The 144,179-nt window shown below is 35.9% G+C and overlaps 2 protein-coding genes across 3 annotated transcripts; one reads left to right on the forward strand and one right to left on the reverse strand.

The window, feature by feature from the left end:
- The first annotated feature begins 24,916 nt into the window (after positions 1–24,916).
- LOC131153517 (conserved oligomeric Golgi complex subunit 3) lies at positions 24,917–85,858 on the forward strand. 2 transcript variants are annotated; one of them, XM_058105865.1, is made up of 25 exons: positions 24,917–25,581; positions 25,730–25,813; positions 25,905–26,006; positions 35,532–35,576; positions 35,666–35,740; positions 35,890–35,985; positions 36,177–36,254; positions 40,515–40,600; positions 54,483–54,549; positions 54,664–54,726; positions 55,119–55,220; positions 55,470–55,574; positions 55,771–55,863; positions 58,124–58,212; positions 60,979–61,198; positions 69,971–70,057; positions 71,226–71,342; positions 71,464–71,496; positions 72,352–72,438; positions 72,520–72,582; positions 73,549–73,665; positions 75,206–75,298; positions 82,488–82,613; positions 82,987–83,087; positions 85,393–85,858. In XM_058105865.1, exons 1-25 carry the CDS (start codon positions 25,498–25,500, stop codon positions 85,520–85,522), a joined length of 2,343 nt encoding a protein of 780 aa, XP_057961848.1. In that variant the 5' UTR covers positions 24,917–25,497; the 3' UTR covers positions 85,523–85,858. The 2 variants fall into 2 exon arrangements, with proteins under 2 accessions (XP_057961848.1, XP_057961847.1); XM_058105864.1 differs by lacking the exon at positions 71,464–71,496 and having other exon boundaries at positions 24,959–25,581; positions 71,226–71,350; positions 72,327–72,438.
- Positions 85,859–87,765: 1,907 nt separating this feature from the next.
- On the reverse strand, positions 87,766–111,259 carry LOC131154348 (zinc finger protein 4-like). The gene is made up of 3 exons (XM_058107051.1): positions 110,832–111,259; positions 110,537–110,621; positions 87,766–88,884 (listed from the first exon to the last, which is right to left on the reverse strand). Exon 3 carries the CDS (start codon positions 88,817–88,819, stop codon positions 88,079–88,081), a length of 741 nt encoding a protein of 246 aa, XP_057963034.1. The 5' UTR covers positions 88,820–88,884; positions 110,537–110,621; positions 110,832–111,259; the 3' UTR covers positions 87,766–88,078.
- Positions 111,260–144,179: the final 32,920 nt, after the last annotated feature.

Raw genomic sequence — 144,179 nt, forward strand, 5'->3', positions numbered from 1 at the left:
TTTATTAAAATATTGGATAATTTTGGACATTTAATCAAAAATATAAACCGTAAAGCTCGGGTTAAACGTCCAATTACGCAGTTTCGGTGCGTAATCACACCCCCCAACTAACGTTTTGCTAGTCTCTAGCAAATGACGTGAATGAATCTCAGGGTGGTATCTACAACTACATACTCCAGTAATCATGAAATGAATGCACATGTGACATAACTATACCACTTCACGTACAAGAACATAAGTGAATTTCACACAAGCTCATTCATATTTAATGCACATGACTCCAAAGCACGTCACTCATGCAAGTTTCATCGTTTATATGTGATTTGAGAGTAGTATACTCACATGAAGTTAATCAATGACACATTCAAAATTAATGCAATCATATAAGTTCGAGTATAAACAGGTAAACTCTCGAGATGTGTGTGATATGTGTGACTCAGTACACCTAGGACGCCAGTGGACCCCTACAAAACGGTGGCTTTGACTCGGCCTAACTGGTATACCCTCAAAAACACTCAAAGGAATGGGTTCACTCGTCATATGTGAGGAAGAGTGTCGCGATCAAACATCCCACATATTAAAAGGAACAACGCTAAATATATGGAGTGGACTAGTCTGGAAAGGATCTAACCTATCTATGAGGTGTCGGGTCCTTCACCCTAGCATCTTCTCACCTACTCGCCATATCCAATTGAGACCACCCTAGATCAACTTACTCACAAACTTGTCGTGAATACATCTGAGGCATTAACCGGTTGAAGCATCTTCATACGTGGAAAATATGTGTCGTCCTTGACTTTTTGTGATATGTATTTGGGTCGGCATTGACATTTCATTTCATGCGCATGTGTATTGCTTATTCTTTATTTCTGCTCATTCTTTATTTTCTGTCTTTTCTTGAGCAATAAGGACAATATTAACACTTCTTTTGTAATCTTCATACCATCAATGGGAATTGAGCTCGAATAGGAGTTCATGAATTAAGTCTATCTCTAGGGGTGGCTCAGCCTTCACATCTTGAGTAGGCTACAAGACCTAGGTTTCTATCTTCCCACTAGGTGTCACCTCTAGGCTAGCAAATCAAAAATAAAGACTAGTGTACAAGGAATCATCCAAAAAAATAGAATTGAGTTCTGTGAACTCTAATTTAATATTAACGCTCAAAAGGACGATAAATAGCTCAAGGATATCTCACAAGGTGTCATAGTCACCACGGCTGTTCTCTCAATGCTCACAGGAAACCCTAAGTGCAATGAATCACGTGAATGTGTTTATTCAGCCTCGTGAGATGCATGTAGATACAGGAAATTATATAGTCAAATTAACATGAATGTACTACCAATCAATTCTTCATAGAGTCATAAGATCATATAAAGAGAAAACTACACATGATTGACTCAAGTGTGTCATTCTTAAGTTATAAGTAAGTATGTGAAGGGTATGCGCAATGTTAAGCATGGCACAATGCAATGTAATCCTTCAGTGCTCCTCCTTTATTTCTCTCTTTCTTTTTGATTTTTTTTTTTTTGTATTTTTGATTTTTTTTTATTTTGTGTTTTTTTTTTTTTTTTAAATTAAAAACCCGGTACGTGTACGTGCACAGTGTCACCTGCGAATGCTCATCCCCCCCAACTAAAATGGAACATTGTCCTCAATGTGAAAGCATAAGGGAAATAGAAAGGACTGTGCACAGGAAAAGTAAAGCGTACCTGAGTGGCGAAATAACAAAAATCAAACTACGAGAAAATAAACCTGAAAACTAACTAAAAATAAAATGAGATAAAATAAAAGGAAAATAAGGGAAAGAAAAACATCACAATTGTCTGGCGGAGGCTCTGGAGGAATTTCGTCTGGTGGCCGCAAGTATATAAATTGCATCGGCAGGTCTCCAAATTTGAGCCACCACAGTGGATCAGTCTTCATACCTGCACGAAAATCAACCTCAGATAAATTAATGCGTGTCAAAATACCAAACAATTTGTGTGCAAGTTGACCCTCTTGTTTTGACAAGAAAGGGTCTTTATTCAACATTGTGTCCAGGAAATGTACTTTTTTACGAACTAACGGTTTAGAGAAAGTGATCGGAATAATTACCTGCAGTTCTTTAGAAGCATTAACATTAAAGGTTTTACCTGGTTCCTTAAAAATTAGGCTCTCACCAGTCTGGTCACCCTCTTTAGTGAGTGTACATATCATCATACCACTGCAAGAGTCTGCCTCCACATTAGGCTCCTTAACATCTGATTCAGGCGGGAGTGACGGTTTCATGATTTCTGAGCTTGGAGTATTAGGTACCACAGGTTGGTACTTCGTATGAGTATCAGTCTCCTCATCAACTAAATGCTCCGCTTGTGGCCTCGTTTCCTCTGATTTTTCTTTGACCTCTTCTGGTTCAACCATGACTTCTAGTGCTGGGACAACTGGTTGTTCGACGATGAGCATCTCAGGTTGGGGAAATTCTTTCTCGTTTCTCGAAGTAGTGGTGGCCTCTGCTATCTCAAGAGAAACATCATGTATTTGTTGGTGTGGCTGCTGGTACTCTTGAGGACTAGGCTGAGGTTCTGCGAACAATTCTTCGTTTTCTAAGATGTCCAACTGCGTGCTTATCGCATTAATGGTGTCCCGCAATTCATTATTATGATCGACTTGAGTTTGCATGAATTGTTAGAGCATGTTCGCCATCCGTGTTATGCTATCCTCGAAAAGGTCTGATGACGTACAGCTCTGAGGGATCTGTTGTGGCTGGTAATGAGGCGGAGGAATATCTGGGTATTTTGGAGGTTCATATGCATCACCACCACTAATTGTGTTGATAGGGTGTGCAGTCATGGGTGCCTGAGTGTATCGTGTGTTGCACTGTGGGACATTGTCAGCTAAGTAATCAAAGAATGATAATACTTGATCTGGATCCTCACTGACGGGCTCTCCATTAGACATAGTCTGGACAAAACACTTGCAATCAGGGGTAAGAGCAGTATAAAAATAATCAGCTAACCTCCATGCGTCAAACTCGTGATGTGGGCAAGTACTTAGCAGATCCTTGAATCGTTCCCAGCAAGCCCGAAATGTCTCGTCATCCTGCTGCACAAAATTAAGAATCTGTTCCTGGAAAAATTGAGTTCTCTGTGAGGGACAAAAAGCATGGAGGAATTCACGCTCCATATCAGTCCAATTAGTGATAGAATAAGGTCTCATAGAATGAAACCAAATCAGTGCCCTATCTTGCAAAGTAGCAAAAAATAAATTCAGTCTAGTAGATTCGTCAGCTCTAGCATGAGAGAAAAACATGTTGCAGGTTAACTCAAACTCTGCTAGGTGCTGATAAGGGCACTCAGATTTCGTCCCGTAAAACTCGGGTAACAATGACGTCCTCCCGCGCTGCATCATGAAATTAAGCTCATCATAAGGCAAAACAGTGGAAGAGGATGCAGTGGCATATTCAAGCTGTAAAAAATCTATTATTGTGCGCGGTGCAGGTGCAGCCATTTTTCAAAACTTGATTTTTTTTTTCTTTTTTTGTTTTCTGCTTTTTTTTTCCTTTTTCTTAAAACTAATAAAAATGATGGGAAAAACGCAAAATTGAGACTAAAAACGACATTCCCCGGCAACGGCGCCAAAAACTTGACTCACTCGAAAAATGAGCAGCTCGAAAGCTATCCCAAGTATAGGAGTTACGTCGTGTAATATTAAGCCCAAGGGCTAGATCGTCTCCTCAAGGAATGCGTTTTAATCTTAGATTTTACTTTCTTCCAATCGAAATTAAAAAGGTACTGAACTCAGTTCAAATTCGGGTTTTCAAGATTGTGGAGACTTAAATGAAAACACAAATTAAAGTCCTAAAACTATCACGCACGGAATTAAATAACAATAATGAAAACCCTAGTCTACTTAAGGAAACACTAGATCATACTAACTAAAAATGGAAACTTTAAACATGGAATTAAAATAACAATAATGAAAACCCTAGTCTACTTAAGGAAACACTGGGACACGCGTTAATTAAAAATGGCAACCTAGAACATGGAATTAAAAACACACAATGGAAACTAAACTAGACACATACTAAAAAAAACCGAACCTACTAAAAATCGAACCTTTAGCACAATTAAGAGATCAAATCAAGACTCACAATTTAAATGCAAACATGAATTCAACGGAAATTTAAAAAAACGTAAACAATAACGGAACACAATAAAAACACAATTTTTACTAATCATAGACCCTAACTAAATCGAATTTCGACAAAAAAAATATCTGAATTTAATTAAGAATGCTAAATTAAAATAACTATCAATTAGATAAACAAAGAGATTAATTTAACAATAATGAAATACGCAACATTACTCAACTTAAACAAAAAGAAAGAAAACTCCAATAACATTAAAAAAAAAAACTAAACTTTCTTCAATATTCCAAGATTCAAAGAAAAGTAAATAAAAGAAAGAAAGAAAGGAAAAGAGAGAGAGAGAAACAAATCCACGGAGCCGTGAAGTTGCTGCTGTGCTGGAGAAGTTGCTGCTGCGCTTTGGTGGTTCTGCTATGGAGTCGGCTAGTGTTCTGTTGTGCTTGGGGACTACTGAAGATGGTGGAGGAGGCTGGCCGTACTGCAAGAGGGCAGAGGATGCCAAGAAAAACTGAGGAAAGGGGGAGAGTGAGGGAGGAAAGACAAAGGGAAGGAAGAGAGACAAGGGGAGAGAAGCAGAATTGAAAAGAACAAAAAAAACAAACTAAAGAAGAAGAAGAAGAAGAAGAAGAAGAAGAAGAAGAAGAAGAAGAAGGAGAAGAGGAGAATGGGGAGCCATGGGGGCTGCCTACGCAGGAAGAGAAAGAGAAGGGTTAAATAGGATAGGGGGGGAAAGCCCTAGACCCGAATAGGAAACCCGAATTGCTATATTTTTTCATTTTTTTTCATTCTCTGTTCATCACAAATCTGACTCTTTTGGAGCCCGTATTTCATAAAACTCAAAACACGAAAGTTGTAGATAATCCTTTCCTCTTTCTCCAAAAATTTGAGTCGTCTCGATTGGAGTTCAGACGGAAAAGTTATGCACAAAATATGAACAGGTATCGGTTTTGATTCCCGGGAATTTTCCTGCGACAAAAAATTACCAAAACTTCATAAATTGTGCAATAATGTTCAAGAATGATGATTTTGGCACTTTATTAAAATATTGGACAATTTTGGACATTTAATTAAAAATATAAACCGTAAAACTCGGGTTAAACGTCCAATTACGCAATTTCGGTGCGTAATCATCAATCTCATCAACGGACCCGATAATTTAGAGAAACCCTCAACGAACCTGCGATAGTATCCAGTCAATCCAAAAAAACTTCTAATTTCCTACACATTCTTTGGTCGTACCCAATCTACTACCGCCTCGATCTTACTCGGGTCTACTGAAATACCACCCCTGGAGATCACATGTCCAATGAAGGTAACCTGCTCTAGACAAAATTCCCACTTCTTAAATTTTGCAAATAGTTTCCTTTCCCTCAACATTTGAAGTACTATTCTCAGATGTTCTTCGTGCTCCTCTGGGCTCATTGAATACTCCAGTATATCATCAATAAATACCACCACGAATTGATCTAGATACTAATGAAAAACCCTATTCTTCAAATCCATAAACACCGCAGGAGCATTAGTCAACCCAAATGGCATGACCAAAAATTCATAGTGGCCATACTGAGTCATAAATGTCATCTTAGGAACATCCTCTGCTCCGAATTGTACTTGATGATACCTAGATCATAAATCTATTTTTGAGAAAACCTATGTCCCCTATAGCTAATCAAACAAATTGTCGATGCGGGGAAGCGGATACTTATTCTTAATGGTCACTTTATTAATTTCACGGTAGTCGATGCACATTTTCATCGACCCATTTTTCTTTTTCACAAATAAAATCAGCGATCCACAAGACGACGCGCTGGGCTGAATAAATCCCCTTTCTAACAATTCGTGCAACTAGTCCTTCAATTCTTTTAATTCTGTTGTCTGTACGACACTTTTGAAATCCGCGCTATCCCCGGTACTAGATCAATAGAAAACTCTACGTCACGATCAGGAGGTAGTCCCGGAAAATCTTTAGGAAAAACATCAAGAAAATCCCTTACTATCGGGATATCCACCATCCTGAACTCACCCTTTGGTACTGCCTTTACATAGGCCACAAAACCCTGACAACCATCTAACAGCAATCGCCTCACCTGAATGGCGGATAACAACTGTGGTGGAGTACGCACACAAGATCCCACAAACCTGTACTCCTGTCCCCCTAGAGGTCTGAAAATGACCTCTTTCTGATGACAATCTATACTGGCATAGTGAGGGGCTAGCTAGTCCATACCCAATATCACCTCGAATCCATGCATATCCAAGACAACTAGATCAGCCATTAAAATCCTCCCCTAAATACATACTGTGTATTTTCTAAGTACTTTATCACATGTCCCCATAGCCCCTATTGGCGTAGCTACTGATAAACTAACCCCCAACCGTTGAGTTTCAAACCCACATAATTTTACGAATTCTCTGGCGATAAAGGAATGGGTCGCCCTTGAATCAAACAATGCAGTAGCTTTAAATGATAGAATTGAAATGGTACCTGTCATGATGTCTTCAGCTGCCTCCGCATCTCCGAGTGTCAATGCATAAACTTGTGCTAGGGCGGTATTCCTTTGGTGACCACTATGAGGTGCCTGATGACCTCCTTTGTACGGTCTCGGAGCAGGCACTGTCGTCGGCGGTGCATGACAATCCCTCACCATATGTCCCAACTGATAACACCAATAGCAAACCGTCTCCTTGAGCTAGCATTCTCCCTAGTGCCTCCTATAACATGTGGGGCAAGGAGAAGGCATCTGTTTACCCTATCCTACTCAATCCCCTCCCCTGGTCTCCGTCCTCCTCTACTATCCTACCTCCTCCATGGCCCCTGATTGGACCCAGCCTAAAACTCTAAAGGTATTGGCCTATTCCCTTGACTCTAAGCTACAATGCCTCTCTACATGCTACTCTTTATCACTACAACTCTATCCACAATCTCAGCAAATGTCTGGGCTCAGAAACCTATGACCTGCTTGAATACATTCTGTTTGAGGCCTTTCTCGAACTTTCTCGTCTTCTTCTCCTCATCTGGTGCCAAATGTGGAGCAAACCATAACAGCTTAATAAACCAGGTTACGTACTGTTGCACCGTCATCTGCTCCTAAGTCAGGTGCGGGAACTCTATTGTCTTTGCGTTTCAGATGATAGTAGGAAAATATCGCTCGAAAAATAATTCCTTGAACCGACCCCACGTCACTGGCATAGAATCCAGTCTATACTCCTCAATCAACCTTGCTGATCTCCACTAGCTTTTTGCTTCCCTGGTTAGCTTGAATGTTGCAAATGACACCTTTTGTTCATTAGTACACGGGAGCACTGCTAGCATGTCCTCAACATCTTGAACCCAATTCTTAGCCACTATCGAGTTTGCTCCTACAGCAAAGGATGGGGGTCCCATACGCGTAAACTGCTCGATCATGCCGCTCCGCTCTCCCGAACTCCTGGCCATCTCAGCCATTACCTTCTAAATGACACTGCACAATACTGCATCAAAATCTCTGCCTCCCATACTGGAAGGTCCTGCTCCATCACCCCCAACATTCATGTCATTATTCCTAGGGTCCATCCTAAAAAGGAAAAAGCCAATCTCAGAATTCCATCATTATCACACAATCAATATATTCTTCAAACTATAACTTATAAAACATCCTTCTAAAATTATCTATTTTATTATTCTCATTTCCCATTTAGAATTCAATCCTACCACCCAAAACAAGATCCAACGATAGTATCCATGGTTTTCCTGGAATCATCACTCCAGGAAAAACACAGAAACGATCATGGAACCCCTACTTGCAGGTCACAAGACAGAATCTCAAATTCTAATATCATCCTCTAACAACAACTGGCCTATATCTCCTCAATATCCATTCCTATACTCTGGTATTGTATTCTGCTGCTTAATAAAGTCTGTAGAACCTAGCAAACCTAGGCTCTAATACCAAACTGTTACACCGTGATTTTTCATACCAATTTTTTTCCATATATTAACAAATATAACATATCGACCACGTCACCACCCTGATACCATTTAAACACAACCCGGCCTAGGGTGGGTATCGGATAAAACGGTTATACCAGTATTCCTATCAACGGAAGTCACAAATATATATATATACACATCATAGTGGATACACATACCAAAGTGTCAACTAACCAGAAGTTTATACATCAACATACATTCCAAAATAACAAAACACTAGGGGAATCATCCATCCCTAGTTACACACACTCACCCTGTATGTCAATGTACCAACTCCACTCTATCTGGGAGCTCTATCACCAGCTCGATCTCGATTTCCTGAAATATTTAGATGATTGGGTGAAACACATCTCAATAAGACGGAATAAATTATTTACAGTGTGTAGCAATATGAGATTCATTGTTTCATAGCATATAACATATCAGTGATAATAACTTTTGAGAAAATATAACATTTCCATAATCATAATCACATAGATATACAACACAAGCTTTTATAAGTTTTTACTTCCATTTCCAAAATCATTCATTCATAATCCAAGTTTACGCACGAAGTTCCTAAGAATAGGGAAACTTACCCGCCTATACAAGCAGCTTCCCTTTGCCCTGAAATCATTTGCAGCCTAGCCCGGTTAACCCGGGTTCAGCTAAAACTCATACTTATTAGAGCACTCACCTTACTCAGTAAGCCCTCGGGCGGTGTATCTTACTTTGCTTTAATTATTTATTTACTCACGCAATTTCATTTCTCATCTTCATTTCATTTCTATTTCCATTTCTTTTCCATTTTCCATTTTCCATTTCTTTTCCATTTTACAATTCCATTTCCATATCTAGCACATGAGTATCCTCGGTAACCCTTACACCCATGTCTATAACTCATGGTTGCCCTGACAATTTTTCTCCACGCCATGCTTCCCCCCATGGTCAGGATTGTGCTGCCCAAAGGCTGGATCTAACCGGGTTGGCCGACCCGGTTAGATCAAATAATACCATATACCTATCTGTAGTAACGAATGGCCTGCCAAATACCCTGGCCTGAAATCCAAGGGGCAATATACAACCCTTCTTTGGTCCATTCGTACTGCCTCGCACACACTCTACGAGTCTGTGTGGTTGCACTTTTCATTGGCTAGCATCGGTACCGTGCTCAATATCATAACCCATCACCGGGGTTTACATATACATTCCATCATGGTTTTCTTTTCCACTATTTCACTTTTCCCACATCAGCATTTCCAAATTCAATATTCATTGCAGTTATTAGTTGCAATGTTCACATTTCCAATATTCACAATCACCATTCACAATTCAGTATTTACCAATCAATATTTCCATTTCAATATTTCCAGCAAATTCACATTTGTCTACCGATAAATTCTCAGTATTTCAATACCAGTTTCATTTCATAATATTATGCATATATATATGAAAATGTATTACACATCACATGTTTCATCATTTTCAGTATACACATATCAATATTTCATATTTTCCCCATTTCATAAAACCCTTTTCATATTTCACATATTTCCACATTTCTTTATATTCACAAATATCAGCATTTCATACTTTCACTATTTTCACAAAAATCATTTCTATACATCCTTTATCTCATTTCCTTATTATCCAAAAATCAAAATTAACATTTCATCATTTTCATATAATCATATGCCACACAGATTTCATTTGTTAATCATATCATAATAATTTTAAGGAAAATACTATAATTCATTTCACATATAATTCACCGAGTATTTCACAAAAATATCTGCTATAATTTGTTCCCCTTACCTAGCTTACTAAGATGCTTGCAATTTAATCCAAACTTACACCCCCGGTGTTCCCAGCTCAACACCTTGAAATTTACATTTTTCCCAAACAAAACTTCAGTATTATTCCATCTACTACCCTTTCCTCAGTCCAAAAATACCAAATACCTTATAAAATTTTAAATAACCAACTTACCCAGAGTTTGGGATGGTGCCCAAGTTGGCCTAACCAACGAACTACTCTAGCAGACTTGTAGAGAATCTTCCCAAAGGTAGCATGGCGGCTTCCAATTGTCGAACCGGCAAAGAACGAAGTCGAAAATCTAGAGAGCGGGTGAGGGAGTCGATTTTAGAGTGTGAGAGAGTAACTTGCTGCATGAAAATTTTGCTGAAATCCTGAGGTTGATGTTTTTATAAGTTGTGGATTTGTCGACAAGACATGTCACCTCATCGACAAGTCCATGAAGGAAGTTTGTCGACGAACTCATAACCCTTGTCAACGAAATTCAGGCTCCCCTAAACCACTCTCGGTAAATTCTCATCGACGAGACACGAGTCCCCGTCGACGAGCCCAAAAAGGCTTCTCGTCGATGAGCGCTTTGCGTTTGTTGACGGGACCCTGCTAAGTCCCTTTTGAAAAATCCTTTTCTCCCCTCTTTCTTTATTATTTATGTGCTATAATTCTTCGGGTCTCTACAGACCCTCTCGAGTTGGCTTTGATTTTCATGTGGTCAGCCGACCAGCACCTTCGCCAATCGACTAACCCTCTTGGGTTGCCCGATTTTTTAAGCTCTAAATGTTGTTATTTTTTAATTAAACATTTCTAAAAATTCCCATCGTGTCCCTAATGGTTATAATTTTTGGGGAGTCTATATATACTTCATTCCAAAGCTAGATTAGCACTTTTGATTAGTTAAGAAACTCTCTCAAAATTTTTGTGCTACTCTTGCCCTACACTCACATACAAGCTTATATTTCACTCTCTTTCACACATTTGTTTACACATTCTTTTAGAAAGAGAGCATAATACTCATCTTCTTTATTAGCATATTAATTGCAATTTGAAGCTAGGTTGAGTATTCATTATTATGAGCATTACATACTTATTTCAAAGCTTATACTCTCACTCATTCTTGCATTGTTGAAAATTGATTTTTAGAGAGTAAGCTTGAGTTCTTCCATAATATTTCATTCATAAATATTTCTTGGGAAGACTCTCTTTCGCTTGTGAATCTTTGCATAATCATTGCAAGATTCAAAGGGTTGCATTGTGTTTTTGTTTGAAAAATATTTTGGCAAGCAAAACCCTAATATCTCTTTCACCTCATATTTGAAATATATTCTTGTCATGAAGTTTAAAAATTTTTAAAAGCTTTATCGTTTATAAAATTTCCTTTAAAAGGGGCATTGAATGACTGGTTCATTGATCATATATAAAACTACATGCTAACTAGTTAAACTGAAATCATGCTCAAACCTACACTTAGCTATCATAAGTCGTATGCTTCAAACTCCAATCTTTTATGGGTCTTATGCAATATTCGAATTGAAATGGTTTGTGGATATTTATGGTCTAACCATGTTTAACATGTTTTTTTAATTTCAAATGGTCTGTTATACTATCTTTGTGCGTTAAACTGCAAAATGTTTTTAGAACTGTTATGCCCAATTTTTATGTCCAAAAGGGGGAATTTTTTCTTAAGCTAAAAATTTTTCTTAATGCTCAAATAGTTTTCTACTTAGCTTGGCCCTTTTTGCTGATGCCAAAAAGGGGAGAAATTTTCTGAACAAAATGTCAATATTTTTTAATACTCCCTATGTCTTAAATTTCAAATAGGATGAGTATTTGTGCTTCAAGGGTAAAACTAAATGCATGAAAAATTTCATATGTCTTCTTTCTAAGATATGCTTGAGCTATATTGTTTATTTTTTAAAGTATGCATATTGTAAGGGGGAGCTTTTTCAGGCTAAACCCATTTTGCTCTAGTGTGCTTGTCATAATTAAAAAGGAGGATATTATTGACTTTTTGAGTCTAATCCCTGTTTTGATAGTAACAAAACACAAATTTATTATGTGTGTATTTAGTATGTGAATAGGTTTATAATTCAGCACACACATAAGGGAAAGGAAAAATGGAAGCCATGAGGTGCTTAAAACACATTTTGTCTGACGTATTCCATGGAAGATTGAAGAGTAAAGAAGAAGAAGACATATATTTTTAATTGTAATTGCATTTAGTTTTGTGCTGTAAATGCATGCTCTACATGATATGATTGCAAAGCTCAATGGACCATAGACTGACCATAGAAAGACCTTAGGGAACAAATATTTTCATGAAAAACCTTTTACATAAAATCTAAACTCACACAAAGGTTTTTCAAATGATTTTGAGGTAAAATCAAGGCTAAAATTGATTTTTACAAAGAGCCCTATCAACCGGCCCTTGAAAGTCTTATAAGCCCCAGTCGACCAGCTAGTTCTTTTGGCCAGATTTCTGTGCCTGAGTCGACTGATCTATATTTTGCCTTCTAAACCCTAGTCGATCGGATCTTGTGTCGGTATGCCGTTTCTCGAGGATGTGAAAATTGCCTAAGGCCAGTCGGCTGGAGCCACTGTCAGTCAACCGAACCTCTAGGGTTGGCCAATTTTTTAGGCCAAAAATCATCAAAATTTTCAAAAATAATATTATTTTAATCCCCCAATGGCTAGTTAATGACTAGAATTTTTAAAATCTCTATAAATACCAGCCCAAAGCTCTTAAATTGGTTGTTGTTTTTATTGATTTAAATTTTTTCATTTATTAAACATTTATTTTAAAAATCAAAGCTCTCTTCTATTCTTCATTTGTGTTGGCCTAACATGACTTTCAAATCTCGTTTTGATGATAAAAAATAAAGGTTGATTTAACATGTTGTGTTTAAGTGATGATATTTCACGAAAGCTTGAATGACAAAGTTCAAAGGATCAAAAGAAATGAATGTTCAAGATCACAAGTTTCATAAAGCCACACTCCATCTTCAAAGTGATCAAAAGAAAGCTCAAGAGGACCAAAATGATCAAAGCATGTGGAAACCTAAAGATGACTCAAGCTCAAGTCAAAGAGGATTCAAAGACATGACACATATAAAGACTTCAAGCTTAGAGTGTTTAAGGCTTTAGGATAGCCTATGTAAGTGCTTCATACTAAATATCATGTTGAAATGCTTTGAAATTCATTAGGCGTTGTCGTGGACTTAGAGAACTTATTTTAAAACCCCTAAAAATGTTCTTTTAAAGTAACAAACTAAGATGGTTAAAAGTTTTTGAAAAATAAACAGAAAAACAAAATTTATATTTGCTCAGGTGACTGAAGAATAACGTAAGACGCTTGAAGATTTTCCTAAATTAATTCTTAAGAGGCAGTATAGGCTCAGGCGACTGACCCTGGTAACCTCAGGCGCCTAACCCGGTTTTATAACTAAAAATACACAGTTTTTTGAAACCTTAGGCGACTAACTCCGAGACCTCAGGCGCCTGAACATTGTTAATGGCTATATTTTTTTAAAGTTTTAAAATTCAAATTTATGTTTCTTGTGCCCCAAATTTCTTAAAAACTTGGGAAACACTCCAAGTAACTTAGGCAACACTAATTAAACCTTTTTGAGCCTATAAATACATGTTTTCTCTAATCAAATTCACACCAAGCATTGAAAATGTGCTCTCAAGCTAAAATTACTCTTGCTCTCTCAAAGCTCTTTTGCTCACTCTTTCATACTGAGAATTGCTGAGAATTTATGAGTCTCAAATCAATCTTCTCTGAGTTCAAACTTCTGAATTGCTTATTCCTATCAAGAGAAGTATTTCGGTGAATTAGTTCTTGAGCTTCAATTCAATTTCTTTTGATATTAGTTTTGAAGTATGTTGCTTTTAGTTGTACTAACCAGCTTTATCTAAGAGCATTCTTTGTACAAAAGAAATTCTTTCTTGTTTCTTGTTTCTTTAACGGTTCAGATCATTGGATCGTTGTAACCGAGCATGGGGTATCTCTTGGAGAGGGGACTCCACCCTAAAAGAAGGTTGCAAATAGTTTGTTCCGCCTGCAAAGGAACGTGTTAGTGAAATCCTTAAGTGGTTTTTCCTAAGGCGAGGACATAGGCTTGGGATAAGTTGAACCTCATAAAAAATCTTGGTCTCACTCTCTACCCTTTTCTATTTAAATTTTCAGCATCCATAAAATGTGTTTAAGTGTAGGTAGCTGAAATTGAGATTAAGAAGACCTTTTAATTTAAGAAAGTACGTTGATTAATCTTTTGCGAAAACCTTAAAGGGAGTGCATTGATTAATCGCTTGTGGAAATCTTGATTAAAAGAAGCGCATAAAAAATCATTCAAACAAGGCTATAAACTGAAATTTTGCAAATACTGAAATAAAGAATTATTGCAACTCTTCAAATTGGTTAAGTATTGTGTGTTTCAATAGTGAGTTGATTGGTTGATTTTTTTTATTAAAAGTATTTGGATTGTGTTTGGATTGTGATTGATTTAAAAACATTCTTGTGTGATTGCTAAATATACATAAGATTGTGAATTTTTTAAAAAGACTTAAAAGAATTTTATAAACCCAATTCACCCCCCTCTTGGGACTACACCTTAACTTTCAATTGGTATCAAAGTTAAGTTCTAGAAAATCTTAATTAGAAGCTATATAAAGGTCTAAATGGCATACCTAGTTGTATCCCCTTTTACTAAAAGTCAATCCTCTACTAGACTACATATCTTTTGTGGTTTAAACTATATGTTTTGGAAACAAAAAAATGAGGATATATATTTAAACCATGGATTGGAAAGCATGGAAGGTTGTCACACATGGTGACTACATTCCTACTAAACTCGTAGATGGTAAAGAAGTTCCTAAAGAAGAAAGAGACTTGACCAACAATGACTATAAAATGATGCAAGTAAACTCAAGTGTCATGAATACACTATATTGTGTTTTATACGTAAATGAATTTAATAGGGTCATGGCATGTAAGTCAGCCAAAGAAATTTGGGACAAGTTAGAAGTAACCTATGAAGGAACTATAGATGTTAGAGATAGTAGAATCGACATGCTCACTAGCAAGTATGAGGTCTTTAAGATGAATCCATAAGAAACTATCACTAGCATGTATACTAGGTTCGCTCACATAATAAATTCCTTAAATGTTTTAGTGGAAAATTATTCAATATATGAAATTATTTGAAAAATCCTTAGAGGACTTCCTTCAATTTGGGAACCAAAGGTCACAACAATAACAGAAGGTAGAAACTTGAAAAATACCTCTCTTGATGAGTTAATCAGATCCTTTCTCTTATATGAGATGACAATGAATGAAAGAAATTCAGAAAACAATAATAAAAACAAGAAATCTATAGCCTTTAAGGCTTGGAAAGAAAGTTCTAGTGATGAGGATGAAGACAATGAATTGGAAGATGAAGAACTAGCCTTTATCACTAAAAGACTTGGAAATTTTTTTTTTTTAAAAAAGAGGAAATTCCCTCGAAAGTTTAAAGGATCAAAAACTAACAAACGAGAAATAAACACAAAGGAAACTAAGAACGATCCACCTACAAGTTATAATTGTAAAAGAGTTTGACACATTAAACCGGATTGTCCACAACTGAAGAAAGACAAGAAGAAGAAAAAAAAAGGCAATGAAAGCTATGTGGGATGACACAAGCTCAAACGAATTGGAGGATGAATCAAGTGAACAAGAAGTTGCCAACATGTGCTTTATGGCACACAATGCTGAGGTGTTAACCTTATAGGTCATACCTTATTTTGATTATGACAAAAACTCTGTTATTTAATGTTTGTCAAGTTTGTGTGTAGGATCATAGTGGCAAGATCATATGATGGCATAAGGTAACTTGAAAAAGATAAAGACCCAGAATATTTATTTGTTGTAATTTATATTAAGTTCAATTTGGGTCTATAATATTTAATTTAGAAAGGACTGTAATAATTGATGCATATCATGCATGTAGGAATTGATAAGCTCATAGACCATAGATTGACTATTAGGTCCCTATAACATCACTTGCACGATCCTCTTAAACTCACAAATCATAACTATGCAAACAGGGATAAGCTACCCTCAAAATCAGGACCTAAATAAATAATTGAAAGTCACTCAGTTGACCGAACCTAACTGTGTATATTCAACTTAGTCGACCAAACCTCACAGGGTTAAACAGTTTGACTAGGGTTCAGCCGACCGAACGGTTTTGAACATATCTTCCTCAGTCAACCGAACAGACTCGTGTCTGACACCTCAACCATTCAGACGACTGAATCTCTAGTTCATTTTTATTGGGTTGACCAAACTATGTGTTCAGTAGATCGAACTTAAATATAGTCGACCGAACCTTGAACGCTTTCATAATCGTCTTAATTCAGTCAACTATATCTGTAGTTCAAAAGTGCCTTGGTCGACCAAACTTGGCAAATTGGGTCAACCGAACTTAAAATATGGCCGACAGAAACTCTCGGGTTGGCCTAATTTTTACCGATGTTAACTGGGGTTAAATAGGGTTAAGTTTTTAGAACTCAATTAAAATAATTTTAATAATTCCCTTAGTGTCCCCAACAGTTATAATTTTGGCCAGGTCTACAAATATGAGTTCATTTGCACAATTAAGACAAGATTAGCATTGTGATTAGCATTGAAACTCTTTAAAATTTTTTGAAGCTCAAAAAGCCTATACCCTCACATACTGCTATTCTTTTGCTAAATCAAGCCTTGTGAGAGTACCTTGAGTGATTATACTTTATTCCAATTTGCTAGAATCTCATTGTGCTCATTATTTGTTTGATTTTTGGATTGAGAGTTGAGCATAGGTTTTCCCCCAATTTAATCTAATGAATCTATTGTGTAGGAAACCTTAAAGCCTGTGGGTCTTGGCATTCGAATTGCAAGACACCTTAGCTTGTACTTTTGAGTGTGCGAAAATATGTTCACAAACTTATTTTTCGAATATCTCTTGTGCTTGAATATTGAAAAAATATTTTTTAAAGATCTTTTGATTACTCTTGGTGAAAAACTTTGAAACCCTAAATTGTTATTGAGATTTACATCTATACATTGTTTCAAAGATTAGCTTGTTAATACACTCCTATGATTGATTGAATATAGACTTTTTATTGAGTGTTGATTGCACACGTATAGCACTGAGCTTATAGTTCTTATAATATTGATGTGCATTGATTGATGGTACAAATCTGCTTATTGGAGAAGCATATGTTTTGTACACATCTTGTATTGATTACTTGTTATATTTCAGGCGTGGCCTGAGGGGGCATTAATCCAACCCGGAAGGATTGGTTGTAAAGGTTGAGGTCAGCCCTGTGTTAATTTGACCTATTTGTATTTCGGTGCTGCTCCACCCGTGAAGTAAGCCTTAGTGGAATCCTTGTACTTGTGAGCCAAGGCAGGGACGTAGACACATTTATCGAACCTCGATAACATATCTGGTGTTATCTCTCTTTACTTGCTTTTCTGTGCATGCGTAATTAGTTTACTTGTGTAATTTAGTTTCAATTGAATATATTGGTTTATTTTATATCTGCACTAGATTAACCCTAGGGCTGTGCAATATTGCCGCTAGATAATTGACCTAGGTGAGATATTTTTAAAATACCAATTCACGCCCCCCTCTTGGGATTACAGTAAAGCTAACATGAGGTAAACTCTTATTGTAGTTCATCGGAAGAATCTAGTGAAGAGTCTAGTAATGATTCATGTGATTGTATGCCTTCATACAAGAAAATCCAAGCTGAATTATTCACCTTACATAATAGGTTCATCAAAGTGTCTAAAAGGAACATAGCCTTGAAAGAACAAAATGAAAATCTTAAGAATCAATAAGAAAGTTCTAAATCAACTGAAAAAGAAAAGATTTCACATATTGAAGATGTAATAAAGAAAATTAACAACATGTCTCATAAGTTAATAAAACTACAAGTAAATGGTGAAAGCAAGAAAGACCTAGAAATAAGTGAACTTAAAGTAAAATTGAAGATAAAGATAAGATCATTTATAATTTTACTAGAGGAAAAGAAAATTTGGAAATGATGGTTGGACAACAAAGGATGATAAGTAACAAATAAGGAATTGGCTACAATGGAATTGAAAACAAAAGGAAGAAGAACTTTTTTATAGGATACTTTGTAAAAGAAGCAAAATACTATGCAAGTACATCCTCTACAAATATATATGAAAACATTACTTGCTACTTGTGTAGAAAGAAGGGACACATAAAGTTTAATTGTCCACTTAAAAAGAAGTATGTTAAAATCAAGAATGAATGGAAAGTAAACACTAAAACTAGATTTGACTTAAAAAGAATTAAAAAGGTTTGGGTTCCAAAAGTGACATCGTGAATCCTTCCTTGTAGGTATGCTTTAGGACTACTCCATTAAAGGAAAAATGGTACTTGGACAGCCGGTGTTCAAGACATATGACTGGATATAGAACAAAGTTCACCACCTTAGTTAAAAAAGATGGAGGGTGTGTAACCTTCGGTGACAACACCAAAGGTAAAATCGTTGGAATTGGTAAAATTGATAAAGAACCCTCACTTACAATTGATGATGTTTTGTTAGTTGATGGATTAAAGCATAATCTTTTAAGTATGAGTCAACTTAGTGACAAAGGGCTTGACATAATCTTCAAACAAGATAAGTGAATAGTTAAAAATCCAAGAAAACATGAAATTCTATTCACAACTTATAGAGTAAATAATGTATATTGTATAAACCTTGAAAACTTAATATCTCAAGATGTAACATGCTTGGCTGCCATGAATAAAGTTAGTTGGCTTTAGCATAGAAGACTAGGACTTTGGTATCCTAAGGACACCCGATTTGAAATGATTAGTTATTCGGATGTCGATTATGCAGGGTGTAAGATTGATAGAAAAAGTACAAGTGGGACTTGTCATTTTCTTGGACAATCCCTAGTATCTTGGTTTTTAAGAAACAAAACTCCATAGCTTTATCCGCAACTGAAGCTGAGTATGTAGTAGTTGGAAGTTGTTGTGCACAAACCTTGTACATGAAACAACAATTAAATGACTATAATCTAGAATATTCCATCATACCAATTAAGTGTGATAACACAAGTACAATAAACATCTCTAAAAATCCAATATCATACTCAAGAACAAAACACAGTGAGATAAGACACCACTTTATAAGAGATTATGTTCAAAAAGAAGATATATTACTTGAATTTATAAATACAAATGACCAATGGCGCTTCACAAAACCTCTTCCTGAAGAAAGATTTATATACATTAGAAGAGAACTTGGGTTGTTACATAGTAGGGAAGTGATTTAGGAAGGTTTCACAGTAAGTATAAAGAGAAATTTAAAAAATTAAGGACTTTAGGCGACAGAGCTTGGAAGTTCAGGTGCCTACACAGGGTATTTTTGAGGTTCAAGGTCCCGAGCCATTAGACCTCAGGCGACTGAAGTGCTACTACCTACTGAAATTTGATTTTAGAAAATCCTCAGGCGACTGAGCTTAAACTTTAGGCGCCTGAACTCGCGAGATCTATATATTTTAAGTGCAAAAACCCTAACTCCAGACTACTGAACCCAGCTCCATCACTCACCCGAAGTTCCAACTCTTGGTCTTCCTTGATTCCTCACTCAAAATCCATCAAATCAAAGCTCCAAAATCCTTCCCTCGGATTCTAGGGTTCCTCTTGGCTAAATTCTTCCATCCTTCAAAAATCCAAGATGCCTCTCACCAAGACAACAACAAACCGAGGATCTTCTTCCGGAAGGGACAATAACAACATCAAGCAATGGCTTGTCACCCCTCAATCTAAGCTTCATTATCATTCTAATCTCCATTCTATGGACCCGATTTTTGGTAAGGTGATCGACACCACCTTCTTCAATTATGAATTTCCTGAAATCCTGCCTATGTTTAGGAATATCGGTTGGAAAAAAATTGTCATTTATCAAGCCATAGGAATGTATCCCAACTTAGTCAAAAAAATTTATGCCAACATGATTCATGGTGAAAATGTTCTAACCACTGAGGTTAGAGGAAAGAAAATTGTTTTGACTCCACAAATCTTAGCTCCCATTTTGCATATCACCCCGGGTGAATTTGATTGTCTAGCCTTTGCTCAAACTTGGATTCTAGAGCAAAGCTCCACACCCGAAGAATTTTTGCCTCTAATTATGGTCAATGAACCCATTTATTTTTTCCATCCACCTATGTATAAACAACTGAGTCTTCAGACCCAAATACTTCATAAAATCATCTCCAACAATATCCTACCTAAGGCTGGCTCATATGATCATCTTTCCTCTGTCAATTGATTTGTTTTATGGTGTTTACTAAAGGGGAAGAAACTTGATCTTTCTAGCCTCATTTTGAAATGGATGTGGGTCAAATTGGAAGCTACCAAAGTAACTCTTCCATATGGAGGTGCATTGAACCTTATCTTTGCTCAACTCAATGTCACTACCACTATAGAGTTGTTCATCAAACGTACTTGATATAACCTTTTCACCTCCACAACCCTCAAGAAAATGGGCTATGAAAGGCACGATCAAGGTTGGTTATTGAAAGGAGGATGACCTTAGAGGCCAGTAGTTGTACCTCCTCCTCTTCCTCCTCCTCCTCCAACACAAGACCAAGGACCACCAATTGACACTCCCTCTTGGTTTTTTCCTTTCCATCATGAATTCTTTACTTTCAGAAGAGATATGCGATCAGGACTTCAAACCCTTTAGGAGAATGTTTCCTCACTTGATCAGTGCCTCACTTGTATCGAGCAATATCAGGCTAACTCATCTTGTGGTGTTGATCCTATAGATACTAGTTCTACTCCTAGAAGTGATGCTTCATCCGATGAAGAATATGAGGAAGGAAGTGAGGAAGGTGATGAAGAGGAAGCTAAAGATGATGATGATGATGATGTTGATGATAACTGAATTATTTGTCATTTTGTGTTGTATTAAGAACTCTCTATGTATTGGCTTTGTCTTATGTTTGTTTTTAGTTTGACTTGTAAACTCTATTACTTATGGCCTTGTGTAATATGACTATGCTCTTAATATGCTAAGACTCTTTGTGCCTATGCCCCCCATTTCTTTTTGATTGATGTCAAAGGGGGAGAGACAGTGAGCAAACATGAGAAGCAAACATAAGTATCTTAGAGAGCAACCTTGAAATAAGAGAACATAGAAAATATGCAAAACATATAAATCTTGGCATATAGCATGGGGGAGTAAATGCAAAAGTGAACATGAGAACATAAGAAGAATAAGACTATAAGCATATATGTTGACATGAGCTATAATGCAATATACTTGCTTGTGACTTATTTTTTTGAACTTACTCATATTTGAAATCATCATTTTTCATATTTGTTAAAAAGACATGCTTATTGTAAGGGGGAGCCTTATCATGGTTCTCTCATCTTTGCTCCTTATTTGTCATCATCAAAAGGGGGAGATTGTTGGCCTAACATGGCTTTCGAATCTCATTTTGATAATAACAAATAAAGGTTGATTTAACATGTTGTGTTTAAGTGATGATATTTCATGAAAGCTTGAATGAAAAAATTCAGAGGATCAAAAGAAATGCATGTTCAAGATCACAAGTTTCATAAAGCCACACTCCATCTTCAAAGTGATCAAAAGAAAGCTCAAGAGGACCAAAATGATCAAAGCATGTGGAAACCTAAAGATGACTCAAGCTCAAGTCAAAGAGGATTCAAAGACAAGACACATATAAAGACTTCAAGCTTAGAGTGTTTAAGGCTTTAGGATAGCCTATGTAAGTACTGCATACTAAATATCATGTTGAAATGTTTTGAAACTCATTAGGGGTTGTCATGGACTTAGAAACCTTATTTTAAAAATCTCGGAAAATGTTCTTTTAAAGTAACAAAGCAAGATGACTGCGAGTTTTTGAGAATTTATATATGTTCAAGTGAGTAAAGAATAACCTCAGGCATTTGAAGATTTTCCTGAATTAATTCTAAAGAGGCAGTGTAGGTTCAAGCGACTGACCCTGGTAATCTCAAGCGCCCAACCCTATTTTATAACTGAAAATACATTATTTTTTGAAACCTTAACCAATTGACCCTAAGACCTCAGGCATCTGAATACTATTAATGACTATATTTTTTAAAAGTTTTAAAATCAAATTTATGTTTCTTGTACCCCAAATTTCGTAAAAACTTGGGAAACACTCCAAGTAACTTGGGTAACACGAATTTAGCCTTTTTTTAGCTTATATATACATGTTTTCTATAATCAAATTCACACCAAGCATTGAAAATATGCTCTCAAGCTAAAATTACTCTTGCTCTTTCAAAACTCTTTTGCTCACTCTTTGATACTAAGAATTGTTGAGAATTTTTGAGTCTCAAATCAATCTTCTCTAAGTTCAAACTTCTAAATTGCCGATTCTTATCAAAGAAGTATTCCAGTGAATTAGTTCTTGAGTTTCAATTAAATTTCTTTTGATATTAGTTTTGAAGTATATTAGTGCTTTCAATTGTACTAATCAGCTTTATCTAAGAGCATTCTTTGTACAAAAGAAATTCTTTCTTGTTTTTTGTTTCTTTGACGATTCAGGTCATTGGATCGTTGTAACCGAGTGTGGGGTATCACTTGGAGAGGGGGCTCCACCCTAAAGGAGGGTTGTAAAAGGTTTGTTTCGCCCGCAAAGGAACGTGTTAATGGAATCCATAGGTGGTCTTGCCTAAGGCGAGGATGTAGGCTGGGGATAAGTCAAACCTCGTAAAAAATCTCGATCTCACTCTCTACCCTTTTCTGTTTAAATTTTCAGTATCTATAAATTGTGTTTAAGTGCAGGTAACTGAAATTGAGATTGAGAAGACCTTTTAATTTAAGAAAGTACATTGATTAATCTTTTGCGGAAACCTTAAAGGGAGTACATTGATTAATCACTTACGGAAATCTTGATTAAAAGAAGCGCATAAAAAATCATTCAAATAGGGCTATAAACTGAAATTTTGCAAACACTGAAATAAGAAATTGTTGCAACTCTTCAAATTGGTTAAGTGTTGTGTGTTTAAATGGTGAGTTGATTGGTTGATTGCTTTTATTAAAGGTATTTGGATTGTGTTTGGATTGTGGTTGATTTAAAAACATTCTTGTGTGTTTGCTAAATATACATAAGATTGTGAATTTGTTAAAAAGACTTAAAAGAATTTTATCAATCCAATTCATCCCCTCTTGGGACTACACCTTGATTTTCAATTTGCAAAAATATTTTTGAAAAACATATATTCGAGTTTCTCCCACACTTTCTTTTGAAAAACTTTTTTGTGGTGAAATCATTCATTTGAAATCTTTGAGCATTCTTTTTATACACAACTTAAACTCAAAGATCACTTACTCTCACACTCTTCATTGCAAAAAATATTTTGAGAGCATATTCATATTTCTCCTACATCTTTCTTTTGAAAAATCTTTTAGGCGAAAATCTTGGGTTATATAACAAGTAAGCTTTAAGCATATATAATTTATACATACTTGCTTAAGAAGTTTCTTGTTCTTAAGACTTCAAAGATCATATTTCTCCTATACACTTTGTTTTGAAAAATCTTTTAGAGAAATTTGTAAGAGTTTCTTGGAAAATGCTTGAGCTTATATTCAAGTTCAAATATCTAGTTTGAAAGTCTTTTATTCTATTTTGTGTTAATCTCAAAGGTCAAAATCTCCTATACGCTTCATCATTGAAAATTGTTCATGGAGAAAATCTTTAAGTAAATCAAGAGATCTTTAAGCAATATATTCATTCATATATTCTTTACTTGAAAAGTCTCTTGTATTTTGATTTTATCAAAGGTCAATCTTGAAGGAAAAACAATTTCCAAACTCTCAGTCTTTACTCAAAAAATATTTTGAGAGAAAAACCCTAACTCTACTGAGCTCCATCTTACATATCATTTGAGAGTGCATATTGGATTTCATATTGTACATCTCTGCTTATTGAAGAAGCATTTTCTCTTGTACGAAAAATTTATTTCATATCTTTTGTTTCCTTGCGGTTTGGGTAGTAAACCGTATTAGAAGCGTGGGGTATCACCCGAGGAGGAGGTGTTCCATCTTATAAGGAACGGTTGTAACGGTCTGACTCAACCCAGTTAGGGGAGTTAGGGGGACTCTACCTTGTAAGGAACTTGCTCTGCCCGATTAAGTGAGCAGGGTAGTGAAATCCTCAAGTGGGTTGATTTGAGGCGAGGATGTAAGCGGGTACAACCGAACCTCATAAAAAATCTTGTGTTTGCTTTCATTATTTACATGCTCATATTTAATCGTTGTGATTGTTATATTTGTTTTAAATATTTGAATGCTTAAATATTTTAGGAATTTGAGATTGCATTGAAAAATCCTTGGTTTGAGTAATACTGATTGTGAATTTTAAAAATAGGACATACTTGACCTTGATATTTTTAAATACTTGATTCACCCCTTCTCTTGGGAATACACCATTCCTCACACTACCTATTTTATGATCTAACTTAAATATGACCCACCAACCCATTCACCGAATTTGTAACTTAAAGGTAGGTCAAGCTTAGAATGCTCATCAAAGTTCTACAATTTCTTCATAATTAGGGGTTATGTCATTAATAAAATTCACTAGTAATGAGAAGTTCCATATAGACACCTAATTTTTATCAGGCCTCCCTAATAGGTGTGGTGCATAAAATCAATGAAATTTTGAGGTCCATGTTTGGAACATTCATTTGAATCCTAATTTGAAAGCAAGATCCCGTTTATGGACCATTCAGAACAAATCTTGTTACGAAAGTTCTTGTCATTTGACTTCAATCCATTGTCCAAGAGGCTCAAATTTTTAGTCCGTTTCAACTAATTTTAAAATAATAAAAAAGAAATGTGACACCACGTCATTGCACGTGCACCACAGTAATTTATGAAGAGACATGTTGCTTCATCTTTGGGCAACCGGTAACCGATGGTCAGCAGTCAGCCAGTCACGGAGTCCGGTTAAGCCGTTTCTAGGACAGTTGACAACACCGATTGATCCAAACTATTAATCTGCTAATGTTTCTGACTCTGGTAAGATCTACGGCATTCACGGTCTTGATTTGTAGAAGATAAATAGTTTCATGTAGCGTCGCCCCATATTATCACCCAACGCTGGGCAACCAGGACCCGGAGGCAATTAACGGCCCGGTGCCCGTTATCGTCAAGCCTTTGCAAGATCCATCCGTCAATCCGTCCCGCATTTTGAACGTTCCGATTTCCCAAAACCATTCATCTGCTAATGTTTCTGACTCTGGTAAGATCTACGACGTTCACGGTCTTGATTTGTAGAAGATAAATAGTTTGATGCAGCGTCGCCCCATATTATCACCCAACGCTGAGCAACCAGGACCCGGGGGCAATTTACGGCCCGGTGCACGTTATCGCCAAGCCTTTGCAAGATCCATCCCTCGACCCCTCCTGCATTTTGAGCGTTCTGATTCCCAAATGGCGCGATTTACTCGCCTTCAACGTCCCCTAGTCTGTGATCTTGCAGTAGCTGACTAGCAACAAAAGGTGGAGACTGAGCAGGAGCTTTCTCCATCAGGGTTCTACCATGGCGGCCAAAGCAGGCTGTGCGACTCTCCCGAAATCGGGAGCCATTTCGAAAGGCTACAACTTCGCTTCTACTTGGGAACAGGTTTCTTATATGCTCATTCTCGCTCTTATTCTCACTCCTACGCTTCAAGTTCGTTCCGCGAACCCTAAATCTCTCGGATCCGGTGGTTGAATTCGGGGGAGGAATTGGATTTGCTTTGTTACTTACGGCTTGGCTGTTTTGTCCACAGAATACTCCATTAACGGAGCAACAACAAGCAGCAATAGCGGCGTTGTCTCATGCGGTTGCTGAGCGACCATTTCCGCCCAATTTGGTAAGAGCTCCTCCTGTGGACCTTCTTAATAAGTTTAATGAGCTCTAGTGGAGCCATGTCATCTTATATTAATTGGGTTGAGCTGTTGTAGTCTCAGGAGTCTATCTCAGGCCAGGATAGTCATGCATTATCTGTTTCAGTCAAGGGCAATGCTTGGGAAGAATCACAGCCGGTTTTGGTGAACACAAATCAGGTGTCCTACTGTATTGGTCAGCTACAATCTGATCATTTTTAATATTTACGTTGTTTCCCTAGATTACAGCTGCAAATTTGTGTGAACTGGAGTCCAATTTATTTATTTTTCATGTATATAAGGTTACTTTACCACAAATTTGTTCTTCATTTATCTTCTAATGATGTTTCAAGAGAAAAATGTTATGTGCTTGGAACTTTAGCATGTTTTGATTGCCAATCTATGTGTAATTGAGTTATATTGCACATGCATGTGCAAAATACTGTAATACATTCGCCACTCTTTCTTATTGTGAAACACTCTACTCTTTTGTGTGACCAATATTCCTTATCTTCTAGGCATGATAGGAACATGCTTCAACTGTGTAATGGCATCTCTCGTATGTTGGGGATTGCTTCCTTCTTTATTCATTTTTCGTTGGAACTGTTTCTTGCTGTGGGGGTATGATTTGACTGGAGTTGATGGTACACAGATTGTTGTTTGGAAGTATGTAGGAAAATGAAGGACCAGGACTTATCCTAGTAGTAGCATCTATGGTATGTGGGGGATTGCTTCCTTCTTTATTCACTTTTTCATTGGAACTGTTTCTTTCTGTGGGAGCATGATTTTGCTAGAGTTGATGGTTTGCAAATTGTTGTTTGGAAGGATGTAGGAAAATGAAGGATAAGGACAATGAAGGATAAGGACTTATCCTAGTTCATGCAGATTGGAACACCTATATTTACTTGGATCTATTGACCAAAAGCCTCCCTAAGAATGTATGGAATTTTAGAAAATATGGGACAAGAACTTGAGAAGGCTAAGTGGCTAGAATGCCTCTTGAATAAGATAAGGTTGTGGTGGTCCTTAGAGATTGTATTGGGGGCATGGTGCTGGATGTTGATGGGATCACCATAGTTTTCCTAGTGGTTATAAAGAATGATATTCTTAATGGTTGTTGAATATTATGAAAGGGGACATTTTTTGTGAACTGTTTAAACTATACTTTGTGGTTTTGATACAAAAGAAATTATGAGTCACAAACCTAGAAGGATTTTTAGCCAATTAGCTTTGTGTGTTAGATTTATAAGGAATTCAACGAGTCTTGACTAGAAGATTAAAGGAAGTATGGAAAGGTGGTGGCACCTCATGAGAATCCTTTTGGGGAGGGGCTTGAGATTTTTGATGCATTATTAATTGCAAACGAAATAGTGGATAACAAATTGGAAGAAGGAAGCAAGGTCATTTACGAATTGGATATGGAGAAAGCAAATGATCAGATTTGCTTATTTGGAGGAATGGAGGAGAAGTACATTAATACTTTTATACAAAACCTAAGGCGATATTCAAAATTATAATAACCATCATGTAATTATGAGGCCTATAGTGAAACCATGGGAAATGGGTAATTGAATGAAGAATAAGACTAAAAACAAGAGTTTTAGAGAATCAATGTGATTTTATGCTTGGGAGATCGGCTACAGACCTATTTATCTTTTAAGAAGATTAATAGAAAATTTTAGGGAAAAGGAGGGGAGCTTGCATATGATTTTTATTGACGTAGAGAAAGCCTATGATAGAGTATTGAGGGAAGTTCTTTGGTGGGTTTTAGAAAAGTAGGGAGTCTACAATAGATATACTGAGGCCATTAAGGATATGTATAATAGAGTAACAACTAGTGTTAGGACTGTAGGAAGGGAATCTAGAGAATTTTCAATCACAATAAGTGTAAATCAAAGTTCTACTTTGAGTCTTTATTTTTTTGCTTTAGTGATTGATGAACTCATTAGGAATATCCAAAACGTGATCCTTTGGTGTATGTTGTTTGCACATGATAGTGTCTTGATTAATGAAAGTAGGAGTGATGTAGAATCTAAGTTAGAACTAGTGACAGCCATTTTAGAGTTTAAAGGTTTTAGGATGAGTAGGAATAAGACAAAATATATGAAATATAATTCAGTAATGTAAGGGGGAGTATTGGAAAGAAGATTAAACTTGATAATCAAGAAATTAATAGCACTAGTTGATTTTGATATCTTGGATCTACTTTGCAAGTGGAAGGGGGAATTGAAGAGGATGTAAGACATAGAGTTAAAGCATGTTGAATTAAATGGAGGGGTGCGTTTGGCGTGTTATGTGGTCGTAGAATACCCATAAAATTAAAAGAAAAGTTCCATAAGAAGACTATAAGGCTCGCTATGCTTTATGGATCAGAATGTTGGATAACTAAGAAACAACATGTGCAAAAAGTAAAAGTTGCTGAAAAGCAAATGTTAAGGTGGATGAGAGGTATAATATTAAAAGATAAATTAAGTAATAAACATATACACAATAAACTTGGCATAGCATTGATTGATGACAAGATAGGGGAGGGATGACTTAGATGGTTTGGGCTTTTGAAATGCAGGCCTAGTAGCGCATTTGTAAGGAAGAGTGAGTTAGTAATTGTTTTTAGTATTAAAAGGGGTTGAGGTAGACCTAAAATAAACTAGAATGAGGTAGTGAGGAAGAATTTAATAACTTTTAAGTTAGAGGTGGAAAATCCTCTCGATTGGGTGAATTGGTGGAAAATGATAAATGTAGTTGACCCCACCTAGTGGGACTTAAGACTTGTTATTGTTGTTGTTGTTGGGGCGGGGCGGGGCGGGGCCGGGGGGGGGGGGAGGCTCTGGAAGTTCATTTCTTCTCCCACCTACTCCTTTCTTATTTATGGGGTGCCTTTAGGGTTTTTTTGCTCTTCTATGGGCCTAAAATAGGGGATTCTCTTTCCTTAATTCTTTTCATGCTGGTAATGAAAATCCTTGACAAAACTCTTATTAGGTGATGGACCATGGGTTTATTACTAGATTTTTGGTCAAACCAAACCTCTTGTTTGTGGATGACACTATTTTTTTTGGAGCAAAATTTAGTTTGTGTTGAATTTAAGGTGTGTTTAATTATGTTTTAGAGCAATTTCTGATAGGGTTGCAAACAAGTTGAGTCGAGCTGAGCTTTGGCGTGCTCAGGTTCGGCTCGGGCTCGGGCTCAGCTCGGTTCGAGCTCAAAAAGTTGGGCTCAAGCTCTTTTTCAACTCATTTGCAGGCTCAGGTTTGAGCTCGGGCTCAAGTTCAAATTGAAATTTCATAAATTACCTAATAATAATAGCTTCATCCACCAATTTATATGGGCCAAAATTTGTACATTTCTCATTGTGCGATTGGGCTAGCATTGGGCTCTTGGGATTGGACCAACTTAACGAGTCTATTAACAAGCTCATTACAGAGCTCCTTTATGAGCCCATTCGAGTTAACTATTGTGTCGCTCATAATTTAAAACGAATCGAGCCTGGTTGTGCTCACACTTAGCTCGTTTACAAAATGAGCATAAAAATTGGACTTAGAACTCGCTCATTATAAGCGAGCCTGAACGAGCCCTTATCGATCTGAGCTCTCGAGTTGCTTGTGAGCAGTTTGGTTTGTTTGCAACCCTAGATGTGGGGTCAATTTGGGCAAAACTGAGCTTTATTCCTATTGGAGGAGGTGTAGGGGAGCTTTTGGCTTCTGTTTTGTGGTGTAAGGTGGGAGTTCTCTTGCCATCCTTGGTGGTCCAACTTTGAGCAAAATTTAAGGACAAAGGAATTTGGAAACCAGTTTTAGAAAGGTTACAAAAATTAGTAGGCTAGAAAAGGAGCTATCTTTCGAAAGGAGGAACTTGCTCTCAATACAAGTATGTTTCCCACTATTTATTTGTTTTTTTTTTCTCCCTAGTTTACTTAATGTCCCTTTTTCCTATCTTGAGCTTGTTGGCAAAAAGACTCTAGAAGATATTTCTTTGAGGCACAACATTGGGGGGAGGGGGGGGGGGGTTCACCATTTATGTGCTGGGGATTAAAAAACTTAATTGGTTCTAATAAATAACTGTTGGGAAAATGGCTTTGGAGGTTCATGGGGGAGGAGGAAGAACTTTGGAGGAAGATGTTGGTGATGAAGCATGTAGTGGAGCATAATGAGTGGATTGCTAAGGATGTAAGAGGACTATACAAAGTAAGGGTGTGGAAATACGTAAAAAAAGGTTGGGAGGAGTTCTTCTAGCAGATTATATTTGAAGATGGCAACGAGGGTATCATCTTGTAGTGGCATAATAGTAGGTGTGGAGCATTTCCTTTGAAAAGCCCAATTTTGAGATCTATTATTGCTAGTTAGAGACAAGGATGATTTGGTGAGCTCTTGTTTTAACACTTCAACTGTGGAGCTAGTGTTGGATGTACCGTTTCTAGGAATAGCTTAAGGTTGTGAATCGGAAAGCTTTGCTAAATTTTTCAACTTCTATGGGATTCTTGTTATACCACGGAGGGAGGATTGTGTGAAATGAAAAATCTTCAATAAATGCTGCTTGATGTCAAATCTTTTTTTAAGTATTACTATGAGGACTAACCCAAAGGAAGTGAGAATCTCATTCCTTTGGAAAGCCATTTGGAAGACAGATGATCCCACTAAAGTTGCTTAATTTTTGTTTTCTTGGGAAGCTTCTTGGAGTCGTTTTAGATCCTAGATAACTTGCATAATACAAAACAAGATAACCTGCAGAAAAAGGGTTCATAATGATAAATAGTTGTTTTCTGTTCAAAAAGGAGGTTGAGTCAGTGCATCATATTTTGATTAGTTGTCGATGGACTAGAGATCTTTGGGAAACTACATTGTACTCTCTACTATGATAAATGTGTGATAGTAGGCTTTATCATGGAAAAAGTGTGGGCATGGAGGCTATTCAAGCCAACATAGTTAGAGAGATGGTTCTAGAGTTGATCCCTTTGGCCATCCTTTGGATGGTCTCGAGGGAAGTAAATTCAACATATGTTTGTCCTTATTGTTTTCTATTTTTTTTTTCCTAATAAAAAGGACCTATCCTAGCCCAACATATTAATTTGGGGTGTAAGGATCAACAAAATAGTCCTTTACTTTATTTTGTATGAATTTGTGGCATTGTCACATCTTTGTAGATGTAGAAGAGAATACACTTGATGCAGTTTTGGCTTATGCAACAAAAGCTAAAAATTGAGAGCTATTATAATAGAATCACTTATCATGCTATCAAGAATGTTGACAATCGAATTTAATTGAGATGTGTAGCACCTATGAGCACTATCTCATAGGTGATGACTTTCCCATTGAATCATGATGCTTGTATTACTAAAGCCAATGAAATTTTCTAGTATTATAACATCACTTGCTTCTTAATGGTGGATGATCCTTAGCATTGATAAATTGAGGGCTTGATTCTACATCTGTACATATTGTAGTCATCTCATAGTAGTCGTGTGGATGCTTTTTTTTTTTTTTTTTTGTGTGTATATTTTTAATTTTTTTCTCACCTAAACAATGCAGTAAATTATAATGAAATTGTTAATGGTTATTTTGGTAATTTTGCATTATTAGTATGTGTTAATGTTATGTTAATAAGTGTGAGTAAGGGTATTATGGTTATTGGTATGTCCTTGACATATATTGTAGATAGAGGGAGAGACCTTTCATTGTGATAAGGTCCTCCGTTTTATTCAATATGCCAGCATGGTATCAAAGCCGACAATTCGAGTTGGGCTCAAGTGTTCATGCATGTGTTCTTGCGATGTTGATCTCGCAGTAGAGGAGCGATGGATCCTACAAATGCCAATCCCATAGATGATGAGTGGATTCCCCATGGTTTTGTAGCCTCTCCCATGGTTGAGTAATGACTCCTAGTTGGTTGCATGACACTTAATGATCGAGAATTTCTTATGTTCAAGGGGGAGTGGATGATGGGTGCTTATTGGTAACCTTTGTTGATGATTATTCAAAGATGACTTGGCTCTATTTAATAAAAGATTGTTTTGAGTTATTTCATATCTTTTGTGTTTTTTGTTTTGAGATAAAGACTCACTTTGGTGATAATGCTAAAGAGTACTTTAGTACCCAATCCGCTACTTGTGTGACTTAGTTTAGTGTTGTTCATTAGTTATCTTGTGCCCACACTCCTCGACAAAATGGGGTTGTAGAGAGAAAAAATAGACATATCCTTGAATTCCCTCATACCTTTGTCAAATGCATGTTTTAAAGTGTCTTGGAGCAATGTTGTGCTTATTGCCTCCTATCTTGTCAACAAGACCCTTGTTCTTGGTGGTAAAATTTCCTATCCTTTTCTCTTTCCAAATGCTTTTCTATTCTCTTTATCTCCTTGTATGTTTGGATTTGTGTTTTTTTGTTCATTAGCTAACCCCTGAGGTGGATAAGTTGGATCCTTGGGCTATAAAATTTATCTTTCTAGCCTACTTATGCTCAAAAGGGATGTTGTTGTTATAGGCCTGGTCTGCATTGGTTTTTTGTCTCTGTTGATGTTACCTTCTCTAAGTCTACACCATACTATTCTTAGTCCCTGAGTGCTTCAAACCTCATCCTCTACCCAATCTTCTAAATTCTAGTTTGTTGTTTCTTCCTACTCATCCACTTGTGTCCCCATGTAGTTTGTGTCCTTGTCATCATCTTATTCATTCTAATTTGCATGTGTATTCACAACGGCAACTCAAATGAGGAGATCGCCTCCAATTTTTACTACTACGCCTATGGTTTGCCTGTCTGGTGATCCTATTTCCCATGATATTGATTCTCCTATTGTTGTCTGGAAAGGTAGACACGCATGTACACAACATCCCATCTCCAACTTTGTTTGCTAACTTCTTATCACCCTCCTATATCCTTTGTTGCTTTTTCTAAATCTGTTTTTGACGCCCTAACCCACTTTGGATGGAGGAATCTAATGGTTGAAGAGATGAGTGCATTATATGAAAATGATGCTTGGGAATTGGTACCTCTTCCTCCTAATAAGTTTGTGGTTGGTTATATCTAGGTGTGCAATATGAAAGTCAATCTAAATGGTTTTGTGGCTCATTTGAAGGCCCACTTGTTGCTAAGGGATATTCCCAGGTGTATGGTGTGGATTATTCAAATACATTCTCTCCGGTCGCCAAACTTGCGTAATTTTGTTTATCTCCTTAGCCATCACTTGTCAGTAGCCTTTACATTGGTTAGATGTGAAGAATGCTTTCTAGATGGTGATCTTTAGGAGGAGGTCTACATAAAGCAACCATATGGGTTTGTTGTTGGTGGAAGGTCAGAATTAGTGTGGTGGCTCACAAAGTCATTATATTGTTTAAAATAGTTTCTAGAGCGTGATTTGGTCGGTTTAGTGCTGTTATAATTTAGTTTGGCCTCCCATAGTGTGCAGTAGATCTCTTGTAATTTATTGTCATACTCCATTTGACAGGATTCTGCTTATCATGTTTGTGGAAGATATTGTGATTACCAGTGATGATGATCAAGATATCCAGGCTTAAAACATTTTCTATAGACAGTTTGAAACCAAAGATTTGGGACCATTAAGTACTTCTTGGGTATAGAAATATCCATCTCGTATGGAAACTATTTTGTCACAGAAGAAGTATGTTCTTGATCTTTTGGACGAGACTAGGCTATTAGGATCCAAACCCATTGATACACACATAGATCCTAATAGTAAGTTTGCGCTAGATATGGGTGATTTGCTGCTTGACTCAGGACGATATTGAAGATTTGTTGGAAAGTTGAGTTATGTTAGTTGCTCGACTGGATATATCTTTTGGTAACAAGTGCTGTGAGTCAATTTCTTGATTCTCTGAGAACAAGTCATTGGAATGTAGTAATTTGCATCTTGAGATATCTTAAAGGTGCACCTAGGAGAGGGCTCTTATATGAGAATTGAGCTCATGCTTATCTTCAGGGATATACAGATGTAGACGGGTCATCTTTTAACGAAAGATGCACAATCAGGTATTGAATAGAGGGTGAGACCTATCAATGTGATTAGGTCTTCCGTTTTATTAAATATTTCAACAAAAATAAATTGCCACAAGACATGATAATGTGTGGTCAAAGAAGTTATATTTTGTTTCATTTTTTGCCTCACTAAGAAGACACATGGCAATTCATGTTTAGGGAAGTTATAGTGGGTGGTTAAGAGAAGATATTGGCCAAATTCCTAAAGAAACCTTAAGAATAAGCTATATTGAAAATTTTTTAATAGAATATATTTTAGTATTTCATTTAAGCATCTACATATGGGAGTTTCTTTTATATGATAGAATAGATTATTGAGTAAAAGCAATGTTTTAAAAGGTGAAGGTGTAAGGCGAGGCGTAAGGCTCAACGCATTGAGGCGAAAGCATTTTGGGAATGTATTTTTTTAAATAAATAATAAATAAAATAAATTTATATATAGTAGAAAAAAGAGAAAAAAATTAGAATAATGGATAAAAAAAATAAAAACATAATTTTTAAAGACATCGGCAGAGAGTCTCCTAGGAATTGACGATGAACAGCATTAGAGAGAGAGTTGAATACTCAAATTAGTTTGAGGAGAGACCTTAGACTTAGAAGAGACCTTGAAGCAGAGAGGCTGTAGGGGGTCACAGAGAGAGATGAGAGGATGTAGAGGGTTGCTGGAGAGAGATGAGAGGTCCGAATGGGTCGTTGGAGAGAGACGAGATGTCGGAGGCAGATGAGAGGTCGGAAGGGGTCGTCGACTTGTCGGAGATAGACGAGAAGTTGGAGGAGTTTTCAAAGCCAGACACAAGCTTGGAAAGAGACGAGAGGTCCTAAGGGGTCATCGGAGAGAGACGAGATCTTGGAAGGGGTCGTCAACTCGTCGGAGAGAGACGAGAAGCTGGAGGAGTCGTCGGAGAGAGAGATGAAAGCTTGGAAGAAAGAAGACTTCATTGAGAGAGGGGGGGGGGTTTGACGCTCGCCAAAGCCCTATCAGTTCTGTTTTTTAGTTTCTTTTTTTTATATTTTAAATCAATCTGCTCCCAAAAGGCGTACGCCTTCCCAATTGAGGCATAAAAGGCTTGCCTTTTGTCCTGAGGCGTACGCATTCTCTCTTGAGGCATATGCATTTGAGGATTTACGTCTTTCAAGTTATGCCTTATGGCGTTTTATGCTCAAAATGCATCAAGAGGCGTGCCTCACAAACGCCTTTTAAAACGCTGAGTAAAAGCATAGTGCATGTAGAACTTAATTGAGTTTGGGGGCATAGATCATGTGACTTGTGAGCTGGTTTATGGCATGTAAGCTTCAGACGGTTTGACAGCGTTCAATGAAAAATGTGATAGAATATGAATTAATAGAGGATGTTTCCCAAGATCATGACAGATGGGGGCTTAGCATTTTGCAGTCTGATCAATCAAAGACGACTAAGGCATTCTCTATATTTTATGATACGACTTCATCTTTTTTTTTCTTCTTAAATAATTTTGCTATTGCCCTACTGTCAGTGTCTTGGTTTTGAAGTTTGAAATACTATCTATATATTTTTATTGTCTAGTTGTTTTTAAATACATTAGAATGATTGTCCAGTCACAAAATTTACGGTTTTGGTATGATGAAAATTTGAGAGAGGAGTAGCTTTTGCTTCCTTAGTTCTCTCTTGTTTATTTATCTAATTTCATAGCTTGCAAGGACTTAGCACTGTTAGATTTCAAATTGAAGCTTTTATTTGGTGCAGTTTTACAAATGGTTTTCAGACCTTGAATCAGCCATGAAGTCAGAGGTTAGTATTGATTTCTTAATTTTACATATGCAATCATCTGAGTGTTTATGAGTACAGGCTTTTTGAAACTGATTTTTCTCTTCCCATAGACAGAAGAGAAGTATCAGCACTATGTAAGCACTTTAATGGAGCACATACAGACATGCGATGATATACTTCAGTGGGTGGGTTTGTGTTATTTTTCTCAATATGCCTCTTCTCTAATTTGTTTATGTACTCTGTTCGAGTTATTCCATTTATGTTTTGTTTATTTGAAGTTGAAATTGATGTAGGATTCATGTTTTTCAATATAGCTGAACTAATTTATATGCAGGTGGAAGTCACTCTTGACTTATTTAATGACCTACAGCTGCAGCATCAAGCAGTAGCAACTAAGACGAAAACTCTTCATGATGCATGTGACCGACTGGTCTGTTTTGTCTCCTTTTTTGAGGATTTTTATTTGTCAACTGCCTAGACTATTGGATGCTATAAGCATCGGCTTTAAATGTTAAGTTAAAATTTCTTGCACAATAAACTTTTAGTTTTCTTTGAGAGAGGAGCATTTGATATTTGGATAACATTGGACTTTGTTGTCTCAGTTCCTTCTTCCTGTTACAGTTAATAGAGAAGCAAAGACTGATTGAGTTTGCAGAAGCACTTCGCAATAAGCTCAACTACTTCGATGAATTGGAGAATGTAAAGTTTTCATGCCCATCTTCCAAATTTTTGGGTTTGATTCACTATTTTCCTCCATCCGTATGCATGCTTTCATTTTTGAACTTTTTATTTATATGTCAAGCACCCTTATTGAATATTGTGAACACAATGTTGGGACAAGAGAAGAAAGATGCATTGATACAACATTATCTTGATAAGCCAACAAAGGTGTTATTGTGAAAATAATCTTAAAAATTCAACCCAAGATGGAACTATATCACAAAATGTCAAGTTGAATGATAAACTGAGTGAAAATGTTCCTGTGTCTGCAATGTAGGTTTTAAGAGAAAAAAATTCTGTTCAGTGGTGCATTTGGACTTAAAAAGAAAGCTGGTGTGTTTGTATGGCTTGGGTGGGATAAATAAAGTTGATGTGCAGTATTTTGATCATGATGAAGGGGTTGGAAGTGGAAAAAGAAATACAAATATGCAAATAACAGAACTCTTGAAATCTCTCATTTGTCTCCTCATCACCAAGAAACAAAATGGTAGCATGCAGCGCCATGAAAGATTTTCATTTTTGCTCATAATATGTACACATATATATTGATTAAAAACAAGAGTTATTAAGAGAGTGGGAAATCAACACGGGACAAGAAATACTCAACAAGAAAATTTAGAAAACCAAACCACAACAAAATGGGGGGAAAAACAAAGAAAGAAAAAACAAAACAGAAGCTATCAAAGAAATCCTCTTTTGATCCCCTTGCCGTCATAATAAATAAAGCACTGCAAATTTTCCAATTCCTGCTGCCCTTCTTTCCCTTACTTTGCTATCATCCAAAGGCACTTCTTTGCCTGCTGGGTTGGACAACCCCAATCCCATTTTGTCCAATAGCTGTCAGGCCTCTAAAATCCTTCTCATTGGAATCACCAGCACAGTAACCAGGGGTGGGCAATACCAGCTTTACTCTGCTCTACTTTTATTGCCATTCAAATGCACTTTTTTGCCTGCCGTATTGGACAACCACAAACCCATTTCATTGAATGGTTGTTGAGCCTCTTAGTTTTTTCATTAGAATCCCCGCACAAGGGGCAAAATGCCAGCTTCAGTCTGCGCAATCATCCATCTTCCCTTACCTGTTCACACTGGAATCCCCACACAAGAACCAGGGGTGGGCAAAATACCAGTTTCAGTCTGCTCATGCATCATTTTTCCTACCTGTTGTGTCATCCTTGAATGCAGAACACCCTCTCTAGACAGTCCAGTGGAGATAGAGGTACATGAGAAATATCACCAATAAGTCGGGAGAATCTGATACATGCCCACATTGATCATGAAACTTATCTAAAAATAGTCCTTCCTCACAAACAACTGACTGACACACTTTCATTTATCTGATGTATTGCATCATTTCTTCTTCTGCTTCTTCTTCTTTATAGAGTTTTTATCGCTAATTTTCTTTATGGAATCTAACTTTGACCTATTCATATGCTCCTTAATGTAAAAATTGCTATCGCTAACTCTTTTCAGCAACTTACCTGCCTGTCTGAACTGTACACAGCAGAAGGTTTTCCTTTTTCCATGCCCTCCTGCCCTGGCGTCTGGACAGAATAATCCTGGACGCTGCTGACTTTTTCTTACCAGAACTTCCACCACCCCATTTGACCCCACCTTTTCAGTATTAGAAACATTCCCAGCTCGACCATCTACCTGATCAACAATATTAGCCTCCGTCTGCCACAACTGCTTTTCCTGAAATTCTGCCTGATCTGCAACCTCCAGATGAAGTCCTCTATTATCCTCATCAGCATGCAAAATATACCTTGCTCCTTCAATCGGCTTACTTGACAAAGTTGCACAAACACCATTTGATTTTTTATCCCTCACTGGAGAAGGACCATTTGGAAGATCCTGAACCTAAACAACCACACAACACACTAACACCCCCCCCGGGGGGGGGTGTGGGGAAAGCCCCGCTCGACAAGTGATATCCACCCTATTGGAATCCCTTCGTGCCTTAGGCCTTCATTTAATCATGCTCAAGAGATTTTTCTGAAGCCCCATTGCCCTACCCTGGTTGAAAATCTCTTCCGAAGGATAAGACTTTAAAAGATCCCTGAGCTTTAAAGCCTTCATGTTAAACTTAGAATTATGTGGTTTTAAAGGATGGATTGTACTATTACAGTCATTGGCTGACCCAAAATCATGGCTTTACCTGCACTGATAACATGCCCACAATCTCTATTTCTTGACCCATTTCAATTCTTCATTTCTGTTCTATCCTATTATATGGAAGGCCAAGGTTCCCCCAAAAATTAAGGCTTTCACTTGGCTGAATGTGTTGGCTTGTTGATTTTTTCTCTTTTTGTAGTTTTTAGTTGTTTTTTTCTGGTTTGTTCCAGATTTTCTTTGGGAGATGTCTCCTTCTCCCTCTTGTAAATTCTTCTCTTATTAATGAAATTTTTTTTTTCTATAAAAAATTGCATTTTTTTTATTTGTTTTATATTGCTAGTAGAATCTTATGATCCTAGATCTGAATCATCTGATCCTGCTAACCATCCCGCGATATCATGTAGGATCCCTATTTTAATAATCTTGCTAATGAGGCGTCTGAGGATGTTAAGAGGAGAGGTGTTATTCTCAAACTGAATTTTGAGAAATCATAATATAGAGTTTGTTGGGGCTTTTTGGATAGGGTGGTAGCAAAGAAAGGTTTTGAGTCAGTGTGAAGGAAATGGATAAGAGGAGGTGTAGAGGGGCGTTATTTTCAAATTGGGTATTGAGAAATCATATTATAGGGATTGGCTTGGGGTTTCTTGGGGAGCTCAGGCAGGGGGACCCTCTTTCTCCTTTTTTGTTTAGTGTGGTGATTGATGTGGTAAGCACAATGAATTCTCATGCTCAAGGTTTAGGATTGATTAGAGGTATTAGCATTGTAGGCTTTGTTTTGTTGAAAATTTTTGAGAATATTTTGGGTTTGGAGATCAACATGTATAAGAGCAGTGTTATTGGTATTAATATTGGTCCATGGCGAGTGAGTATATGTCTTTACCTTGGTGCATTTCTTTATCTTGGCCTTTGTTTTATTTGTGTATTCCTTTGTGGCAAAGTGCTTGGTTCTGGTTCACTATGTGTATGCTATATATGTGTATGTGTGTCTATGTCTATATATGTGGGTTTGTACATGTTTGGGTTTTGTGGATGGAAAGGAATACTAGAAGTTTTAAAGATGAAGATGCGCCTTCCAACTTCTTGTGGGATGGAGTTGTTTTTCTTTCTTCTCTTTTGGCTTTAGTGTATGGGATTCAAGGGCGATCCAATTGACTGATTTGCGAAGGGATTGAGTTGCAGCTCTCTTGTAATTTTTGATTCTATTTGTTGGAGGACATCTTGTTCTCTGTCTTTTGGACCTTTCAATAGAAACTCAGAAGCCCTTTTTTTGGCTAAGAAGCTCAGAATACTCTTAAGAAAAGAAATTTTCAGCAAAGAATAATTTATAAATTCAAAACAAGAGTTCATTATATCTGACCAAAACATTCATATAACCAAACAACTTTTAACACCTACAAACTTAATTTATCCCTTAATTTGTTAAATTGTCCTCCTGCAGGTTAGAATAATCTCAGAGAGAATACCCCCAATACACCCAAACATTACCTTTTTTCTCTTTACAATTTTTTTCTTTGAAGTGCATTTATATTCAAAGGCAAAAAATGGCAGGTCTGGTTTGTTGGTCAAGTTAAGATAAAAATGATACGATTTGAGACCTTTTGTGAAGTGTCTATTGCACCACATGCACACACACTCTATTTGTATTTTCAAGCATTCTATTTTGATGTTAACACACACACATAGATGCGCCAAACAAGGAAACTTCATCAAGATGGAAGGGTATACAAACCAGAAGGTAAGAAATCTTCAAAAAAATTAGAAAATTAAAATTAAAAATGAAAGAAACTGGCATAAAATATTATTTTCTTGATGTATATCACGTGTGTCTAAATTTAATGAGTTTATGAATTTATGAATAGTCTAGTTGTACCCTTGTGCGAAGATGGAGGGCTATTCTCTTTCTGGTGTTTCTATATGAGTATTTAATTTTATATTGTTAAATGAACTTTGTTTGTTTCTTACTGAATTATCTAAAACTTCCAGCAGAACTTGCTTATAATATTTTAAACTCTCTCTATCTCTCTCTCTCGGCATGCTAACCACCATATTCTAGTAATAAGTCAATATAGCCATGTCAATTGGTGATTTTTGCTTACAGAAGTTTCTTATTGTACATGTTTGCAGTTTGCTACTAATTTTTACTCTCCAAACATGAATGTTGGAAATGGGAACTTTTTCCCTTTGCTTAAGAGGCTGGATGAGTGCATATCGTAAGTGAATATTTTTTCTGTTGATTGTTGTGTATGGATTATACAGGTTTCTAGCTTGTTTTCTCATGATTTTTTTTTTTTGGGCTTCTAAAAAAACCCCATTATTTGGTATAACTTCAAGGTCGTAAATTTCAATTTCAGCTAATATTTCAAAGCTTCAAAGGTACCTAATTTTGAGGACAATGTCAATTTTAAAGAATGATAGAAATTAAGAGTAAAGCGTGGAATTTTTTTATGAAACTTTGAAGCTACTAATAGAATTAACAAGGCAAGAATTAGAACTACAATATTGTAAATAAAATGCACAAAGGATGGGAATTTCGTGTATAAGGTGCAGTAACTTTAACATAATAATCATATTAAGCATATTCAATTAATATAAATGAAGTTCATAAATCAGGTAGAGATGATTTATTATGATAATAAAGATAAATTAGGCATAAACAGTCAATTAAATTATTGTAGCTCATATCTAAGTTTGATTATTAATATGATTTCAAAAGTCTGAAAGCTATTCATATCCTTATTGTAACAATCTAATTTCAATAAAAAAATAAAGAAGTTAAATCAGGAGAGACATTTCAATTTGGCTTTTTAGTCTCCATTTTTACTTTAATAGAAATTTCATTCGATGGTTCATTTAGACTGATTTTGCTGAAATTTCTAGATAACTTTTGTGTGATTTAGAAATTTTGACGGAAGTTATGTAAAATGGCAATAACTATGATTCAGGTAGCGGAAAGCAGAACTTCCAAGGAAAATTTTCTGGAAATTTAAGACCATAATTAGTGTTTGAGGAGGATCACTTCCTAATAAATTGAATGACATTTTTCAAAATCAATTCCAAGGGACATGCGTATTACTACACATAAAACAAACAAAATAGTGAAATACAGTTAAATTTTATCAATAAAAAAATGTGTATGTTCTCCAAAGTCCAAACTATAAAAGGGAAGAAGTTGAGAAAATTTAATAAAAAAAAACTTTGTGTTGTTTAAGGGAAGGAATAAAGAAAAATGATAAAAAATCATATTTCATGCATATGTATTCTCTAATTTTTTTTTTTTTTTTAAATGAAGGTAACTTAAACAAATCTGATAAATTGAACAAGCTACTAAAAAAACTATCCTTTGAATCTAACTCTGTAGAATAATGTGCATACAACCCAGTGTTACCTAGACCATGGAACATTTGGTATGTGGAACGGGAGCGGGATCCCAGTATGGCATATGCTGTAAAATGTGGACTGTTAGGGCTGTACTTAAATAGGATATCTTGGATAAAAAAGTGTAATGTCACATGTATATTTTGGAGAGGACATTGAGGTGTTTCTAAATGCTGAAGAGATTTTTTATTGCAGAATAGATTAATAATGATAGAAATAAACCTAATATGTGATGATTCCAACTTTTAATGGATAAAAAGTTATTTTATGTGAAAGACATTGAATTAAAAATTTGGATCAATAGATTTGTCATTCCGGAACAAAAATTTACCATGTTTCAGAACATTCGTACCAGTACGTGGTTCGCTAAGGCGTACATAACTATGATACCACCTTAACATACCAATGTTTTGCTCTTTCTTTTCAATGACAGAACACCATACTCCTCTAAGAATGAAGAACGGTTTTGTGAGGCAACAGAAGACCTAAAGTTTTGTTTTCTCCACTTTTTTCATAACAGTACTGACATAGAGAAGGAATGGAAGGCAACTGTGTTTAAAAAAGCAATGAAAAAAAGAAGGGCTGTTTTGTTGGTTCTAAACTAGTTGGGTCTAACTGGATTTGATAGGTTCAGAATTGTGTAAATTAATAAGATCAATTCAAATCAATTTGGTTGTTTTTTGATTCTCTAGTAAGATTTGAATCCATTAGGTGTGGAATTGATATGAATCATCGAATCTCTAATCATTAAGACTTTAATGAGTTTCACACTGTGTTTTGTGTTTGTACTATTTTGTCTTGTTTTGTTTTTTGCTTCATTTTCTTCTTTCTTCTTTCTATTTTGATTTTCTGTTTTTTTTTTTAAAATTATTTAAAGAGGCCTTTACCTAGAACCTGTCATGACAAGCAGTGTCTTGAAGTGTATGATCTTGAAATGGTCCACCTTCAGCATTTTGCATGAAGTTCCCAGTCTCAAGATTTGAATTTACAAAATTGCTTCAACAATGTGATCTCATACAGTTGTATTAGATTAGATTTGAATCTGGGGAATTGCCTTTTCATTAACCATTTTTAAGTAGGTAGGGATTCTTTCCTTCCATGTGCCTATTTTATTTTATAAGATGAAATACAATATCAGAAAAAAAAAAAAAAAAATAATGCAAGATCAGCAAAGACTTAAGAGTTTCTTGTGCTTTTCATTCTTTGGGTAGATGATTGACTCCATTTTTTTTTTCTTGGGCTTGCATTTTTTGTTGGTAGGGTTTCATTATTCCCTTGGAGGCTTCTCCTTTTATCAATGAAGGATTTTCCTTATAACGTGGAAAATAAATCCGTAATGGAAGTGATATCCTTGGTCTTCCTTCTGGCATTTGCTTGTCATGTGGGCTCCTTTTATGAGTTATTTTTAAAATATTATTTGTTCCCTTGAAAATTATAATATTAGGTCAACATTTGAGAAAAAGTTCGCTTCCAGAAGAAAGGATGCAACATTGCTTTTTTATAAGGCTGGAGTAATTTCGTTTTATTTGTCAGGATCTTTGTCCAATGTCGGTATAAGGGGACATGATGTACGACTGCACTTTTGAGTCAAACTACTGCGGTTCATAGTTGTTTAATTACCGGGACCATAATTGCTTATGGCTTTAAGGTTGTTGAGAATGATCTAGAGTTTGGAGGGTTTGTTACTGGAGTAGGATAAGATTAAATAAGTTGGGATTTGCAGATAACAAGTTGCTCGAATTTTTGGGTGGGAAGTAAATTTTTATGCATTTGCTGGTAAGAGGCTTGAAAGTTATTGAGGTTTTCGGATAAATTGGAATCAGTGCAATCAGCGAAACTAGAAGTTAAAATTTCATCAATCAAATTGGTACTAGAGACTCTATTTAGTATTTATAATGTTCTGGAAACTTCTTAGGCAGGCAAAAATAATCTAGAAACATGACTAGCCAGTATAGAGCTCAATTCCCAGGTTTGGCTTGCAATTTTTGACACAATACTGAACTCAGAAAATGGAGGCTAAACAGTTTTAGAAGCTCTCATAATATGGAGGGGTTAGTAGTGATAAAGATTTTTTGACTGAGGGATTTTCCACAAATAAGACTTTCTAAATTCTGAGCAGAACTCAAAATGACAATTCTATAGCCAATTGGCTACTTAGTTATTAAACAACCCCATTTGGAATTACCACATATCTTATACTACTTTTATACAAATATCCCAAATGAACGCAATTTGCCATTTTCTGTTAATATGTTCTGCAGAAAAAAACATGTCTCCTATGACAAATTTTCAGAAAAAAAAAAAATTTAAAATAAATTAAAGGGAATAGAAACTTGTTGCAAATATGAAATAAATTGAAGTTTCATTAAAAAAAAAATAAAAATACAGCAATGTCAGCAGTCCCCTTGAGCTGTAGCTCCAGGTCTGCCCTCTTATATATATTAATAATAGTATGATGGAGGGGCAAAATTACTCCTATTTGCGCAACCTAGTTACTAGAATGACACAGTTTCTTCTAACACTCCCTTTGAGGTATATAAATATAGCCTAACTCCATCTTATTACAAAAAATAGGCAAGTCATCTGATTTCAAATGCGAAAAAGTTATACTTTTGGACTATATTCGGGAACAGTGTGGATATTCCTCTGATTCTTCTGCTGATTGTCTCGGGGATTTATCTTATGTGCTGCCTCCTCCTTTAGAAGGTTTAGAGGGTGTTAATATGCTTGAAGATGAGGTCCCCAAAGATGGAAAGAAGGTTAAGGATGTAATTCTGTGAAGGACATTGATACTCAATAGAGTTTGTTGGATGACTGCCTCATGTTGTCTGATCAAGCAGTTAATGAAGTTATGCTTGATTGTGGCAAAACCAAGGTGAAGAAGGGTCACAGGGAATTAGCTAGTTTGAAGTGTTTGGTGAGCTATGATGGGAAGGGATTAAAGAGGGGATTTATCGTCTGATCATAGCAGGTTTTTTATTTCTTGTTTTGCTTTTATTTTTTGTTTTTTATTTTCTTTTTTGAGGATTTAGTATTCTTGCTATGATTGTACATTCTCTTCCTTAATATAACTTTTTCTTTTATCAAAAAATAAAAAATGGAAAAAAATTAGACAAGGCATGTTTAAATGTAGGCTTTGTGAAAAAATCTCCTAACTTATCCATAGATTTTGAAAATGGAGTCTTAACATCTTTTTATTATAAAAAAAAAGAAAAAGAAAAATTAGACAAGGCGTGTTTTAATGTAGCCTTCGTGAAAACATCTCCTAAATTATCCATAGATTTCACAAAGTGAGTCCTCATAACCTTCTTCAACACAACATCCCTCAAAAGATGGTAGTCAATCTTGATGTGCTTTGTCCTCATATGAGGCACTAGGTTGCTAGCAATATAAATGGTAGGTTAATTATCACAAAATATATCTATGGGCTTCCTTACCAAGAATCTCATCCTTAATATGAGAGACTTCAACTACACAAGCTCAATAACAATTTAGAGTCATGGTTTGGTATTCTGCTTCAGCATTATATCTTGCTATTGTAGTTTTTCACTCTACTCTAACTAGTAGTTGATCTTTGGTCTTTAATAGAGCTAGCCGAATTTGTATTGGAGTATCCCATGATCTCACAAGTTTTATGACATTTATATATCACATTTTTGTTGGGAGAGCTCTTGAGATACTATAGAATCTTATAAACATCTGTGGCTATTTGAGATTTCCATAAACTGATTGACAATCCTTATTGCAATGATATGTAATAGTGACAATCAACTAGATCAACTTGCCAATCAACTGCCTATATCAATGTTTATCTTCAAAGTTTGATCCAACATCCATAGACAACTTCATGTTGGTATCCTTAGGAGTATCAGTAGCTCCCACCACACAAGTATGACTTAGAATGGGTATATTTTCTCTAAGATAGGTTTCTTTCACCGTACAATTTCAATGCCAAAAAAGTAGTGAGAGTACCCAAGTGCATGATTTGAAATTTTGCTTGAAACCGCTGCATGACATATGCAATCCTGCTCCAATCATTGATATCATCAAAATAAACTACTAAAAGTACCACACCTGTCTCCATTTTTTAGGTGCCTTTCCAATGAGTGGTAGGCAAGTCTAAGTCATGTTCGGATGGATCTCTAGAGCTGCAAGTCATGGTAATCATGTTTATGCTTGCCTTCTGTCATTGATGGACTCAAAATAGATTCATCTAAGGAGGAGTTGTCACTCGAGAAATAAGGTGGCCCCTAAAAAAGTTGCATATGCATTGATATAGCTCCTGCTAGTGTGGGGATCATAACTGTTGGCCCAAGAGGCAACCTAATAGTCTGGGGCGGGGTGAATTGGGCTAATTGAAACTTAAGAAATTTATTACTGAATTTAAAACTAAATCATACTATGCAAGCAAATCACACAAGGAAAGATTTACAAATGAAGGCACAATAATATAACCCTCGAAGAATACTCAAGAATATGGTACAAGAGTTTTGGTAAAATCTCTCAAAATGAGCAAGTTCAAGAACAAAGAGCTTTAACGAGAGAGGAGAGTGCTTAAGCTTTTGGTAATTCAATATAGACAGCTTCACAACTGTTCATTGGGCTTTAGAGGACATATATATATATATATAGTTCTTGGTCAAACTGGCCGTTTTTTTCCATTAGAGTCCGTCTTCTAGTGAGACCGGTTGATTTGTCTTAGAGGTTGGTTGACCTAGCACTAGCCGATAGAGTCCTGAATAGATCGTTGGAGTCACATCTAGGGTGGTAGAGGAGATTGCATCATTTGCTCAAATCGATGTTGCTCATTCGATCGCATATTTTTCAAACTTTGATGTATTGCATTGAATCTCACACGACCCCTGTACGAAAAGAAAGTAGCTCCTAAGCTATGGACTCAACACGTCCTTTGAGATAATGGTGCTCAGCCACAATATGATCCATATGCTCACTCATATGACCCATCTCAACGCTCAGCTCTTTGACTCTTTAACTTAGTACAACAATCTCAGCTCGGTTATCTTCTTCCTCGTTATCATCAACATCTTTAGATCCTTCAGGGATTGCACATGGAACCTTGGGGTCGAGATGTGAAATTGGATGATTAAGGTGCATTTGGCTAGGAGTGGAGTAGTCCAGTCTTGTGGGACAAGGCCTCTTGAGAACTTGGCAATGGTGGGAGATGCAAGCGAGAAACATGTCATAAGGCAAGCAACGGGATTGCCTAAAGGAGGATTCCCACGTATAAATATTTTGTATATATGCATTGGTTCAGGGGGAGCATGCATAAGTGAATATTTTTGTGGATATTAAGCATATTGAATGTTATGACTTTTGTAGATGTAGAAAATACGTAAATGATATTGAATTATGAATAGCTTGTTAATGAATTGATGAATGGAAAAACAAATGAGTTGAACTCTTCTCCTAGTTCCTTTTGATAATGAAAAAGAAAAAAGTATTAAGGAGAACTATTCATAGTTTGAATGGGAATATGAGCATGCCCAAATGAATATCATGTCATTATTGAGAATTTTGAATATCTTGTTATGAAAATTGAGCATATTAAATATCTTCTTGTTATGAAAATTGAGAATATTGAATATCTTGTTCCTGTGAAAATTGCACATATTAACTATCATGGTGGATGGGTATTAAAAGTTTAATGGATATGATTTGTGAGATATTTTCTTCCCCCAGTCCCTTTTGATATTAACAAAGGGGTAGAAGTTTGAGTACGTAAAGTTGAACTGGAAAGTTGATATCTTGAACCATGTTCACTTTTGGATAATATAGAAGTTTTGACAAATGATAAACTTGTTATTTATAAATCCTTGAACTTCTTCTTTAAAGTGTTTGTTGTGAAACTAGGTTGAAAACTTGAATGCTTTTTGAACACTATGTTAAGCACATTGAAATAAAACACCACTTCATAAGATATCATCAAAAAGGGGAATGTTAAACTTGAATTTGTGCCAACTTATAATCAACTTGCTGATATTTTTACCAAACGGCTTAGTAAGGATAGGTTTTGCACAATTATAAGAGTGCTTCACTAGTGCATTCTTGATTGATTGATATTTCTTTGTGCAAGTCATTCTTGACCATATACTATTTTTACTATGCTCCTGTGTGTCTTATCCCTGCTTTTCATCAAACCCTCCTCCTCCCTAAATTTTTTGGATTGTTTGAGCTTCAGGCAAGGGCCGTCAACCGGGGTAGGACACTTGGCTGACTTGTTTTGACAGTGGGGGATGGCAATCGACCAACCCTTAAGGAGCAGTCAATCACCCCCCTCGAGCGACCGACTAGCTGCATAGTGAGGTGTGTTTTAAACATCCAAAATTCTCTTTTTTCTCACTTTCCCATGCTGTCTTCCACCCCCAACACTAAAAACCATTTGTTTCCCTCCAATCCACACCTCCAAAACTCCATTTTGCTCCAAATATATACATTAGAAATCTTCCTCACCTCCTCCTCTTCATTTTAAGCGGAAATTTTTCAAAGAAATGGCTCCACAAGCAGTCCTTCACATGGTGGGTGCAGCATGAGGAGTGCTTGCAAGAACCCCAAGCATGGTACATCTCCTCCTCCTTCTCTTCGTGCTAATCCTGAAGCCCAATGTCCAACCTCCTTCGACACGCACTCCATTGCTATGGAACCATTTACTCTTCCCTAACTCATGACTCTTGGTATGGCTAACATGTTTAAGAATATAGATTGGAAACCCTTTCTGCATCTTTCAGAATTTGTTAGCCCAGTCTTTGTTAGAGAGTTTTACAAAAATATGTCAATTTGTAGGGACAGTCAATTCATCTCCTCTAAAGCCGAAAACTGCACCATTTATATAGATAGACCTGTGATTTGTGCCTTTGGTATTCCAAACTCCACCAATCCTTATTAACATTCTTCTATTGGAAGTTTTGTTGGCCCACTTCCCTCCCATGACTGTGTTTATGCTAAATTCAACCATACAAATAAGACCACATAGTTATACCCTGAGCATCGTATCATAGCACTCATCATAGACAACAATGTGATTTCGAGAAAAGGGCATTTTGACTCTCTCATAGGCTATCGGGCCAAAATCCCTTTTTCCCTCATCCATAGTATTTCTTTAAACTTAGGGCACATTATCGTTCATTACAAGGTGGAGGCTAAGAAGAATTTCAATAGAAGAAAATTTCAATCTTTCATTTTCATGTTCACCAAAATCATACACATCCATGAAATGAAATCAAAACAACATTTTTATGGCAAACGAAACACAAGTTAAAAAATATTCCTAAAAATAGGTTTCGGGTAGAATCGAAAGAGATTTCACTGTTTTTATTGCTGGAGGGCATTGTGTTTGTGGATGGAAGAATTTCGTATAAAAGCTTCGATCAGTGTTGGAAGCAACATAAATTCCTTTTTAGTGAAATGCACTGCATCTGTTGTGCAGCAAGGATTTTGATTGTTGAAGGAAGCTTTGTTGTCCGAAAATATTCTTATTTTCTCTTTTAAGTGTGGTGAAGTGTTGAAGCATGTATCAGTGGAGAAGGTGCGAAGCTACGATGGTTAGCTGAACAAGACAACAGCCGTGAGACTCAGGCGGCTAGGGTTTCATGATCTTATTCAAGGGTTGAAAATGGTTTGGTCTGGGCCTGGGTTACTTGCAATTGTTTTGAATTTGAGCTCGTCAATGAGTACATTGGCTAATTATATACTCATTTCTGATTCAGAGGGGGCCAAAGAGCTAGCCCAGTTGGTAAACATTGATGCCCAATGTACAGGAATTAAAGGGAGAGTGAGTAAAGAAGCTAATGAGGCTGAGGCCAACAGTGGAGTTTTGAAGAACCAGAGTTGTAACCTGCTGGGCATTTTAATGAGGTCCCCTACTCCGATGTACTTAAGAGGACTATTGAGCCTAAGGATAAAGGTGGTACAGTGCAGCAATCTGGGATCCATTTTGGGAGCATTCTGTCTTGCAGCCCCACTGGATCCAGGTCCCAGTTGGAGAAGAAGAAGCTAAGCCCATCTTCTCTGCTGATCAGGGGTAAGGATGAGGTCCATGCTGCAGAGCAAAAGGCAGCTCACAGTAGCAACAGTTCATATGACTGTGGGAGGCAGGCTGATGTTTGTATGTTGTCAGTTTGGGAGGGCTGCTGTCATTTCAAGAATGGTGAGGTTCCTTTGGCGAATGGTGTTGGCGAAATTTTGATTAAAAGAATAAGGATGGGTGTAAGGAAAGGTGTGGGGAGGAAGTCTAGGGCAAAGGTGATGATGTGGGAGACAAGGTCAATGGTAGGGGAAGTTCTTGCGAAAATTATACTGCAATAAGGTTTGCTTTTGTTGGGGGGGCTGGGTAGGCAGGTGTGGATATGGAAAAAGGTTTGAATCCAAGTGAGATGGTTTTGATGGGAGATCGAAAAAAAAAATTTAACAATAGATGCTGAAGGTAGCTTGGATATTGTGGACTATTTGAGTGGTAAAAGGGGGAATAGAGTTGATAGGCATAGATGTGTCTCCGTGTCTGATTATGAGAGTGATGATGCCAGTCAGGTTGATCATGATGGTGGTCATCTTCTGGATGAGTTTCTGGAACATTATAGATGTGATTCTGATTTGTCTTTCTGCTCAGGGATTTATCATACGTATGTTCATGCATTTCTGATTGAAGGTTTGGAGGGTGTTGTTTATTTAAGGATGATGGAATGGGTAAGGAGCAACATGATTAGGATGGGATTCTGACTACGTCTGAGGAGGATCAAGGTGAGGACTTTGAAGCTCAACAATTGCTGGATAAGATGGGTCTATGGTTGTCTGATCCTGGAGGTAATGAAGTTCGTTTGGATGGCAGTAAAAGCAAGATGGAGAAGTAACAGCAGGAATTGGCTAACCTGCAGCCTTTGTTGAACTATAAAGAGAAGGGTTTAAAGAGAGGCTTTCTTATCTCTCTCTTTTCAATTAATTTGGTTCTGTTTTTCTTCTCTTGTTTTCATTTTTCTTTAGGATTTCTTGTCAGCTCTTTTAGATTGTAATTTCTTCTCCTATCTCAGTTCAATTTCCTTTTTTATTACCAAAAAAAAAAATGATGCACACTGGCATTATATAAGAGTTTTATGCTTTCTTTCTAAATTTTTATGGCGCAGTTTGAATGGAAGCTTTTGCTATCAAGCAGGATGGAATTTTATTCCAATGAATGTGTGATGCAGGGGCAGCATCAAGGTTCTGCAGCCATGGGAGAGATTTAGAAGAAATAGAAAAGAGGAAGGAAAGGGAAGGGAGGAGAGAAGAGATACTAGGGAGGAACTCACGTTTAATTCCAATTCACATTCATCAATAACTGCCTACATCATGGCTTTCACACACTATTTATAAGAAAGCCTCTAGACACATGAATTTACACACATACCCCTAAAACTACATTGCATTACAAACATACCCTAGAATACACAATTACTGCAAACAAGCCCCCAACATAAGTAATCCTAATACAAGCAAACTATATGCACATACTTTAACAACTAATTAACTAAGCACATTTGGGTTTCGGATCCAGTTTACCATTCACCCTATTCTTTGACATATGTCTCCTAATTGGGTTGAACTGATCCACCCAAATAACCGCTTCTCATCCTACATCAAGTCCTTCCTTAAGAAAAGAACTTGACTCTGTCGAGTTGGGGAAAGTACCAAGGAGTTCGTCAAGTTGGGGAAGTACCAAGGAGTCCCTCACCATGAATAGAGTCATTTTGTTTCATAAGAAAGGAACCAGCAGTACACTTCAACTTGGTGAGTGGAAGAATTCGTGATGGCATCAACTTATACTTCTTTTTGTCAATGGAGAGGGAATAAGAATTCTCATATCCATCATTCTTCACCTTCATATTAAATAATCATGATCGGCCCAAAAGGATATGACAAATTTTGAGGGAAGGATATTACAAGTCTCCATAATGAACCAATCTTGAAGGTAAGTAAGCTGTGATCATGGACCTTCAAGTTGGTATTATTCTCCCAAGCAATTTTCCATGGTTCAGGGATGAGGCTCAACTTCCATATTTAACTTCTTCACAACTTCTTCATAAACTATATTTGTGCAACTACCAGGATCAATAACTAAAGTACAAAGCTATATTTGGCATATCACTTGAGTTTGAAAGATGTTGGTTTGCCTTCAGTCCTCTGTCTCTTTAACTTTGTGGGAAGAGAGCATATGTTGACGCACGAAACTAGTTTTCAAATTGCCATCATCATCTAAGTCACTTGGAATTTCTGTTTCGGCTTCAACTACTTGAGCATCATCATCATCTTCTTCTTCTTCTTCTTTTTCTGCAACAGCTATGAATTGGTTAGTACGTTGTGTGCAGTTCGATATCGAAAACTTTGACATTTAAAGCATTTGACTGATGGTTGACTCTTAGAAGTTGTTTTGGAATGCTCAGGAGTCTTCCAAGAGGTGTTAGTTTGAACACCTTTATCCAATTGCTCAATTGTCTTCTCCTGTACAACTCCACTAGTACTCTTCTCAAACTGTAGGGCTGATGTAGCTCTAGGAGGATTGCGTTGCATGTTCTCAATTTGAGTGGCAACCTGTGCTACATCCCCAACTATATGAGATGACATGCAGAAAGTTTGGAGGCAATAGCTAGCTTCAACCCTTTTTTGTACAAAGCTATCATAACATACTCTTTCCATTATATATCGGCATGTGTAGCCGAATGATAGAATCTACTAGTGTGCTCCGTAACTGTATTTTCTTCTTGCTCCAAAATCAAAGAGCTGGAGATGAACATGTTGCTAATACTTGGGAGGCACAAATTGCTCTTGCATGGCTTGCTTCATCTCATCCCACGTTCTAGTCTCACCAAATCTCCTTCTTCTAAAAGTCTCCCTTTGTTTAACCCACCAAATTCGAGCAATTCCCTTCAATTTTGATTCAGTAAAGTACAAATTTCTAGCTTCATTCATGTCATACCATCAGAAATAGTACTCCAAAGAATAAACCCAATCATCAAATTTATCAGGAGAACCATCACCATTAAAATCTGTCTAGTTTAATACTTTAATTCCCTTACTCAAATGTTTATTTCGGCCTTCACACATCTCAAAAGCATGAGGAACACTGCTATTCCACCATCCTGTTTGGTAGGAAATTCCATGGGCTTTTAACCTTAGGCTGCAACTTCGTTTGTTAGCCTATTCAAAGCACCAGTATAGCCTCCAAAGCATTTTCCATATTTTGTACCCTACAAGATAACTACTCCATCTTTGCAGACAATTCAACATTGGTCACCATGATGCAATTATATGAAGCAAATCACAAACTTCATTTTCAAGTATTTAAGAACAATCTTCAAGTCGCCTTTAATCTGGATTATCACACAGAAATAAAACAAATTCACTAGCAAAAACTCACAAATGCAGCAAAAAAAACCTGATTTTTTTGTTCTGGCAGCGGCAGTTTCAGGGTTTCGTGTCAAAATTATCGTGCATGCTTGCAATATGTTGTGTCCACAAGAAAATATCTCCTTGCAGGTCAAAATATCATGGAGAAAATTCAAAATCTTGTGGCTGAAGCAATTTTTTGTGAGACTGGAAATTGCAGAAAATTGTGGAAGTATCCTAGTCGCAGGTCGTCGGTGTGTGGGGCGCGTGCGTCGCTGGTGAGGCACTTCCAGCGATGAAACTTTGGTCGAGGGGAGATAGGGGATGTGGAGTTTATTGGTGGTGGCGGTGTGATGAGAAAAGCACAGGAGATCAGGGTTTTCGAAGTCCTGACAGCTAGAGAAGTTTTGGGCGGTGCGTGGGGTGTCCTCTGGTGGTTGGACAGCAATGAAAATTTGAGGGGAAGGGTTTCGGGGGGTTCTGTTTTCAATGGGATGGGTGGCATTGCAGGAAGGGGTCTGGAAGGTGGTGTTTGAAGAAATGGGGGCACAAATTGGAATTTTCTGAAACGTTCAGAACTGCAGAACTATTTTTTGATTTTGATTTTGATTTTTTAGCTGAAATTTCAGAACAGACATGATGAGATGAGAAACAGAGAAGGAGAGATTAATGGAGATAATGAAAGAAGAAGAAGAAGAAGAAGAAGAAGAAGAAGAAAAAAAAAAAGAAGAGGGGGAGAAAAATAGGGCAGAAGAGAAAAGAGAGTGGGATGACGGGGGGATTGAAATGGAAGAATGGAGATTGAAGTTGGACTCTGATACCAAATGATGCAAGGGAAGCATCAAGGTTCTGCATCCATGGGAGAGATTTAAAAGAAATAGAAGAGAGGAAGGAAAGGGAAGGGAGGATAGAGGAGATACCAGGGGGGAACTCATGTTCAATTCCAATTCACATTCATCAATAATTGCCTACATCATGGCTTTCACAGGCTATTTATAAGAAAGCCTCTAAACACATGAAATTACACACATACCCCTAAAACAACTTTGCATTACAAACACACTCCTAGAATACTTGCTATGAACAAGACCCCAACCTAAATAATCCTAATACAAGCAAACTACACCCACATACTTAAACAACTAACTAAGAACATTTGGGTTTCAGTCCCAATAAACCATTCAGCCTATTCTTTGACATAGGCCTCCTAAATGGGTCAAAATGATCCATCCAAATAGCGGCTTCTCGTTCTACATCATTGTGTTTCTGTAAAATCCTGTTATAACCATTTTTGTTGTTATTGTTATTATTATTATAATTTTTTTTTTTATTGTGCAAGTTTAGGTATGTTGAGAGCAATCCTCAGTATGCAGAATCAAGTGTCTACTTGGTCAAATTTCAGCAACTCCAGGTACTATTTCAAAAGGATTAAATTTTGAGAAGCTAGTTAATTGAGTAATTTTATTCCAAAAATTTGTTTTGATTTCTAAAATTCTGAAGAACTGTTCTGTACATGCTTCTGCAGTCTCGAGTCTTGGGTATGATTCGTTCTCATGTACTTTCTGTTCTCAAGAGTGCATCTTCTCAGGTACATGTATCACTGTTTTTATTGTTTGATTTGTAAAATAGGCTGAGAGTGGATTGGATATTGTACGAAAAAAGCAGTGTCATTCTAGGGCAAATAACCAAGCAAAAGTTGGTGTTATTCCAATCAAAGTGAATTGGTTAGGAATAGCGATTCATATGGTGAGATTGGGGTAGTCATACCGTGCATTCCATGTTACTTGGAATGATGCACACTTTTGAAAACCATTAACCTTAGAATGTCACTGCCCTTTTTTTTTTTCTTACAAAATTATTTATGAGCAATTGTATCCATATACAATGTTTATTCCATTCCTTGAAACAAACATGATGTACGGATGTGAAATGTAGTTTTATATATTATATTCTATTATATGCCTTCATGTCGTCCATCAGGTCCAGGCAGTTGTCAGGAATAGCAGCAGCAGCAAGGCAGCTGTTTCTGAGGGAGTAGAGGCCTCTGCCATTTATGTCCGCTTCAAGGCTGCAGCAAGTGAGGTATGGATTTTCATTCTTGTGATTTCAGATGAAGCAACAGCAAACTTCTGAATTTTTATTTTTTTTTTGGAAATGAAACGGTAAAATTTTGATTACAGAGCATGTGTGCATTGAGCAAAAGGTGGGTGTGAATACAGGAAGAAACGTGAAAACCTGGAAATTATTTTGATAGGGAATCCCTAGGATGTGATAAATTGGGTATGCATTTGCTATTCAATATAGGTGACTCATGATTTTAATTATTTACAGCTTAAGCCAGTGCTGGAGGAACTTGAAGGAAGATCATCAAGGAAAGAATATGCTCAGATTCTTGCAGAATGCCACAGACTTTACTGTGAACAGCGGCTTTCCCTAGTCAGTTTATTATTCATTGTTACTCTATTTTTTCACTACCTTTAGTGGGTCAGCTGTATATTTTCTTTGGGAATGCCACACTGTACTGTGTAATAGTGGCTCTCTAGTGAGTTTATTATTCATTGTTACTCTATTTTTTCACTGCCTATAGTGGGTCAGCTGTACATAAATGCTTGTTTTGATATGTGCTATCCAGGTTAGAGGCATAGTGCATCAACGAATATCTGAATTTGCCAAGAAAGAGGTGTTGCCATCGTTAACCAGATCCGGATGTGCATACCTTATGCAGGTAGAGTTAAACTGTAATTTCTAGGATGGTTTAAGGAGGGATTTCTTTATTAGAGTTTGTTAGCTTTGGTAAAGTTTTCTTTCCTTTTCTTTTTTTGTTTTTTTCTCTTCACCTTGTTTGAAGGTTTCTTGTTACTAGATTGGTTCCATTTCTATTGAACTTGTAGTAGATCCTAGAAAGCTTAAGCTTGAGGGCATGGGCCAACAATGTATATTCTAGTGACACCCCTTATGTTAGAAAAGAAAATTTAATTAAAGGAAGAAAGATTATACAAGTAGAGGAGCCAGCAGTCCATGCAAAAAAGAAAAACAATAATAAAGAAGAAAACATCAATATTCATGAAAAATCCATTTAACAGAGATCTACAGTCTGAATATGAGACAATGGAAATCCTGGAAAAGTATCACCTAGCAATGCCCAAAGAAAGACATAGATGACAAACCTCTCCCTATGGAAACACCGCAGGAGGGATTTACAGAAAAAAATTATCAAATCCGCTCTAACCAAATGCACAACAGCATGACCATTAAAGCGCCAAACCAATAAAATTTTAGGATCGTTCTTTCTGCCAAGACCTCCAAATCTAATTAGAAACAGCTATTTGATGATGCTCGGACTAATCCAATGTTCTTCCTCATTCCTCAACAATGCTAAAAAGATACTTTCATAATCTCCAAGGCAAAAGAAAATGCAGTAAAAGGTGGCCAAGAGTCTAAATACTCTTCAAAGCCTTGTTACCCCTCTGCAAAGACTCATTAGTATTTACCTTATTCAAAATCTTGCACCAAACAATAGCCTTAGCCTTAAAAGAACCTTGGCAAACACCAAATTCTCATATCTAGAATTGAACCCTAGGAACTGTACCCATCCACCCCACTATCATTTAGATTATAGTAGGAAACAAAGATTTGAAGAAAAATTAGTGTCATAGCATCTATAAAAATGTAGCGTAGGAAGATCATGAATGTTAGAAACATTGTATAAACAAGGGACAAAAAGCATCCAAAAGCGCTAATCCCATCCCCATCGCCCGCCCTTTAGTGAGTCAAATAAAGAAAAGTAGGAGATCCAAGGACTAGCACGAGAAATATTTCCCCCCACCTTAGCATCCCAACCATTCCTATGGAGCACATATTTACTCTAAATTACCTTATGACAAAGGGGTATTCAACCACTAAAGGAAAATACCCTAAAGAGATTTTCTGAAACACTGAATTCCCTATCCACAAACCTCCTTTAGATTTATGCTTATAAGCTTGCCCAACTCACTACATGATCCTTTTTAACAACTCCTCATGCTATACATCATCACATGTGGATAGGCAGATGAACAGAAAACAGATGACAAATGAGGCCAACTAGGTTTAAAGCAGATGGAATTTGGTACCATGTTAAAATGCCAAGCTATTGTGTGTGAGCCAAGATGAGGTTTGACCTTGAAGTTCCAGAAAATAAAATTTGAGAGATTATGTTAAAATGTCACTAGGTATTGCACGTTTGAGCAGTTACGGAAATACTGGCATTGTATATTAGGTTAAGGTGCTGTTTGATATCATTTTTTTTTTTCCTGTTTTCATTGCAATACAAGCTCTAAACAGCTCATTGTCTACATTGCTAGTTTTCATATTTTGTGGTTTTCAGCTGTGGTGGGCAGATTTCTAATTGTTGCAGGAATCTATTGCCTCAATACTTAAATATCCAAGACACACTTTTATGGATTATATTATTGTGTGCACAATTTTTTTTGGACAATATTCTTCAACAAAAAAATTGTAATAAAAATTCTATGTGATTTTAAAATAAAATAAAATACCCTTGAAATTTCTAAAAATTTGAAAAAAGTGATAAAAATCATCCAAAAATTATTTCACCAATTTTCAACCTTTATATATGTTTTTCTATTGTTCTTTTTTGCGCTCTCCCTAGTACTTCCAATTTGTGTTGATTATACATAGAAATGTCTTTTCTGGTTGTCAACAAATTAGAACCAATTACCTGAAAAGGCATGCTCTACGTGAATGAATTGACAGAGGGAATTGAATGACTTAAAGCCTAAAATACTTCACAAATTATGTGGAGGGGAGGGGACTTTAACAAGAGGTTCCTCAATAAGCAATCTTAGTTTTGGTGTTTCACTACACTAGTCATTGTTATTTTGTAGGAGAACCTGTTGTTACTTCATTTCCCACTAATTGACCTATTGTGTTTTTGCTACCAAATATATACAGAGCCATGTTAATTAAAACAATATACACTGCAGGTTTGTCAACTGGAGCATCAACTCTTTGATCATTTTTTCCCATCTTCTTCGGAGGATGTTTCAAGTTTGGCGCAATTGATGGATCCTTTGTAAGTTTTAATGCTTGCTATTGTACACTAGTTGTTTTTGTTTCTTTCCTTATTTTCTTGTCATTTATAATATTTTTTAACAGAACCTTGAATTTAATGAAGATACAATCTTGCACCCTAAATGAAAAGCCTTAGGTTGGAGTGGCAGGATTATGAAGAATCTTAAGAGGTTAAAGTAGATTTTAAAGATGTGGAATTTAGAGGTATTTGGGGAATTAGAGTTAAAAAAGTGAGCATTTGTTTAGTGAATGTTTGGGACAGAAAACAAAGACTAGGGGCTTCGATTATAGGAGCGGGCAAAGCAAGTTTTTGCAAAATGATTTAGAGAGTGTAATTTTAAATGTGGTTAGGAGTTGGTGGCAGAAGACTAAGTTTAAGTGGGTGAGAGGGGTGGGATTGTCATTCAAATTTTTTTCACAGGTGGCTAATGGGGAAATGAGACATAATTAACTAATTATTAGAGAAATGGAGTTGAGAAATGGGGGTGTCAGATGAGGTTACCTTGAAAAATATTTATATTGTTGAAGACTTAGGCTGATGATTGAGGATTTGGATTGGAGTCCTATTTTTGGGGTGATAGATAGCTTTTGAGGTGGATGAGGTCAAAGTAATGGGTTTTAGTTTGAGAGGGAAAGGTTCTGGGTCCAAATGGGTTTAAAATTGCCTTTTTTCTAGTGTGTTGGGTTGTGGTGAGGGAGGAATTGGATGAAGGAGCGTTTGTAAGTGATTATTAATGGACATCCAGAAGAGTGGTTTAGGTCTTCTCGCACACCCTTAAGGGGGGTGGTGGTGGTAAGGGGATCCCCTATCCTTCTAGTGGAAGCATTGAGTAGGATGATACATAGGGCTGTGGATAGTGGGGTAGTCACGGGTACAAGGTGGGGAGGTTGGAGGTAGTTGTTTCTTGTTTGCAGATTTTCTTGCTAATGACACCATTATTTTTATAAATAACTGTATTGTTTCTATTGTAAATATTAGTGGGGTAGTCACGGGTACAAGGTGGGGAGGTTGGAGCTAGTTGTTTCTTGTTTGCAGATTTTCTTGCTAATGACACCATTATTTTTATAAATAACTGTATTGTTTCTATTGTAAATATTCTTTTTGTCTTATAGATTTTTGAGAGGGTCTCTCATCTTAGAATTAGTTTGGGTAATACTGGAGTTTGGGCTGTTAATATAAAGTCTGAGGGTTATGGTGCTGACTTCCTTAGCTGGGTCCTTGGCATAGTGTCTTAGACTTGCCTTACTTGTTTGGAGTCCCTTTGGGTGGGAAGCCTCATTTTGTAGCATTTTGGGATCCTGTGGTTACTAATGTAGCTAAGAGGTTGGATGGGTGGAACCTGCAAAGGGGCCTTATTTCCTTTGGGGGCCATATCACCCTTGTACATTTTAGATTGTTCACCATTCCTTTATATATTTTTATATTTATTTAGGATTCCTGGTGGAGTAGTTCAAAAACTTGAGAGGATTATGAGGGGTCTTGTTTGGTCTGGTGTATGGGAGAGGAGATATTATTTGGTTAAGTGGGACATGGTATGTAGGTCTGAGGAGGGAGGGTTGGGTCTTGGTAATGTCGTGTGTAAACACGGCTGTTTTTGGTAAATGATTGTGGCGATTTCCCTTGGAGGCAAATTCCCTATGGCACAAAGTTATAAAAAGTATGTTTGGCTTAGAGGAGAATTAGTGGGATGCTAATTTGGGTTTTAGGTGCCCATTTGAGGGTTCTAGAGGTTGATTTCACGAGTTAACCCTTTCTTTATTCCTCTAACAATGTTTCAATTGGGAGAGGTTGCTGTGTTTGCTTTTGAGAAGATGTGTGATTTGTCACATTGTTGTTATACTCATCCGTATCGTGCTTCTTATCATCATAATGATATGATTTCCTCCTTTCTTATTCATGGTGGTGATTCTTTTTCTTGGGATTTTCTTGGCCCATATAGCCTAATATATTAAACTTTAGGTAAAGGTTTGCTTAACAATTTCTACCTTGTTCATTTGCTTGGGGCGCGGAGGGGTGTGTTGGAAGTCAGTTGAGGAGGTGTGGGTTTGTTGAAACTGTTTAGTAATGGGATTATTTGGAGTTCTTGGTGAAGTGTGGGTGTGTTGAAAGCCAGTTGAGGAGCTTTTGTTGGTTTTTTGAGGGGTGAGGATGTGGAGGTGCTCATTGTGCTGTTTTATGGGGAATTTAGTTGGAATGGTATGTTTGAATATTTTCTGTGAAGAGATTGTCTTTAGATTTACTTTAGGACATGCTGTAGAATTTGGTATCTCTTTGGGCTTATAGTGCAGGTTGTTCCGAACTTGGATCAGCCGTTTTAGAAGGTTCTTGCCCTAGCAAGGAATCATTTTAGCCCCTAATGTGAAAGAAAACCCGCCCTCAAGTTGAAATCCTCATTACAAGAGGCATTTCTGTGGTAAAGAATCAGATTGTGCTCTTTGAAGACATCAGAGGTTGATTTGGCTTGGAAGCTTCAGTCTGTTTGTGTTGTCATTGATCATTTTTAGCGCCTCAATGAGTCCAATTCTCCCTGCTCTTAGCTTGACGTATTCACATGCCTGCTACCTATCTCTTCTCAAAATAGTCCATACATAGTTGCCAACTACAAAGATCACACTCCTCCTGCCTTGTTTGCATGCTTCTTATACTTTTTGAGTGCTTTCTTCAATTTGCCTTTTTAACTCTTCTTGAATCTGCATTCTTTGTATGTGCGTTCACTGTTAATTTTTGGCTTTATGATTTTCTGAACGTTCTTTTTTCTTTTTTCAGGTGTACTTATTTGTATGATACACTACGCCCGAAATTTATTCATGAAACAAATCTTGATTTCCTTTGTGAACTTGTTGATATCCTTAAAGTTGAAGTCCTGGGAGAACAGCTCAATCGGCGTGGTGAATCATTGGCTGGGTTACGTCCTACATTAGAAAGGATTCTTGCAGATGTTCATGAGCGATTGACTTTCCGTGCTCGAACGCATATTCACGATGAGGTAGATATTCACTTAGGTGTTATTTTTATTTTTTTATTCAACATTTAGGCTTATATATATACTAGTGTTTCATTGGTTTTGATCCCAAGTTGTTTCAAATGTGTGGGCTTGGAAGCCTAGTTCATTCTATTTCTGTATATGGTATTGATAGCTTAGTCCCTGTTTTGGAGCACTTAAAAAAAGTGCTAATAGAACTTATCACTTAAATAAGCACTTTAACAAAAAAATGACGTTTGGCTTGTACTACAACAAACACTTATTACAAAAAGTGTTTTTCCAAAATCTTGAAGACTATTTTAGTGAATTTTGAGAAGCAATCTAAGATAACTTTTTTGCTACTTATAAATGACACTGTTCATAGGTAGGGTCAATTTTATAAACATAAGAAAATTTATTAGTTATTTTATAATTTAAAAAAATAATTAGAAGATAATCCTATATTATTTTATTATTTATTATAATATATTAATTATTAATGAAACATAATTCAATTCTGAAATGAAGAAGAAGAACCATATATTAATTCAAATTAATATTAAAAATTAAAAATACTAATTTAATTAATAATATTATTTTAACATAAATTAATATGATAATCATATGTTACAAATATAAATTAAGAACAAGATTATTGTTAATCAAAAAATAATATTATATTATTTTTACTTAATAATAATATTTAAATGTTAATTAAAAATAATAGTTAAGATAATTATTAGATTTTTTAAAATATGCATTGTGTTGTTTGTGTGGTTTCTATTGGTTGTATGATGTGATTTAGAAAATTTTCTATGTGAAATAAGTTTGCATTAAAAAATAAAACTCAAACGTGTACTTCGCTTGTGTAACACAAATTAACAAATTATCTTTGTACACACATTGGTCCCAAGCCTAGATAAGGGAGTAGGGCTGTGTTAGGTAGCTAACAGCTAGGGTAAAACTTTGTCAAATCCTATCATGAATTCTTACCAAATTCACCTAAATCTAGAGAATAGGCCGGGTTAGTATTGAAGGGTGAGGGTTAATAAGTTAACACAAAAAACAAAGATTAGATTAGCAACTTGGGATATAGGGACTCTTAAGGGCAAATGTATGGAAATAGTGGAAGAAAATTAACTTAATCTGCTTTCAAGAGACGAAATGGGTAGGAAAGAAAGTTAGAGAAATTGAAAAATCAGGATTTAAACTTTGGTTCACTGGAAAAAGAAATATAAAAACGGGGTGGGAATTATTGTAGACGAAGACCTAAAAGATAATTTAGTAGATGTTAAAAGAGTAGGGGATGGGATCATAAAAATAAGATAGCTCTAGGTTTGGAAATAGTGAACTTCATTAGTGTGTATCCTCCCTAAATAGGTTTAGCAATAAATATTAAAAGACAATTTTGGGAAGATATGGATAGTATTTAACAAGGGATACCAATGTCTGAAAAGGCATTTATAGGAGTTGATTTGAATGGACACATTGGAATGGATGATATAGGCTGTGAGAGGATGCATGGAGGCCATGGATATGGAAATAAAAATGAGGCCGGTGATACAATCTTAGATTTTGCCGTGTCTTATGATTTGGTTATATTGAATACTTGCTTTATAAAGAGAGAAGAACACTTAATAACTTTTAAGAGTGGGCATAATAAAAGTCAAATAGATTTCTTCTTTGGGAATTGTTTATATTGTAAGGATTGTAAAGTTATCCCAGGTGAAAGTTTGACTGCACAACATAGAGCCCTAGTGTTAGATATACATATTAAAAAATTGAAGAAAAAGAGTAACATAAATCAATGCAAAAGGATTAGATGGTGGAGCCTGAAGGGAGATAATTTAGTAAAATTCAAAGATAAAATGATTGAAGAGTGTGATTGGACCATAGGGGATAAGGTAGATGCAAATGCTGTTTGGAATAGCAAAAGAGGGTTTAGGTGAGTCCAAAGGAAGATCTTGGGTAGTAAAGAAAGTTAGCGGTGGGATCAAGAACTCCAAAAAGCCATTAAGACAAAAAAGAATTTGGTATAAAATATGGCAAAATTGTAGAATATAGAAAATCTTGAAAAATATTAAAGGCGAGAAAAAAAAAAAAAGGAACTATTAGTGAAGCTAAACATAGGAAAGCTAAGCATAGGACTTATGATACTTTATATACCAGACTAGATACAAAAGAAGGAGAAAAAGACATTTATAAACTTGTTAGAGCTAGAGAAAGAAAATCCAAAGATTTAGGTGATGTAAAATGTATGAAGGACAAGAATGATAATGTTTTAACTAGAGGGGAAGACATAAAAGAAAGGGGGCGAAGATACTTAGATAAGTTGTTTAATGAAAACCAAAATGAAAGATTGAACTTGGAAGTGACAAATGAGGAGAAGACTAAAAATAAGAGATTTATTTGCAAAATTAGAGTTTGTTGGCCCTAGAGTCGAGTCTAAAGGAGGGGTGAATAGATTTTTTTTGCGTATTTTTGCTTTTCTCTACAAAATATTAAACTTGACAAGATACAAACAATTATATCACAATATGTAAAATATAAATCATGCACAAGCCATAAAATAAAAGAGTAGGGAAGAAAAGCTTGACAAACAATTTTAATGTGGTTCAGCCTCTTGCCTACGTCCACGCCTTGAGACACACTGAAGGATTCTGCAATCCACTATAAGCCTCCTTCACAGGCGGAGAAGCCTTACAAACGGGAACAAATCCCTTTCGCTCACTAAGAGCAGCAAGGTTTACCAAGAATCCTTGCAATTCGGTTCCTCAAGAACCTTCAATCACGATTCACCAAGAACCCTTCGCAACTCGGTCACCAAGAATCCTTTGCAACAATAAGATGAATTACAAACAAAGCTCCTTGAATGAATGGATATGTGATACAACACAAACCTCGCACAAATCTCTCAAGTAATGAATCAACATAAGATTAAAGAGCAGGAGAGATTTTGAGCACTTGAGATAATGAACTAAATGTAAAGTGCTTGTGAATGATATACTAAAGATGTTAATCACTAAGATCATTCTTTAAACAAGTCTTTGGACTTGTATTTATAGGCAAATTGGGCTACTAGCCGTTATATGGCTGTTGGCTAAATAAAATATTTGTTTACTTCGAAAACTAGCCGTTTTATGGCCGTTGGGGTTCAGACTCCAACGCAAACCATCGACGGTTTCCCCTAACCATTGACGGTTTCCTCAGGCAAAAAAACCATTCAGCTCTCTGCTTGAAACCATCGATGCACCTGACCAAACCGTCGACGGTTTGCGTCTGTTTGGTCATTATCTAAACCTTCTCATTTGTGAAAATCTACAACACGAAAGTTGTGTGATTTTTTTTTTGGCTTTCCGTAGATACCAAGATCGCCCTTTTTGGAGTTCTCTAGCAAAAGCTATGCTCCAAATACTGAAGGGTGTTCTAGGAAATTCGAGAGAGGAATTTGAGTGTTGCATAAATGAGGTTTTAAACCCAACCAGGACCAAGTCTTTAAAAGATTATAATACTAATATGATTTAAAATTTGTCCCATATAAAAATACATTTGAGTAAAGGATATTTTTATAAAACTCTTGTTTTGGCTTTGAAAACTCATAAGTACTAAACTTATGACTTGATGATATCCTATGTACCCTTATGAACTAGTATGCACATGCAATTTGCTCAACTCTTGCTCAATAAACATGTGTGAAACAAAACTACTTATACCTGCCACAACTTAGTATGCAAAGATTAGCTTAACTAAGAACCACTAGTGGGTTGTTATCATCAAAATACGACAATTAGGTAAGATTAGCTTAACTAAGAACCACTAGTGGGTTGTTATCATCAAAATACGACAATTAGGATCATGTAGCCACTCAGGCTAACAGAGTTCTTGAAGTTAAGTTGACATTAAAAAAGATGTAAAGCAGGAAATCTATAGGACTAGATAAAATACAAATTGAAGTTTGGAAATGTTTAGGGGATAAAGGAAATATTTGGGTAACTAATCTATTCAACATTATTATAAAAGCCAAGAAAATGCTAAAAGAATGGAGGAAAAGTATGTTAGTACCTTGATACAAAAACAAAAGCTATATTCAAAACTGTAATTAATTATTGTGAAATTAAGGTTATGAGCTTTATGATATTATGCGAAAGGGTAATTAAACGTAGAACATGACTAGAAATGAGAATTTTAGAAAATCAATTTGGTTTTATGCCTCAGAAATCAACAACAAAAGCTATTTATCTTTTAAGAAACTTAATGGAAAAGATTATGGAAAAGAAAAGGGACTTGATTATGGTTTTTATTTGCCTAGAGAAAACTTATGATAGAGTATCTAGGGAAGTTCTTTGGCGGGTCTTAGAAAAGAAAGGGGGTTTGCAGTAGATATACTGAGGTCATAAGGATATATATGATAGAGTAGTGACTAGTGTTAGGACCGTGGGAGGGGAATCTAGGGACCAATCACAATAGGTGTACATCAAGGTTCTTCTTTGAGCCCTTATCTTTTTACTTTACTGATTAATGAACTTACTATATTCAAAATGAGATCCCTTCGTGTATGTTGTTTGCAGATGATATCGTGTTGATTGATGATAATAGGAGTGAAGTGGAATCAAAGCTAAAACTTTGGAGAGTCACATTAGAGTTTAAAGGGTTTAGGATAAGTAGGAATAAGACAGAATATATGAAATGTAAGTTCAGTAATGTAAGGAGTAGTAGTGGGGAGAAGATTAAACTTGATAATCAAGCGATTAATGACACTAATAGATTTAGATATCTTGGATTTGTTATGCAAGCGGAAGGGAAATTGAAGAAGACATAGTACATAGAATTGAAACAGGTTAGGTAAAATGGAGGAGTGCGTTAGGTGTGTTGTGTGATCGTAGAATACCTTTAAAATTAAAAGGAAAGTTTTATAAGATGGCTATAAGGTCAGCTATGTTTTATGGTTCAAAATGTTGGGCAACTAAGAAACAGTATGTACAAAAGGTAAAAGTTGCTAAAATGTGAATGGTAAGATGGATGAGTGGTATAACATTAAAAGATAAAGTAAAATGTGAGCATATATGCAATAATTCAGGCATAGGACTGATTGAAGACCAAATAAGGGAGGGGCATATTAGATGGTTTGGACATTTGAAATGTAGGCCTAGTAGAGCACCTATGAGGAGGAGTGAGTTAGTTATAGTTTTTAGCATGAAAAGCAGTTGGGGTATGCCTAAAATAACTTGGAATGTAATAGTGAGGAAGGATTTAATAGCCATGAATCTAATAGAGGAAAATGCTCTCGATTGAGAGAATTGGTGGAAAAGGATTCATGTAACGGACCGCACCTAGTGGGACTGAAGGCTTATTGTTGTTGTTATTGTTATTGTTATTGTTTGTTGTAGTTAACATAATTATGAATTAAATTGTTAATTAAAAATTAATCATATATTATTTTATTATGCATTATAACCTATTAATTAGTAATAAAATATAATTAAATTCTAGAATGAATAAAAGAACCATCTATAAATTTAAATTAACATTAAATAAAATAAAAATTTTAATTTAATTTTTAATGCTATTTTTAGCTTAAGTTAATGTGATGATTATCATATGTTATAAATATACATTTAGAACAAGATTATTGTTAATTAATAAATAATAATATTATATTATTTTAGTTAATAGAAAATATTTAAGTTTTAATTAAAAATTAATATAATTATTATTTAAATTTTTAATTATATAAATATAAATATTTTTGTTTGAAAATATATTTAAAAATACATATTTGCTATCATAATTCAATTCTAGATTGAATAAGAACTATTTATTAATTTAAATTAATAGTAAATAAATAAAAATTTTAAATTTAATTAATATATTTATTTTTATGATAATGTAATACAATTGTAATATGTTAAATATACATTAATAACCAGATTATTATTAATTAAAAATATTAATTAATATTATTTTTAATATAAAATATTTAAATTTTAATTATAAATAATTTAAGTAATTAATGAAGTTGTTAATTAAAAAATATTAACATTTTTAATTTAAAATATGTTTAAAAAATCATATAATACTCTATGCTAAAAGTATATATAAAAATACTACTTATTTGAAACACGACCAAATTCTACTTTTTTAGAACATTGAACACTTTTCTAGTTCAACACTTAGAATCAGCACTTATTAAATTCAACACTTTTTTTTGAAACGCACTTCTGTATAAGTGGCTCCAAATGATCTTTTAGAGCTTGAGATGACATTTAATTGCATCTCCGATTCTCCGTAGTGCGTACACATGTAGATCTGCACTTCTATTAACTTCTATTTCTTTTCTTTCTTTTTTTTTTCTTTTCTTCCTTCTTTTTTTGGAAGTGGGATAGTGTTATTGCTTTTTGACATTATTGTTGAGGCATTAGAACGTTTCACTAAATGATGGATTGATGGTATTTTTTTTCCCCCTCGCCCCCGCCCCGGGGGGCGGGGGGGGTGGTTGTTGGTTTGAAAAAAGAAAATGTATTAAGAAAGAAAGAAGAGAAGTTACAACTAAGCAAGGATGTGACATCCTCTAAATATAAAAAATAAGAAGAAAAATGAAGAATTAACCAAGTAACCCCTAGTTAAACCCTTTCCATCATAGTTCACTGAGCATGTCAAATTTTCTGGTTCCCTTTAGCTTTTCTTCCTGTGCTTTTATCACCAAGTCAAACTCCCTCTCCTCCAAGATCAGATGGCCACAAGCCCATCTTATTTTATCAACTGTGGCACTTCTAAATCCTTTCCTATTATCTCCTCGCTTGGGTAGGTAGAATTCCATTCAAAGTTACATTTAATCCATTTCATGATCCTCAACAATGTTTTAAAAGGCGAAAGCAAGGCATTTTAACCCTCAAAAGGCGAGGCGTAAGCCTTAAGGCGTTGGGGTGTAAGTCTTTTGAGAATTTGTTTTTTAAGATAAAAATTTGTTAAATAAATTATATATATTTAAATTAAAGTAAAAATTAAGAAATTTGCAAATATAATGTAAAAAAGAAAAACTAGATGTACTTCGCAAAATACTTGTTGGCCATTCAAAAATTGCTAACTTGAATATATGACATAAATCATGACAAGAGATAGCTATACCATGACGAAGTTCAAACTATTTTCATGACATAAGATACAAGTCTAGTTATTTTGGAAAGGTCGAGGTTCAAGAGTTTTAGAAATAAACTCATATTATGACATTCCTTTTGCACAAACATGTAGTTGAAATTTTCTAATCAATTCTAACTTGAGAATCACACGCCCAAAATGTGCAAGCCTCAACTAAAGAGGCACAAAAGGCGTGCTTTTTGTAAAAATGCATAAGCCTCAGCATGTAATGCATTAGCCTTTCTGGAAATTGGTATTTTAGATTGAGCCTCAAGGAATTTTAAGCATGCCTTGCCTTGAGGTGAGCCTCAATTGAGCCTTTTAAAACACTGATCCTCAAAAATAGAAACTCCCTCCATTTCTTCCATGGGAGATGGTGCAGATGTGATGTACCCCCAAGTAAATCAAATGAGTCAGAACCATATCCATATTGTTCCCAAGCTCATCCAAAAGCAACCCCCATCACTATCAAACTCGCTAATGACTTCACTGTCATTATCTGAGAGGTCGCCCCATTTCTTCTCCCTACCCTTGCTAACCCTCTCACCTGTAGCAGCCTTCTAAACATTTGGATCTCTCGCAATACAGAAATTCCCTTCCGCATTTTGCGTCAAAATATTTATACTTATCCCTTCAGAATAATCTTGCTTCTCTTGAAATCTTTTTTTCTTATTTTAACACCCACTCCCTTCCGACAAGCATAAACCTTATGGCCTCTAAAATCATGAATTGGTTCCTTTACAAATAGATCCACCGCCCCCCGCCCCCCCGCCTGAAATTTTTTTTTTTCCTGAATCTTTCTGACACATGCTTCTAGGTCCCTAAGTAAATGACTCAACAGCCACCGCTGGAGGCTCACTGGTTGTTCTCTCCTCATGGAGTTCCTCTCCCACTAAGGTACAGAAACATCAACTGAACTCCCTGAGTTGTCTGAACCGAGTCTGGCTTTTACTGATTCCTGCCCTTCAAGACTCTTGATATTTCTTACCTGTGAAGAAGTAGCCAACTGCTTTTTCTACTGGTGAAACAGATTTAATAGGTTACCATGCATTTATGTTACCATTACGTGGTTTTTGAGCATGTATTGTACCCTCTTGTATATTAACAGATCTAAGTTTGGCTCCATTATCTTTCAAAGTCAGAAATGAATTCTGAGCTTATTTTGGAGAAGGTAATTTGATCGAATTCATGGGCCGCTCATTAAAGTTATTAAATAGGGTTTGGGCTTGATTGCTAACAGAAACATCTTGGACAGCCTGTGATGGATATTGTGCCTGCTTCGGAGAAGGATATTTGATTGAAAACATGGGCTGCCCTCTACCATTATTTGGATCTAGCCCAGTAGTACTCAAAATATGAGATAGATTGATGCTGTTTTGGTGTGTTATTCTTGCTGAATGACTTTCAAATACTTAGTAGGGTTTAATTTCATTCTGATTAATTATTATTTTTTATTTTAATATTTTTTTTCTCTGGTAGGAATGTTCTCTCTTCCCATTTGTTAGCAATATTGTGAATGCATGCCTAGGGAAACAATTTTTTTTTTAACATACAAATTGGTTTCTAATAATTCATGAAGGAGATTTTGTTATATTCCCTCAATACAATCAGATGTGAAGTCGTTTTAGATTCAACTAAAGATTATTTATTTATTTTTTGTAGATAGCTAATTATATTCCATCCAATGAAGACTTGGATTACCCTGTGAAGCTGGAGCAACCTGCTGAGCCAATATCAGAAAATACTTCTGTGAGTGTCTTGTGCCGTTTACTTCCTCAGACTTGTGTGCCCAGTGAATGGCTAAGTATTTTTATTTTGAGTTCTTTTTCTATCAAAAAATAAAAATAAACACATGGATGTGTTCATTTCTTTGAGTTCTATTCCTTATTTTCTTTCTTTTCTGGATGAGATCTCGGTTTCTTGAATCTTGATAGTTCTATAATCTATTCTATTAGAATGTTTCCATTCTTATCTTGTCCAGACCCTTGTTGATAGTCCTTGCCTTCTGGAAAATTCTACTTGGAAGGCCAAGGATTCTTTTACAATTGAGGCATTATTGTTTGCTGTGTGAGTTTAAACCGGATAAATACCAATGATTTGTTTCCAAAGGAGGGACCAAATAAGGCATTATCACCTGCTATGTGTGTTCTGCACTGACGGAGTTGTGAGAGACTATAGCTCATCTTTTTCCTGCATTACGTTTGTGTTTGGAGGTTGCAGAATCTTTCATTTAGCATTGTTAAGGAGTGTTGGGTTGCCACACTTGGAGTCCTTGTGAATTTTTATGGGTTTGGGTGAAGGAAGGACTGCAGTGTTTGGGGACTCTGTATTGTTTGCGATGGCATGGTGTATTTAGTTGGAGAGGAATTCAGGGATCTTTAGGGATACTTCTCTTCCTCTTCATTTGCTTTAGGATAGGGTGGACTTCTTTGCCTCATTCTGGTCTTCATTGGTTCTTTTGTGGGGTGTTTTTTGGTTCATATTCAGCACGAAGGGCGAGCTTTGACCTACTAATTGTTTAATTTTTTATTTTTTCGTTTGTATTTAATTTTTTATTATTACTTTTTGGGCTACACCTCTTGTCCTTTGTCATAATATATTCTCTTTTTCCCTTAATAAAATATTTCTTAATGAAAAAAATTAAGGAAAATGCTTGCCCCAATAAGTCTGAATTGATAAACAAACTTGTCTAGCAGACTACAAGTGTTTGGTTAGTGGCTTAGATAATTATGATGTTGATGCTTAAATTTCCAAAGAAAGTGATGGAAACTGTACAGCACCTATTCCAAATTGTTGCATTAAATCTAAATAATGAATAATCTAATATGCAAGTTTTGATATTTTCTCCCCTTCAAAAGCATTATTCTAACTACCATAGGGTTTGTGTATGTCTTCCTGATCGTTGAACAAACTGCAGGCAGATGAAACTCCAGATGCGTTTAAAACTTGGTACCCACCTTTGGAGAAAACTCTGTCATGTTTGTCAAAGTTGTATCGGTGCTTAGAGCCTGCAGTTTTTGCTGGTTTAGCTCAGGTATTCAAGTGTTTGGTCTGTCATGATGCTTAAACTGCTTGTCTTGTGAATGTAGGAAATATATTGTTTTAGTTGTCTATATCATTTTGTTACTCATATGATTGTTTGCTATTTTTTTCAGGAAGCATTGGATGTTTGCTCTGTATCTATCCAAGTAAGCATCAACTTTAGTGTGCTGTGGATGTTATCACTTTATCATGGAGAGAATTTTAAGAATATAAATAAATATAATATACCCACAATTTGAGACTAAGATTACCGAATTTATGAATCAGATATTTAACTATTTTTTGACTTGTATGACAATTTCAGTTGCTTATTTTTCTCCTCCTAATTTTAAAAGGAAAAAGGTTAACGTTACTTCACTTCCAGAACAGTGATTCTTTGGCATTGGGAAAGCTACAATCATGTGTCACATTGCACTTGCACCAATGTTTTCCTGTTGCAGTGACTGCAGTGAAGTTCTGGAATGGTGATAGCAGTCTCTTGCATGTAATTGTGTTGTAGTTCACTGTGACAGCAATGAAGTATCCATGTGAAAGAATCCTTTACATGAAACAGTTTCAATATTCTAGTTTTGAACTTGACTATATTTGAGCTATGGAGTTGAACTTAGAGGACAATCATGCGACATTTTTGTTTTTTCTTTTTTCTTTTTTGTTTCTTGTCACACTACCATAGTGCCACCTACTGGTGAGTACTGCTATCATGCCAGAAAATAGTGGTTCCCTGAAGAATGGGGAGCATCTTACTATATTCTTCATTCTTTTAGGCTTGATAAATAGAATGTCTGGAAGGGTGTTGGGATTTCCATAAATTCAGATTCTTGAATCCAGATTTATAATATTAGTCAAATTTTAATACCATGGTGGTGGGGCCCCTGTGATGAATTTGATGGATTTCATCAGCATTGTTTTTGACACCAAACCAAACAACTATGTTGGACATTTCTGTTTCTCCAAATTTTTTATTGTGCTCTGTAAGTGGTGCTTCTTTTTATCTGCTGCAGAAAGCAAGCAAACTCATTGCAAGGAAATCATCACCAATGGATGGGCAGCTTTTCCTTATAAAACATCTTCTTATTTTGAGAGAGCAGGTTCTGTCAGTTGTTGTCACTAATTTTGATTCCTGAACAGTTTCTCTTGTTCAAATAATAAGTCAAAATTTCTCTCTCCAGATTGCACCATTTGATATAGAATTTTCGGTGACACACAAGGAACTTGATTTCTCTCATTTGCTGGTCAGTATGTCCAAAGCTGAAACTTTCCAGTTGGGGCACTATTACTTGTTTATATTTCTGCATTGTGAACAGAAACTATCATACCCTCTGAAACTGGTGCTAGCCTTGAATTAACTACAATATTATGTGTTTTCATTCTTCGTTAGTAATCAAATAACACAGAATTAAATATTGTATTGTTCTGTGGTAAATGGGATTCAAATTTCTGTTCTTATTATTTTTTGTAACTGTTTTTGAGCAGAGTGAGTTTTCTTACATTCCTTTGCTGCTTTGCAAATGCTTCTTCTTAATGATGTCTCATTAACAACATGCAAAGATGTTGGATTGCTTTCCTTCAACAGTGCTTTTTTGTGGATTTTTTTTTCCATTTCTTTTGTTGTTTCCTTCTTGTTGGAGGATGCCTTGTCATCCTTGTTGTATTTCTCTCTTTTTCTTAATGAATTTTTCTGTTATCAATTTTTTTTTTTTTTTGGTGAAGCTTCCAAGTGATTTGGATCTCAAATATGATTTTTTATCAGACCTGTTTAATTTGTTAACTGTTATGCTTGTACAAATTTTTAATCTTATGAGCTTGAGAGGATTAAACATACCAATGTTATTGAAATTCTATTGGTAGTGTGGTTAATAAAACCAGTGCTTATGTTAAAAATGATTAAATTATGGTGAAACTTCTCCTAAAATAGCATTTTAATTCCCAAGGCTAATATATGATGTCACAAGCCAAGTGGATTGGAAACTGATGCCTTTCTGATTCTGAGTACTTAGCAGTTATGAAATTAAGAAGGGGGAGATACATGAAATAAAATGTTTTCTCTGGAGTGAATGACCTAGTTGTTAGTCCTTCAGGTTTGGGGCATTTATGTAAAAATGCTAAAAACTTTTTTTAAAATCATAGAAATTTCTGTCCCTTCCTTGAGAAAGAGGGGAAATAAACAAAATCATATTTTTGGTAAATTCCATTTCCAGGAGCATCTGAGACGGATTCTTAGAGGTCAGGCCTCACTATTTGACTGGTCAAAATCAACTTCATTAGCAAGGACCTTATCTCCTAGAGTCTTGGAAAGCCAGATAGATGCTAAAAAGGTTCGTAATTTTCTCTTTCTATTATTGTTTCCATGTTTGTTTAAAAATGATTTTGCCTGTTTATTGGTTATATGCCCATGTCTGTGCTATTCTTTGAGATCAGCAGAATTAATTTCATAATTTCTAAAGCTGCAACTTGATTTGAATTGTAAATGTGAATGTTCTTGTATTCTACTTTCCTTTTGGTATTCGAAATATCCATCTGTTGGGTCAAAGAGTTGAACAGTTCCATAAAATTCTGTCAGAAAGTACAGGAAGTTTAGGTGGAAATCTGTCCTCAGCTTCACTGGACATAATCATGCAGTCATCTCTTTAGATTTCTGTTCTGGCATAATTTTTTAGCTGCCAGATTTATCATTTGGAAACAGAAGCCTTGCAAATTACAGACACTATTGATTGCATCGCCAGGCTAGGACCTCTCTCCTAATTGGGAGGATAAGATTGGGTTCTTTCTGTATGCAGTTCCTTTAATACTCCTAAATAACCATTAGTGTGAGATTAACCCTGTCCAAGAATTTTTTTCCCTAAACAGAAACCTCTCAAAGTATGGGCATGCATCCAACATACTGAACATGCAACTATGCGAGTGAGGACATGAGTATTTGACAGTCAAGGCATAAATTCTGTTCATTATTTATTTTTTATTTTTAAGCTGTCAAATTGTTATTTTGAGATTTTCTTTTATTATTTTAACAGTTAGAAAATTCAAATGAAATTTGGGCTTTTCTTGAACAAAACACTATTTATTGCAGTATAATCTGTGTGCGCTTTTGTGTGAGAAACGGAGTTAAATAAAGAGAACAATAAGGACATACACTTGTAACCTGGCCCCTCTTATTCTTCTTATTTTTCTTCTTCTTCTGCTTCTTCTTCCTCTCTTTTCCTTCATGTTTTTTTCCCTAAACTTGGTTGCCGTTGTGCTAGAAAACTTATGCTCATATCCCATTGTCAGTCCACGAGTCTTGAACAGAGTTGAAGAATCCAGTCTTCAAGTTTTGCATTATAGTCCTGTTGATATGAGACATGTTGACAGTTTGGACTTCTTCCTGGTCACTGACTGCATTGCTTATTAGCTAGGAGGGGCGTTTAATATGGAAAATAGGTTTTGTTGACTGGTTGGTTAGCTCTTACATCCAGTTTTGGTAATAATGAACTGAAAAAAAGAAAAAAATTGAATTAATATGATATGTTGCATATTTTTAGTTTCTCTGGTTAACACTGAGCATGTGAGATGTTAAAACTTAGTACAGATTGCTTCCCCACAACCTAATAGCTCAATATTTTAGATAAAGTGGTAATCTGACATGTTATCTGAGCTATTTGCCAGAAGGCCCTGGGTTCTAATTTTGTTGCCCGAGTTTATGGTGTGGTGGTTAAAAAATATCTTGTTCCCTGTAATGTTTGTTATTTATCTTTTGTTAATCTCTCCACGTGCAATTGGGCTGCACGCATGGGGGTGTGTTAATGTTTGATATACATTGTTTGCCCACAACCTAATGGCTTAAGCTAATCTAACATGAGCGAAATTCATTTACTGCAGGAACTTGAGAAAGGCCTCAAAACCACTTGTGAGGAGTTCATTATGTCGGTGACTAAACTAGTTGTGGATCCTATGCTTTCATTTGCTACCAAGGTTTGTCCTTTCTTTACCATTATATTTTTGAAAAGCGGCTACTTAACAGGCCATGAGCTAAGTACAATGATGTTTAGAAAATTGGGATCGACAGGATCTATAGTTTTATATATATGAAATAAAGGGCTCAAACACAAGAAAATCCATGCTCTCTTGCATTTTGTGTTGTGCCTTTTGGCAAGGAGATGAGAAGAACTCAAGTATGATAATGGAGTTACATTGCTCATCTCTCCTTCATTCTGACATATCAATAAATCTGAATTTTAACAGTAAAACGTCTCCCTGTGAAAAAGTGAGATATATTTATGCTTGCCTACCTAAGTTTAATAATTCAGAGGACCTCTCCTAACGTTCTGAAATAAACATTGACCTCCCTGAGACTTACTGATTTCATAAGTTATCTCGATCTAACGAAGAAGGGAAAAAATCCATTAGGTGTCCAGCATAGTGATAAAAGTAAAATTCTGGCTTTCTATAAAAAAAAAATTCATCACGATGGAAGAGAGATACAAATTGAAGGATAAGGTAAGTATCCTCATAAATCAGCAAAGCAAAAAAAAGTACGAAGAGAGGAAAAATGGGAGAAGAAAGAAATGCCTAGTCAGCAATGCTAGTCAGTTCCATAGGACCTCTGAGAAGCACATCTCCTTGAAATAGTGCAAAGAGAAAGCCCAAAGAGACACAACTGCTATTCTATCCCAAAGCATTGGCTGAGTGTGCTTCCATTAGAAATACAGGCATTTCATACCATAGTGCCAGCCTGCCAGGTTTGTTGTGTGATCATAGAATACCCTTAAAATTAAAAGCAAAGTTCTATAAGACGGCTATAAGGCCAGCCGTGCTTTATGGATAAGAAAGATTGTTGGGCAACTAAGAAACAACATGTACAAAAAGTAAAAGTTTCCGAAATGCGAATGTTAAGGAGGATGAGTGGTTTAACATTAAAATATAGATTCTGGATTAAACATATACACAATAAACTAGGCATAGCAGCAATTGAAGACATGATAAGGTAGGGCAGCTTAGATGGTTTGAAACGTAGGCCTAGCAATGCACCTGTGAGGAGTGAGTCATAATTTCTAGTATTAAAAGGGGTAGGGGTAGTCCTAAAATAACTTGGAATGGGATATTGAGGAAGGATTTAATAGCTCTTAAGTTAGAGGAGGAAAATGCTCTGGATCGAGAGAATTGGCGCAAACTAATTCAAGTAGCCAACCCCACCTAGTGGGGTTTAAAGCTTGTTGTTGCTGCCTTGGTGCTTTTTTTTTTTTTTTTTCCTTTAAATTTTAATGAACATGGAATTTTGTTTAGAAGGAAAGATATTGCAAAAAACGAAAAATATGTAGGCGCTATCAAAACCATATAACATAAACACCTGGGGATATAGCCTTGTAAAAACTCATGCCCTTCAGCTGATTGTTGGTGTTAATTCTATGGACTACTAACCAAAGAAAGGCCTTGACCTTGGAAGGAGCCTTAGCTCTCCAGATACGATTATTCAGAGGAAACGATATTTGAGAATAAATCAGTGAGAGAAGAATGATTTCCAAGAAAAAGTCTTTGAACCATTGGAGTTCCAGCTCTAGAATCCCCTCTAGATGAAGACCAAAAAGCATCCAGGAAGCTAAGCAATGAACAAAGCTCACCAGGCTCACAATCAGTAACATTCCTGCAAAAAAAACTTAAAATTCCTAGAAACAAATTCCCTTCCTTTTTTGATCCCAAAATAAATAATGTTAATAAAGATAATAGAGAGAATTACAATGTAGGTGAGAATAGGAATCCTCAAAAGGAGAAAAAACAAAAGAAAACGAGGGAAAACACATAAAGGATTATTATTATTTTTTTTTTCAAAAAAAGAGAGAAAATCCTAATTAAGAGAACCCCTCTTTAAGCCTTTCCCTTTGTAGTTGATAGTATTTAATCTGGCTTGTTCCCTCTGAACTTTATTCTCTTTTCTTCTAGCCCCATCTGAACAAACTTCAGTCCATCAATAATCAGCCACAATCCCATATTATTCAAAAGATCTTGGGCATCAACATCCTGCTCACTAACCTGCTTCATAAGAGTAGCTAACAACCCATCCCTACTATGATTTATCACAGCCAAATCAACACCCAATCCCTCAAAGATAGCTACATCCTCCAAACCTCCAAGTGTGGAAGGAGATGTAAGAAAATATCCCCAGAAGCATGAGTCAGAAAGATAATCCATTTTTTCATGAATCTCATCCAATAGAAGGTGACTACCACAAGCAAACTCACCATCGTACTGACTGTCCAGTTCTGAAATATTCCCCTCATTTTTTCTTTTCTTCCTGATGCCGACTTCCTCCTTTATCTAATCAGACTTGGAGCAGTTCTGAGATTCTCAACATTAAACAGTCCCGCTTCATCTACTTTTAAATATTTTCCTCCCTGCATATTTGAGTTTGTACAATGGTTAACAAAACATTTCCTTACCTTCTCCAACCTTCATTCCACATTTTTTTACTTTCTTCTGCATCCTTATTTCTCCAGAAATACCCATCGCATCTGGGCATGAACCAGCAGCTAAAAACCTAGATTTACCAGAGCCAGTCTTGTCCTTATTTTTCCGAATCCTGTCTACCAAGACTGACAGATCCACTGTTCTTTGCTTGTGAAGAAGTACAAGTATCTGATAGTGGAGCAACACTTTTAGGAAGACTTGATTTTCCCTTGGTCTGGGAATCTTGAAGAACCTCCCTATTTTCTTCTTTTGTCTGCATGTTTAGAGTCATCTGCTGATTTACCTTGTTCCTTAATCCTATTGGACAAAATGGGCCATGCATTCTACGGATTTGTATGTGCTGGGCTAACTGAAGCCTGCACGTAGTTCATAACAGGATCTTTTTGAATAACCGAGGCCCAAATGCAACGTAATATTAATAACACCTGGTCCAAACCATACCATGCCCACACAATTGGGCTGACTTGCTGCACTTTTCTCAAGGCCCATTCCATTCCTGTCCATTTTCTTCACACATCCATTATCCATAGAGACCCTAGCCAGTGTAGCTGCCTTGGGAATGATTGATGTCTTCCCCAAATGCAGAGGACTAGCAGGAGACGAAACCAGATCAGGCATCACGAACAGCATTGCACTCACATCAGTCAAAGATCTGGTTCCTTCCTGCTGTCATCGCCGTGATAGAGCTTTGCTCTGCACTCCCTTACCAACACCTCCTTCACCAGAATTCTTTGTCAACGCAGTAAGTTTCTTGGCCAATGAACTAATGCCTGCACTAGTGACATACTGAAGAATCGACAATCTTCGGGAATCAAGGGGAAGGGGTTTTGTGAGCCATTTTTCCTCTCATTCTTACTAAGCCAATTCTGTTTCTAAAACTGTGAATGAAGAAATAGGTGCATTATGTAGCAAAGAGAGTCAAAAGAAGTGGAAAAATAAAATAAGCACTTCCCACCAAAACATCCTTGATCCTCCCAAAAATGGACATGAGAACCCTCAACCACTTGTAGAAGGGATAACCAAGAAGAAATCTGAGAAATGAACTTTAGGATCCTCATGAGAGTAGCTTGAACACCAATATTACTAACCTGCTCATTCTCTTGCAGAAGTAAAGGCGTTCCAGTACATTCCTTCACTTGGAAAACTAAGGGCCGTTTTAGTTGTGAAAAACAATTTTTATTTTTCATTTTAGTTTTTTAAAGAATTAAAAAAAAAGTTAGTTAATTTTTCAGTTTTACAACTTTTGTATAAAATAAATGAACTACGATAAAATGTTTTGGAACTATTTGCTTGTGGAGTTTATTTTCCATTTATGACTTTTCAAATAATTACAAAAATGCCTCCTTGTTTTCCAATTTTCTAAATTTTTTACAGAAAAGTTGGAAAATATCTTTATTATTATTTTCTAGATTTCTAACTCCCTCCTTTGCTTATGTGGGCATGAAATCGGATTTTGGACTTTCATTTGGATAAATTATTTATTGTCTACCAAACTCCAAACAAATCAAAATCCAAACACTAAAATCCGTGATCTCAAATACTACCTTATATAATTTTTGGAAGATTTAAAAACCAGTTTTTTTGTAATTATTTTGAAATATATAAATAAAAAATGAAAACTATTTTCGCGCTACTAGAAGAACTCTTTATTTTCTACCTTTTTAATACGAATTTTGAAAAAAATGTTGTTTTAAAACCTGGACTAGACTGTAAGCGGTCACTTTTTGGTCATGGTGATCCCAATAAACTGGTTTTGAGGCAAACCAGGTTCAACCTGGCTGAACTTGTCGAACCTGGCAGGCTGACCTAGCTCTCAATAATAGAGTAAAAAGGATGGGCATTTTGCAAGATGCAGGTGTTGAACCCAATTCCTTAAGGTTAATGAAGAGGCGCAGTTCCAATGAGCCAACAATGACCTTGTGAATTATTCCTAAACAACTATTATATATAATTGATTTTCCCCTTACATCTTTCTATGCTTCCATTATCATAAAGGCACAACTTAAATTATTAAATGGGAATCCAAAATTATCTGTTTTTGCTTTGAATATTTTTCTGACTCTTAATGTGATATTTTAATATTTGAATAAATTTCAAAAATGTTTTATAAAATGAAAAATTATAAATTTTATTCTAATTTTTTTTAAGTAATTTTATTTTTATTATAATTAGCCTATAGGTTATGAGCTTAACCACATATTCGTAATATTATCTTCGGTGATGATAATGAGGATATATATACTGACAACACCAATTCGATCCATCGGCCTGACCAACCTAGTGGCTTTACTGGGTTGGTCACTGGTCCAAGTTCTAAAACCATGTGATAAAAATAAGTTAAAAATTTTATAATTCTTCGGAAAACTAAAAAATGGAAAATGTTTTCCAAAACTAAACAAGCCCAAAGGTTCCTAAAAAAATAAATGCTTTTGCTTGGACTAGAGTCCTAAATAAAGTTAATCTGAATGATTTGCTTTAGAGGGGTGGGCCAAATTAGGTATTGTTCGTGAATATGTTTGTGCATTCGCTGTAATAGTGAGGAGACTTGTTCAAATTTGTTTTTTATTGTTCTTTTTTATCGAGTATGTGGAGTAATCTATTTGGCCTTTTAAGAGAGAATTGGGTTTTTCCTTCTTTGGATAGCCATCTGCTGTCATCTACATTTTACATTATATGGGTTCTAGGAACGAGACGGAAGCTCTTTGGAGGTGTATTGTTTTTGCGATTTTTTGATGTATATGATTGGAGAGGACTGATAGAATCTTCAAGGATATTTTTACTCCTATACTGGTTTGAGTGATGTGGTCTTTTGGTGGTTATGTGGATGGCCTCTTTGGCGGTATCTATTATTCTATCTATTGCAGTAGATTGCTTTGCTTCATTGATTTCGTGTTGTGGATAGTTTTTTATTTTTTTTGGTGCTACTTTCTTGTTATATTAGAGGATGCCTTATGCTCCACACTGTATTTTTCTTCTTACCTTCAAATAAAATTTTTGCTTATGGGGGGAAAAAAGATGCACGTGTGTCCCAAACAAGTAAAACACCCCCAGAAAACCAGAAGAGAGATAATCCCGCTTCTTGTTATGCAAATTCAAAATATCCCAGAGCATTACCACATCTGCAGATTGAGTTCGGTGGTTTGCAAAAGAAAATGATCAGGAGCAGACCGAACTATCAATTCCCTAATGATTAACTGGTTCCTAATATCTCCCCTGAACCTCTACCATTCTAACAAAAAATCATCATCGCATAGAAATTTTACCCCCTTACTACTACACCATCCACGCCCAAGTAGTTAATGTTAGATGCCAAATTTTGCTACTCTTTCTGACCTCCTGATTAGTCTTACAACTAGCATATACTCTTATCTCTTGTCCCAAAGGACTGAGTAAACAATGAGAGCCTCAGGGTCAAGTCTATCTCTTCCCCCCTCTCTTTCATTTCTTGCCTTTGGCATGCAAGTGAACAAATTTATTGAAATGCTCAGGGATAGGTAGAATACCTTTACTGGAATTAGAACTGTCTTGATGATGCTTAGCAGATTTACCTGTTGGAGAAGCACACCCAATAATGGAACATAATAAGAATTTAGTGCATCTGAAGGTTTTCCAATGAAAGGAACAATAGATAGATTTTACCTCCTCTCAGCCAAGGCATCATTTGGAATTGCATTCTCCATCAAATGAAGAACACCAATCTGAGCATTCTCAGAAAGCCCGTCTGGTTCTTTATACACCTCTTTCCATTTAACTTTGCGCAAACCTGCAGAATTTACACTTCCTTGCTGTTAAAAATTTTGCATCCCATAAATCTACGTGCAAGCCTGTAGCCTCCATATGAAAGGACCAACCAAGAAGGTTTCTACTTGCTGGAGTATCACTATTCCTGAATACTTTGTCCTCCATCATTTGATCAATAAGAGGCCCTCCTAAACCTCAAAATACCATCCACATCATCCTCTGTCCTCTCAGTAAATTCCAAATCTGCTGCAATCTTTAATTCAGACTTCGGAGCCTCACTACACACTACAGAGATTAGAAAAGATCTTAACAAGAATCTCTGTTGCAGGCAACCTTTGTTCGGTTTGGTTTAGTCATTTTAAGTCTGCACCTACATTCCTAGGACTTTTAACATCAATTGACTAACTTGTAATTTGATCTATGTTGCAAGGACCCAAACCATCTCAATGAGAATGAGGAGCATAACTTTAAAATAAAGCCCAACCCCCACCCCCTTCCAATCTCTCTGAAGGTCATTCAACAAAACTCTGCTGAAAGCCCCAAAGAACATTAAAGATCCTGGTATTCCACCCAATCCACAAAATCCAAAAAAGAGTGCGTTACAACACTCTTCAATAAAACCATCCTTTTCTTACTCCTCCCTAACCCCAAAACCTCTCCATAAACAAACCTTTGACATTGTGTGGGAATACCATTGCCTCATTGAAAACAGAAAAATGGTTATCCCAGCACTGCTTAGCCACCCTACATTGGAGAAAAAGTTGCTCACTGATTTCACCAGACTGAATACAGAATGCAAATATCCGGGCTGATGATTACTTTTGGATATGTTATTTCTCAGTTGTTTGGCATTCTAATCTGCACAGCAATTGTATGTAGTCCCACATGCAAATCAATAATAATAATAATAATAATAATAACTTTTACCTGTAATCACTAAATATGTGCTGTTCTCTAGGTGACAGCAGTGAAAGTTGCATTATCCTCGGGGGGTCAAAATCAAAAGCTAGATTCAGTTATGTCAAAACCACTCAAGGATCAAGCTTTTGCTACTCCAGATAAGGTGGCTGAACTTGTTCAGAAGGTATGCATTCTTAATCACTTGCTTGGTTTTAGGACTATTTTAGAGAATGGATCTGTGGGGGTCACATGGAAATTAGTTTTATTCAGGTTTACAAAAAATTTTGATTGACTTGCTCTGTGAAAATGGTAAGCAAAATAGAAGTGGACCAAACTGAATATAAAATGGGGAATGATAATAAGGTGATGTTATATGGTTCACCCTTTCACATCAGCATTTAATGTTTTGATACTTTAGAATTGCATCATCTTTGACTTATCTGGTCATTATATTGAGTGCTGACACATGGCACTGATGAAATCAAAGTTAGGCTCGGAAATGCCTCAAGATATGTTTCAGTTTCACCCTCATTTTGACTTATGCATCCTTGGAGCAGGTTAATGCTTCTATTCAGAAGGAGTTGCCAATGGTGATTGCAAAAATGAAGCTCTATTTGCAGAATCCTCCAACTCGAACAATACTTTTCAAACCGATAAAGTGAGTAAATTATTTTTTTGATCTTTACAAAGTAAGTTAATCATTAAAAATTTGTATTTACTGCTGGTTGGAATATCTGAGAATTAGGCTGATTAATACAATTGTCTTTTACCTCTGCTCCTCCACCACCCCCCTTCCCCCAACTGTTCCTTTCGAAATATGTATCCCAAAGTTGTGCAAGCATGTATGTGCATATGCAAATAAAATGTGCTATTTTAGTGTATATGCATAATTCTAAGAATTCTCTTCAGTGATGCATCAAAACATGTGAAATCCTTGCGTCGGATATGATACTCTTAAATATTTGATGTTTTAGTGGACCAAAATATCTTTATCTCAAACCATATGAACAGAACAGAAAGGGGGGGAAAAAAGAGAAAGTATTGGAGGCATCTCCCTCTATCCCCTATGTTTCCTCTTATTTTTCATTCTCTGTGGAGCAGTCCCAATTCTTTCATGGATTTCTCCCCTGCCGTATCGGCAGTGAGCAAAATTGTCCAGATCAAGGGGAATCTTCCGTCTGAGATCAGTGAATTTTGGGAAAGTGGGGTTTGCTAAGTCTTTTGGAAAAAAAAAAAAAAAAATCTGAAATGGAAATGATGGCCAGGATTCAATTAATGGCAGCATGTTGGGTTTGTAATGGGTTGTCCTCAGTTCTGGCTAGGTTGTTCAGTTTGTGGATGGGCCCTTGAATAGTTGAATGTTAAGATTGTATTGGCATGTGGTCCTGGATTCTTTAAAAACAGATGAGGTGCCCTATCAGTTCATTAATGTTAATTGTTCAAGGCCCAACTAATCCCTGCTACATCCTGATTACCGAAAACCGTGAAGCTGTTAACGCCATGCAGATGAAGCCCGTGGGGTTGGTAATGCAGAAGATTCTTTAACTTTGGCTAATATGGTTCAAGGAGCTCAAACCCAAGACAACAGTAATCCTTCATTAAGGGAAGCAGAGGATCGACTTTTGAATCTGAAGCAACCTAAGCTTGTGGTGATATGGATTGCTAAAATTGCTGAGGCTGGTGGCAGGACACTTGTTGGTGGGAGGGAGATTCACAGCTTAGCGTCAAGAGCACAATATGATGCAATGAGAACAATCTACAGACAATAGAAATTTGGCAAAAAAGAAAGAAAGAAGAGAAGAATCAGAAGGCAGTGGCATTGAATCATGGTTTGAGCTCTTGATGGTGAAAAGGTGTCTTTGTCGGCAATGGTGTCTAATCAGATCTGATAGAAGAATCGGCAAGTGTTTTCTCTGAATCATGGATGTTATCAGCACAGAGCTCAACAGAAACAGGATTGTAGTTCGCTTGATAGAAACTACATAATTATTGGTGCTATGGAGGTTGCCAGACTAAGGACGATACATTCACAGGCTGAATTGAGTTAGTTGGAGGAATGTAAAGAGGCACCCAGAATCAGTGAAGAAGTAAAATTCTTAAAGACAAACAGGGATGAGAATCTCTCATTTTTAGTGTCACTGGTAGTTTTTTTTTTTTATTTTTTTTATTGTGATACTGATTTGTAACATGGGTGAAATCTGTGCTCAATATGGCTCTAATTTGCCATTGGATAGTGTTTCTCATGTTAAGAGAAGAGACCAATATTCCAATGTTGGGTTTAGAAGGGGTTCCTTTGCTTCTTGAAGAAAACTAAATTGAATGTTTTTAACTGACAAAGTGAAAATGCAGCTTTGTCTCTAGATGCAACATCCACAGTAAGACTATTAAGGCCCAATATCATATGGATAGGATGGGTTTGGGTTTGCCAAATCTTGGCAAGAAGATGAAGGGTTCAAGGAAGTGGTTTCAGAATAAGTAGTGTATATATATATATATATATATATATATATATATATATATATATAATTTTTTATTTTTTCTATTTTGCTTTTGTTAGTCTAGATGACTCCTTGTCCTTTAGTTTTTGTGCATTTTATTCTGTCTCAATTAAATTTCTTTTAGCATTTTCTTCTTCTACCAACAAATGAAGAAAAGTGAAGGAGAAATGAGTACGCGTTATTTGTGGTGACAACTGCCACCACATCAATCAGCAATCAGTGGTGCTGGATTAATGAATTTATAATTTGTTTTTTGAAAAAATCATGACTCGTCATTGATGAATTTTATGTTCTGCTTTTGTACAAGATTAAACATCGACTCAACAAGGCTTTATTCTATTAATTTGATTGTAGTTCATCTTTTTCAAAATAAATGTTCCTCTTCTGCTCGCTTATTTGATGCCATAACTGAAAGTGGGAAGCGATTGAATTCAATTACCCATAATGCATTTTGTATTTATGCAGGACAAATATTCTGGAAGCTCATGTTCAAGTGCAATCCCTGATAAAATCAGAGTACTCTCCTGAAGAGATACAAAGCATCAACATGGTGTCGAGCCATGATCTGCAGGCCCAACTTGACCACCTCGTGTAAGGAGCTTGTGAAGCCTATGGAATCCTTGCATTATGAGACTCTTTATATTTTTAACGATTCAATCATTTTGAAGGGGCTTGTTTTTGTCACCATAACTTGAAATCATCAGAGGTAGCACTAAATTATGCTTATAGAAAGCAAAATGGAACGTAAAATTCTTTCTTTCTTTCTTTCTCCTTCACCCAGTTGGATATGGGATCGAGTCTTTTTCTATTTTTGGGTGGGATGGGGTTGGTCTCTGTACAACCAAAAGTTTTATCATGATCTGTCATTTCAATTGTTAGATCAATTCTTTTATTAATAGAAAAAAAAAAAAAGGAACAAAAGTCACATCAATACTACTATCAAGTCCGTCAGTTGACGCAAAGCAGTATCATGGACTGATCTGATGGCCTGGGCAGGCTTAAAGAGCCCAAATTTGATGTTTTCTGTGTCTCCTTGACTCTGCCCTTCATCCTCTCCATTGAAGGAATATGCAAATAGACGCACGAGGAAAACAACCGTGCGATGAGATGATTGCAGGGGTTCATTAACACACACACTATATATATATATAAATTATATTTGCAGTGTCGATTTGCTTTGCTTTATGGGAGGCATTGTACAGAAGCTCGGGGAACAAACTCTTGCAGAGCATTGCTTCGGTCTAGAGAAAAATAAGTAATAATCTGCCATTTCTCTTTTTCCTCTAAAATCTACTGCCCTCAGCCAATTGCTATGGCACAGGCTAATGAACAACTAACCCTAACACTGGCAATTCACCAGCGACGGTTGACAGCCAAAAGTTTTATACCCTCAAAAATTGAATGGCTGGGGACTGAAATGTAACAAAAAATTATGACATAAATTAAAAATGTTAATTTGATTCCCGCTCTTGCTTGCTGTTATGACAATTGTTGCCTAGTATTTTGATAAACTTTAAAAAGAGAACAGATAGAGGTAAATGTGTATTTGCTTATGAGTTCAGGATAACCCATGTAACCAACCAACCGTGGAAAAAATGGATATGGGCATTTAGGAATACTCGCGTAAGATAACTTTTATTTTTTATTTTTAGATAATTATACAAATGCCACCTTATTCTTCACTTCTTTTTCTTTTTTTTGAAGTTTTATGTAAGAATTTAGAGAATGGTAAGAAAAGACATTTTTTTAGCTTTCAATAAAAAAAAAAAAATAATAATAATAATAATTTGATGTTTTTGTAATTGTTTAAAAATTTTAAAAATAAAAAATAAAAATATTTTGTGCAAGCTGAACCTTAATTTTTAAGATTAGTGACTTAGATTTGGAAATATTGTTTAGATTTATTTATTTTTTGTGATAATGGGTCGCTGAATTTTGTGAGCTAGTACTAGAGAAAATGCTCAATGTTTACAAATCTACCATAAATTCAAGCTTCTCAATAAATTTCGCATTATAGAACGAACACCCCAGACACGTTAATAAGAATCGTCATTACATTGTATCATTTGATTATTTAGCACGATCCATTCGTCCCACTAATAAACATATATGGATAATTTGTATTGTTAGTTTGAAGTGTGTACCTCAAGAAATGTGGAAATGAAGGGAATAATTCTCCATTTTGTAAATTACTTGGGCCATTCATTACAACAATAAAAAAAATTATTTTTTATTTTTTTTAATGTTACTGAATGTTTTTTCATTTCATTTCATTTCTTCTTTATAGTATGTATACTAACCTCCCTTGAGGTTTGAAAAAAAAAAACTTAACCGTTAGAATTGGAATTATAATTCCCACCAATACGAAATTCTCGTCAATGATATTCCTATGGACTCAACATCAGGTCGTGGCAAGGTCTCCATTACAGGGCGGCACTAACAGCGAGTAGGAAAAGTAAGAAACATGGGTCTTCCCGTAAAATTTAAGAATAGCTCTTTATATATATTATTGACCAAACACATTTTATACTTTCTTCTACAAGCGTTTAAAATTGTGTATTATAATCATTTTATTTTTTAAAATAAATATTTTATAAAACTTTACATTTGAATTTAAATGAATTTGAACAAATTATAATATAATTTTATATTATTTCTTATTCAAATTTAATAAAAAATCACTCCAAACAGAAAAGTATAATTTAAATTCTTCAATTTCTTTGATGCAGTTGAGGTAAACAACATTTTCTCCTGCCTTTAGACGAGTTGCTTTCAACAATCCAACACTTTAAAAAACAAAAAATACATACTATGATAAAAATTACAGCAACATCCCCATACTTAATAGAGAAATATATTTTAATCTAAAAATTGAAAATTCTTCCACACAGAAATCATGATGTTGAAGATTAAAGTACAAAAAAAGGGGTATGCAAATGGAATTACCAAATTCAACAGAATCAAATTTATCCATCCCTATAATCTAAAGGGGCAGTAGTGACAAGGACAAAACGCGTAATGGGAAATAGAAATTCAAAAGCTCACACCCATTGCCAATGCATATCCCACTGTACAAAGAGAACAGCGTCAGATGTGAGTCAAAAGAAAATGAAATGGAACCTCAATGAAAAAAGGGGTGAAAAAAAAACACTCAAAGTTTTAGGGAGAGATCAGGTGAAGTTGAATCTGTCCTTGGCGGGGGAACCATTGCTAAAAAGTTAACATTTGAACTTGGAGTCGGTTCCAAACTCAGATTACCCCTGCCTTCCCCACTTACCTGCCGAAAACTACCAGGCCAAAACAGCTCTGCTTCATCTTCGGCAAACACTGGCAATCCAAAATGGCCGTGTTCAAACCTAGCAGCAGGAGGCAGCCTATCTTGGTGCACAATTTGTGGGTGCACTGAGGCATGAGTTTGGATCCCAAGGGACCTGAATGCAGCAGACCCGTGAAGGGGGAGGGATGCCAAGCTGGTATACCTATCGGAAAACATTCCCATGCGCATGGCACGCTTCGCCAGTGTTCTCTCCCTCTTATGTGCATTCTGGTGGCCTCCCAGTGCCTGTGAGCTGTGGAACTTGCGCCGACAGTAGTTGCAGGAGAAAACACGAGGAACAGTTGCTGCTGCAGAATTCGCAGCTGCTTCGCTGCTGGTCTCCCCACTGCCCTTCACTTGAGCATCAGTGGGGTTGAAGTTGAGTGTTAGGTCAAGAGAAACAGGGGCTAGATCCGCTTGAAGGTTTAATAGGTTTGTGAGGCAGGAAGAAGCTGCGTTGCTGTCCTGTGGCGGATCGAGTGATGGTGATGCTTCCTGGATGGATATGTTGGAAGCTACTTGGCTGCTCACATCTGACTCATTTTCAGATTCTGGGGTGGAGTTTGGTGGTCTCATGTTTGGAAAGGTCAACAATGGAAATGATTGATCCAGTTGTTGACACTGGTTATCTAGCTCTTTGCCTGCATGAATAACAGAACAAATTATTGAACAGTCTTATAAGGGAGAGTTTCTATTTGAAGTGTGTATGGGCATGCATGAGAGAGAAGTATCTAGAAGCTTCTATGAGAAGATTAAACAATTATAAACACCCATGTTTATAAAAGAAAGAAAATATTAAGGTTCAACATGCAACAGGGTGGGAATCATGATTCATGTCAAAAGTATATGTCCATTCCAGTTTGGCAAATGTTCGAGAAGAAGCAAAATATCAAGGTACATCATGCAACAGGGTGGGAATCATGATGCATTTCAAACAAGGGATATGTCCATTTCAGTTTGCCACATGTTACAAAAAATATGTGCAAAGTCGTCCATTTTCTCATAATCTAATCACAACGCACCTCTGCTCTATTGCACATTTTTGCCTAGTGTAAAAGGAATCCATTTTCTCATAATAATGATCAAATGAATCATGCAGGAAAGGCTAAGGAAAAATTTCATTATGGTCACCACACTTTTTTGACTCTTGAATACAAATTTGAGTAGTAAACAAAATCATCGACAGATGCTGCCCACTACACCTATCAGATGCATAAATGGACATGAACACAATGCCACATCTCTTTGTCTGGAATCTAACGTTTATATGTGCAACAACTTGTAATCATGTTGAGCGCATACTTGCACGCTTATGCCCAAACAAAAACACCAACTACCCTAAAAGTCAAAGGGATATCAATCAGCTAGTTAGGTGAGTAGATGTTCCTAAACAGTTTACTTTAGGACATGCACCTTCTAATGGTAGATCATTATTCTTCAGACTGGATGCCTGCTTGCAATTTACTCATCTAGAAAGAGTGTCCAATGAAAATTTTCTCTGCCGAAAATTAGACTCGTCAGCAAGCCAGAACTAGTGCTTAGTTCAACCTTTCATTCCACATCATTCAATCACAAACAACAAGCTATCTGTTTGAAATGAATATTCTCAGAAGAAAGATTGTCACTTTCCATCCCATGATTTATAGAATAGGAAAACTAGTTACAGCTAGTTGCCTTTTTCATTAAAATATTCTCATCTTGTATTTATCTCAGTATTAGCTAAACATAGTTTGGAAAGAATGAAGGGATGGATGATTGTTGCTTCTGAATGATTGTTTTGTGTGTTCTGTTGGTCCTAAAGGCTCAATTTATACAGCATGCTTACTTGCATGGATCACATGGTTTAATCTATAGAAAAGTATTTACACATATAGATCACATGTGTTAATTCATACAATATAGGTATATGTGTCACATGGGTAAATTTATACAAGGTAAGGTATATATGGATGCATTTACACACAATTGTATCTTGCTAACAATCCCCTTCAAACTCTAGGACGTAAAGAGACCAACTTGAGTTTGGAAACTAAGTGCTGAAATCGACTAGGATAGGGAGCTTTGATGAAGATGTCAGCTGGCTGTTTAGTTGAGGGAAGACCAGGTAAGGAGTAATGGCACAAGGTGGAGTGTGGTTGCTTGTGGTCGTGGTAGTCCACAAATTTGAGGCCAACGAGGCACACATGGTGCTAGGCAGCCTAGGATTATATCTGAGCATGAAGAGGGGAGCAAGGAACTTTAAGCATATCTGAACCCAAAGAGGTGGGCAAGGACCTAGAAGCATATTTGAGCTCAAAGAAGTGAGCAAGGAGCTAGGAGCATATCTAATCCTAGACAAGTAAGCAAGGAACTATGAGCAAATTTGAGCAAGAGAGGAAAGCAAAAATCTAGGAGCATATCTAATCCTGGAGAGGCAAGTAAGGAGCTAGGAGCAAATTTGAGCAAAAAAGAGGGGAGGAAGGAGCTAGGTCCTGGAGAGGTGAGCAAGGAGCTAGGCAGCCTACAATAACGTGTCAACCCATGTGATAGGAGGTCAACCCATGTGACAGAACATTCCTAATAGTTCTATGCAAGAATGTATTCTAGTCTTTTAGCTGAAATATGCCAAACATAAACCTAATGGTAGTCTATCTCACATTCATTCATGTTCCTTGCGACTCAATAGGCTGGTAGACTTGCACAAACTAGTTGTTCCTTTCTGTATTTTTTAAAATATTTTTTGGAAAAATATTGTGTTATGAATCCTTTCTGAATATTTTCTAGGGCGTCCCCTACGAGTGACGCAGTGCACTTGTACCACCCAAGTGTAACAAAGAGTGGGCAAGGGTAGGCTAGGTCGTTGCCCCGAAGTGTCATGAGCCGACTACTTCACACCTTTGTAAAAGGATTGTGTGGTGCTAGCTAAAATACTCTTGCTTAACTAGCCAACCTATCATTTACTACAATTCATCTACGAAACACTTTCATTATCATTCCATCAAATATCAGCGGAAGCAGTAAGCAATTAGGAAAGCAGTGGCAAGCAAGCAGTAAACATTAAAGCAACGAAATTCATTAACGCCACCTCCATTAACAATGTGTGCTCAGCGAGGGAGGCAAGTACGTTAAACACGTTGACAATAGCTAGTAAGTTTTACAAGATTGATGAACACTCGCCCTCCCCTAAAGAACTTTATATGCAATTCTCACCCTGACACTAGGAAACATCAAAGGACTAAGGAGTCATACTGCCTTATTTGGCATAGGGAGAAACTACTATTAGAAAATAAACCTACATTAGTATTTACATGATGGAAACTCGTCCCAAACGCACAGGCAAGCATAATGTCTTGAACAAGCTCGGCTCGTGACGCTCCCCCACTTATGCGGTCGACATCCTCATAGACTTTGACGCTAGGCACACTTCTACTTTGTCCATGAACGGTTGCACATCTTCCACAGAAATCCAGCTGATTTCTTCATCACCAAGGCCTTTCCACTTCACTGAGAACTCCCGTCACTTCTTCCTTAAGGAAATGGACTCTTTGTCTGTAAGGATATCTTCAACTTCACGTCTGTTAGGTTGCACTATCTTCAACTCTGCTCTATTTGACTGACTTCTGCTCAGAACGTCGGTGTTGGTGTTGAATGGCTTGAGGCAGTTGATGTGAAACACGAGATGCACTTTCATCCATGTCGGAGGGTCGATTCTGTAAGAAGCCTTCCTGACTTTGGCCAAGATGGGGTCTGATCCTTCCTATTTGCGAAGTAGTCTCCTATCTCATCTTCGTAGTGATATGATATGTTCAAGATTGAGCTTAACAAGCACCAAGTCACCTACGTTGAAGTGTTGCAATCTTCTCCCTTGATCTGCCCACTTCTTCATCCGCTTAGAAGCTTTATCCAAGTAGGCTCGGGCAATATTTGCCTTTTGTTTCCATTCTTTGGTGAAGATGTACGCCCTGAGACTCTTTCCTATGCATGGCTCACCCACTGTGTGAGGTAACAAAGACTACTAGCCTGTAACAAGCTCGAAAAGGCTCTTGTTGGTTGTTGAGCTCCTTTGTGTATTCAAATAAAACAGAGCCACAAGAAGTAGTTGTATCCAATTCTTCTGGTTGGCAATGACAAAATGGAGCAAGTACTCTTCTAGTAGCCCTATTGAATCTCTCCGTCTATCCGTCTGTCTGTGGATGGTAACTCGAAGAGATGTCAAGATGTGAACCAAGGATTCTAAAAAAGTTCTATCCAGGAGTTTCTAGTGAATCTTGAGTCTCAGTCACTAACAATATCTTGGGGAACACCCCAAGATTTCACAACATTCGTAAGAATAATTTTGCCATATCCTTTTCTGAATAGTACTTTGTTGCGGCTATGAACGTACCATACTTCGAAATCCTGCATCTCCCACTCTAGGTAGGTTGGTGATGAAGTCTAGTGAGACACTTTCCCATGGTTTGGATGTTATTAGTAGGGGCTCCAACAGCTCTACAATCTTCTTCTGCTCCATCTTGTCTTGTTGGAAAGTGAGACAAGTTTGGGTACAATAAACCACATCATCACGCATGTGCGGCCAATAATACCTTTGCTTCAACAAGGCCAAAGTGCACTGCCATCTTGGATGTCCGGCACACATGGTATCATGACACTCTCTCAATAGTGTCTTCCTCAGACCACCAGTTCGTGGCACAAAGAGCCGACTACCATGGGTCATCAGCAATCCGTCTTCCATCCAGAACAGCCGTGCTTTCCCCTCTTTGGTCAGCTTCATTAGGTTATGCACAACTGGATCTTTGGCTAAGTTCTCTCTGATGCGCTCCCGCATCATCATGGTAACAGTACTCACAGTCAAGTGTGCTACCATCTACAAGACTGCTAGCTTGGCCTTCCTACTCGGTACATCCGTGACTTGGTTCAAGCGCCCCGACTTGTGCTCAAAGGAGAAATCAAATTTTGCCTAAAATTCCTACCATCGGCCTTGCTTGGGTGTCAACTTCGGTTGTGTGAAGAAATGACTAACTCCTGAGTTATCTGTTTTCACCACAAACCTTTACCCAAGTAAGTAATGCCTCCACACGCGAAGACAATGTATCACCGCTAGCATCTCCTTCTGCTCTGCTTCACTAAGCTTATGGCTCTCGTACGCAACAGGATATCCCTCTTGTAACGATACTCCTCCAAAGGCGAAGTCTGATGCATCTGTTTGCACCTCGAAGGGTTTCATGACATCTGGAAGAGCAAATACCAGATCTCTCATCATGGCATCCTTTAAGTCATCAAAGGCTCCCTGGCATTTCTCAGTCCAGTTCCACCCATGACCTTTCTTCAGTAGTTCTGTCATAGGAGCCATTCTTCGCGAATACCCCTCTATGAACCTTACGCAATAATTGGCAAGGCCAAGAAAAAAAACACAACTCCTTCACTGTCATGGGGATCTTCCATTCTTGAATCGCCCTTACCTTCTCCATATCCATCCGGATATGACCTTACTCAATCACATGATTAAGGAATTTGATGCTCTGCTGAGCGAAAGAGCACTTCTCTTTCTTCACATACACACTATTCACCCTCAGCTTGTCGAACAACTTCCGTAGATGCTCTACACCCTGTCGCGGAGGCAAGTTGTGCGACAGCTTATCCGACATCACCTCCTTGTACTCATCCAACACCACTTGGATGGTCGTAGGCACCCGCTCTTGACCTACTTCATCTACCAATGTCTACTCACCCTTTCTTAATCCCTTCTTAAGTTGCACGGATGAAAGGAACTTCCCATCATCTCCTTTTGTTGCAACGGTTTGCACCATGCAAAGGTGATCTCCCATCAGACATAGGGAACCGACAAAAGGCATCAACACTGCCTTCATCCCCCTTAGGAACTTCATTGCCAAAATGACTTGAAAGTCATCCAATGGCACCGCTGTGAAATTTGCATGACCTTCCCACAGTCCAAGCTTCACCATTACTTGCTTGGCTACTCCCAAAGTAGGATGGGCTACAAAATTCACTGCTTTCATGCGTCTTGTATCCTTATCCAAGGATAAGTTGAGTCTCCATGCTTCCGGCTGCGAAACAAAATTATGAATAGCCTCGGTATCCACCATAGCACGGGTACTCTTCCCATTGATTCTCAAGTCCACAAACATCAGTCCTTTTTCTTGTGTGACTTTTGGAGCTTTTGCCTATTTTTCCAATGCGCTCACCAGCCGCATTGAACCGATCCTTGGGGTATCCTCCTCTTCCCCATCGCTTTCCACCACTTGTCCTGAAGTGGAAGCTTGTAAGGCATTGAGTGATCCCTTGTGTGGGCACTAAATAACTCTGTGAGGGCCTCGACACAAGTAGCATGAAATTTTACCCTTTCCATTGGGTTTGTTGAACCCTCGAGACGATGAAGCTTCTTTTGAAGCTAATGCCTTATAGTCGGCTCCCCATTTTTGGGTTTGCCCTTTTTGAAATACTTTCCACTATTTCCCCCTACGCCAAACTCTTTGGACGAAGTGGTAGTATCACTAGCATAGCCAATTAAACATTTCGAGGCAGCTTGTGCAACAAACAAGTCTTGAACTCTTTGCCTATGAAGTTCTGTTCTTACCCACGGTTTCAACTCCTCATGAAAATATAATAGTTTATCCTTTTTCGACGTGTCCCTGATATCCAACATCAAAGCAGAAAACTATTTCACATATTCCTTGATTGACCCAGTATGGTTGAGGTCTCTCAGTTTTTTCTTAGCATTATACTTGGCATTCTCAGGAAAGAATTGAACCTTGAGCTCTCTCTTCAAGTTTTCCCAACAATTCACTACACAACGTCCATTTTCAATTTCATTGTACTTGGTACGCCACCACAGTTTGGCATCACCAACCAAATACATGGTCGCAATATTCACTTTCACCTGTTCTGAGGTCGTCCTTATAGCACGAAAGTATTGCTCCATATCAAACAAGTTCTCCAACTACTTGGCATCACGGGCACTCCCATACGTCTTGGGTTATGGTACCTTGGTCTTGCTAAACCCTGGAGTGTTAAGAGTTTCCCATAGCAAGAACCATCAGATTCATCTTTGCATCCAAATAAGTTATCCGAGATTGCAAAGTTTCCATAGTATAGTGAAAGTCCTCTAACAATTCACCTATCAAACTTGCTTGATGCTTTTGTGATTCCATCACATCATCAACAAGTCCCCTCAGTTGGGCCATCTTTGTGGCCACATTGTTGGTTGTCGTTTCAGCCTGTGCTTCCAGCACACTAATTCTCTCAGCATTGGTTGGTGCCATGGTCATTTACCAAAGCTTTCCTAATCCCACAATGAAAGGCAATTGAATTCACGTAGCATCTAACTGAGCTCTGATACCAGGTGTCACGGGCCGACTATTTCACATCTTTGTGAAAGGACCGTGCGACGCTAGCTAATGCACTCTTGCTCAACTAGCCAACCTATCGTTTACCACAATTCTTCCACAAAACATTTTCATTATCATTCAATCAAATATCAAGGAAGTAGTAAGCAATTATGAAAGCAGTGCCAAGGAAGCAATTTACATTGAAACAACGTAATTCATTAACAACACCTCCATTAACATTGTGTGTTTAGAGAGGGAGGCAAGTAGGCTAAACACATTGACAATAGCTAATGAGTTTTACAAGATTGATGAACACTTACCCTTCCCTAAAGAGCTTTATATGTAATTCTCACCTTGACACTAGGAAACATCAAAGTGACCGATGAGTCATACTACCTTATTTGGCATAGGGAGAAACTACTACCAGAAAATAAACCTACACTAGTATTTATATGATGGAAAATCATCCCAAACGCACGAGACAAGCAGTCATAGGCAAGCATAATGCCTTGAACAAGCTCGGATCATGACGGTAATGCGCCATGTCGGCGCCTGAGTATGGTGTCAAATATGCGAGGGTTCTTGCATCATTCTGGAGTGGGCAGGTAAAAAAGTTAGTTTAGGAAACTAGGATTAGATTAGCAACTTGGAATATAGGGACACTTACGGTTAAAACCATGGAAATTGTGGACACGGTGATTAGAAGAAGAATTAATATAATTTGCCTTCAAGAAACTACGTGGGTGGGGGAGAAAGCTAGAAAAATTGATAAATCAAGATTTAAACCTTGGTACACTGGAAAAGAAAAACACAAGAGTAGGAATTATTATAGACAAAAACTTAAAAGATAGCGTTGTTGATACAAATAGAGTAGGGGATAGAATTATAAAAATCAAGATGGTATCAAGTCAGCTTAGCAGAAATTCTTAAGAGACAATTTTGGGAAGATATGGATAGTATTATACAAGGCATACCTGGGATTGAGAAAATATTTATAGGAGGAGATCTGAATGGACACGTTGGAAGGGATAATAAAAGTTATAAGAGGATACATAGAGGATATGGATATGGAGAAAAAAATGAGCCTGGGGAGATGATCTAAGACTTCGCTATGTCATATGATTTTAGTATAATGCATACTTGCTTTAAGAAGAGAGAAGAAAACTTAATAATCTTTAAAAAGTGGACAAAATAGAAGTCAAATAGATTTTTTTTTTAGCGAGGAGGGTAGATCGTTTATCATGCAAGGATTATAAAATTATTCCAGGTGAAAGCCTAACCACACAACATAGAGTCTTAGTATTAGATATATGTACTAAAAAATGGAAGAAAAAAGATAAAATAAACCAGTGTAAGAGCACTAGGTGGTGGAACCTAAAAGGAGAAACTATAATAAAATTTAAAGGTAAAATGATCAAAGATGGGGATTGGACTATAGAGGATGGGATAAATACAAATACTCTTTGGAGTAGATTAGCTAGCTCTATTAAAAAGATAGCAAAAGAGATTTTAGGTGAATTAAGAGGAAGATTCTCAAATAGCAAAGAAAGTGTGGGATAAAGATGTACAAAAATCCGTAAAGACAAAGAATTTGGTATAAAATGTGGCAAAAATGTAGAAACAGGGATAACTTTGAAAAGTATAAGGAGGCGAGAAAAGATGCAAAAAAGGCTATTCGTGAAGCTAAATACAGATCATTTAATAGATTGTATGTTAAATTAGATACAAAAGAAGGGGAAAGAGATATATTTAAACTTGCTAAAGATAGAGAAAGGAAGAGTAAGGACTTAGGAAATGTAAAATGTATAAAAAGTGAGGATGATATTGTCTTGGTTAAGGATGAAGATTTTAAAGAAATATGGCAAAGTTACTTTAGTGATTAGTTTAATGCAAACCAAATTGAAGGCTTAAACTTAGAATTGTCAAATGAGGAAAAGACTAAAAATATGAAATTTATTCACCAAATTCAAAGTTAACAAAGTTAAGTTTGCACTTAGAAAGATGAAAAATGGGAAAGCTATAGGACCAGATAACATCTCAATTGAAGTTTGGAAATGCTTAGGTGATAATAGAACTATATGGTTAACTAATTTATTTAATACAATTATAAAAACTAAAAAAATGTCAGATGAATGGAGGAAAAACACTTTAATACCTATATACAAAAATAAAGGAGATATTCAAAATTATAATAACTATCGTGAAATTAAACTTATGAGTCATACGATGAAACTATAGGAAATGGTAGTTGAATAAAGATTAAGGTTAGAAACGAAGGTCTCAGAAAATCAATTTGGTTTTATACTAGGGAAATCTACCACAGAAGCTATATATCTTTTAAGAAGATTAATGGAAAAGTTTAGGGTAAAGAAGAGGGACTTGCATATGGTATTTATTGACCTAGAGAAAGCATATGATAGGATACCTAGGGAAGTTCTATGGTGTGTTTTAGGGTAGTAGGTATACTGATGTCATTAAGGATATGCATGATGGAGTAATGACTAGTGTAAGGACTACAAATGGAGAAACTAGAGAATTCCCAATCACCAAAGGTGTACATCAAGGATCTTCTTTGAGCCCTTATCTTTTTGCTTTGGTGATGGACCAACTGACTAAGAGTATTCAAAAGGAGGTTCCATGGTACATGTTATTTGGAGATGATATTGTATTAATTGATAAAACTAAGGATAGAGCAAAGGCTGAGTTAGAATTATGGAGAGAAGCTTTAGAATCTAGAGGCTTTAGAATAAGTAGAAATAAGACATAATATATGAAATGTAGTTTTAGTAATGGTAGGAGGAATATTGAAGAGAAAGTTAAACTTGATGATGAAGAAATAAATAACACTTGTAGATTTTGAGACCTTGGATCTATTATGCAAGCTGAAAGAGAAATTGAAGATTATTTAATGCATAGAGTTAAAGCAGGTTGGGTAAAATGGATAAGTACTTCAAGTGTGCTTTGCGATCGTAGCATACTCTTAAAATTAAAAGGGAAGTTTTATAGGATAGCTATAAGACTAGCAATGCTATATGGATCAGAATGTTGGGCGACGAAGAAACAGAATATCCAAAAAGTAAAAGTTTTCAAAATGAGAATGTTTAGATGGAAGAGTGGAATAACATTGAAAGATAAATTAAGGAATGAACATATTTGTGGTAAGTTAGGTGTAACTCCTATAAAGATAAGATAAGGAAGGGACGACTTAGATGGTATGTACACTTGCAATGTAGGTCACATAGTGCACTAGTGAGAAAGTGTAAGTTAGTTACTATGGAGGGCAGTAGAAGGGGTAGGGATAGACCAAAAATAACTTGGAAGGGGATAGCAAGTAAGGATTTAATATCTTTGAATTTGTCAAAAGAAATGGTCCATGATCGCATAAATTGGTGGAAAAGGATTCATATAGCCGACCCCACCTAGTGGGACTTAAGGCTTGGTTTGTTGTTTGTTGTTTGTTGTTGTTTTTTTTAATGGATGTCACCAAAAAAGAGATCCTTAAGTGCAACAGCCTCTAGCCACAAAATTAGAGACTTTTTACTGGCAAGATTATGGGTAACCTCATTACAGATTCCATCTGAGAAAAACAACACATGAACAAGGAGACTGGTCATGATCTAAATATCCTCCAAAATCAACTCAATAGGACCTCCTTCATTGTTGAGCCCCAAGATCATCATTAGGAGTCATCTCATTGCCTACCACAATAGTGTCAAAACATCCAATATTCTTAGCCAAACTCACAACCTAGCAAGCTGAAGTAGCTTCAGCTGGCAAATGATCCCACAACCTGAACTACTAATTTAAGATTTATATTTTTAAAATGCTCCAAATACTTTATTCCATTTTCAGGACACAATTCAAATGTAAGTTCTCTATGGGATCATATTAAAGCATAGTGAGGAGTTCCTTATAAAGTAACACAATGACAACTACTCTTCTAATATTATCTATCGATTCTTAGCAAATGTTCTAAAGGATGAACTTGTCTAGAACTAGGATGAGAGTGTCTTAGACAAATCATCTAATCCAGATGCATTTATATGCATAATTACCATTAATTTTTATTTTTTTTTCATTTCTAGAAGGTAAGGTTCAAACCATAATTTAAAATGATACCAAGGAACAACAATATAAAGGGCAAAAGACATTGAGCTATCCTAAGATTTGGCAAAAAAATATGGACCTCTCTTAAGGTTTCAAAAATTCACAAAATGTGGACCTCCCTTCAGGTTTCAAAAATTCCATTGGTCTCTCCTGAGGGTTGGCAAAAAAAGACATGGACATCCTTTGATATTTTGGCACAAAGACAAGCCTAGGAAGGAGCATGTTTCCCAAAAATCAAATGTCAAGAGAGGTCCGTGGGATTTCTAAAACCTTAGAGGAGATCTTTGTTTTTTTTTTTATTTTTGGTTAAACCACAGGGTGGTCAGGATTTTTAAAACCTTAGCAATGGTTCATGTCGTTCTGCCAAATTCAAGGGAAGTCAATGTCCTTTGCCCTAATTTAAAATGATGCTAAAAAGTTAGGCTTCACCCACATGTAAGGATCCTTCCTCGGTCTTCCTTCCTTTCAACGGTAAAAACGATGAGGGTAGACTTTTGTTGCAGCAAAATTTGGGATATAGGTATCAACTCTTGGAATTGTATATACTTAGGGTAGGCTATACTTCTTTAAGAATGAGTTGCGCTCATTTATGAATAGAAACATCATGGTTCTTCCAAAAAAAGCAAGAGGACCTAACCCATCATCCTAGATAAATTGATAAAGCTCTAGCACACACGAGTATTTCATAGATAATGCCTTAATCTCATTTTAAGGAGACTTGAAATTGTGAGCCCTACCATTATGGTCTCGTTTGAAACATGGAAAACATCAGGAAAAGGAAAGGAAAATATGAAGAAGCCACATGATCATGTTTGGATTTTGTAAATGTGTAAAATTACCCGTTTCCCCTAGATTGTGCAATTGATTCACATTGAACTCGCATATGCATAATAATAAAATTAATTATTAACTATATTATTTTTGTATTCTCAAAGGAGATCAAGATCAATTGTGTACTTGGGGACTGGAGATAGAGACACATGGCAAGGTCTCTACCAATCTTGGTCTTGGGATGATCTAGAGAGTTTTGACTTTGTGGGCTCGAATCAAGATTTGCTAAAGGGGCCCCTACCCCTTAGCCCTTCCTTAAGCTAGTCAACATTCGTGCATCATTCTTGAAATGCGTTTTATTTCGTTTTTCTGTCATCCTAACCATGTGTCATGACCGAATTTGCTAAAAACTCCATATTTTTTATTAATTCAGATATGACATGTCTATCTATTGTAGGAAGATGACATCTTGCACCATTTTACCTCTCTCTTATAAATGCCTGTTGACTCTATGAGTCAAATCCGATTTTGATAATGACAAATCACTTGGTATTTGATCTGTGTATTGAGTTTGTGAACAGGAACTATATTAAGCATGCACGGAAGGATAACGAGTCATGGAAGTCACAAAGTAAAGCTAACATATCTTGGCAAGATCCATGAAACTCAAAGAGTACGATAATCAAGATGCAAGCGGCAAAGTTCAAGAACATCTTGGGAATGGGTATTTAGAACTCATGTACTCATATTTTCATATGATTTAATTTGAGGCTCAACATAACTTAGAATGATTTTAGGATTCATGCATTTCATGTATATCATTAGGTTTCATGGACTTAGAAATACTTTAAAAATCATGGAAAATATATTTTATAAAAGACCCAAGAAAGAGAGCAAAGCAGATTTTTAAATTAAAAAAGAAAAATTGAGAAAAAGGGGACTTCGGTAACCTGAACTCAACCTCATTCGCTTGAAGAATTTCTTCAGGAGCCTGAAGATTAAGTTCGGTAGCCTGAAGAATTAATGAGAAACACAGCAAGTTGGCCGAGACACTTCGGTCACTTGACCTTGGGACTTCAGGCGCCTGAACTGGCCACTTCAGGAGCCTAAACCTCTCTTTAGGTGCCTGACCTTGTATTTCAAGTTAATTTTCAAAGGTTTAAGGAACTTTGGTCGCCTGGGCTTCAATCTCAGTCGCCTGAACTTGCGGGAAACTTAAAAATTTGATTTTTATTAAAAGAACTCGCAAGCTATTTCTTTGATCCAACGGTTGAGATCAATTCTAAGGGTAAGACACTATATATACTGAATATCTAAACCCTAGAGAAAAAACTAAGACACACAACAAGAGGAGAACATATCTTATTGTAAGAACATAGAGAAACTTGAGCTGATTGTTATACGATTGCCTACACTTCATTCTTCATTCATCTTCTTTGGGCAAATCTACTCCAGAATTTAAAGGGCATTCATTCATTCAACTTTATTTCTTCTTGGTATTGAGGTTTGCTGATTCAAGTTATTTGTTTTTTTTAAGAGCTTCTCATCTCATCACTTACTATTGAATATCTTTAGAAAAGTTTGATCTTGAGTGTGCACATACATATAAAAATTGCTTTTGAAAAGATCATTACTTGAGAAAGTTTTTTTAGCTATTGGTTGATTGATTCTTGATTCAAGAGGATATATATATATTGTTCATAGAGCTTATTAGTGCAAAATCTATTTTTGATTAAGTATTAAGAGGTTGATCTTGAGTGTGCATATATATCTTAAATCACTTTGATAAGATTACCACTTAAAAAGAGGTTTAGCTATTGATTAAATATTTTAGGTTCAAGTGAGTTTTTCCATTCAAAGACTCGATACTTTTAATAGTACAAATCCACTTGATTAGATATCCTTGGAATTCTTAAATACATATAGTGTTGAAGGATATTTTCTGAAATAGGTCACATTGGTTTTTGATCTTTGGATGTCATATTTATATATATATTTGCAGATTGCAAAGGTCGTGTTGTGTTTGAATATTTGAAAGAAAACTTTGTGATTTTGATTGAATTAATATTCAAGACAAAGTTTTTATTAATAAGTTCACGTCAAATATATTTATGCATTTTTGCAAAGTGAACTATGAACCCTAAATTTCTTCAAAGCGTTTTAAATATTACTTGGGAGTTTTGGTTAAGGAGAGATTTGTGTGTTGAAGCATATCATACATAAACGATTGTATCGTTTTCATACATTCTGAGTTTCAAGTTATATCATATATTAATGTATTAGGAATTTAAATTGTACTCACAAGCTTTTTTGTTGGAAGCAATTTTTGAGTGTTTCAGATTTCATTGTATTCACGGTTCGGCTTGTGAACTAGGGTTTGAGGAGAGAGCTGTATCTCTTGTAAGCAGCGGGTGAGGAGGAAATTGTACCTCTTGTAAGCAGCGGATTGTAAGGGAAGTTCCATCCCAATTTAAGGAGCAGGGATTTAGTGAAATCCTTGAGTGGTTGCTCAAGGCGAAGACGTAGGCCAAGTTAGCTGAACCTCATAAAAACCGTGTTTGTTTTCTCTCTTCCCTTTACTCTTTACTTTCAGCACTGCATTTAAATTGTTTATATTGCATGTATAGGTTTGATAGCATTGCACATAATTAATTGAGTAATAAGAACTCATTGGTAAATATATAAGAAGGGATTAAGTGGTAAATAAGTGTCAAAGAATTTTTAAATACCCAATTCACCCCCCCCTCTTGGGATTACACCTGATTCAACAATACCTATGATTATTCTTCAACCATTTTAACCCTCACTATCTCTTTCTAATCCCTCACTTTGAATTACCACTACTTCAATGAATCCCTTGAACTATCATAATACCTTTGCTTGCCAAAATCCAAACTTGAGCTTCTTGGGAATTGCCTAGTTCTCCTCCCTGGGTCCTCTGTAGAACATCCATTACCCATGTGCAACAAAGCCCTAGTCCCCTCTCAAGAACCCTCTTCCATAGTTATCAAGAAAAGTGGGAACTAAAATATAACATATAGTAAATCAATTGAAAAAAATATGTATTTGCATATCGCTAACATTTGATTTTTCTTAATTTCTAATCGTACTTGAATGAATTCATTCTTAAAAGCTTTTAATGCAAAGAGAAAATATAATGGAAAATTAATTTCCTCCTAATTTTATTTTTCTCAAAAAATAAAAATCCTTGATCGAAACTGAAGCCCAAAGCAATCACTACATGCATTGAGGCAACATCGCTAGTAAATTTAAAAATTATCGCCTATGTATCAACTTTGGCATGCATTTAAGCTCCAAATTACACAAAGTCATAATCTACCAATGGTGCTAGTCCTACAGAGCAATCCCTACCTAGATAGAGAATTTGTTTCTTTCTTTAGTTTTGTGATATGGGAAAAATACTGTAAATGATTTTGATGCTCTAGCTATTTCTGATAGGGATTTCATGGAGTAAGGACCAAACTAAAGTTTTGTTCAGGACTTTGGAAAGCATTAAAGATATTGCATGCGTGCTTGTGCCTACATATATGATGAATGTTCTTCAGTTTCAATGCACTAGTTTATTTTGAAGTGTAAGCATGTGATGAAGCATGGCCATCATGGAAAAATGTAGCCTGATTCACAATAAATACATAAAATTGAATATACACAATAAAAATGCAAATCATGCATGTATATGCTCATATTTTCTATATAAAGGGGTACTAATTATATTACAATGCGAGGAAGAGAGTGAAGGGGGTCTTTTCATATAACTTAAGTGGTGGAGAAACCATTTACTATTAGTATCTCCTATTATTTTGCCTAGTTAATGACAACTAAGTACCAATATTTTAAAGAAAAATTTAAATTAATTTTTTTAAAATAATAGGGAAAATAAACACAAAAAAGTTAAAATTACAATATGTGACAACTTTAGTTATTTTAAGAAAACAATAAATATGTTTGGAATTTTGTATTGGATATGAACCTTGAGAGAGAAAAAAAGATAGTGCCCAAATGCGGGTGGGAGGAGGATGAGTTTGTATTGCACTCTAGTAGAACTAAGGTAACACAGTTCAACAGGCCCACAGGAAGCAGCAGAATGCATCAAAATTTATAGATCGCTTCCATTATCCTTCCGGGTTACTGACCCCAGATAGTAGATTCACCATAAATTTATGACAAGTTGATTTCAATCAGCTTCAAAATCCATATCCAGACAGGGAAAGAGACATGCATTTGGATGGTTAGCTTAGTAAAATTAGCACAAGCATATTCAGTAGATTATGTAGGCTATGCCATTGATTAAGATGTCCAATTCAACCCCATTTAAGTCAGCCTCAGCCAGTGTCAGCTCACACTGTGGATTAAACATTAAACATTAAATGTCTTGTGGATTTCTAACCTTAACAACAGCAATTTAATATGTGAACCAGAAAAAAACATCATGTAATCACAAATTACTAACAGAGATGGAATTCAAAAAATGTATGCATTCTTCTCAATTTTCATATCCTCTTCACAACCAAGACACAGCAGATGGTAATATAGATATTATAAGCAGCTTACTTACAAATGCTCAGAAAGCATTAACACCAGCATTATATGGTAAATTTGACAATTCACTTTCTAACCTCAATAAGAAAACTGAACGCTTAAATGATCAATTGTCTTCCACGTGCTCATTGCAATGATCTATTTAGATGCTCAAAGGAATACAATCAAAACTTTGGAACAGTTAAATCTAATATGATACTCTGAACCTCAATGAATATTAATTAAACAAAGGTATTGCACAAAAGATCTCCTCATGAAAGATAAAGTGTTCCTTAGTGCACAAAGCTCTTGTGAATATGGGGTCTGGGGAAGGGGCAGACCATGATGGGTCTATAGTATAGAGCTTAACCTTATATTTTTTGCAAGATGCTGTTTCCACGCCTTGAACCCATGACCTCAAATTCACATGGTGACAATAACATTGTGCCTAGGCTCCACTCATGAAAGATGCATTTCTAAAATAAGATGGTGCTTTGAATTCAATAGAAGTGTTAAAATCAAGGAAAAACTTCTCTATTTATTTCACTATATCATAGTAGGTAATTATATCCAAGAAAAATTCTAATTTGGGACTATACTAATTTTAAGGCTAGAATTAAGGGTGTCCCTTGTATCAGGGGATTTACAATCAAGGCCTTGATACAAGGGATTTACAATCAAGGCTTTTTCCTAGAATCTTTCTAATTAACAACAACTCACGCCAACACTCCCCCTCAAGTTGGTGCATACAGGTCTCGCATGCCCAATTTGTCAAGTGAGTTGTAAAAGATTTTGCTACATACAACCTTTGTGGGTACATATGCCAATTGGTCTTCAGAATTAACAAAAGGAAATCGAATTGTCTTGTCCTCAAGATTCTATTTGATGAAATGTTGGTCCACCTCCACGTGTTTAGTTTGGTCATGTTGGACAGGGTTGTGTGAGATATCAATTGCGCCCTTATTATCACAGAACAAGTCCATCTCACAACTTGGGGCAAAACCTATTTCAGTTATTAGTCTCTTAAGCCAGAGAAGTTCACAAAGACCTTTAGCCATTCCACGAAACTCAACTTCAGCACTTGACAAAGCCACCACATTATGTTTCTTACTTCTCTAAGTTACAAGATTCCTGCCAACAAACATGAAGTGCCCTGAAGTGGATTTTTGATCTGATATATTTCCTGCCTAGTCTGCATCTGTATATCCCTCGACTTTGAGGTGTCTATTTTTTGAGAACATAAGCCCTTTCCCTGGAGATGACTTCAAGTATCGAAGAATTCTAAGCACCACATCCATGTGATCCTCACTTGGACAGCGCATGAATTGACTTACTACACTTACCGCATAAGCAATATCAGGGCGGGTGTTTGATAGATAAATAAGCTTTCCGACTATCCTCTGGTACCTTTCTTTATTTGTCGGCACATGGTCTGGGTATTCTCCCAATTTGTGGTTTTGAACAATTGGTGATTTTGCATGTTTGCATTCCAGTAGTCGCACCTTAGATAGAAAGTCTAGGATATATTTCTGCTAGGAAAGAAATATACCTTCATTTGACCTGGCAACCTCAATTCCCAAAAAGTATTTAAGTGCTCCCAGATTTTTCATTTCGAACTCAGTCGCCAAACGCTCTTGGAGTCTTGATATTTCTTCCTGATCATCTCCTGTAATAATCATGTCATCTACATAAATTATTAGAGTTGTGATCTTACCATGTTGATGCTTTAAGACTAGTGTATGATCTGAGTTGCTCTGTTGATAGCCATATTTCTTCATTGCCAAGCTGAATCACCCGAACCATGCTCTAGGTGATTGTTTCAGGCCATACAATGCTCGTTGTAATTTGCACACCACCACAACTTCAGAAGTTGCTGTGTAACCTGATGGAACATCCATGTAGACCTCCTCCTCCAGATCTCCATGGAGAAAGGCATTTTTTACATCAAACTAGTGCAATGGCCAATCAAGGTTTGCGGCAAGGGATAACAATACTCTAACCGAGTTCAATTTTGCTACCAACGAGAAGGTCTCTTGATAGTCTACACCATATGTCTGGGTGTAACCTTTTGCTACTAGTCATGCTTTGTATCGATCAATCAAACCATCTACTTTGTGCTTAATACACCCCAATCTCTTCTTTCCTTTGGGCAAGGGAACAAGAGTCCAAGTTTTATTTTTCTGCAGTGCCTCCATTTCTTCCTTCACGGCCTGGGTCCATTTAGGCTTTGTCAGGGCTTCATGAATATTGGTGGGAACACTCCCCGAGGAGAGTTCGTGAAAGTAGGGTACATGATCACAGTACAATTTAAGTCTATTGTTATTTGACTAATAGAGGATAACTTATGAGATAGAGAGGGAACCAATAAAGTATTAGATAATGTGAGAGAAGGTGACAAAGTCACCGTGCCAGCCCCGGTGACCGAAGACACGACCCCATTGACATTTACAATGCTTGAGCGTCACGGTGTAGAAGTGTGTGAGAAATCTTTGGGATCGAACATCATGTGATCGGTAGCCCCCAGAGTCAAGTATCCAAATATTACTATCAGCATTTTGACGAGAATTAAATAAAACAGTACCAGAGGTGCCGAGATCTCCAGTATCCTCCATTGAGAAAACCAAAAAACTGGGTAGCAACTAGCAAGTGCAAATAGAACAGTTCTTGGATTTCAAGCTCACCGAAAAAAAAAAAAAAAAACAAAACTGCAAACCTCCAGTCTGTAATGATTCAACTCAAGATTTGATCGGGCGTCCACCAAAATCCTCAGTATGAATCCTCTCCAGAGCTACAAGCAAACATCGGAAAAAAAGAAGAAGTAGCAGGGAACCTTGAAATTGTCGCCATGGGGTATGGCAAGGATGGCTGCGGGAACGATCTGGTCGGTGCCACACTTGGGAGGAATTCAAGGCATACTCACGCATCCACTAGAGATTGAATGCATGGATAATAGAAACAAAGTGTTGACACTACCCTTTTTTATTATTATTCAAAAGCCAGCGTCAAGGGGCTGGTCGACGCCAGCATTGAGAAAATCCCAGAGTTCTTTGCCATGCCGTCGGAGGAAGTATCAAATTTGGGGCCGACCCACCTTTAGATTCCAGTGATAGACCTTACCGGCGCTCACGGAGACGCGTTTTGGTGGAATACAATTGTGGACGAGGTCTGGCGGGCGTCGGAGACGTGGGGGGTTTTTCTAGGTACTGAACCACAGGATGGGGAATGAGGTGTTGCTAGAGATGATTGAAGGAGTTTTCTAGTTCGGATGTCTCGCAAGAGACTTCGGCGTCGTACTAGTTCAACATGAGGATGATCGTAGCTGGCAGACTAAGGGATGATCGCTGCTGGCAAATCACAACTAGTTCAGCGAAGATGATCACAGTGTTTGGGCATGACACTGTCATCGTCGAGAGATGCCCAGAGGCCATAAAGAAAAAAAGAAAAAAAAAATTAATCAGCAGAGGTCTTAAGACCCTGCTCTGATACCATGTTAAAATCAAGGAAAAAATTCTTTGTTTATTTCACTATATCAATTACATGGAATAGTAGGTAATTATATACAAGAAAAATTCTAATTTGGGACTATACTAATTTTAAGGCTAGAATTAAGGATGTCCCTTGTATCAAGGGATTTAAAATCAAGGCCTTGATACAAGGAATTTACAATCAAGACTTTTTCCTAGAATCTTTCTAATTAACAACAACTCACGCCAACAAGAAGGACCTCACCAGCACTACAATAGACTTAATTCTAAACTGATATGTGTTAATTAATTAATGAGAAGACCTTGCTCTATACTAGATAATAGATTTATTAGAAGATCATGAATGGTATCAGCACTGTTCCCTCCCCATACTCTCTCCACATCATTCCATATAAGAAAATTGTTGCTTAAAACTCTCTCCAACCAAAAAAGAATTTTAGAACACAATCCCTTGAAATATAAATAACCACTTAAAGAAAAAAAGGGGGGGTGACTCTTTTCAATCAATTTTCACATGGAAAATTTTCTTTTCAATGATATACTCCCCTGATTGGGAAATTCCTAATCTGCGAGCAGTTCTTGAAATGGAATCTCTCTTTCAATAAAATGTCCCTCTAAGCAGGAAGAATTCTAGTTAGGAATGCACACTTAAAAATAAAGATAACAAGTAAAATGTTTGGACCACTAACGAGAAAAGGAAAGAACAGCCCATGGATATACCACACAGAACTTAATGTACAGGCTCTCATTCTCTCACAGAAGTGTTATTTGTGAAGCTCACCAAAGGATGCCATGAAAAGTGATGTCATAAAAATTAACTTGTGATCTAAGAGCATAAAAAAGTAGGCAATGTTGTATTCATTTTAAGGATAGTAACATTCAAATTTCCTTTCATATAATGTTGCCTATATTACAGACAAATTGGAAAGCTAGTTGATATATCACACAGTTTGAGAGGCATAGCCTTCCATGTTCAATGATTCAACCCCCATTAAATAACAAACAAGACTTCCTATTCAATAGACAAACAAAATATTTCATCCCTAAAATTTGCATATAACCTGAAAACTTAGAAGAAAAAAAAAATGGTCCATAACCAGATTTTGAATAAACAAACTTCATTGAAGATATCTGAATAGGTGTTAAGTATCTAAATGAAAATAAATACATATAGCATAGAATTTTTGTAAAATATAGGGTTTTTGTAAAATATAGGGCAATGTGCTTTTTCAAAGAATTGGATTTCCATATGTTCATATTATATTTCTGAAGAAAAAAAAAAACACTCACAGGATGGCGCCGTTTATTTCAAAATGAAACAATAAACTCAAAACAAAACTCAATTCAGTTGTGAAGTACAGAAAAGCATGCACAGTTGGATGAAGCAACTATAAGTGTGGTCATAATTTTCATCCGCAGCATTACCATAGTGTTCCTTGAAAACAACGCCAATTTCAAATTATTTATTTATTTCTGAGTGGAGAGTGAGATGTACCGATCAAAGCCAAAAAATTTCAAAATCTTGAAAGTTAATAAATTAATATTTGAAAAGCACAAAAATTGAGATGGGTAACTCAATTTGTTAACGTTTGATCGAGGAAAGAACTCCAAAACTTACACGGGAGAATGCTGCTTTAAGGGACTAATCTCAAGCTAGATGTTGGATGAACAGGGTAAAATAAATAAGATAGAGCAGAAGAAACCGCAATGAATCAAATTCAACAGTACCGACAGAGCAAAAACAAAACCAAAAACAACAAAAATAAATAAATAAATAAATACGTAAGTAAAACCCCAACCGCAGAACTAGTTGTAAGAACATATATATGTTCAATAAGAACCAAACTGAAGAAAGTTCTCTAAAATCCAAACCAAACCAGACACAAAATAATAATTATTACAGAAACACAAAAAGAAAACATGAGTAATTAACCGCACAGCATTCATAGTCAGAAGCGAAACCAAAAAGGGACGGCAGAACGAAAAACAAAAGCAAGAAAGCTATTAATCTAATAGAAATTCTATCTTTAAGCCAAAGCTGAGAAAGGCGCTAGGAAAATCCATACTAGGTGTCTTGAAATTGCAGACTATGCTTGAGTGCCGCTCCTCACGATTGCTGTTACTAGAAGACAGGACAGGCTTCTGGGGTACCTAGTTTTTGCCACAGAAGTTGAAAATTAGTGGAAATGAGATTAGTTAGGATAAGAACACAGAAAACCCAGAGAGGGCAAGTCAGGTCTGTCAGAAGAAAAGGAGATGGCACACGAACCACCCCTTGTTGAATTTTGAGCTTCTTCAGAACAAAGTACTGATGAGAGAGAGAGAGAGAGAGAGAGAGAGAGGGTGAGGAGTTCCACTTACTCTCAAGTCTGTAGACGGAGCAAAAGATGAGTAGCAAAGCGCAGTAGTGTCCCATTCTCCTTCCCACTACATAAAGCGTATGCCGATTCTTTTCAATCTTAGCCAACTTCCCTTTTCATATTGACTCCCATAACTCCTCCATCTCTCATGTTATGGGCCACTGCACATACGTAATCTTCAATGACAAGCACACAACAGTGCCACACTACCCTTTCCATACTCCATACCATTCATCCTTCCGTAAATATTTCTGTTTGTTTCTTTTTCCAATTTTCCTTTTAAGACTTCTTATCGAAACGCATTCAATTTCCCATTCTAGTTTTGTTTTTTGGTCTGGTTAATTCCCAGACTCGCCCGGGCACAAAGTCATCACCTGCTGGATGCCACCGCCATCAGGGGAGGTAGGGACCGCCTCCTCCGGAAATCCCAAGGAGGCATTTTGTTCATTAGATTTTTTATTAAATTAATACAATACTTAGGAAAATTTAAAAAGTATATTCATTTAATAGATAGCCTTTTAAAGTCGAGATAAGAAACAATTTAAAGTAGTTGAGTATTTAAAGCCACGTCATGTGCATATCATATAAATTTGCCCTGAAATTTATTGATAGAGTCGACAACGGTGCCCAAAAAATAAAGATAAATAGAAATTTACCTTTACTAAATCAACGACGACGTTGATGAAGAATCTAATATTCTATATAATCAATATATACATACGCTGGAGAGTATATTTGAAACAAAGAAGTGTAACTCGAATTTGTAAACTTCATCAAATTAAAATTTATGGACACCTTGAAGTTTGATGAATATAATACTCCTTCCTTCCTACTAATAAAAAACAAGCAACTAATGAAGAACCCTCCTATTATAGTTTTTTGATAAAAGTAATTTTTCATTAGTTGGTTGTTAATAATCTATTAGACAACAATTAGTTAAACTCAAAGATGGTTGGCAAGAATGATTTGCATCATAATTCATCTTACAAAAAGTCTAAGTGAAATAATGTGTACTCACTAAAATAATTTATTATTAACCATATCAATCCACTAACTAAGACTCATTGTCATCACCAAACAAAAATAGGAAAATTAATTTTTTCATTTAAAAATGTGCATAATTCATTATCATAATAAATTAAAACTCGAGTGCAATGATAATTAGTAAATGCTTGTTTTGAATTTTGGTATTCTTTTTAAATCCTACTTTTTGTTAAAAATCCTAATTAAAAATATGCTAGTTATTGAAAAGTAATATTTTTTTTAATAAAGTTCTATTAAATAATTATCATTGTATCTAAGTTTTAATTTATTATAGTAAGAAATATGCATATTTTCTTAAAGGTATTCTTTCAATGTTAATATTTTTCCATTTCGTATAGTGGTAGCAGTGGATATTACTTGAAGGATTTATGTGTTTGAAAATGAAATATGAACATTTTAGGTAGCTTTAACTATTAAAAAAAACAAACTTAAGATACAATAAGTTTTTTTAAAAGAAAAAGTTATTTTATGAATAATATTTTTTAATATATAGGACAAGTTATTTTGTGAATAATATTTTTAATATTTTAGAGAATATTTATTATTGTACTTGGATATTTATCAATTATGGAAAAGAAATATTTTTTTTTAATTGAATGAAAGGGTAAAAAAAAGGTAATTTATTAGTGATGCAGAATGTTTTTAAAGTTCATTAACTATTAACTAGCAGCCAAATAATAGAAAGTTTCATTTGTCAACGAATTATAGTGTCAATAGGCTCTTTCGTAGTTTTCAAAATCTCATGAGCACTGTTAGAATTGGTATATTCCCAAGAGGGGAGGGGGGTGAATTGGAATTTTAACATTTTCTCCTAGGTTTAACTAATCTAATAATAGCATATTTGCAACTTAGGGTCTTTCTATACAATTCCAGATGCGCAGATAATATAAGATGCGGAAACTTAAATCATGCGCATCATTCACACCATAACACATACGTACAGTACATATAAAGTGTTGAAATATAAGCAAACACAAGATATGTTATCGAGGTTCGGCCAACTGTGCCTACGTCCGCACTTCTAGCTCGTAAGCCCGAGGATTCTACTAATATCTCACTTAATGGGCTGACCTCAACCTCTACAACTAGGTCAATTAGCAGAGCTGACCTCAACCTACACGCCTTAACAGGATGGCGCACCTAACTTTCCTAACCGAGTCTAAGCCAATCCGGGATTATTCCAAAGGGCTAGTCTCCGTTTTCAGGCCCATGCCTGGAAATACAACAATATGTTCACAATCAATGAAATTTTACAATGATTATACTTTCAAGTAAAGCAGATATGTACCCAGTTACGCGCAATCACATACACTACTAATAAGATATAATAAATAAGCTTAATGTGGTTTAATATATCAACTCTTAAATATATTTGCAGTAGATGTAATCAGTGCGTGAGAGTGCAAACCAGTATGATCTTTGTATCACAAGATATTCAATCTAAATGCTCAAACAAAGATATCAATCAACCCTCATATATTTCAACCAACAAGTTTTCTCAATCGTATAAAGCTCAAGTAGTGTATAGATTTGGTTTGCAAAAAGAAATTTAATCTTTGTATTCAGAAAAAGCTATAACTCAACGGGTATTGCAACAAAGATTTTTATCATATAAACAAATATCTTCTCAAAGGTTTGTCAAGATAAATCACACAAGATATTTGGAAATGTTTTGAAAAGATTTTGCAACCAAAATCAAATACGAGCTTCTCAAGATGTTGCAATGAGGGTGCAATCTCAGAAGATCTAACAAAGTCTCCTTAGGTTAGACTTATTAACGAAGTCCCCTAAGAACACTTGAGGATATGCTCTCAAATAAAATAATTTCACACAAACACAATCTTGAGAGAGCAATCCTTATGGAACAACAACACTTAAATCACACTTACAAAAGATATTTGAGTAGTAAGATCTGGTAAGAATAAGTGTTGGAGGCTCAAAATGAGTATTATGAGTTTTGGGATTTTCCAGAGAGTTTCTTATAATCAAAATTGCTAATCCTATACTAATTTGCACAAATGATCTCATATATATAGACATGAGAAGAGTTACGACTGTTAGGGACCTATTGGGTATTACTAGGAAGTTCTAAACCATTTTAAGGCAATTAACCCCATTCAAAATATTTAACCACAGTAAAAAATTCGGGGCAACCCGAGAGACCCGGTCGACCAAAACACTTTTGGTCGTCCGAAGTTCATATGGTTTGGTCGATCAGGCCAACTTTGAACTTTAGGGTCGATTGACCAGAAGAGGCGATTTTCTAAACTTGCGCGGTTCGGTCAACCAGGGATATTTGAACTGGGTGATTCGGTCGACCAGATCGTTGGGACTTCTCCCGAGTAGAGGTGAGTATAATTTGGTGAAAATCGAATTAACCGAATTAATCGGCCGAAATTAGTCGGTTCGGTTCGGGTAAAAAACTCGGTTCGGTCGGTTCAGTTGGGATTTTACAAAAATTCGATTAATCAATTTCGGTTCGGTTAACAACAAAAAATAATTTAGTTAACCGATTAACCGAATTATTAATTAATTAAATTTTAAGTATAAATTAAGAACTTGAGAGTCTCGGCGAAGGGGATGATGACGCCGAGCTTGGTGCGGCTGCAGAGGAAAGTGATGGTGTTCCGGCAGATGGAGAGGAGGATGAGGGTCATGTTAAACTTGAGAGTCTCAGCGGCGCCCTTGGTGGTGGACCGGTGGTGACGCATAAGCCCATGACGTTGAACACCGGCCGGTGCTTGTACTGGATGAACTTCCAGGTAAAAAGGGTGGCACAGATGGCGAGCCACAGCAGGATCACCCACACGTGCTCCCAGTTGTCCTCCACAAAGTACTAGAGGTTGCGGTAGCCTCTCCGAAGCAAGTTGGGTACTTGGGTTCCATGGTGGGCACCAGCTTCTGACTCAGTAATTGGTTGTTCGTCGCCAGGTTCGCCGACTGCCCCGATGCTTGCAGGCTTGCAATAGCAGGATCTCCAGAGTTTAGCCTCTCGGCCCTCAGCGTCTCAGCCACCAGCTCGGCGAGCAAAACTAGACACTAGCGTCTCAGCCACCAGCTCGCTGTGCAAAATCGAACCCCAGCTTCTCAGCCACCAGCCATCATTTTTATTAATGAAATTAATAAATAAGGTATTTAATTAAGTTGGATTTGATTTTTTAATTTTTTTTATAATAATCAATTTTAAATAATTTCAGTTAAAATTGGTTAGCCAAATCCCGAATGGGTAATTCGGTCGGGTTCGATTCGATTTCCTCCTCCAATTCGGTCGGTTCAGTTAATGGTATTATTTAACCAAATTTTTTGGTTAATTCAGTTAATTACCCAAATTTGGCCAAACCGACCATTTGCTCACCCCTACTCCCAAGGACCCTCGGTCGATTAGAGCGTTGGAGTTCATTTTATGCTCGGTCGACCTGGTAGTCAAACTGTTGACTCCTGGGAAGTTCAGTCGACCGGGGTCAAATGAACTATAAGGTTTCGATTGACCAGGCTGTGGTCAATCGATTTGACCTGGTCTGGATTCGGTCGATTTGGGTATTTTGTACATGGTAGTTCGGTCGACCGAATGTGCACATTTTGTGCATTTCGGTGCTATTTCAACCAACGATCACCCTATAATAGTGCCTAAAATATACAAGTGCGAATGTGAGTATCCTAGGGTCTCTTTAGGTCCAATTATAGTTACGTTTTAGTTTTGAGCTTACCTATTAGGCCATGTACGTGGGTGTGTGATTATTACAAGTAAATCACCCTAATTTACTATTATAGACCAATTTTGCAACTGAAATATATATTACAATACAAATGGAAATTGGGTCTACAATCTTTACTTTCTTCCATGTGCATTATGATCTTTCAATTTAAGTTTCTGCACATAACCTTAAACACTCATTAGATACAATGAGTATTTGTCATAATCAAAACCGGGCGTGACCTATAAGGTGGACAGTCTTCCCCTTTTTGATGATGACAAATACGATCAGCAAAAATATGGGTTTAAGCTTAGAAAGGCTCCCCCTATCAATATGTATCAATTTTATCTTTAGTTAAGTTATTTTACCCATTATTTTTGCCCCTTTTCATCTCCCCCTTTTGGCAACAGCAAAAAGGGTCATATGAGTTAACACTCTAGGCAATGGGCAAGTATTACAGTTATACATGAAGAATTTTGAAAAGATTTAGAAAAATTTCGGCAGAGTGCCGTTTGTAAATTGGACTTTCCAAAATAAATCTTGTATAATTGTGACCTGTTTGAGTTTAATGATTTCCTAACAGTTTATCCACAACTACCCAAACAGTCCAGTAATGACCAACAAGCAAATAAAATTTCAATATGATCATGAAGTGGACAAGAAGTTGTGCATCACAAATAATAATCATTATTCATTGCATTCAATATTATCATGCAATAGATATATAAAATGTGCACAAGTAGGAATCATTTTACTAGGTCTAATCCAATGAGGAATACTAACAATTAGAGTGCAGTTAGACTTGTAAATTTTACTCGAGACTCCTTAAATGGCTGGTGATTATGTGAAGATGAGGTTTAATTTTTACTTGGTTTTCACTCATCTTTTCAAAAATATTTTAAGGTGAATTTTATCATAATCATTTTTGGTGTCCCAAAACAAGCTCGTATTTTTGCACGGTATAGTATGATGAGAGTATGTCGGCCTAATACAAAGTGTTACCAATACACAGTGAGGAATACATATTTGTTTCTTAAGGGCTAATGATTTGTAATATTAAGCGATTCCCCCTAAAAGTGTGCATTTGGTTCATAAATTGACTTGAGCATAAATCAAATACCATTTTAGTAACACAACTTCAAGTTTTAAGAAAATAGAAGATTTGGCAGCACTTAGTTTGAAAATATGATTAATCCATAAGAACCTGCCAATGTCTAAGCACTTTAAGTATACACGCACAATCAGTTCCAAGGAATATAAAGATTTGAAACAAACAAGTCAAGCATGAATATTAAAAGTCTAAAGGTTCATTTGCACACAAGATATTCAACCATTTCAGCCTTTTAGGCAAATTTCTACAGAAAATTCGGCAGCATGTCGGCTGTAAACAGGACATTTCCTAAAATTAACTTGCACAAAATCGATTCTCAAATAACAGTATCTCAAGAGTTTAAGGCATGCCAGAACCTAAATCTACCAGCAGATAATTCTCATCAACTGTATCCGCCATGCAGGAGGCATTCTATATAAGCGTGCATTTTAGTTTTACGCACAAAGGCTTATGCATTCCTGAATTCTATCAAATATATATGATCATAATCAAAATAGGCAATACATGATAGTGTCTGCATCTGGTGTGTGTGATCATCATGATAAAACAAAGCAAAAGTAAAATTTGTTTTATATATATATATATATACAGACTAGATGATGTAACATAAAATGAATCAACTCTGCACAATCTGATCTGCAGGCTGCTCTCCTAAATCTAGAACTCCCCTCCATCATCACCACCATGGCCTCCGTCACTGGCATCGAAGTCAAAGTCCATGGTCATCCGATCTCTCTCGTCCTACATCTCCTGAATACGATCATTTAGCTCACTGAGGTTGACTGTCATGGTCCTCTTTAAATCTGTGAATTGACTAGCGATAGAGATAGAGAACTGCCAGAACTCGTCACGAAGGGCAGTGGATGACGATGCCAAATCTCGTAGGTCTAACTGGATTGATTCTTGAAACTGTCCAAATGAGTCAGATAAACTAGTGATGGCAGCCATTAGGTCCACATTTGACGGTTGCATACCTTGTGGTGGCTCCAAAGGGGCATCCCCCTGTACTGTTGTATCTTTAGAAGGCAACCAGATGTTGCCAACTAGCTCATACCCCATAAGTCTCAAGGTGACACTATAGACAATATTAGCAGGTTGTCTTCTCTTCAGAGAAGCCACATTTGAGCGTGTGACTCCAATGGATCTAAACAACTTGTTCAAGATTCCCCCGTACGACATTATAATTCTGTGGCCAATCGTTTTGGCCATCATCCATCGGATCATCAAGCTGGGCAGATTTAACTTCTTTTGGGAAAATAAACACCACATAATAAAATAGTCTAGAAAAGATACATGCACTCTAGAACCTGCATTGGGTAGGACATTATAAGTGATCAAATGGTGCACAACTCTGGCCTCTAATGTAAACTACCTATACTATAGGGGATGGTTTTGGCTGGCAATGCCTAGATTAGATAAGGTTAGGTTTGCAAATGTGGCAACCGTAAATTCCTATTTGTGAATCCAAGAATTCAGCACATCTAGGCACTCAAAATCTCCACGATCTATATCTAGGACATTTGAAAGATACTGAGCATCAAAACGAACATCTGTCCTTAATACTCTAAAGAAGTACCCATTTTCATCATTACCCGAATTTGTGTAAAATAATCTAACATACGTTGGGTAGATTCATGAACTCCAAATCTAAGATCTTACTCAATATTGCCTCCTTAGGGCGAAATTCCCGTATGTATCTGACCTTGGATCGTTCTGATATGAAGTATTTGTCCTCAGCACGTGCTAAATCGTGGGATTCAATGTGCTCATTTTGGTGGGCTATGAATGTAGGATAAAGGATGTGAGGCACAAATCCGAGTTTGCTTGGTAATGTTTGGGGGAAAGGTGAAAGAGCTCTCAAAATATTCATGCAAATGAGCTTTGATCGAGGGATATATATATATATATATATGTATATGTATATATATTGTAGTTCGGTCGACCAGAAGTAGATACAATCGACCGACGGTTCAGATTCTTCATGAACCGACACTGTTCGGTCGACCAGGGAGAATTTGAACTGAGATGGACGATCGACCAAGATGGAGTATTGTATCTATGTTCGGTCGACCAAGGGAAAACCGACAAGTTTGGTCGACCGGGGTAGATAGGTTCATTGAGGTTTGGTTGACCGTAAGGTCAAAATCAGTGCTTGTTCGGTCGACTGGAAGCTTTTACTCAGTCAATGCTCGGTCGACTGAGTATAGTGAATTTCCCTGATTTAGCTTTATTTTGATCCAAAGTTCTCCCTTAGGTTCAGATTTGATGCGTTACAACATAAACATGATTCTTAGGGATTCTTGATGAAGAAATATTACACAATTGAAGCATGTACCAAGATTTGACATATTGAGTGGAGATTACTTCCCAGTTTTGCGATTACTTTGACTGTACTTTCCTTTGAGTCCTAACTATTTTGGCACCGAGCACTAAGGAGTATGTGACTTTTCTTGAACAATGCATTTTGGTGATTGGGGAGTATCCTTCAGAAATGATGACACAGAGGAACAAGGGTACATTCCAAGGAATGAGTGAAATCTCACCGAATATGATTGTGGTTTGGTAAGAACTTCCTATGGATGAGATAACCAAGACTAAAGACTTTACAATTTAAGCTCAAAGGGACCAATCCCCTAGTGGATGCCTCTAATTTGGTTATGGCTATGAGAAACACTCAATATATATATTAGTCATTTATGATCATTAGTGCTTTTACCCTAGAGTGATGACTTGACTATGATTTAAGCTTTTCATATTCAAAAGTGAGCTTAGGGTATAGTGATATATGATATAAGATAGAACCCTAACACTTAATTTTGTGCAAAGGACAATAGTTGCTTAACTTTTGTGATTTTCATGTTAGCATGGGTTAAGCATTTAGAATTAAGTGCAAGGCATAGATGCCATGTCCATCTGGAAGTGGATAAAATGTCTTAGTATAGTGAGTCTGTATACTAAGAGTTTCGTTTTAAGCAACAATCACTCCCCAAACCTACAATCATCACAACCCCTAAACCTAGGAACAAAAGAAAAATTAACTAGAGTACAATTTCAATTTGAATCCATTTTTCCTTAAGTCCTACGGGGTCTACTTTCATGATCACCTATATCATTTCTTTGTCTAGGCTTCGAGCACTTCTAAATAGACAATTAAAACTAATGTACTCTTTCATTTTACTAAATAAGCAAATTTTGTATATACATAAAGGATTTTGCTTATTTGTTATATTTTTACAAAAAAAAAAAAAGGCAGATAATTGACTATGGGATTTATAATATGACCCTTCTTGAAAAATTTATTTCTTTTGATTTTTAAGGGTTTATTATGATTATTCTTTTTATATTCTACTTTAGGTGCAACAATAGGATAATCATCTATTTCTTCTAAGCAGATAATTTTCAATATCTTCTTAATTTTTCTCTTTTCAAGAATAGCATGATAATTTTCTAACTCCTTCAATTGTTTTGCTATTCTTTTGTTCTCATTCTTCAAAAGTATTTTATGCTTAGACGTCTAAACTAGAAGCTTATGCATTTTAGATAAAGTACATTCTAGTTCTTTGTTTGAAGGCATGCTTTCAAAAGTGAACTCAATGCATGATTCATCATAAGATATATCATAATTATTACATAAATCATTGCATGCAATCTCAACAGTATTATCATTGGGAATATTAGATGATTCATCAAATGACACAACATATCATTCAACATAAGAATCATCAAACGAGCCAAAGAGAGAACCATATACCTTATGTTCTGTTGACGCACTATCCCTATTACTTACCACTCCCTGATCATATGAACATGACAATTCTGGAGTGATGGTTTCCTTTTCCTAGGTCTCTCCATATTTCTTTTCAAGCTCAACCCAAATCTCCTATGCACTACAACATGCCATAAACTCATGAAAAATATCAATATCTAAAGCATAATATAGCATGTCCATGGCCTGTGAATTTGCATGCATCGAATTAATATCATTTTCTACAGGTATACAAATTTAATTTACAATCACCTGCCAGGCCCTCTAGTTTATTGATTTTATAAAAGCGTTCATTCTAATTTTCCATGTGGTGTAATCGACACCACAAAACATAGGAGGACTAAAAGGTGACTGACCCTCACTGAATGGGGATATACCAATTTAAGCCATTGTGATCTTTTTGCAAAAATGTTTAAGTCTAGTGCAACGAGGCTCTGATACCTATTGTTATAATTGACATATTCCCAAGAGGGGAGGGGGGTGAATTGGAATTTTAATATTTTCTCCTAGGTTTAGCTAATCTAACAACAACATATTTGCAACCTAGGGTCTTTCTATACAATTCCAGATGCGCAGATAATATAAGATGCGGAAACTTAAATCATGCGCTCATTCACACCATAACATACACGTGCGGTAAATATAAAGTGCTGAAATATAAGCGAATACACGATATGTTATCGAGGTTCGGCCAACTGTGCCTACGTCCCCACCTCTAGCTCACAAGCTTGAGGATTCCACTAATATATCACTTAATGAGTGGAGCAGTACCGATTACAATCAGGTCAATTACCACAAGGCTGACCTCAACCTTTAAAACTAGGTCAATTAGCGGGGCTGACCTAAACCTACACGCCTTAACAGGATGGCACACTTAGCTTTCCTAACCGGGTCTAAGCCAATCTAGGACTATTCCAAAGGGCTAGTTTCCCTCTTCAAGCCTGAGCCTGAAAATACAACAATATGTTCACAATTAATGAAATTGGTATAGTAATTATGCTTTCAAGTAAAGTAGATATGTACCCAATTACGCGCAATCACATACACCACCAATAAGATATAATAAGTAAGCTCAATGTGGTTTAATATATTAACTCTCAAATATATTTGTAGTCGATGTAATCAGTGCGTGAGAGTGCAAACTAGTAGGATCTTTGTATCACAAGATATTTAATCTAAATGCTCAAACAAAGATATTAATCAACCCTCATATATTTCAACCCAAGTTTTCTCAATCGTATAAAGCTTAATTAGTGTATAGATTTGGTTTGCAAAAAGAAATTTAATCTTTGTATTCAGTAAAAGCTATAACTCAACGAGTATTGCAACAATGATTTTTATCACATAAACAAATATCTTCTCAAAGGTTTGTCAAGATAAATCACACAAGATATTTGGAAATGTTTTGAAAAGATTTTGCAACCAAAATCAAATACGAGCTTCTCAAGATGTTGCAATGAGGGTGCAATCTCAGAAGATCTAACAAAGTCTCCTTAGGTTAGACTTATTAATGAAGTCCCCTAAGAACACTTGAGGTTGTGCTCTCAAATAAAATAATTTCACACAAACACAATCTTGAGAGAGCAATCCTTATGGAACAACAACACTTAAATCACACTTACAAAAGATATTTGAGTAGCAAGATCTGGTAAGAATAAGTGTTGGAGGCTCAAAATGAGTATTATGAGTTTTGGGATTTTCCAGAGAGTTTCTCCTAATCAAGATTGCTAATCCCATACTAATTTGCACAAATGATCTCATATGTATAAACATGGGAAGAGTTATGACCGTTAGGAACCTATTGGGTATTATTAGGAAAATTTTAAACTATTTTAAGGCAATTAACCCCGTTTAAATTATTTAACCGCGGTAAAAAATTCGGGGCAACACGAGAGACCCGGTCGATCAAAGTTCATATGACTTGGTCAACTGGGCCAACTTTGAACTTTAGGGTCGGTTGATCAGGAGAGGCGATTTTCCCAACTTGCGCAGTTCGGTCAACCAGGGATATTTGAACTGGGTGATTCGGTCGATCAGATCGTTGGGATTTCTCTCGAGGACCCTCGGTCGACTAGAGCGTTGGAGTTCATTTTGTACTCGGTCGACCAAGTTGTAAAACTGTTGACTGCTGGGAAGTTCGGTCGACTGGGGTCAAATGAACTATAAGGTTTCGATCAACCGGGTTGTGGTCAACCAGTTTGACCTAGTCCGCGTTTGGTCGACCGGCGTATTTTGTATATGGTAGTTCGATCGACCGGATGTGCACATTTTGTGCATTTCAGTCCTATTTCAACCAATGATCACCCTATAATAGTGCCTAAAACATACAAGTGCAAAGGTGAGTGTCATAGGGTCTCTTTAGGTCCAATTGTAGTTACGTTTTAGTTCTAAGCTTACCTATTAGACCATGCACGTGGGTGTGTGATTATTACAAGTAAATCACCCTAATTTACTATTATAGATCAATTTTGCAACTGAAATATATATTACAATACAAATGGAAATTGGGTCTACAATCTTCACTTTCTTCTGTGTGCATTATGATCTTTCAATTTAAGTTCCTGCACATAGCCTCAAACACTCATTAGATACAACGAGTATTTGTCATAATCAAAACCGGGCGTGACTTATAAGGTCAACAAGCACAATTTCATATTCAAAAAAATTCGGGAGGTTCATTTGGATTTTATCTTGATGGAATTGGTGTATTCGCAAGAAGGGGGGAGGGGTGAATTGAAATTTTAAACTTCTTCCTAGTTTTAACTAGATATTAATAGTATTTAGCAATATAAGGTCTTTCTAAATGGATTCCAATACTCATAGTATTCAAAGCATGTATCTGAGAACAATTGAGACAATAAATAATTAAACATACATGAACTGAATTCAAAGTGCTGAAAATAAAGTGTGCAAAGAAGAGATCAACACATGATATGATATCGGGGTTCGACCAATACTACCTACGTCCCCGCCTCTAGCTCGCAAACCCGAGGATTCCACTATTGCTCACTTAACAGGTGGAGTAGCACCGGTTACAACTAGGTCAAATTACCAGAGCTGACCTCAACCTTTACAACCTCTCCTTACAGGGCAGAGAATACTCACCTCAAGCCAACACTTGGAATACAACAGATCAATATAATTTTGCATACAAATAAAGATGTTTCTAACACAAACAGATTTGTACCGATATGCACAAGCAATAACCAATGCACTTCAATATGATAGGAAATATAAGCTCAGTGAAGATATATGAAACTACTCTCAATATAGTGTCAATATGCAATCAAAGTGTAAGAGTGAGTTTAGTAAAGTTTCTTTGAAACAATATATATAAATATATCAACCACAAATAAGGTTTCAAAGATTTTCAAGAGTATAATCAAATATCTCAAAAAGATTTTCAAAAAATTAAGCCCAAGAGATATTTAGAACACAAGCTGGTCAAAAATTATTTTCTTCAAAGAAAACACAAGACAAGCTCAAGAGTCCTGTAATAAAAATGCAAAGACTCACAAGCTAATAAAAGTTTCCCCACAAAAAGGATTTATGAATTAAATCTAAGGGAAAAAAATTTTCTGCTTAACTCTCGATAAAATCAGCAAGCAATCACAACAATGAGAGTATAAACTTATATGTATAATCTCTAGAAACATACACAAAGGATATCTTGCAATAGGAATAGGTGAGAGTAGGTTTTTGAAGCTTATATGAGAGAAATAAGTTTTTGAAATTTCAGAAAATATTTTGCTAATGATGTTTCCTAATCAATTACTAATTAAACCAAATAAAGGAGTATATATATAGACACTCCAAAAAATATAACCATTTCGGACTCATTCGGTATTTCTGAAAAGGTTTAAGTAAAGTTAATAAAAAATAACCCCGGTTTAACCTCGGTAAAAATTGAGCAACCTGAAAGTTTCGGTCGATCGTGATAAGGATTCGGTTGACCACTTTAAGAGCTTCGGTCGACCATGGCATTTTCAACTACAAGTATGGTCGATCATAGTGAGAGCGATTTCGAGAAATTCGAGGTTTGGTCGACCGAAAGAGAAATGGTTGACTACTCATTATATTCAATCGACCGTGGCTAAATGTACTGAAAATTCGGTCGACCAAATTTGGTTGACCGTTGATGGCCTGTTCAAAAATTGTTCGGTTGACTGTGCGAAGTCAGACTGTTGACCTTTATATGGTCCGGTCGACCGAATTAATTACTTTGCAAAGGTTCGGTTGACCGAGGCCCTATCAATGTTTCATTTAAGGTCCTGATTTTTATCAAAAGTCACCCCTATTCATATGACTATAACTTTTAAGTTATGGGGGACTTTTCATGTGATGTTTAGGGACTTAAAGTGAATTTAAGGTCTAGGCATTTTAATTTAGCCTAAAAAACCTTATGTCGGTCGACCGAAGTCTTGTTTAAGGTCTTTGAGTTTTTCCTATGATCCTTACTGAGCTTATAGTCCTATTATGTATGACATGCATTAATTATTACAAACCTTGGATTAATATTACAAACCCAAATGAAAATGAATATAAAATACAAGTGTTAAACATTTTGGGTCTTCATTTCCCTTTAAGTCTCCATACGACGCCATATGATTTTGCCAATACATGCAAGATTGATCCTACATACAAACTCGGAAAACATTAAATACCAAGGTATTTGTCATAATCAAAATGGGATATAACCTATAAGGTCAACATATCTCTTTAATAAATTAAGGAATCTTCTTGAAATGGAGAAAAACATAAAATTTAAAGAGGGTGTTGGAAAGTAGGAGTTCATTGTATTTGGTAAGAGTTTTTTAGACGGAATGATGTATCTAAAATAAATGTTTGTGCATATATAAGACCTCATTTAAAGCTTTTAAACATATATGTTTTTAAGCCATTGTAATCAAGTAGAATAAAAAAATTCAATTGTTTTATATTTATTTATGTCTACCTTTCTTAAATTCTCTATTTCCAATATTTTTTCCCATCTCATGCATATACTTCTTCTTCCATCATGGGAGCCCAGCCTCTTCACAAATCTAGGGTTAGGAATTGTTGCCCTAATGCAAAATAATGTACCTTTATTAGACAATAAATATGTAAATAAATAAATAAATAAATAAATAAAAATACTCTACAACCCTAAATTGAATTGGACAATATTATTTAATTCAAAACTCACTCCTTTGCCTTAATTCCTTAGAAAAATGTTTCATATTTTATGATGACAAACAACTATGCAAAATCAATCCATGATAAATACACAACACTTAAAAATTAGCATCGACCTTAGGCATATTATATATGTTTGCAACTTCTAATGCTTAATTTTTATAATCGATTAGTATCATAATTGTATTTTTATTTTTACAATAACGTGCTTAGCGTTCTGGGTCTGTGTTACATGACACGACTCTTTTTTTTTTTTTTTTTTGAACTTTTAACTTATTTTTAAAATTTTCTATTTAAAAATTTAGAAAATTTTAAAAATTAAAGATGAAATTAATACTTTGAAGACATCCCCCAAAAAATTAGTCAATTTATGAAATAGGAAAGAAAATTAATAACTTAATTTGAAAATGTCTAATTAAATGCTCAAAAGAGAAAAAAACATGGACTCGGCAAGTTAAAACGAGGCTTTGAAAAGAATAATAAAAAAAACAATTAAAATTTGCAGTCCTTGAGTTAAACAAGACAAAATCAAGCGTGTTGACACCCCATTTTGTTTGACCATTATATAGCCAAACTTAGGGATTTTTCTTTAATGTAGTTCCTTTTTTAGCCATTGGTTTTAGGTGCCATCTAAGATTTTTACCGAATTGGGTCTCTCATTTTGTTTCTCTCTTGGCCTCACCACTTTATAATGATTTTCATTAATTGGGATTTTTACAAATTGTCTTTCATTTATATATGAGTATTTACAAGTATAATTTGTTGGCCCAATAGTCGTGTCTAGGGGAGGTGAACTGACTCTATTGTATATTTTCACTTTTCTCTACAAAATATAAAATCTTGGCAAGATGCAAATAATTATATCACAATAAATAAAATATAAAGCATGCACAAGACATAAATTAAAGAGAAGGGAAGAAACATTCAACAATGTTAACGTGGTTCGGCTCCTTGCCTACATCTATGCCTTGAGTCACACCCAAGGTTTCCACAATTCACTAACAAACCTCCTTCACCGATAGAGAAGCCTTTACACCACGGGAACAAATCCCTTTTGCTCACCAAGAGCCTTCCAACAAGGTTTACCAAGAACCCTCTCACTTTGGTTCACCAAGAACCTTTAAACTAGGTTCACCAAGAACCTTAATACAACAAGATGATGAAAATGATTTGCAAACAAATGCTCTTTGAATGAGCTGATAATTGATACAATCAAATCCTCACACAAATCTCTTTAAGTAATGATTCAAAACTAGATTAATTAGCAAGAGAGATTTTGAGTACAAGAATGATGGACTAAAATGTGGTGTGCTTAGGAATAATATGGGATTACTAAAAATAAATATTTAAACAAGTGTGTTGACTTTTCGAGTCAGATCCTTGTTTTGATAATGATAAAGCACAAGTTTCTTATGTGTGTATTTAGTACTTGAATAGGTTTACAATTCAGCACACATAAAGAAAAGGAAAATGGAAGCCATGAGGGACTTAAAAACTCATACAGTCTAGCATATTCCATGGAAAAGTGAAGAGCAAAAGAAGAAGAAGACATATGCTTTTAGTTGTAAATGCAATTAGATTCAATTGTAATATTGCATGTCTTACATAATATGATGCTAAGTTCAATAGCCGACCATAGACTAACCTTAGGGGACTAACGTTTTCATGAAAAACCTTTCTTATAAAATTGCTAAACTCATACAAAGGTTTTAATATAATTTTGGAAATATATTAGGGTCAAAATTCAATTTTTATTAAGGCCCAGTCAATTGGCCAGTCAAAATGGACAAGGTTGTGCATGCCCAGTTGACCAACCCTATCAAGTTTTATAAGCCCCAATTGACCAACCTGTTATTTTGGCCTGCTTTACAAAAGCCCCAGCTGACCGGACCATATTACTCTGGAAAACCCCAATTGACCAGACCATGTTTCTGGAAAAATTCAAGGCCTAGCCAACTGGCCTATATTTTGCCTTCTGAACCCGAGTCGACCGGCCTTCAAATGCCCAGTCAACCAGATCTTGGTGCCAACATGTTGTTTCTTGAGGATTTGAAAATCGCCCAAGGCCAGTCGATTAGAGCCATTGCCAGTCGACCGGACCTCTCGGGTTGGCCAATTTTTGAAGCAAAAAATTGTCAAAAAATTAAAAATAATAATATTTTAATCCCCTAACGGCTAGTTAATGGCTAGAATTTTAAAATCTCTATAACCCAAAGTTCCTAAATTTTTTGTTGATTTTATTGATTTATATTCTTTCATTTATTGGGCATTTATTGTCAAAATCAAAGCTCTCTTCTACTCTTCATTTGCAAAAATATTTTTGAAGAGCATATATTCTAGTTTCTCCCACACTTTGTTTTGAAAAACTCTTTTGTGGAGAAATCATTCATTTGAAATCTTTGAGCATTCTTTTTATACACATATCTTAAACCCAAAGATCGCTTATGCTCACACTCTTCGTTGCAAAAATATTTTGAGAGCATATTCATATTTCTCCTACATCTTTCTTTTGAAAAATCTTTTAGGAGAAAATCTTGGGGTTATAATAAGTAAGCTTTGAGCATATATAATTTATATATACTTGCTTGAGAAGCTTCTTATTCTTGAGATTTCAAAGATCAAATTTCTCCTATACACTTTGTTTTGAAAAATCTTTTGGAGAAATTTGTAAGGGTTTCTTGAAAAAGGCTTGAGCTTATATTCAAGTTCATATATCTAACTTGAAAGTCTTTTATTCTATTTTGTGTTAATCTCAAAGATCAAACTCTCATATACGTTTCATCATTGAAAATTATTTGTGGAGAAAATCTTTAAGTAAATCAAGAGTGCTTTGAGCAATATATTCATTTATATATTTTTTCTTGAAAAGCCTCTTGTATTTTTTTTTTTTTTACTTTACCAAATGCCAATCTTGAAGGAAAAACATTTTCCAAACACTCAATATTTACTTGAAAAATTATTTTGAGAGAAAAACCCTAACTTTATTAAGCTTCATCTTACATATCATTTGAGAGTGCATATTGGATTTTATATAGTACATCTCTGCTTATTGAAGAAGAATTTTCTATTGTACACAAAATTTATTTCATATCATTTGTATCCCTACGATTCGGGTAGTGAACCGTGTTCCAGGCGTGGGGTATCGCCCTATGAGGAGGTGCTCCATCCTGTAAGGAGTGATTGTAACGGTTTGGCTTTGCCTGGTTAAGGGAGCTAGGGGGACTCCACCCTGTAAGGAGCTGTAAATGGCTTTCTGCTCCACCCGGTTAAGTGAACAGGGTAGTGGAATCCTCAAGCGGGTTGGCTTGAGGCGAGGATGTAGGCGGGTACAACCGAACCTCATAAAAAATATTATGTTTGCACTCTTTTTCCTTACTACCGAGACTTACACCAACAAATTCAAAGCCTTACAAAAGTGTGGAGGACTACCATAAGGAGATGGAGATGGCTATGATTCAGGAAAATATTGAGGAAGATAGAGAAGGTACAATGGCACGATTCTTATGTGGGTTGATTTGGGAAATTGCTAACATAGTGGAGCTGTAGCACTATGTGGAATTAGAGGACATGGTGCATATGACAACAAAAGTAGAGAGGCAAGTCAAACACAAGGGTGGAAACAAGCATGCTACAACAACTTCGGCTTCACATTCCACATGGAAACCGAATTGGGGGAAATCAAAAGAAGAAAGGGTTGTTTCCAAATCCAAGGAAGAGAAGGAGAAAGACAAAGACAAAGTGGGCAGCCATGAAAAAGGTACAACTTCTTCTTAACCTAGTAGGTACAAAAATACCAAGTGTTTTAGGTGTTTGGGGACTGACCATATTGCATCACAATGCCCAAATAAAAGAGCAATGATTATGAGAGATAAGGATACTATTGAGACTGATGATGAAGAGAGTGATCATGAATCCAAGCCTTCACTAGAAGAGTCTAGTTATGTTGAGTATGTTGTCCATGGTGAGGCATTAGTAACTAGGAGAGCTTTAAACATGCATGTGGCGAAAGATGAAAATGAGGAGCAGTGTGAGAATATATTTCATACTCGATGTTACATCCATGATAAGGTGTGTAGCATGATCATCGATGGAGGGAGCCGCACTAACGTAGCTAGTATCACATTAGTAGAGAAGTTGGGGTTGCAATGCATAAAACATCTTAGGCCTTACAAACATCAATGGTTGAATGAGTGTGGGGAGATTAGGGTGAATAAGCAAGTGCTGATTGTATTTTCAATTGGAAAATATTTTGATGAGATTCTACGTGATGTGATCCCTATGCATACTAGTCACATCTTATTGGGTAGGCCATGGCAATATGATCGATGTGTCATTCATGATGGGTTCAAGAATAGGTATTCCTTTATAAAAGATGGGAGGAGTGTGGCCCTTGTACCATTGAATCCTAAGCAAGTGTATGAAGATCAAGTGAGATTGAAAATAGCAAATGATGAGAAAAAAAAAAAAAAAAGGCTGAGAATAAAGCAAAAGGAGAGGCAGAGAGCATTGAAAAAAAAGAGGAGAGAAAATGAGCGCAAGAGAGGAGCTAAAATTAGCAAAAAAGAGAGTGGTAAAAATGAGGGAAAAATAGTGAGAGAGGAAAATGTGGGTTTGTATGCAAAAGAAAAAGAGTTTAAGAAAGTTTTTTATGCACAAAGACCTCTAGTTGTACTTATGTACAAGGAGACATATTTGAGCACTAACGAACTCACCTCTTCCTTGCCTAGTGCTGTTGTTTCTTTGCTTCAAGAATACAAGGATGTCTTTCTTGTAGACATGCCCAATGGTTTGCCATTGATTAGAGGAATTGAGCAATAGATTGACTTTATTCCCGTGGCTACGATTCCCAACCGTTCGGCCTATAGGAGTAGCCCTGTGGAGACTTAAGGAACTTCAAAGAAAAGTTGAGGAGCTACTAGCCAAGGGGCATGTGAGGAAGAGCATGAGTCCATGTGCGATACCCGTGCTATTGGTACCGAAGAAAGATGGATCATGGAGGATGTGCGTGGGCTGTAGAGCAATCAATAAAATCACTGTAAAGTATCACCATCCTATTCCTAGACTAGATGACATGTTAGATGAACTACATGGCTCTTATATCTTTTCTAAAATTTATTTAAAAAGTGGCTACCATCAAATAAGAATGAAACCAGGAGATGAATGGAAAACTGCATTTAAGACAAAGTATGAGGGATATTTGTTTAGGGAGAATAGACTTTGTGTGCCTAACTACTCCTTAAGAGAATTGCTTGTGCGAGAGTCACATAGCGGGGGTTTGATGGGACATTTTGGGGTGCAAAAGACTTTAGATGCTCTGCATGAACAATTCTTTTGGCCACATATACATAGAGATGTAGAGAGTGTGTGTTTTAGATGCATTTCATGTAAACAAGCTAAGTCTAAGGCCTTACCTCATGGCCTTTATACTTTTTGCCTGTACCTAGTGAACCTTGGGTAGACATTTCAATGGATTTCATATTAGGTTTTCCTAGGTCCAAAGGTGGTTGGACTCTATATTTGTGGTGGTTGATAGATTTTCTAAAATGACACATTTTATTCCTTGCCATAAAATTGATGATGCCACAAATATAGCCAATTTATTTTTAAGGGACATTGTGCAATTGCATGGCATTCCTAGGACAATTATGATTGATAGGGATGTTAAATTCCTTAGCTACTTTTGGAAGGTTTTTTGGGGAAAGTTAGGAACTAAGCTATTGTTTTCTACTACTTGTCATCCTCAAATCGATGGTTAAACCAAAGTAGTTAATTGGACTTTAGCTACCTTATTGCGTGCGGTCATTCAAGGGAATTTAAAATCATGGGAAGAATGCATACCACTTGTTGAGTTTGCTTATAATAGAACTGTGCATGGTTCTACTAATTTTTCTCCATTTGAAATTGTTTATGGTTTTAATCCTTTGACTCCATTGGATTTGATGTTGCTACCTGTGAATGAGATAGTTAGCTTAGACGGGTGACGCAAGGCTGACTTGGTGAAGAGGATCCATGAACAAGCATGATAGCACATCGAAAAGAAGAACAAACAATATTCATCTCAAGCTAATAAGGGGCGCAAGTTCATTACTTTTGAACTGAGAGATTGGGTATGGTTATATATGAAAAAAAGAGAGGTTTCCTACTAAAAGGAAAACAAAGCTACACTTGAGGGGTGATGGACCTTTTCAAGTGCTAGAAAAGATCAACGATAATGCATACAAGTTGGATCTACTGGGTGAGTATAAGGTCAATGCAACTTTCAAAGTTTCTAATTTATCCCCTTTTGATGTAGGTGATGATTCAAGGACGAATCCTTTTGAAAAGAGGGGGAATGATATGAACCAACAAGCTCCGATTGCACAAGATGATCTGCACATGCCAAGCAGACCCATCATAAGAGCTAGAGTCAAGAAGGTCAAGGAGGCTATGCAATGACTAATTGAGAAGTTGCTTAAGTTAGAGTCAATGAGGGCCATGGACACTAAAGAAAGGGACTTTCTTGAAGAGCCTAAGATGGTAAATTGTCTAAAGACGTGTGAAGCTGGAACCTTAAGCCAATAAGGGTTGTTTGGGGAATTTTAATGGGCTAAATAGTGGGCCAATTGTGTCAATTAAGCATGACATGTGACTTGCACATATTTCATTAAATGGCATGGCACATGGCATGTGATTTGCACATGTTTCATTAAATGACATGACATGTTTAAGGTTATGTGGGGCTATATTATAGGCCAAACTGATGTCATGGGTTTCTTTTATGTTTTATAAGTAGCCAACTCTCCGTTGTATTAGAAAGGAATATTTTTGGCCGAATACAATTCCAAGTGAGGTTTATTTCTCTTCAAGTTCTTCATTGAACTTTCACCGAACTTATCAAAGGTGCTACCTTTGTTGCGTTCGTCTATTAATTTGATATTCTTGGTTTGTGCTTCACGTCAAGCAATAGGTCAAGGATCCACTACTATGTCGAATCTTATTTTGGGTTTGGAGTTTTAATAAATCTGATTTGGGGTCTCTGAACGTTCATTCTTGGGGTTCCGCATCACCCAAGGAGTAAACTCATTATATACTTGAGAAGTTACTATCAAAAGTTGGTCAAGTTTTACAGTTGAGGGAGAAAGGTAAGACAAGTTCAAAGTATTGTCTAAGAAAAAGAAAACCACAACAGGAGGTCTACCCATGTGAAAGAACATTCCTATTAGTTCTATGCAATAATGTATTCTAGTCTTTTAACTGAGATATGCCAAACATAAACCTAACGACAATCTATCTCACATTCATTCATGTTCCTTATGATTCAATAAGCTGGTAGACATTCTCACGCTATCCCTATTCCCTACTTCCTCAAACAGACTTGCAAAAACTAGTTGTTTATGAAAATCTATATTTTTTCAATTTGTTTTTTTGAAAAAATATTTTGTTATATTAAAGAGAACAATGGATGACACTAGAAAAGAGATCCTTAGGTGAAACAACCTATAGCCAACACCTTGCATTTATGTAATAGGTGGATATTTTATGAGTAATACTTTATACAATAAGTTTTTTTATGAGTTCTTTTTTTAAAGGAAAACTTAAGATGATAAGTTATTTTATGAGTAATATTTTATAATGTATATACATACAAGACAAGTTATTTTGTGGGTAATATTTTTTAATATTTTAGAGAATATTTGTTATTGTACTTGGATATTTATCTATTATGGAAATGAAATATATATTTTGTTAATTGAATGAAAAGGGTAAAAAAGGTAATTCAATTTGTGATGCAAAATATTTTTAAAGTTCATTAGCTATTTACTAATGGTCAAATAATAGAAAGTTTGCTTTTGTCAACAAATTATAGTGTCGATATAGGCTTTTTGGTAGTTATCAAAAACTCATGAGTGCAATTTTATATTCAAAAATATTTAGGAGATATATTTGGATTTTATCTCTTTAATAAATTAAGGAATCTTCTTAGGATAGAGAAAAACATAAATTTTAAAGAGGGTGTTGAAAACTAAGAGTTCATTGCACTTGGTAAGAGTCTTTTAGACGGGATGATGTATATGAAATAAATATTTGTGCATATATATATATATATATATATATATATATATATAAGACTTCATTTTAAAGCTTTTAAACAAATATATTTTTAAGCAATTGTAATTAAGTAGAATAAAAAAATTCAATTGTTTTATATTTATTTATGTACGTTTCTCAACCTTTCTTAAATTCTTTATTTCCAATATTTTTTTCCCATCTCATGTGTATATTTCTTCTTCCATCATGGGAGCCTAGCCTCTTCACAAATCTAAGGTTAGGAATTGTTGCCCTAATGCAAAATAATGTACCTTTTTTAGACAGTAAATATGTAAATAAATACATAAATAAAATACTCTACAACCCTAAATTGAATTGGACAATATTATTTGATTCAAAACTCACTCCTTTGCTTTAATTCTTTAGAAAAATGTTTCATATATTATGATGACAAACAACTATGCCATATCAATGCATGATAAATACACAACACTTAAAAATTAGCATTGACCTTAGTTATATTATATATGTTTGCAACTTTTAATGCTTAATTTTTATAATTGATCAGTATCATAATTGTATTTTTTTTGAATAAAGTGCTTAACGTCATGGGTCCCTGTTACATAACATTTTTTTTTTTTTTTTAAAACTTTTAACTTATTTTTAAAATTTTCAACTTAAAAACTATTAAAATTAAAGATGAAATTAATACTTTGAAGATATCCCCAAAACATTTAGTCAATTTATGAAATAGGAAAGAAAATTAATAACTCAATTTTTAAAATGTCTAATTAAATGCTCAATAGAGAAAAAAGATGGACTTAGCATGCTAAATGAGGCTTTGGAAAGAATAATAAAAAACAATTAAAATTTGCAGTCCTCGAGTTAAACAAGACAAAATCAAGCGTGTAGACACCCCATTTTGTCCAACCATTATTTAGGCAAACTTAGGTATTTTTCTTTAATTTAGTTCTTTTTTGAGTCATTGGTTTTAGGTGCCATTTAAGATTTTTACCGAATCGGGTCAATCATTTTGTTTCTCTCTCGATCTCACCACTCTGTAATGATTTTCATTAATTGGGATTTTTACAAATTGTCTTTCATTTATACATGAGTATTTACAAGTACAATTTTTAAGGAAAATACAAAATAATAATTGATCTTCATTCTTGAGCATTGATTGTTGGGATTTCTTCATCATCTACATACAAAAAAGAGGTTGCCAATGTTAGTTCACATGATTAAACCAGTAGGGCTCTTGTTGACTCTATGGGTTTGATCCTATTTTGATAATGATAAATCATGTTGTTTCTTACTTATGCACTGAGCTTATGAACATGGTTAATTCTTAGCATGCATGGATGGTAAGGACACAAGGAAGCCGTTAGGACCACAAAGATCACACTTCATGATGGCTTAACAGGAAGCAAAAAGAATGAAGATATTGTATGTTGTATTGTAATGCATTTTATATATTTGAGTTTGTAATTATAATATGGTATGTAATATTTGCATCTCATGCATGATTAGGAATTAATGCTCAAAAGCCATAGGCTGACTTTAGGTCCCCTAATCTAAAAAGACATACACAAACAGGGATACATCTTTTTTCAAAGCTAAAAATCTGGGCATACTTTGTTTTTCAAAAAGGTCTCGGTTGACTAACCATAGTGCATTATAAGCTCCTCAGACGACCAACCGCGTACACGTAGCCAGAAGTTAAAGTTTTGACTTGGCTCGGTCAATTGAGCAAAAATGAACGTATTGCCCTAGGTCGATCGAAAGTCTAAAACACCTTTTTTAGCGTACTCGGCTGATTAACTTTTTTGTTTTAAAATGGGCCAGCTGACCGACCTTGATCACTCGGTCAATCGGCCTCATGGTCAGGTGACCGAACCTATGAAGGTTTGGAAAATCGCCTTGGTTCAGTCGACCAAGACACCACACAGAAAATCGAACCCAAAAGTTATTTCAAAATCTCTGAGTCTGTTCGGGCGACCGACCCTTTAAGACGAGCTACTGAACCTCTTGAGTTCTCTAGTTTTTACTGCATAAAACAGGGGTTAATTTTTAACTATTCTTTTCCAAAATATTGGCTATGTCCCCAACAGTAAAAGTTTTTGGGAAAGTTATAAATACCCCTTTATTAGCAATGCTTAGCAAGCAAATAGAAATATTGATTAGAAAAATACTCTCTGAAAATTTTACACTCTCATTGCTCAAATTATTTCTATTTTCAAGCATTTTTTACACACTCATTTATTCGTTATACTCCTTATTTGCAAAGCAATTGCAGATTGAAGTGACTTTGCTTTTCATTGGTGTTTGCCATATTCATATTCATATTTCATATCTCTTGGCATATACTCTCATTTTATTATACACATTTGAAAATTCTTCTTGAGAGTTTGCTATTGTGATTTTTCCCATATTAATTCATATAGATAAATATTGATTGGGAAAATCCTATCCTTTGCTTATGAGTTTGGCATTCTCATTGCTGGACTTGAAAGCTTGCATACTATTCTTTGATAAACACTTTTGCAAGCTTAAACCATAAATATTTGTTGTGCTTTATAATTGAAAAAACATCATTGAGATATTTATTTGGGTTTTCTAAAGTTCCTTTGAATATTCATTTATTTGATAGAATATCCTGAATCAAAGGTTTCACTCTCACATATATATACACACACACACACACATTTACTTGAGAGTTGACATTTAGAGTTGCAAGATCTCACTTGAGCATAAATCCTTCACATACATGAGTGCATTGGTTGTATTGTGCTTATTGGTGTACGTATGTGCTTAACTTAGAAGCATCTGTTTTGTACACAAAATTTATTACTTGTGATTTTATTCCAGGCGTGGCCCAAGAAGGTGTTGATCTAGCCCGTAAGGATTGGTTGTATTCTAGGTATGGCCTAAGGTCGGTATTCTCCACACCTTTAAGGAGAGGTTGTAAAGGTTGGGGTCTGCTTTGTAAATCTGACCTAGGGCTTCCCTAGCGTAGTAAGGAGAGGGTGTTGTAAATGATGTCGCTCCACCCATGAAGTGAGCTTTAGTGGAATCCTTTCGCTTGTGAGCTTGAAGTAAGGACGTAGGTATAGTTGCCGAACCTCGATAACATATCGTGTGTCATTGTGCTTTTACTTGCTTTACATTTTTTGCTTACTTGCTAATATTATCTCCTAGAATCATTGCACTGAGATTTCGATACATACATTTGTGATTGCTTGTGAAATACTAGAACTACTTTATCTGCCTAGCCTATCTAAACGTACGAGTATTAGTTGAATTGGAATTGCTTAGTAAAGACCTTAGGTTGTGGTATACTGCTGCTAGTTAATTGACTCTAAAATTTTAAAATTTCCAATTCACCCTCCCTCTCGGGAATACACCAATTCCAATAATTGGTATCAGATCCGAGTTGCAACATATCATAATGAGTAGCTACATAAAGGTCAATGACTCGTTTTGGTGTATCTTAATTTAGTGAGGGTTATTCCTTGTTAAGGCCTAAATTTTTCTGTGGTGTAGATTACACTGCCTGGAAACAAAGAATATTTTTATTCAAGCTGTTGATTGGAGGATGTGGAGAGTAATTGAGCAAGGGAACTATATCCCTTTGAAAATTGTTTGTGATAAAGAGGTTCCCAAACTTTATGATGAAATAAATGAGCATGACTTGAATTTATTAAAAATTAATTCTTGTGCCATGCATATATTATATTGTGCTTTAGATGCTGACATTTTCAGAGAAATCATGGCATGTCAATGTGCCAAAGAGATATGGGAGGCACTTGAAAAGTGATATGGAGAGAGTGAGAAAAGAAAGTCTACTACTCCAGATGCATAGAGCTCAAACATTCAAGGCGAAAATTGGTGTTTTATTGCTTTAATAGACGAGGAGGTAAATTCCTCTCCTTCTATTTCATTAAATGATTCATGCAATGATACTTGTGATACTTTTAGTAGTGAATCTAATGATTATTGCATTCCAACCTATGAGGAACTTAAAAAGGGATATATTAAGACTTGTAAATCTTTTGTTAAAATTCTTAAACGCTATACTGACTTGAAAGAAAAGAATGAGGCTTTACTGAAAGATCTAGAATCTAAAATTCTTGTTGTAAAATAAAAAGATTTGAAAATCATAAGATTAAATAACAAGAATGCAATGTTGGAAAAATAGCTAAAAGATTTAAGGTCTAAAGTTTCTATTGAAAATGGAAAGGATCTTTAAATATCTGCATTGGAGTACAAAGCAAACACGATGACTAAAGCATTTGTAAAACTACAAGGTGTTGCAAGGGTTTAAAAGTGTTAGAGATTTATACTGAAAGACATGTTTTATGCAATCAGTTTTATTGTTTATTAATAACTTTAGTTATTCCATTTTAATGAAAATCTTTGCGAGCAATGTTTGACTGACATTATGTATTTAATGATTATATATGTGTGTCTTTTATTCTATATAGTAGATGATCTAGTGTGTAGAGTATGACTTACACATAGAAGATTCGATCATCAGTTCTTATAAAATATAAGTTTATGTTCACAGTCTTAAATGGAATTGGACACACCATTGGTTGGATAGTAGCACAAGGTTTTAATAGGTTTGTCTTGACTATGGAGAATGGTATAGTTTCAACTCCTTGTGCTAGTACAATTTATGTGTATTCGTTAATTTAGGTGTAATCCCAAGAGAGGGGGTGAATTGGGTATTTTTGAAAACCTTTAAAATTATTTACCACTTAATTTCTATTCCTATATTTAACAAATTAATCGCAGGGGTTTGAAATTGATTCAAATTATTATCTCAATGAATTCTATTTTACCCAATTAATTATCAAGTGCGTGTGAGATTATTCAATATACACACATGTAAGATAGATAATGAAATGCGTTGTGAAAATTAAAAAGAGCAAATGAAAAGAGAAGACAAACACAGTTTTTACGAGGTTTAGCCAACGCGGCCTATGTCCTCGCCTTGAGCAACCCACTTAAGGATTCTACTAAATCCCTGCTCCTTTAACTGAGATGGAGCTTCTCTTACATCTGCTGCTTACAAGAGGTACAGATTCCTCCTTAACCGGTTCACAACCCAAACCATTATTACAACATAGAATTTCAAATCTACAAAATAACTCAATATTGCTTCTAACAAAGTTAGTGAGTACAATGGAAAACCTAACACATATCCATATGAAGAAACTTGAAGCTCAGTATGTATGTAACGAGGTAATCGTTATATAAATGATATGCTTCACAAAATTTCCCTTTGATCAAATCTTCCAAAATAATTATATAAGTAAATTCTTTGGAGAACTAGGGGTTTTAGTTCAACTTACTAGATGCACGAATACCAAATGTCATCTTATTAAAAATTTGTCTTGAAGATTATAAAGATCTAGATCAATAAGTTTTCTTCCAAATATCCAAAACACAATATGATCTTTGTAATATGTAAATATATATGTATGATATGAGTTCCAAAGATAAAAAACCTAATGGAATATTTTTCAGAAAATATCCCACAATAATATATATAGTTATGGGCTCTAAGGATATTTAATCAAGTGGTTTTGTAATATCGAAAATGTCAAGTCTTTAAATGAATACACACTCGAATCAAAAATATTTAACCAATGACAAAACTTTTTACAAGAAGCGATCTTGTTAAAACAATCTATATGTATATAAGTACACTCGCGATCAATATTTCTAATAATATTTAATAATAGATGTTGAGATGAAAAAGTCTTCAAGAATAAGTATTAACAAACAAATTGATTTACCCAACTTCAATACCAAGTTGAATGCACAACAATTGCTAGAATGCCTTTTGAAGATCAAGGTAGCCTTAGTTCAGATTTGACGTATAAGCTTTGAAATCACAAGCAAAAATTTCAGCAGTATGTTCAATGCTCTCCCAAGTTGAGCTAAACGTTCAATACACTCAATCATATGCCAAGCATTGGGGCACTAGGGTTTAGATGTTGATTATATAGGTGACCTTGCCCTTAAGATGATTCCTAATCGTTGGATCAACTTAATGTAAAAATAACTCGCGTGTTCTCTTACTAAAGATTAAATTTTTAATCTTCCTGCAGGTTCAGATGACTGAGGATTAGGGCTCAGATGACTGAAGTTCCTTAAAACTTAGAAAAATTAAACTGGACACAGGGTCAGACATCTGAAGTTTGGGTTAAGGCTTATGAAGTTGCGGGTTCAGACGACTAAAGTCAAGGTTTAGTCTCTAGTGTGCTTCTGCCTATTTCTGTGTTTCTCCAATAAATCTTCAAACAACTGAACTTAATATTTGGCCTTCAGAAGAAATTCTTTAGACGACTGAGCTTAAACTCCGGTCTTCTAAAGTTGGATCTTCAGATGACTGAGCATACACTTCAGTCTTTTGAAGTTGACACTTCAGACTTCTGAGCGGTGACTTCGGTCTTTTAAATAGTATACTTTCTAGTTTTTTTTTTCATTTTAGTTTCAAAAATTTGTTTTGCTATTTTATAAAATATTTTCTGAGGTTTTAAAAAAGTTTCTAAGTCCATAAATATCCCCTAAATATTTTCATGAGATGCATGAGTCCTAAGGTCAATCTAGGGTATATTGTGAGCTTCAAATTAAATCATATGAAATATGTAAATACATTCAGTTCTAAAATACCCATTCCCATGACAATCTTGAACTTGCCGTTTGCATCTTCATTCTTCTGCTCTTTTAGTTCCATGGATTGTGCCAAGATGTATATACTTTAATCTTCATGGCTTCCATGACTTTCTAGCCTTCCGTGCATGCTAAATATTGTTCCTGTTCACAATCTCAATGCATAGTCAAATACCAAGTGATTTGTCATTATCAAAATAGGATTGGACTCTTAGAGTCAACAATCTCCCCCTTTTTGACAATGAAAAATACATGAGTAAAAATATAAAATGAGTTATGCCTAACAAGGCTCCCCCTCAAATAATGCATCAAATATTCAGCAAATGAAATATGCTCATGCTCATACACAATTTACACAATTACTTTTGCCAACTATTTTTGCTATAACCTAATATTCTTCTCCCCCTTTTGACATCCACAAAAATGTGTATAGTAATAAATGAGTGGACATAATCTTATATTCTTATCCCCCTTTAAATCTTAAAGTTTTAAACTTATTCAACCGTCAGATTTTAACAATTGTACTTTGAAATGTGTCTCCCTGTGTTACTTCAATTTACTTCTATCCCTTGCTAATGCAGAAAGCTGTGTTGTTGAATGTAAATTGCAATGTGAACATACACAGTGTGGCAAATTTCATATACATGGATAAGCAAACATAGTCACTAAAGTTTAAAGATTATATGAGGATTAACAGGTATAAGTTAATATGCTCTTATCAGGATATGAGTTTAATACCAAATGTGAACAAATGTGATACCAAACGGGAACAATTGAGCCCAATTTGAAATTTTTAATCGATTATGAATATTAAGTGACGTTGTTCCCTCTGAATTATGTCATCTAATATAATTTTAGGCAACCTCTCGACTATGCATCAAGCCTAATTCACACCTAATTTGGATAAACCTATCCTCTGAAAGTGGTTTCGTGAATACGTCTACCCATTGCTCATCTATGCATACAAACTCAAGTGTCACATCTCCTTTTTACACATGATCACGAAGAAAATGATGTTTTATTTCTATATATTTAGTTCGTGAATGTAATATGGGATTCTTTGAGATTTTTATTGCACTTGTATTGTCGCATCTTATAGGAATTGTGTCATAGCTTAATCCAAAATCTGTCAATTGTTGCTTCATGTATAGTGTTTGAACATAACAACTTCATGCCGCTACGTATTCTGCCTCAGTTGTGGAAAGAGCAATTGAATTCTGCTTCTTGGAGAACCAAAAGACTAACGAATGTCCTAAGAAATGACATGTACCACTCGTGCTCTTCCTATCCACTTTGCAACCAGCAAAATCAACATCTGAATAGCTAATAATCTCAAAAGATGTATACTTAGGATACCATAACCCAAGTTCCACGGTTCCTATTAGGTATCTAAGTATTCGTTTGACAGCTAACAAATGTGACTCTTTTGGTGCAGCCTGAAATCTTGTGCACAAACATACGCTGAACATTATGTCAGGTTCTCTAACAGTCAGATATAGTAAGCTACCGATCATTCTACGATAGAGTTTGACATATACTGGTATACCTTGTTTATTTTTGTCTAATTTCAAAGAAGAGCTTGAAATGAAGAATACCTTCCCAAGAGGGGGGGGGGGGGTGAATTGGAAATCTTTTAATTTTATTTGATTTTTAAGTTTTCTAATTTTAATAACCCAGCAAAATACAATATATAACAACACTTAAGAAAACTGGAATTTAAAATAATAATTCAATCAATGTAATCAATCAATCAATAACATTTAGGCTTCCATTGCTTTCCTTGTAGCCTTTTATTATTCACTTTACTTGATTAAAATTTCCGCAAATTAATCAACGTACTCCCCTTTTGGGTTTCCGCAAAAGATTAATCAAAAGGTACTTTCTATTGATCAAGAACTTAATTTAAATCCTTCAACCTGTACTCATAAATTTTATAACAAAAGTAAATAAAGTATGTAAATTAAAGTAGAGAGAAGGAGACAAGAGTTTTTACGAGGTTCGGCTTCAACACAGCCTACGTCCTCGCCTTTGGCAAAAACACCAAAGGATTTCACTATCTCAGTTCCTTTACCTGGTGGAACAATACCAACTTACAATGCACTCCTTCAATTATGCTAGAGCCTGCCTCTCCAAATAACAACCCCTTATTTGGTTCAACGATTCAAAAACTCAAAATCGTTTAAGAAAGATAACGAAGGAATATGTGTACAAAAGAGAACTCTCACAGTGGAGTGAATTAATACACCAATCAGCTCACTTTATACCTCAAAGTAATTTAAATATAAGAAATTTCAAGCTCAATTACTTGGTATGGATTATCAAATAATTTTCCAAAGAAGATAAAAATTTTGATCATTGGAAAACTTAATTTCAGAATGTAAATCGATTTCAGATCAGAGAGTTTATCTTAAAAGAATTTCAGATCCTTTGAAAACAAAATCTTGAATACTTGAAGATTAGTTGATCTAAAACCTTAAAAAAAACTTACTTTGATCTAAAAGCCTTTGAATATCTCTAGATCAGAAAAGTTGTTGAAAAGCACTTGATCTGGAAACTTTAGAGGATTTCTCAATTTCAAAATTCTTTTAAATATTTCATCAAAGTTCTTTCTCTCTTTCTTTGTACTTTCTTTTCTCTTTTATAAAATATTTGAGATTAGAACTATTTATAGAGTTTTTTTGAAATCATACATTACTCCCAAAGATTCCTAAAATTCATTTCCAAATATTTTGAAATAAATATGTTTAAAAACATGGTTTAAAAAATGGGTAATTCTTAGCACGCACGGATGATAAGGACACAAGGAAGCCATTAGGATGACAAAGATAACACTTTATGATGGCTTAATAGGAGGCAAACAAAATGAAGATTTTGTGTGTTGTATTGTAATGTGGTCCATAATTATAATATGGTTTGTAATATTTGCATCCCATGCATGATTAGGAATTAATGCTCAAAAGCCATAGACTGGCTTTAGGTCCCCTAATCTACAAAGGCATACACAAATAGGGATACATCTTTTTCGAAACTAAAAATCAGGGCATACTTTGTTTTTAAAAAGAGGGTCGATTGACCAATCGTAGTGCGTTACAAACAGCTTAGCCGACCAACCACGTACACATGGCCAAAAGTCAAAATTTTGACTTGGCTCAGCCGACCATGCAAAAATGAACGTATTGCCCTAGGTCGACTGAAAGTCTAAAGCGCCTTTTTTAGTGTACTTGACTGGCCGACTTTTTTGTTTTAAAATGGGTTAGCCGACCTGCCTTGATCACTTGGTAGACCAGCTTCAAGGCCAGGCGACCGAACCTATGAAGGTTTGGAAAATTGCCTTGGTTTGGCCGACCGACACACCACACAGCAAACCAAACCCAAAAGTTATTTCAAAATCTCTGAGTCTATTCGGGTGACCGACCCTTTAAGACGGGTGACCGAACCTCTCGGGTTTGCTAGTTTTTACCACACAAAAGTTTTAATTAATCTTTTCCAAAAATACCAGCTGTGTCCCAAACGGTAACAATTTATAGGAAACTTATAAATACCCCTTCATTTGCATTGATTAGCAAGCAATTAGAAATATTGATTAGAAAAATACTCTTGGAAAATTTTACACTCTCATTGCTTAAATTCTTTCTATTTTCAAGAACTTTTTACATACTTTCATTTGTTCTTGCTTGCTAAAATCTTTTCAAGAAGAGAGCTTAAACTTTGGACTCCTTATTTGCAAAGCAATTGCAAATTGAAGTGAGTTTGCTTTTCATTGGTGTATACCATATTCATATTCATATTTCATATCTCTTGGCATATTGTCTTATTTTATTATACACATTTGAAACTTTTTCTTGA

The sequence above is a fragment of the Malania oleifera genome, chromosome 4, assembly GCF_029873635.1.
Source record: "Malania oleifera isolate guangnan ecotype guangnan chromosome 4, ASM2987363v1, whole genome shotgun sequence".
Classification (NCBI taxonomy): domain Eukaryota; kingdom Viridiplantae; phylum Streptophyta; class Magnoliopsida; order Santalales; family Ximeniaceae; genus Malania; species Malania oleifera.

What these genes read in the sequence shown, in the direction of transcription:
- LOC131153517 (XM_058105865.1), top strand. Translation starts at nt 25,498, where the DNA reads ATGGCGGCCAAAGCAGGCTGTGCGACTCTCCCGAAATCGGGAGCCATT. An exon ending in ACTTCGATGAATTGGAGAAT is followed by an intron (nt 36,255 to 40,514) that starts GTAAAGTTTTCA and finishes ACATGTTTGCAG; the next exon opens with TTTGCTACTAATTTTTACTC. An exon ending in ATACTTTTCAAACCGATAAA is followed by an intron (nt 83,088 to 85,392) that starts GTGAGTAAATTA and finishes GTATTTATGCAG; the next exon opens with GACAAATATTCTGGAAGCTC.
- LOC131154348 (XM_058107051.1), bottom strand. Translation starts at nt 88,819, where the DNA reads ATGAGACCACCAAACTCCACCCCAGAATCTGAAAATGAGTCAGATGTG.